This window comes from Choloepus didactylus, chromosome 3 (assembly GCF_015220235.1).
Source record: "Choloepus didactylus isolate mChoDid1 chromosome 3, mChoDid1.pri, whole genome shotgun sequence".
In the NCBI taxonomy this organism is placed as follows: domain Eukaryota; kingdom Metazoa; phylum Chordata; class Mammalia; order Pilosa; family Megalonychidae; genus Choloepus; species Choloepus didactylus.
In genome coordinates, this window is record NC_051309.1 from 166,724,368 (window position 1) to 166,845,319 (window position 120,952).

Below are 120,952 nucleotides of genomic sequence, written 5' to 3' on the forward strand. Positions count from 1 at the left end.
GCAGAACCGTGGCGAAGACACCAGACGCAGACAGGCGAGACGCAGCAGACACAGACGGGCGCCGTGGCGCCTACACTCCACGCAGGCCCCGCCCCGCGCGCGGGTTCCTCGCACGAGACTCCGCCCCGGTCGGGCGCTCGCGGGGCCGCCGGAGCCGCTAGGGGCCGCTGTCCGCTGTCCGGGCCAGTGTCAGCCTTCTCTCCCTCTTCCAACTCTTCGCTGCTCCGCCTCTGGGGCGCTGTCGGCGCCAAAATCAAACCCGCCCTGGCCCGCCCCGGCCCTCGCCTCCAGCCCTAGCCCGGCCACCGGAAGACTAGCCGCGCGCGCCATGGTAAGAGCAGAAGGCACGTTGCCGGGTCCCTTCTTGCCCAGTGTGCGGATTTCAGAGCCCCTCGGCGGCGTGCAGGTCCCGCCTGGCGTTGGCCGCCCAGTTGGGCTGCGAGAACGGGCGTCCGGGCCTTCAGAGCGCTGCCGGGGGGTGGCGGCCCGGGCAATGCCGCGGCCATTCGGCACCTCCGGGACGCGCGGGGCAGCCCCCGGAGCGCGCTCTTGAGACCTGTCTCCGCCGCCCGCCTCGGCGTTACCTCCCCGAAGCCCGGGCCTTGGGAGGCGTGGCGCTGGAGGCCCGAGTCCTGAGCCCCTCGGCCCCTGCTCCCGTTGGTCACGGGAGGGAACTCCCTGCTCTTCTGCATCCTACGTCTGTCCCCCAAGCCCACAGAGGTGGGCTAGATTAAAACACCCGAAGTGTTCACGAACGCGACTCGGGTATCTCAGGTTAAAAGAGTTTGTCAAAAAGACCATGAATCACGTCCGAACCTCCAGATTCTGTCACCAAAGGGGCAGCCCCTTCTAAAGAGCAGGGACGGAAAGTGCAAGCCGGAAGGCAGGCAGGTGCGGAAAAGAACTGCGGGACGCGGTGGAACGGCCTATGTCCCAAAAAGCAGGCTCTTGGTTTGTGACAATTGATGACTTTGCAATGTGTAGTGCGACTTTTCCGAATTACTTACAGTTTCAGAAGTAGCAGAATGGATCTTCACATTATGCTAGTTACCTGGTTTCTGTGACAATCCGTTGATTTCCTGAAGGGCAGGAATCTGTCCTTTTGTGCTTCGAACAGCTGGTTTGTATAGGGAGTTTGCACTGCACGGAGTTACTCTTCCTTGCATGACGTGATGGGTTAAGTTTGCTAAGATTCCAAGTCATCTTTCTGTTTGCGAGTTTAATGTCTTTCTATTCATCAAATCGTTTCAATAAACTTTCAGAGTCCCATGCTATTCTTTTCTGCTCCTGTTGACAGAAAATCAATATCTAATTAAGTGAATCTATGATTTTAACATCTTAATTTAGTTAACTGGCCGTTATTTTGCTGAACTGTCCGTGGACAAAGATCTAGGTTGTACAGTATTTGTTTGAAAATACTTGTCCAGATGTATTTGTAACCCATAACGGCCTCTTTGTGGTTAAACTAACAACCCAACCACCTGGGCATAAAATGGTCTAAGAGGCCAAACAGGACCACATTTAAATCTGTTACTCTGTGGTATCATATTTCTCTATTGAGTTACTGGCTTAATTTAGCCTAAAATAGCTAACTACTGAGAACTATGCAGCCCAAAGGCATTAACTTTGTCCTTTTACCTAATCTCTTTACACATAATTTGTCCTCTAATACTAACTGTTTTAATCTATTATTAGCTCTTTTGGGATGCTTACCTCTGGAAATGGAGGAATGTAAATAAATTAGAATAAAATTATTTTCATAAGATAAATCATATTTTTTATGTATGATCAAGAAATAAGTTTAGTGTTATGTTGATCAAACTTTCCTTCTCTCACTCTTTCCTGATTGTGGATTAATAATTGTTTTGATTTGGTTGGGCTTGCTGGGTAACCAGTTATAAGTCCAGGCATATTTTTGGAATTGGAGAGGTGCAATATAGTCTGCCAACTCTAAAGGGCAGCAGATGACATTTACTTTTTAATTTTTCAAAATTTTACTGTGACTGATCAACAGGGTTGAATTTAGAAATTCTGTAGCTTATTGTTGGAGAAGGTTCGTTAGATACATGATAAGTATCTTGAAATGTTTTGGTGACCCTGAAAGCTTAGTTTTCTGAAGGTCTAGTTTTTTTTCTTTTTCTTTTTCTTTTCTTTTCTTTTTTTTTTTTCAGTTTCACTGAGACATATTCACATACCATGCAGGATGCAGTCATCCATGGTGTACAATCAACTGTTCACAGTACCATCACATAGTTGTGCATTCATCACCCCTATTTTTCATTTAGTTTTTGTCCCCATTTTTCTACTCATCTATCCATATACTGGATAAAGGGAGTGTGAGCCGCAAGGTTTTCACAGTCACACAGTCATACCACATGCAAGCCATATAGTTATACAGTCAACTTTAAGAATCACGGTTACTGGGTTGCAGTTTGATAGTTTCAGGAATTTACTTCTAGCTATTCCAATACGCTAAAATCTAAAAAGGATATGTATATAGTGCATAAGGATGCCCTCCAGAGTGACTTCTCCACTCCATTTGAGATCTCTTGGCCACTGAAAGTTTTATTTTGTTTCATTTTGCTTCTCCCTTTTGGTCAAGACAATTTTCTCAATCCCACAGTGCCAGGTCCAGGCTCATCCTCGGGAGTCATATCCTGCATTGCCAGGGAGATTTACACCCCTAGGAGTCAGGTTCTACGTAGTGGGGAGGGCAGTGGGTTCACCTGCGGAGTAGGCTTAGCTAGAGAGAGAAGGCCACATCTGAGCAACAAAGAGGCACTCTGGAGTAGACTCTTAGACACAACCACAAGTAGGCTTAGCCTCTCCCTTGCAGCAACAAGCTTCATAAGGGCAAACCCCAAGACCAAGGGCTTGGCACACCAGATTATCAGACCTCAGTGTTTGTGAGAATATTAGAAATAACCTAGGTGGAGACGTCCAACATTTCCGCATTTCCCCCGAACTCCTCAGGGGGCCCTGCATATATATTTTTATTCTCTGCCAAAATTACTCTGGGATGTATCTGAAGGTCCAGTTTTGAGTCTCCTTACTAATTTGTGTGTGCATTTCTACTTATACTACCAAGGGATTTTTCCTAGTCTCAAGTATTAAATGAGCCTCTTAAATTTTTTGGAGAAATTTCTAAATAAATATGTTAATATGGCATCCTTTTACATTAGTTATTTTAATTCTGGCCGTGATACTCTTGTGGTTAATAAATATTTCTAGTCATAAAGGAGAGGAATGAATTAGACTGAAAACAATGTAAATGAATGATATAGCTCCTCCACGTTTCTTAATTACTCAGAGGTTTTGAGCTGAGTGTTAAGAGCTTTCCTGGAAGTGTGTGCCCCAGGAAACTAGATTCTCATTGTCTGCCTCTGATTTTCAGATTCCTATGAAGTCTGCAGGACTCTCCAAGGAGCTGACTATAATACCAAGATGTTAGGAGCCTTTGAAGCTTTAGGGTCTATTTTCTGCTAATGTAGACACAGACTTTAGGTATTCCCTAAATACCTCATAGCTGCCCGGCCATGACCTCCAGAGTGTAGGCTGAGAAAAGCAGTGTTGTCAACCCTGGGACACAACTGAAGCACCTGAAGGGGTTTTGTAAAATATGCATGCCCAGGCCCCATGCCAGAGAGTCTGATTCAATGGTTTGGTTCTGGGATATTGTGAAAGAAGGGGAGCACAACTCCGTCTTCAGTGTCCATGCAAAAGAAAGTTTTATTCTCATTTCTACAGGTTTTTATAGCATACAAGGTAGTCTTCTACGTGACTGCTCTCAGGCATTTCAGGGAGGGTACATTTTTTCTAAAGCCATGAGGTGCATTTACATATCTTTAGTCTTAAAGGACAGTTTCTTTGGGGGCTAGACAGGAAACAGCAGGGGCAGGGGGCAGGGGGCAGGAGGCAGGAGACTGGAGCACAGAAGGAGCCCAGCAAGAGCTCAGAAACTATTCCCCTATCTAAACTGCAGTCCGCTTTCAGGCATGCAAAACCTTTGGCCTTTTCCCATTCTGGAGCCCGCCTTCAGGCTTCCAGATTTTGGGAAATGGGCCCTATGTATAATCTATCGAGCCAGGGGACCTTCTGTGTTTCCACAGGATATGCCTGGGCATTGGTATTTTTTCAAAACTCCCCAGATGATTCTGTTGTATAGCTGGGTTTGAGAACCACTGAACTAGAGAAATGAGATGAAGCAGCCTTCTAATCATTGTATGAATTTCTTGCTTGGTTTATCCAGATACTGCAGAGTCCTCTGTAAAGGGAGGATGATGAAGCATTGTTGGACTCTAGCTCTCCACCCTGGGTTTGGTGAACAGGTTGGTAAGGTTTCCTGGAACTTGCCTACCTGAGAGTACCCTGATTGTTCCCTCCAGGCAGGACAATCCATTGTTGTGCTGGTTTGGATGTATTATGTCCCCCAAAACACCATGTTCTTTGATGCAATCTTGTGTCGGCAGATATAATTGGTGTTGATTAGATTGGAATCCTTTGATTGAGTGTTTCCATGGAGATGTGACTCATTCAACTGTGAGTGAAACGTTTGATTGGATAATTTCCATGGAAGTGTTCCCCCACCCATTCAGGGTGGGTGTTAATTGGATCACTGGAGTTGTATAAAGGAATTCACAGACAGAGGAGGAGCTGCAGCTGAGAGACACATTTTGAAGACCCCCTTTGGAAGCTGACACTGACCTTTTGAAGAACACAACCCAGGAGGAGGCAGATACCCAGAGAGGAACGTTGTGGGAGAAAGCCATTTTGAAACCAGAACTCCAAAGCAGACGCTGGCCACGTGCCTTCCCAGCTAATGGGTTTTCCGGATGCCATTGGCTATCCTCCAGTGAAGGTATTGGATTGATTGTTGATTCCTTACCTTGGACACTTTATGGCCTTAAGACTGTAACTGTAATCAAATAAACCCCCTTTATAAAAGCCAATCCATGTCTGGTATTTTGCAAAAGGCAGCATTTGCAAACTGAAACAATGGTTATCATAGAATTCCTATTATTATGAGGGGCAGCTGGGCTTCAGAGTTTGAGCATCCTCAGATTTTAGGGTTGGAGAATTTTGATATGAATTTACCTTGGAGATAAAGCAAGTCACACAAATTTGTTTCCCACTGCAAGTATAAGTTATGTTTACACTCATTATATAGTTGTCCATTCCATGTGCAATAGCATCTTGTCTTAAAGAAACAACAAACATACCTTAATTAAAAATACTTTATTGCTAAAAAATGCTATCATCTGAGCCTTTAGCGAGTCATAATCTTTTTGTTGGTGAAGGGTCTTGCCTTGATGTTGAAGGCTGATGGCTGATCAGGGTGGAAGTTGCTGAAGGTAAGGGTGGCTGTGGCAATTACTTAAAATAAGAAAACAATGATGTTTGGTTCATTGATTGAATCTTCCCTTCAAGAAATATTTCTCTGTAGCGTGCAGTGCTATTTGATAGCATTTGCCTACAGTAAAACAGGATTCAGTCCTCTCAAATACTGTGGCTGTTTTATTGACCAAGTTTATATAATATTCTAAATCCTTTGTTGTCATTTCAACAGTGTTCACAGCATCTTTACCAGGAGTAGATTCCATCTCAAGAAACTATTTTCTTTGCTCATCCATAAGAAGCAACTCCTCATTCTTTCAGATTTTACACGAGATTGCAGCAATTCAGTCACATCTTCAGGTTCTACTTCTAATTCTAGTTTTCTCGTTATTTCTACCACATCTGCAATTACTTTCTCTACTGATGTCTTGAACCCCTCAAAGTCATCTATGAGGATTGGAATCAACTTCTAAATTCCTGTTGATATTTTTATCTCCCATGAATTATGAATGTTCTTAACGGGATCTAGAATGGTGACTCCTTTACAGAAAGGGTTTACTTTGCCCACATCCATCAGCTCAATCGCTATTTATGGTAGCTATAGCCTTACAAAATATGTTTCTTAACCCAATAGAAAAATAGTAAAAATAGTAAAAATAGATGCTAACTATTCATAAGATACATTAACCCAATAGAAAAATAGTAAAAATAGTAAAAATAGATGCTAACTATTCATAAGATACATTGAATCATTTCAACTTTCAAAAGTTGAAAGTTGAAATGACTCCTGATCCATTGGCTGCAAAATGGATCTTGCGTTAGCAGGCCTGAAAACAACATTAATCTCATTTATGTCTCCATCAGAGCTCTTGGGTGACCAGGTACATCGTCAATTAACAGTCACCTTTTGAAATGATTTTTTTTTTCAGTAGGTCTCAAGAGTAGGCTTAAAATGTTCAGTAAACCATGTTGTAAACAGATGCGCTATCATCCAGGGTTTGTTTTTCCATTTATAGAACACAGGCAGAGTAGATTTCACATAATTCTTAAGGGCCTTAGGATTTTCAGAATGGTAAATGAGTATCGGCTTCAACTTAAAATCACCAGCTGCATTAGCCCTTCACAAGAGAATCAGCCTGTCCTTTGAAGGTTTGAAGTCAGGCATTGACTTCTCCTCTCTAGCTATGAAAGTCCTAGATGGCATCTTCTTCCATTAGAAAGCTGTTTAGCCTTAAACTGAAAATCTGTTGTTTAGTGTAGCCACTTTCATCAATGATCTGAGCTAGTTCTTCTGGTTACCTTGTTGCAGTGTCTACATTAGCACTTGCTGTTTCACCTTGCACTTTAAAAAAAAATTTGCATTTCTTTAATTACTAGTTTAAGCATGTTTACATATGTTTAAATGTTAGACATATATATGTATATGTATATATGTATCTTATGAATACTTAGCATCTATTTTTACTATTTTTCTGTTGGGTTTTTGATCCTTTGACCCTTAATTTTTTTTAAACAGTTTTATTCACACACCATACAATCCATGCAAAGTGTACAATCAGTGTCTCTTGGAATAATCAGAGTTGTACATTCATCACTGCAGTTGATTTGAGAACCTCTTCATTGCTCCAAAAAGAAAAATCCCATACCCCTTATTCCACCCGAATATTAACACTTAGCATTGGTATAATGCCTTTGTTAACAGTTGATGAAAGAATATTACAATATCACTGTTAACTATTGTTCATAGTTTGCACTAGTTGTGTTTTTTCCCCATATACCACCCTGTTATTAACACCTTGTAATAGTGACGTATGTTTCTTCTAGTTCATGGAAGAACATTCTTATGTGTGTACTATTAATCATAGTCGTCATCTACAACAGGGTTCACTAAGTTATACAGCCCCATGTTTTATCCTTTAGCTTTCCTTCTAGTGACTAACATGACCCTAAATTTTGCCTTTCAGCCACAATCACACCTTTAATTCTGCGCTCATCTTGCACTTTTATGTTATGGAAATCGCTTCTTTTCTTAAACATCATGCATCAACCTCTGCTAGCTTCAAACTTTTCTGCTGCAGCTTCCTCACCTCTCTCAGCCTTCAGAGAATTGAAGGGAGTTAGAGCCTTACTCTAGATCAGGTTTTGGCTTAAGGAAATGTTGCTTGTTTGATCTATCCAGACCATTCAAACTTTCTTCATATCAGCAATAAGTCTATTTCACTTTCTTATCATTCTTGTATTCTCTGAAGTAGTACTTTTAATTTCCTTCAAGAACTTTTCCTTTGCATTCACAACTTGGCTAACTGGCACAAGAAACCTATCTTTCAGCCTGTCTTGGCTTTTGACATGCCTTCCTCACTAAGCTTAATCCTTTCTAACTTTTGATTTAAAGCAAGAGTCATGGGACTCTTCCTTTCACTTGAACACTTAGAGGCCATTGTAGGGTTATTAATTGGCCTAATTTAGGTATTGTATCTCAGGGAAGGCACATGGTTGGCATCTGCTTTGGAGTTCTGGTTTCAAAATGGCTTTCTCCCGGGACGTTCCTCTCTAGGCTTCAGCTTCTCTCCAAAATGTCACTCTCGGTTGCTCTTGGGTCGTTTTTTCTCTCTTAGCTTCTCTGGAGCAAAAGTCTGCTTTCAACAGCTGTCCTCAAACTGTCTCTCATCTGAAGTTCCTGTGCATTCTTCAAAGAGTCCCTCTTGGCTGTGTCTCCTCTTCAAATGTTCACTCACAGCTGTACTGAGTTCCCTCTGTCAGCTCATTTATATGGCTCCAGTGACTCAGACCCACCCTGAATGAGCGGAGCAACACCTCCATGGAAATTATCCAATCAGAGTCATCACCCACAGCTGGGTGGGGCACATTCCAAAGAAACACTCAAAGAAATCTAATCAACACCGATAGTCTGCCCACGCAAGATTACATCAAAGATTATGGCGTTTGGGGGAGACAATATATTCAAACTGGCACACAGCCTAAAGGAAGTCTTCCTGGAGAAAGAATGCCTAAACTCAAGTCTAGGGACACATTTTGTAGTTTTGTGTTTGCAGGAGAAGAAAGGTGTTTTAGACAGAGGGAACAGCATTTTTTAAAAAGGTACCGAGCACTACTTCGCTGGACTCCTTGGTAGTCTGTCAGCGGGAGATTCTTGTCGCTGTCCCTTCGCCTCCTCCAGTCTCGCAAATTCCTACAAAACCCTGTCATGCGTGAGTGCATCTCCATTCACGTTGGCCAGACTGGTGTCCAGATTGGCAATGCCTGCTGGGAGCTCTACTTCCTGGAACACGGCATCCAGCCCGATGGCCAGATGCCAAGTGACAAGACCATTGGGGGAGGAGATAACTCCTTCAACACCTTCTTCAGTGAGACCAGTGTCAGCAAGCATGTGCCCAGGGCAGTGTTTGTAGACCTAGAAACCACGGTCATTGAAGAAGTTTGCACTGGCACCTATTGCCAGCTCTTCCACCATGAGCAGCTCATCACAGGCAAGGAAGATGCTGCCAATAACTATGCCTGTGGGCACTATACCATTGGCAAGGAGATCATTGACCTGGTTCTGGACAGAATTCTTAAGCTGGCTGACCAGTGCACAGGTCTTCAGGTCTTCTTGGCCCAACCTACACCAACCTTAACTGCCATATTTGCCAGATTGTGTCCTCCATCACTGCTTCCCTCTGGTTTGATGGTGCCCTGAATGTTGATCTGACAGAATTCCAGACAAACCTGGTGCTCTACCCCCGCATCCACTTTCCTCTGGCCACATATGCCCCTGTCATCTCTGCTTACCATGAACAACTTACTGTAGCAGAGATCACCAATGCTTGCTTTGAGCCAGCCAACCAGATGGTGAAATGTGACCCTCGCCACGGTAAATACATGGCTTGCTGCCTGTTGTACTGTGGTGACATGGTTCCCAAAGATGTCAGTACTGCCATTGCCACCATCAAGACCAAGTGCACCATCCAGTTTGTGGACTGGTGCCCCACTGGCTTCAAGGTCAGCATTAATTATCAGCCTCCCACTGTGGTGCCTGGTGGAGACCTGGCCAAGGTCCAGTGAGCTGTGTGCATGCTGAGCAAACACCACAGCCATGGCTGAAGCCTGGGCTTGCCTGGACCACAAGTTTGACCTGATGTATGCCAAGCGTGCCTTTGTTCATTGGTACGTGGGTGAGGGGTTGGAGGAAGGAGAGTTCTCTGAGGCCCGTGAGGACTTGGCTGCCCTTGAGAAGGATTATGAGGAGGTTGGAGCCGATAGTTGTGAGGGACAGGATGAGGGTGAAGAGTATTAACTACGTGCTGCAGTTTTACACACTCCATTGTCTTGGGGCTGTCTTATTTCCATTCTATGAAACTGTCTATTGTGGTTTTACACTGTCAATAAAAGTGATGTTTTCATTTAAAAAAAAAAAAAAGAAGGTACCAAAACAGGAAGGAGTATGCTGTGAATGGAAAATTATAAGCAGTTTTTGTATTACAGCTCAAGTTGCTTGGTTTTTGATATTGCTGTGGTAAAGTGAGGTGGGGAGTGGTAGAAGAGGCTGTGAGAGTTAGGTTGAAAGTCAGGTGAAGGGCCCTAATATACCTTTCTAGGGGTACTTGGATACTTTTGGGTGATTGGGAGCTACTAGAAGGTTTTAAGCAGGATATAGACATGATCAGATTTGCCCTTTGGCAGAGTGGAATGTGGATTTAAGAGGGTGAGACAGAAAATGGGGCTAGGGGACTAGAAGTTTGTTAGAGGAGATAACGAGGACTTGAAATGAGGTAGTGTTAGTAAGGCTAGAGCAGAGAGGATAGATTCGAGAAATAGTTATGCACTAGAATTGGCAAGACTTGGTGATAGGTTTAATGTGGAATCAGAGATGAAGGAATTTAGGATGACTGCCAGGACCGCTGGCTTGGGTAATCAGGTGGTATCTAACTGAGATTGTACAAGAGTTTTGGGGAGTAGGTGTGGAAGAGTTCAGTTTCAGTCCTACTGAGTTTGAAGCCTGTCCAGCAGGCAGGTAGACACATGAGTTTGATGTTGAGGAGCATACTCAGGGAGGGATGTAAAGATAGGAGGTATGAGTATAAGTGTAGTTAAAACCATGAAAGCAGATGAGATCAAAGAAACGATGTGAAGAAATAAGGGGATCAAGCCTGGGGAACAGCAGGAAAAATATAAACATAGAAGCTCTTTACTCATACAACTCATAAAAAAATGCCTAATAATTTTTATTGCCATAGAAATAAGATTTAGTAGTTTTTTTGTGTTCTGCATGTAGAATGAAGACTATTTGCAGGTACTCTGGTATGTATTAAGAATGGCAATTTCAAATCCCTTTCCCCATTTTTGTAAGTTCACATATTCTGATCAGATAGGATCAGTCTTTAATTGTTGTTTTACTTAAATCTGTTTTTTTTTTGTTTTTTTTTATTAAATTCAGTTTTATTGAAATACATTCACACACCATACAATCATCCATGGTATACAATCAACTGTCCACAGTATGATAACATAGTTATGTGTTCATCATCACAATCTATCTCTGAACATTTTCCTTACATCAGAAAGAACCAGAACAAAAATAAAAAATAAAAGTGAAAAAAGAACACCCAAATCATCCTCCCCATCCCACCCCTAAATCTGGTTTTTAAGTGGTATAAAGTGTTTCGAAGTTCTTACTAAACAATTTTTGTTTCCCTATAATTCTGTGCAATTTTTGAGAAGGATACAGACCACTTAAAACACTTTAGTGTAGAATCCTTTATTAGAGTTCTAGAGATGATTGTTTTTGCTCTTTCTCTCTTTCTTTTCCTGCCTATCTTTGTATTGAGAATATTTGGGTCTTTTTTGTTTTTTTAATTTAGACTTGAGATTTATGTGTGTGTACACACACACACACACACACACACACACATTCCATATGGAATATATAGTCAAATTTATTAACATACATTTCAGTTACATATTAATTATCTTAATTTCAAATTGGTTAAAGGGTAGTTGTAGAATAGTAGTAATCTGAAATAGACTTCCATTGTCCACTTGGATAGATTTTTCCTCCCTCCAGTTTACCCTCCACATTGCTACTACAATTATCTTACAAAATGTAATTCTAATCTTGACACTCCCCTGCTTTAGGAATCTAACTCCTCTTGGTCTAGAATAAAGTCCATTCTCCTTGCAGGGACAGTCACCCTCCCATAATCTGACCCCAGACAACTTTTCTCATCTCATCTGCCACTCCTCCTATGTTTCCTATACAGTAACCATCCCAGAGTGCTTGTCACTCTGGAGCATTCCATGTTCTTCCACAATACTCTGGCTTTGTGCGATCTGCCTAGGACACAGTTCTCCCCACCTCTCAACTTGCTAAAATCCTCTTCATCTCAAGCACTTCTAGGTGATACTTCTCCCTCCCCAGAGTAAAAACAGTTCATACTATCCTGGGTATTTTTATAGCAATTTGTGCATGTAGCACTTCATCAGTTATAAGTAGTTATATCTATATATATTTTTTGAAAAGTTGTAAGCCTTTTGAAGGTAAATGCAATGGCTTATCATTGGTTCATTTGATAAATAATTGAATTTCTACAAAATGCCAGACTGTATCTCAATCACTATTCTTCTTCTATTGGCAACACCTACCACAAGGGTTGGCTTGTAGATGTATAGTAGTTAAATGAGTCTTCAGGCCTGGCTCTAATAGTATCAAACCTCTGCTGAGATGAGTCAAGACCATGCATAAAATTTGAATAATGTTTCAGACCAAGTTGTTTTAAAATTCAGTGCTTACTTTTTTACTTTTGTGCTTTAGTCGAAGAAAAAAGGGCTGAGTGCTGAGGAAAAGAGAGCCCGCATGATGGAAATATTTTTTGAGACGGTAGGTCATTTTCCTTAAGATTTTTAATATTTTTCACAATTTTCATGTTTAGTTATGTCTTCCATTGTTAACCGCACCTTCCTTCTTCATTAGAGATCAATACTGACCAATTTCCTCAAGAACAGATAAAATTCCACAAACATTTGTGGCTCTTGTGAGCTACCGAGTATAAAGAATTATATCTCACTATAGGTTGATGTAGAATCTCTTCTATCCAGGCTGTCTACACTCTGGATTCAGAATTATCTTTCTGAACCATATATTTGATTATATCCCCTCTCTACCTTAAAATATTGATAATAATAATCAAAATAGGTCACATTTACCGAGTGCTTACCAGGTGCCAAGCACTGTTCTAAGCACTTGTCATAGACTATCTCATTTCATTCTTTTATCAACCCTGTGAAGTAGGTACTATTGTTGTTATCTCCATTTTACAGGTGAGGACACCTGAGTCACAGATGACCAAAGAAAACTTGTCCTGGATCTCAAAAAATAGAAGCTTAGGGAGAATTACCTGATTTTAGAGGCAGTGCTAAATAGTGCCTGTTTGCATTTATAGATTTTTCTATTGTGTAACACACATATGATGGTACACAGTTCCCTTTAATTAAGTCCAGGTATTGTGCCTGCCGTTAACAGGAAATATGTTTGAAGTTTTAGCTTCTCATTGCAGAGCCAGGATTTAGACCCAGTCACCTGGCTCTAGAGCCTATTCTCTTCATCTAGTGGCTGTATAGTGGCTTTTCTTTGCCTCCAGGTTAAAGTCCAAACAAATCTTTGACCTACAGAAAAGATTAACTTCATATGACTTAGCCTGATACTTGACAGGATCTTGCAAGCCCAGTCTGGCCCCAACACACTGGCTATTTTAGTTATATATAAATGTGAAGAAGATGGGGAAAACTGGTAAAATAGAACATGAAATAAATAAAATCCCTTTTCATTTTAATAGTGTAGATTCTCAGTAAAGATAGCAAAATATTCTTGGGAACTTTTAAACTATTTGTCCTCTAGGAGTAATCTTACTATATTTAAAAGTCATTGCAATTCAGAACAGAGGTATCATATTAATAGTGAGGATATGATTAGGAAAATAAATTGATAAAGTTTGTATGTGAGGATTATGACAATTTATTGTTCTGCTGAGCTGAATTATTTTTCTTATGGCTTCAGAGCAAGAAAAGTAGAATGAATTTCTACCACAGAAAGGAAAGATAAGGATAGTGGTGGGTTGTTTTTTTTTTAATTTTTTACAATATTGTTCATTTTCTTAAAGATTAAAATTTACTATTTCTGATTTCCTTCAATTAATAACATTATAACAGTAATGACTATGACACTAGTGAGTATCCACAGCTTAAAGAAGTTCAGTAGTCAGTGAGTTTTTTTGTAAAGCTAGGGGTTAATTGTATTAATTAATTAATTAATTTAAGTCAATTCGTATGCTTCCTTTACTATATTATAGCCTAATCAGTTGACATTTATTTATTTAGCCTGCCAGTTTTTTAATGGAGTTGAAAAGCACAACAGATTTGGGAAAATAATGGAGATTTCTTATTTATTAGTAAATAATTACTTTCTTCTTTCATGAATGGGATATGGTGTATCAGTAATCCAAACTGATGTTATAAGATGACAAACATTAAATATAAGTCCTTCAACAATTAAAAGTACATCAACAGTGTGGTTTAGAGAGGAAAGAATAAGGGTTAAATAAATCTGAACTCTGTGCTGCTCCTGGAAGTTCAGTTCCCTTGGTCAGTTCATTTTATTTCACCAGGCTTCACTCCCTTTGACTAAAAAATAAGAGTTTGGGCTAAGTAATTGCCTTCAGTTAGAAATAATAAATCTGTTAAGTATGATATAGGATAAGCGAAGTATTTTTTGTGTTTTCTTTAAACCAAACTGTCAGAAAAGCTGATTATTTCATGTTAAAAAATGATGCACCATCACTAGTTTTATACTTCAGTAGGAAGATGTTCTTTATGCTCTATTTTCAAGTACTTTAAAGCATTGTAGGTTCAGGCAAAAGTCTATCCATTTTAAGTTCTATTGAAGATATTGAATTAGACAACTGCAAAGTTTCTTCTCACTCTAAAATGCTTAGATTGCTTTGTTAATTTCCAGGATAGTTTTCAAAATATTATGTTTAATGTTATATGGTGTTTTATATTTAATATAATGTTTTAATATAATGAATGTATTTTTAATTGTTTTATGAACATGGTACATATAAGTATACAGTAGAGAATAAATACGTCGTTTTGATCTCTTTTTTTTAACCTTTTAAACAGAAAGATGTATTTCAATTGAAAGATATGGAGAAGATTGCTCCCAAAGAGAAAGGCATTAGTAAGTATGGAAGATGTGCTGAAATATTTGGGGAAATATCAATCATGTCTTCTGCGACAATCTTTTACTTTATGGGAAACAAATTTCTAGAGATGGATAATGTTTGTAAAAGTCCCTACATGATGTCTATAAGCCACGACCATAATTCTTGTGTTTGGAATATCTGCTCTAGGAATGTTAAAATGGAATATACACACATACACGTACATATACATACATATACAATAAACACATTAATTTATTTGTGGGTATAGTTTACTTCAAAAGAAGTAAAAACTAATGCTGAATTGTTCTAGTATTTGTTAAATAAGGTGTTGAATTTATGTGGTATGTTAGTTTCTTAGGACTGCAGTGACAAATTACCTCAAACTTGGTGGCTTAAAGCAACAGAAATTTATTCTCTCATTTCTGGAAGCCAGAAGTCTGAAATCAAGATATTGACAGGGTTGGTTCCTTCTGGAGGCTCGTAGGGGGAATCCATTTCATGCCTCTACTGCTGGTGGGTGCCAGCAGTAGCTGGAGGTTCCTTCGCTTGTAGCTGCATTATTACAATCTCTGCCTCCTCTACACTTGACCTTCCCCTCCAGGTCTGTGTGTCTTCTCCCCTTCTGTCTCTGATAGGGATATGTGTCTTAGTTTCCCAACTGCTATGATAAGTACCACAAAATGGGTTGGCTTAAAAACAGGAATTTATTGGCTCATAGTTTCAGAGACTAGAAGGCTGGCTTCCTCCCATAGTTTTTAGCCTTAATTCTGGCTGGCCAGCAATCCTTGGGTTCCTTGGTCTTCCTGTCATGTGGCAGTGTCCTCTTCTTTCTCTTCTGGGTTTTCTGTTGACTTTCAGCTTCTGACTCTTCCTCATGGCTTTCTCTGACTGGTCCCTGTGGTTTTTTCTTCCTAAAGCCTCCATTAATAGGCTTAAGGCCCAACCTCATTCAGTTGGGCCACACCTTAACTAAAACTAACATCTTTAAACTATCCTATTTACAATGTGTTCACACTCAAAGGAATGGATTAAGATTAAGAACGTGTTTTTTTTCTGGGGTACATAATTCAACACACTGCATGTGACCTACCCTAAATGCAAGGAGGATCCCATCTCAAGATCCTTAATTATGCATGCAAGACTCTTTTTCCAAATAAGGTCACATTCACAGGTTCTGGAGTATTGGGACTTGGATATTTCTTTTCAGGGCTTTTAGTAAACCCACTATATATGGTATATTTATTTTTTTAATTTTGATTCTTATTCACTAAGTTATATATGTTTATTTTTGAAAATTTGGAAACTATAAAAAAATATAATGAAGAAGATAAAAGTCGTTCATAATCCTTCTGTTCTTAAATAGCCACTTAACATTTTGGTGTATTTTGGTATCTTATTCCTAGGTTTTATTTGTCCTTGTGTGTATGTGTATATATATATATGTATGTATATATATATATCCATCTCTCTGAGAGGGAACCATGCTACATAAACAGTTCGGTTTAGTTTTATGTTCTTGTAGTTTTTCATGTAACATTATATCATCTATATTTAGCCATGTTATTTGAATAAAAAAATTTTGCAACATCTGCATCTCCTACGTATTTCATTCTATGACTACCCATCATACCATAATTTGCTCATCCCTTTTCCTTATTTTTTTTTAATGGGCAAAGGACTTTAATAGATATTTTTCCAGAAAAGACATACAAATGGCCAACAAACACATGAAAGGATGCTCAACATCATTAGCCAATAGGGAAATGCTAATTAAAATCACAGTGATATACTACTTCACACGCACAAGGATGGCTACTATTTTTTAAATGGAAAATAAGTGTTGGTGAGGATGGGGCACCCTAGTGCATTGTTGGTGTGAATGCGAAATGGTGTAGCCACTATGGAAAGTGAAATGGCAATTCCTCAAGAAGGTAAATATACAATTAACATTTGACCTACCAACCTCACTTCGAGGCCCAAAGAGAGTGAAAACATGGTTACAGATACTTGTATGCCAGTGTTTATAGCACCAATATTCATGATAGCCAAAAGCTGGAAAGACCCCAAGCATCTATCAATAAATGAATGGATTAACAAAATGTACTACCTACACACAGTAGAATATTATTTGGCCATAAGAAAAACTGAAGTAGTGAGACATGCTGCATCATGGAATAACTCTGAAAACATTATGCTCCGTGAAATAAGCAAGACACATAAGGATATCCCTTTACCTTTTATTGAGCATCAAGGTTGTTTCCAAATTTTGCTGCTGAAATAATATTGTAATTAACATGCAGTCCATAAATTTTTCTCCATATCTCATATAGCTTCATTAGGAAGTGTCCACAGAAATAGAATAGAAAATAGATATTTGTGTAGTTGCTAGGCTTTTTATATGTATTCTTAAATTGCCTTTCAGAAAGATTGTACCAATTTATTACACTCACATTCATTTCTCAGAACTGTTTTCATTTTTTAATTTTTTGACGTCTAATAGATTTTTTTTTAATACAATCCATCCAAAATATACAATCCTTGGTTCACATTATAATCACATAATTGTGCATTCATCACCATGATCATTTTTAGAACATTTGCATTATTCCAGAAAAAGAATAAAAAGAAAAACCCCAAACCACCCGTACCCCTTAGCCACTCCACTTCACCCTGCCCATTGACCGCTAGTATTGCACTCTACTCAATTTTCAGACTGGCAACAGAGGTAAGACTAAGACAGTGTAGTATGTTCAGGTATATATATATATACACACACATATACATGTGTATATATACATATACACATATGTATACATATACTACATATACGTGTGTGTGTGTGTGTATATATACACATATACATATATATGTATATATATCAGTGGAACAGAGCAAAACATCCAGAAGTAGATCTATACAAACACAGGTAACTGGCTTTTTTTTTTTTTTTTTGCTATATACTTATGCCATCATTATCAAAGATCAGGGCTACTGGATTACAGTTCAAAACTTCAGGTATTTCCTTCTAAAACAATAGACACTAAAAAGAAGTATATATATATAGTGAGTCAGTGATCACAGTCATTGGTGAACTCCTAATTTCTCAGTTACACCCCCTTCCTCTCATTTGATCATTCTGTCAATTTTCAGGGATATCTGGGCAATGACTATTTTAACTTATTCTTGCTGGAAAGGGGTGTTGTTCTTATGGGGTAGAGGAATGAAACTTGTTGATATTCTTGAAGATTCTGGTACCTGTGGGTTTCAGGGCTTATCTGGCATTCGATCAATCTGGAGGCCTTAAGTTTCTGAAAAAAAAAATAAACTTATTAAGAAAAACATTTATAGAGACTTAGATAGAGCCCAGGACACTTCCTAGAGTTTTCAGGAATACTGTTGGTTGGAGTTTGGCATATTGTGGCAAATTGTAATATCTGGCTGAAGCTTGCATAAGAGTAACTTCCAGAATACCTCTCAACTCTATTTGAAATCTCTTAGCCACTGAAACTTTGTTTCATTTCTTTTTCCCCTTTTGGTCAAGAAGGCATTGTCAATCCCACTATTCCAGGGCCAGGCTCATCTCTGGGAGTCATGTCCCATGTTGCCAGGGAGACTTACACCCCTGGAAGTCATGTCCCACATGGGGGGTAGGTAGCGGGTAGTGAGTTTATTAGCAGAGTTTGGCTTAGAGAGAGAGGCCACATCTGAGCAACCAAAGAGGCTCTCTGGAGGTGACTCTTAAGCAAAATTACAAGTAGGCTTAGTTTCGCCATTGCAGAAATATCTTTCATAAGGGCAAGCCACAAGATCAAGGGCTTAGCTTATGAAATTGGGAGTCCCTGATGCTTGAGAGAGTATCAGGAATTCCCCAGGTGTGGAAGTTTAATAGTTCCACATTTTATCTTCAGTCCCTCAAGGGGTCTTTGCAAATACTTTTTTATTTTCCACCCAAAATATTCTGGGATGTATCTGGGTATTACATTTACCTGTACAGAATAATAAGATCTCATTCCATAGTCTAGGTTCCATGTAATTAGGTTGTTTATATAAATAGACCAGACAGGATAAATTAGATAATGTGTTACAGAAAATTTAAATTTTGGACGAAATAAACATCTTTTCCTTTGGTCTCACACAGAAATTAAAGCTTTAAAACATAGACAGTATCATCCTTTGCCCTGTATTCTGATTTACCTTAAACCCAACCAAGTCCATTTCATTCATATCTCTAATTGAAGTCTGATCTCGTGTTCAGCTTCTTTTACAGTTGCTGTGTGGAGTAATGCTGACTTTCAGAGCTACAGAACTCTAACTCTGAGTCTCAGGTGTCATACAGATACCCAGCTTTCTAAGAAACCACCAGGTTATACACAAAGAGGACAGCATCTTAGAATTTAGAAATAACAGTAAAACCCAGGAATAGATGTGACTGCTGTAAGAGCTTACAATCTAGGAACCTTTACAATGAACCTTATTTGTACATTCTGTACTCCTTAATCATCAGTTACCCAATCTCTGTCCACTTTCAATCCCCTCATAACCTATGTTCTCGAATTCAATTCTCAGAGTTTGCTCATTATAGTTAGTTTATATTAGTGAAACCATATATTATGTGTCCTTTTGTTTCAGGCTTATTTCACTTAACATAATGTCCTTAAGGTTCACTTACATAGTTGCATGCCACACAACTTCATTCCTTTCTGCAGCTGTTCTATATTCTGTCGTATTTATACACCACAGTTCACCCTACAGTTCATCTGTTGATAAACCCTTAGGACACCTCCATCCGTTGCCAATTGTGAATAATGCCACCATAAACACCAGTGTGCAAATACCTATTCTTGTCTCTGCTTTCAGTTTTTCCAAGTCTTTCCCTGATAATGGGGTTGTAGGATCATATAGCAACCTTATTCTTAACCTCCTTTGGAGCTGGCACACTACCCTCCGGAGGGTCTGTACCATTCTACTTCCCTACCAACAGTGAATAGGTATGTATCTCTCTTCACATCTTTTCCAGCACTTGTATCCTTCTGTTTATGTTTTAAACAGTTTTATTCACACACCATACAATCCATCCTAAGTATACATTCAGTGGTTTCTGGTATAATCGTGTAGTCACCAACACAATCTATATGAGAACATTTTCATTTCTTCCACAAAGCAAGAAGAGGAGGAGAAAAGAAAAATAGAAAAGAAAAAAAAAAAGAAATTAAAAAAGGAGGAACAACAACAAGAATCCCAATCCCATTCCTCTCCCTTATATCCCCCTCTTATTAACTTTTAGCTTCAGTATATTGCCTTTGTTACAGTTAATGAAAGAATACTACAATGCTATGTTAACCATAAACCCTAATTTGCATTAATTGTGTTTTTTTCCATATACCATCCCATTTTTAGCACCTTGCAATAGTGACATTCAGTTGTTCTCTCTCAAGTATAGACTTTCTTATATCTGTATGTCTTCTTGATGGATTGTCCCTTTTATTAATACATGGTGCTTTCTTTGTCTCTTAATTGTTTTAATTTGAAGTCTAATTTGTCTGATATTAGTATAGCTACCCCTGTTCTTTTCTCATTGTTGATTGCATGAAATAACTTTTTCCAACCTTGGGTGTTAAGTGAGTCTCTTGTAGACAGCATGTTGATGGATCCTGTTTTTAAATCCATTCTGCCAATCTGTGTCTTTTGATTGGAGAGTTTAATCCATTAACATTTAATGTTATTGCTGTAAAGGCAGTACTTTCTTTAACCATTTTTTCTTTTGGCTTATATGTCATATCTTGTTTTTTTTTTATTTCTTTTTTACTCTATTAGTTATTCTTACTGTTAACCTTCATTTGTACACTCTTTTCCAAACCTCTCTCTCCTGTCTTTTCCTATCTACCTATAGCACTCCTTTTAATATTTCTTGTAGATCAGGTCTCCTTGTGTCTATTTATCTGTAAATATTTTAAATTCTCCCTCATTTGTGAAGGACAGTTTTTCGAGATGTAGAATTCTTGATTGGCGGCTTTTCTCTTTCAGTATCTTAAATATATCATACCATTGCCTTCTTGCCTGTGTGGTTTCTGCTGAGAGATCCACACTTTGTCTTATCGAGCTTCCTTTGTACAGATTGCTTGTTCTGGATTGCTTTTCTCTTGCTACTTGTAGAATTCTCTTTTTGTTTTTGACATTTGACAATATGATTAGTAAGTATCTTGGAGTAGGTCTATTTGGGTCTATTCTGTTTGGGGTATGCTGTGCTTCTTGGAGTTGTAATTTTTTGTCTTTCATAAGAGTTGGGAAAATTTCAGTGATTATTTCCTCCATTATTCTTTCTGAACCTTTTCCCTTCTCTTCTCCTTTTGGGACACCCATAAAACATATATTCACATGCTTCGTGTTTTCATTCAGTTCCCTGAGACCCCACTTGTACTTTTCCATTCTTTTCCCTATCTGCTCTTTTGTATGTAGGATTTCAGATGTCCTGTTTTGTAGGTCAATAATTCTTTCTTCTGCCTTTTCAAATCTCCTGTTGTATGTCTCCATTGTGTTTTTCATCTCTTCTGTTGTGCCTTTCATTTCCATAAGTTCTGTCATTTATTTTTTCAAGCTTTCGAGTTCTTCTGTATGGGCACCCTGTGTCTTCTTTATATCCTTCATGTCTTTTGCCACATTTTCTTTCAACTTATTTGTTTAGAAGATGTGTTTGAACATCTTTAATTAGTTGTTTCATCTTCTGTATCTCAATTGAGGTGTTAGTTTGTTCCTTTGATTGGGCCATATCTTCATACTTTTTGGTATGAGTTGTGCTTTTTTTTGCTGAATTCTAGGCATCTGATTTTTTAAATTAGTTTATTCTGTAGCTCATTCTCTCTCTTTTGCCTAGGGTTTCTTGTTGGATGGCTTTGTTTTCTATCTGTTCATCTCTCTTGGTGGCCAGTTTTCAGGTTGGCTCTGTCCCTCAGTCTCCCCCAGAAACCAGGTGCCCATAGTGACCTGCCTTAGGGATGGGAGTGGGCACTGGGTACCACAGCAAGGTCTCTGTATGCGGTAAAACAGGTCTGCTGGCTTCCAGTGGTGCTCTGTTTTTTGCCAGCCAGTAAGACTTGGGTTTGTTTTAGGGCCCTGCTTTAACAGTTGGGTCATCCATATTTCTTACCTAAAACAGGGCCGGGTTTCCATGCAGGGGGTGTAGACCACCTCCAGTGGTCCTAAGATAGAGTCTGGAGAGTCTTTTAAAAGCCCTTCAATTCCCTTGCACTTTCTGGTCTGTCCATCAGATGGTGCTGTTCAGTGATGTAATCATCCTTAGACCTATTAATCATCCTCAGACCTGTTTTACCTCTAAGAACAGGTTACATCTGAACAGGTGGGGCTGAAACTGTGGAATTCCTGTGCCCTCACTTTGCTGGCCAAATCTGGCTCAATGTGGGGCTGGTGTCTTCTTCCTTTGTTCCCAGGTTGTGCTTTAAAATGGCTTTCTCCCAGGATGTTTCTCTCTAGGCATCTGGGAGTATTCTTTTAGTTTCTCCCAGGCAAACTCTGGAGTAGCAAAAGTCTACTTTCAATGGCCATCTTCAAAATGTCTCTCTTGGCTGCAACAGTGAGTTCTTTCTGTCTGAGCTCTTATATAGGGCTCTAGTAAATAATCAAGGCCCATGAATGAGCAGGGCCACACCTCTATTGAAATTATCTAATCAGAGTTATCACCTACAGTTGTGTGGGTCAAATCTCCATGGAAACAACCTAATCCAAAGGTTCCAACCTAATCAACACTAATACGTCTGCCCACACAAGATCTCATCAAAAAACATGGCATTTAGGGGGACATAATACATCCAAACCGACACAATAGCTTTTGTTGTTTTAAAGTTGTCTTGGCAAAACCATGTTCACTGTTCAAAAAAATTAGCACTTGCTATTTTTTAACTTTATTTTTCTATATAATAAATCCCATATAATAATTACGAACAAATTTCCATGCCATCAGATATTCTTTTATTACACATTTAATGATTGCCTACTATTCCATTGCAATAAAATATTTTTTAAAAATTCAGTTATTGGACTGGTCATTTCCAATTTTTTGCTGTTGAAAACAGTGATTTGACAAGCATCCTTGTGTATATCCATCATTATTTTCTTGGGCTGAATTCATGAAAGTGGAATTTCTACATTAAAAGGTATGCATAAGTCTAAGACTTTAGGTACATTTTGCAAAGTCTTCATCCATGCGTGAAAGTACCCATTTCCCTGAATCCTGTATTATATTTTTTAGAGTGTTTCAAATTAGTAGTCAAGGAACTATATCTCATTTCTTTGTTTTGCATTTTTTTTATTAGTAGAGTTGAACATTTTCTTGTTTATTGGCCATGAAAATGTATTTTATAGATGCCCATTGATATCCTGTTACTGTTTTTCTGTTGGAGTATTTGCCTTTTTATTGTTGTTTATTTTTAAGAGCTCCTTACTTACTAACATATCACCTCTTCTGTAGTATTTATTGCAAGTGTTTAATCAATTATTTGCCTTTTAATTCTATTTATGGTGTTTCTTAACATAGAGTCTTTAAAATTATCCCTCTTAGCTGCTATGTCAGTAAAAGAAGTTCTTCAAAGCTTGGTTGATGATGGTATGGTTGACTGTGAGAGGATTGGAACATCTAATTATTATTGGGCTTTTCCAAGTAAAGCTCTTCATGCAAGGAAACGTAAGTTGGAGATTCTGGAATCTCAGGTAAGCCACCACTGTTAAAAATAACAGATTTGCTTTATGACAAAGAGATTCATTTTACTTAACCCTCTTCTTGTTTTAGTGGCTTCCTTTAATTTAACATGCATTATTTGAGTCAAAAGTCAGTATCTCTATCATCTCACACAGTAAAGGACCTTAGACTGTTTTAACTTTCATGTTGCCACCTGCCAAGATATTGTTTTCTAGTATTTTAGTTCCGTCTTGTTTTTAACACCCCCCATTATCATCGTCATCATCATCATCTTCATCATAATAATTTTTTGAAAAATGCGTGTTTAGACTTACTAGCATTTCAATTTATTTTTTTAGCTTACTGTCACCTCTTATATCACTTCTGGGTTCAATTATCCTCTAACTTGTAGGTTCTTTTTTTTTTTTAATTCAGTTTTATTGAAATATATTCACATATCATACAGTCATCTGTGGTGTACAATCAACTGTTTACAGTGCCATCATATAGCTGTGCATTCACCACCCCAATCTATGTTTTGAACATTTTCCTTATACCAGAAAAAGTAAAAACAAGAATAAAAAATAAAAATAAAAAATAACACCCATATCATCCCCCCACCCTATTTTTCATTTAGTTTTTTTCCATTTTTCTAATCATCCATCCATACACTGGATAAAGGGAGTATGATCCACAAGACTTTCACAATCACATTGTCACCCCTTGTAAGCTACATTGTTATACAATCATCTTCAAGACTCAAGGCTTCTAGGTTGCAGTGTGATAGTTTCAAGTACTTACTTCTAGCTGTTCCAATACATTAAAACCTAAGAAGGGTTATCTCTATAGTGCGTAAGGGTGCCCACCAGAGTGACCTCTCGACTCCATTTGAAATCTCTCAGCCACTGAAACTTTATTTTGTTTCATTTTGCATCCCCCTTTTGGATGTTTTGAGAACATCCCATGATGTCAGGTCCAGATTCATCCTTGGGAGTCAAAATCTGCGTTGCCAGGGAGATTTACACCCCTGGGAGTCAAGTCCCATGTAGGGGGGAGGGCAGTGAGTTCACCTGCCAAGGTGGCTTAGTTAGAGAGAGAGGGCCACATCTGAGCAACAAAGGGTACTCAGGAGGAGACACTCAGGCACCATTAAAAGCAGTTTTAGCCTCTCCTTTGCCGTAACAAGTTCCATAAGGGCAAGCACCAAGATAGAGGGCTTGGTATACCAAACCACCAGTCCTCAATGTTTGTGAGAACATCAACAACAATCCAGGTGAGGAAATCCAACACTTCCTCATTTTCCCCTGGCTCCCAGGGGGACCCTGCATATATATCTTTATTCTCTGCTCAAATTAATTAGAGATGTGTCTGTATTTCACACTAACTGACAAACCTACCAGGTCTCACTTCCTTTTCAAAGTTCCATGTAATTATGGTATTTGAACACACTGTATGTAACTCATAGGTTCTCAATCTGGGGTTGATAGACACCAAGGTTGACTCTGTGGGGGGAAATACTACATCTTTATTTAACTCAATTCTGACTAAAAATTTGTATTTCCTTCAATTATGAATGTAGGCGGAAGACTATAGTTAGTATTAGTAGAACCAGTAACTTTTTCGTCAATAGAAATAAAGTGTTTTCCTGACATATCAATTGTTGCACAAAGTGAAAGTATTAATACTCACCACCACTTCAGAATTATGCATTTCTAGTAGCTACATTTTGTTATTTAATACATGAAGAAAAAAATGCCTATATTACTAGATCACAAATTTTTTAAATCACTTAACTATATTTCAATAGAATTTATTCACTTTGTAATCCTATGTGTTTTATATTATAGATTTAAAAAATCTAATTTCACAAACACATCCAAACTGAAGGACATCCTTTAGTAGATTGTGCAGGCAGAGTTTAAGAGTGATAAACTCTTTCAGTCTTTGAAAATATCTAACTTACAATTCCTTCTTGCATATAGAATCCTATCTTGACAGTTATTTTTCCTCAGCACTTTGAAAGTATTACTTCATTGTCTGGTGGCATCTATTATTGTCAGTCTAATTGTCTTTTTTTTTTTCTTGATAATCTCTCCTGTTTGCTTTTAAGATTTTCTTACTCTTAGAGGTTACATTTTGATAATGTTTTATCACGATGAGTCTGAGTTTGCATTTGTTTTTATTTCTTCTGCTTAACACTTCTTAAGGCTGCTTCTTCACTTGCTTCTCCAGTCTGCTGATTGAAGTCTTCTGTTCAATTCTAAGTGGTATCACTTAAACTATTTCTTCTTCCCTATTATCTCTGTTTTTTCCTTCTGAGACTCTTACTTAGCATAAATTGGACCTTCTCATTCTCTCCACCATGTTGTTTAATTGCTCTCATTATGGCTTTTTATTACTTTTATCTCTTTTATAATTTTAAATGTACTTATTTCAGATTTTCAGGTTACTTAAAATATCTCAAATTTAGGGGGCTATTTTGGTTTGTGTAGCTGCTGGCTACTTCTTGGGGTGTTTTGTTTCCCTGTATTTTCTTTTTTGTTTTTTATTTGTGAGCTCATTTTCAGTTTTGGTGTTTATTCTCTGGGAGCCACAGATACTCTGGTTTGCGAAAGTAGTAGTTTCAGACTTGCTTCTTTTAGAGACTCCAGGTACATTAGTGGTTCTGGAGCAATTTTTTTACATTAATTTCTTGACTTGCAATTCCAGTACCACATGGGTAGTATAAAATTCAGGGTGCACATCTGGATATGGCATGGGTCTAGAAATTTGTTTTCTACCCCCACCATACCCACAACTTCTGCCCAAGACAGAAGGTAACTTCCCTACTATTTTCCATGGAGATTTTCTAGGACTTTCTAGTATGTTAAGCTATATGCAGGAACTCAGGTCCAGCTTCCCCATCTTACACTGCAGTAAGCCCCTCCTTCCAAATCTTATGGATCATAAGTAACACCCGTCTTGAGGCTTAAATGACAGAAGTCAGTTTTGGGCATGAAAATATATCCATTTAGAGAACCATATAGTCTACACATGTAATTAACTTGTGATCAGATAAGACTTAGGAAGGGGAAGGAAAATGGAGTTGTGAAGAAAAGTGAATATTGCAAAAATTAGGATGCAAGATACTTGGAAGAAGCTAGGAACAAAGGCTCCTCACAATACTGATGAAGAGAAGAGCTGAGTGTCCTAAAAACAAGGAGGCTGCTAAGTTGAGGTTCAGATAGGTGTAGGGAGAGTTGATTCAACCCTCGACAAATGACAAGAACTTTGAGCTTTTTGAGACTCTGGCCTCTACTGAAAATGAAAGTGTGAGGGAACTGAGAAAGAACTTAGAAAAGATCTAAAATCCTGGCCTGTGTGTAAACCTCCACTCTACTAAGTTGAGTAACATGTGGTTATATGTTCTATCTTATTTGATATATAACCTATACTATAAGATTCCATCACATTTTAATGAAGTGTTTTTTAAATTCTTTTTGATGACAGACTGAATTGTCATGTTGAATCTCATATAGTCAAGAAACAGAACTTCAGGGACAAGGGCTGTGGACTTTTTTTGGGGTAGGGGAACAAGAATCCTGATTCTTTGGAAGACAACAGGAAAAGTTAATCAAGAAAAATAAAGTAATTGAATTTCCTTCTGTTTGAGAGCTATCTGGGATTACATTTTATCACAGGAACATTCTCCTGAAGCAGAAAAGGTATTTATTGAAAGATACTCGGTGGACTTACAAAATCACTGGGAAGGCTACAAACCCGGTTCTAAAGTAGGCAGGAAATAAGGGAAGGTTCACAGTCAAAATCACACTGTGAAGTCTGTGTGTGAGGACACTGCTGCCCTGGAATTCTGAAGACTGCGGTTAGCACTACTGACATTGCTTGCTTCAGATGTTTCCACTGGCACTCCTGGCACTGGCTGAAAACCAGATGTTGCTGCCACCAAAAAACCAAAACCAAAGAAATCTGTCCCAGGCACAATTCTGGGAAGTGCATGTGATTGGTCAAGCCTAGATCACATGCCCATACTTTAGTTGCCAAGGGAGGTGGGAAAGTGAATAATTGGGGCTTCCAGTTTCTATGGGAAGCTAACTGCCTCTTGGCATCAGAAATTCCCCCAAATAGGAAGGAAGTTCAGATGCTGAGCAACATTCACCTCTCTACCCAACCCTTGCCAAATGATTGATGTCCACAAAATAAATCAAGAGAAAAACCTCTGGAAAGGATCACAGGAGTTGGATTCAGAATAACAGTTCATCGAATACCTGCTATCCTCTGTGTGCCAGATATCGTTGCAGGCACTTGGGACTGATTATTAAACAAAAGATGGAAGCAGGGATACCAGATAGATTAAGTTATTGGAATAATCCAATTTAAGGTAATAGTGGTTTGAACCAAGATGGTAGCAGTGGGTTGGTGAGAAGTTGTTGGATTTTGGATATACTTTGAAGGTAGAACCAACAGGATTTCCTTATGAAGTGGATGTAGAATATGTGGGAAAGAAAGAAGTTGTATTAGTTTTCCCTGGCTGCTGTAACAAATTACTACAAATTTAGTGGCTTAAAACAACAAAAATTTATTCTCTCACAGTCCTGGAAGACAAGTCTGGAATCTGTATCACTGATGTGAAATCAAGGCGTTGACTCTAGGGGAGAATCTGTTCCTTGCCTCTTTCAGCTTCTAGTGGCTGCTAGCATTCCTTGCCCTTTGGGCACATCACTCCAGTCTCTGCCTTCATGGTTACAGTACCTTCTCCTCTTCCGTGCGTTTACTCCCCCTCTTATAAGAATACATGTGATTGCATTTAGGATCTACCCTGATAATCCAGAATAATCACCCCATCTCAAGATTCTTAATTATATCTGCAGAATGCACTCACTAAGTTTTAACTTTCAGAAACTTAAATCCACTAGGGTGTTCCTATACCAGACAAATCCTAAAACCCAGAGGCAGCAGTTTCTTTAAGATCAACTGTCAGATGTGGCCCTGTGCTGGTTTGAATGTATTATGTCCCCCAGAAAAAGCCATATTCTTTGATGCAGTCTTGTGGGGCAGGCATAATAGTGGGGATTAAGTTGGAACTTTGGATTAGGTTGTTTGCATGGAGATGTGCCCCACCCAGCTGTGGGTGGTGACTCTGGTGGGATACTCCCATGGAGGTGTGGCCCCACCCATTCAGGGTGGGACTTGATCAGTGGAGCCATATAAATGAAGTGACTCAAAGAGAAGAAACGGAGTGCAGCTGTGAGTTATGTTTTGAAGAAGAGCAAGCTTGCTAGAGAGGAATGTCCTGGGAGAAAGCCATTTTGAAACCAGAACTTTGGAGCAGACACCAGCCATGTGCCTTCCCAGCTAACAGAGGTTTTCTGGACGCCATTTGCCATCCTCCAGTGAAGGTACCTGATTACTGATGTGTTACCTTGGACACTTTATGGCCTTAAGACTGTAACTGTATAGCCAAATAAACCCCCTTTTTATAAAAGCCAGTCCATCTCTGGTGTTTTGCATTCTGCAGCATTAGCAAACTAGAACAGGCCCCCTTCCCCATACTGTTGACACCCCCTTTTAATATGAACAAGTTACGGTGCTCACTGTCTAGACACCGCTGAAGATGGAGAAAGATTTAGTGAGAGGAAGGAGTAGCAACAAATAAGATTGAACAAAGATCTATGAATACTGAAACTTTATATAATTATATGTATATTTTTGGATGCTGGGGTGTTGGAATGGCTGGAAGGAGGTAAATGACATGGTGGAACTATAGCCTGTAGCATCCCTTGGGATTTGCTCTGTAACTGCTCGTTGAATTGTGCCTTGAGGGTCTTCACCTTTCTGTATATACCTTGTATTGCATAATAAGGAAAGAACTGAAATTATGAAACTGTATCCCATAACAGTTTTTGAAATTACCTATATGACTGCTTGTTGAGCTGTACGTTGAGAGAAGACACCTTTCTGTATGTATGTTATATTTTACAATAATGGAAATGGCTGAAGTTGATGAACTGTGACTCATAACATTCTTTGAGATTTGCTAACTACTCGCAAAATCGTACATTGAAAGTTATTACTGTTATGTATATATGTTAAAGTTCACAATTAAAAAAATGGGAAAAAATTATATTTGCAGAGTCTTTGCCACATAAGTTAACATTCTCAGGTTTCAGGGATTAGGACCTGATATCTTTGGGGGACATTATTTGGCCTACTGTAGGAGTCATGGATGAATCCAAAGTTTTGTAACTGAACAGCTGATAAGATGGAGGTACTGCCAACAGATATGGGAAAGATTATAGGTGGAGCAAGTTCTGGGAGGAAGATCAGAAGTTCATATTTGACCATGTTAAGTTCAAGTGGTTATTGAAGTAGAAATGTCAAGTAAGCAATTAAATATATGAATCTGCAGTTCAGAGAGAAGTCTTAATAATTTAACCACTACTTCATTAATCCCACTGCAGATGGGAGATTCCTCCCTGTATTCCCACTCTCAGCTTGTTCCACATTTTCTCTGAAGGTCTGTTTTCAGAGTGTTATTGGCTATAAGTACTAAAATATTTCTCACTGGTGGGTTTGTTTTAAGGACCTATAAACAGGACTGAGAAGACATTCAGGTATAATAGTAATAGCTAATATTGATTGAACACTTGTACCTGGCAGTGAACCATGCTCTTCATATTATCCCATTTAATCCTGTGGTGGCTTGGAGTTATGTACCCCAGAAAGACATATTCTTGATTTTAATCCATTCCTAAAGATACGAACTCATTGTAAATCGGGGCTTTTGGTAAGATTACTTCAGTTAACGTGTGGTTCAACTGAATCAGGATGGGTCTTAATCCTATTACTGGAAGCCTTATGTAGAAGGCCGCAGAGAGAGAAAGCCACATAGAGAAGCTGGAAGTCAATAAAAGTCAACAGAACCCAGAGGAGAAAGGTGAAGACACCACCACATATATTGCCATCTGACAGAAAAGTCAAACACCAAGGATTGCCTGCAGCTAATCCCAGAACACCATCGTCTTGTGGAGACTTTTGGAGCATCTTGGGGAGAAAGCATCGCCTTGATTTTGGACTTCTCCTAGCCCCAAAACTGTTAGCCAGTAAATTCCTATTTAAGCCAACCCATTGTATGGTATTTGTTTTAGCTGCCAGGAAACTAATAGAAATCCCTACAATAATGTTATGAGGTGGTATTATCATTATGCTTATTGGTGGGGAAACAGAGTTACTTAACTTGTCCAAGGTCACATAATAAGTGTGGAATTGGGATTTGATCCCATGTGTTCTGCCTCTGGCATTCTCATTCTTAATCACTGCTTCAAGGAACCGAGGCAGTCTGTCTCTCCACTCTCCCTTCCATACCACCCATTTGGCTGCTGGGGTAAGGTGGAATGTGAGAAACCTCTGAAAGGGCAGTAGCTAGGCAGACATTCTAGAAGCATAATGTGGCCTTTTTTTTTTTTTTCCTCCTGCTAGGAAACAACATGTATATTCACTGCTCAGCAGTTTTTTGAAACCTATACAATTAAAAACTTTGTATGGGGTAATTTACATTTGGGCTTTATTACATTTTCCTGCCTTCATGAGTTTTTGTTCTTCTATCCTTTTGAGAATTCCCTTATCCTTCCCCTCCACCTATTCAAATTCTACGCATCTCTTCAGAAACCTCGGATTCCCATAGCTCACAGTGTTTTTGTCCTTCTCTAATCTCCTGTAATATTTTTGGTTTTGCCACAAATAAAATGTATTGCTTTGACATATACTTGTAGTTGCCCTTCTAATAAACATTCTCCTAGTCTTCTTTACTAAAAAACAATTACTTTGTTGTGGGAGCAGTACATTCTGCTAAAAAATTTTCCTAGACTTCCTTGCAACTAGTGGTGGTCATAAGAAATAGTTCTAGTAAATGAAATGTAATTGGAAGGCTGACTTAAAGGTTTCTGGGGAAATTTTTGCTTTTCTGAAAAAGGCAGTGCTTTCTCCTTTTGTTCTTTTCTGTGATGTTGACACAAGGTCATCTTGCAAACCTGAGGTAACAAACATGAGGAAGAAGATCTATTCCTTAAGGGTGGCAGAGTTTAGATAGAGAGCTTTGGTCCCTGATGGCATTTTAAAACACTACACTAGCCTTGAATTGCCTTAACTGTGGATTTCATATTACTTGAGAAAATTCAGCTCCTATCTGTTTAATCCAGTTTTAGTCAAGTATTCTGTTATTTGTAGCTGCATGCATTCTAAATGGATACAATTGCTTTATAGGTTTCCTTTTTATAAATATGACATAGATCTTGTGTTATCTGTTGCTCTGTAACCAAACTGCCTGCCCCAAAAATTAGTGGTTTAAAGAAGCAGACTTTAATATCTGACAGTTTCTGTGGGGCAAGAACCCAGCTGTGGCTTAGCTTGGTCCATCTGGCTCAAGGTCTCACGTGAGGTTGCAGTCAAACCATTATTAGCCAAGGCTTCATTCTCACCTGAAGGCTCAACTGGAAGAGAATCTGCTTCCCAGCTCCGATCACATAGTTGTTGGATTTAATCTGCAGTCTGTTGAACTGAGGGTGTCAGTTCCTTGAAAACTGTTGGATTAAAGGCTAGAGGCCTCCCTCAGTTGGATTAAAGGCTAGAGGCCTCCCTTAGTTCCTATCCACACAGGCCTTTTGGTAGGACAGCTCACAATATGGCAGTTGGCTTCCCTCAAAGCAAAAGCATGAGAGGGCCCAAGAAGGAAGACAGTTTTTTTGTAATTTAAATATTGGAAGCGACATCCCATTGTATCACCTCTCCTGCATTCTTTTCCCTAGAAGCAAGACATTAAATCCAGCCCATGCTTAAAGAGAAGAGATTACACATGGGCATGAATACCAGGAGTCAAGGATCAGTGGGGCCATCTGAGAGGATACTTACCACAGATTTTCTGTTCTTTAACTTTTCATGTGCATATATCTTGTCAATTTTTTAGAACAGCTTTATTGAGGAGTAATTGATAGAACCAAAAATTCATATTTAAAATGTATACTTAATCCTTTAAGTATTGATGTGTGTATACACCCATGAAACCATCATCAGAATCCAAGCAGTGAACATATCCATCACCCGTAAAAGTTTCCTCTTGCCCCTTTGTGATCTCTCTCTCTTGCTCTTCCCTGCACTGCAACCTATCCTGTGTCCTAAGGCAACCCCTGATTTGTTTTCTGTCACCATATATTAGTTTGTGTTTCCTAGAGTTTTATATAAATGGAATCATACAGTATGGAGTCTTTTTGCCTAGTTTCTTTCATTCACCATAATTGTTTTGAGATTTATTCATGTTGCTCTATGTATTAATATTCATTCCTTTTTGTTAAGTCAATTCCATTGTGTGGACATACATCAGTTCATCTGTTGATGGACATTTGGATTTTTCCAGTTTGGGGCTGTTACACATAAAGCTGCTGTTAATATTCATGTGTAAGTCTATGTATGGATTCATATTTTTGTTTCTCTTGGGTAAATATCTAAGAATGGAATGACTGGATCATATAGTTTAATTCAATATATGTTTAATTTTTTCAGAGACTGTCATACTATTTTCCAAAGTTACTGTACTGTTTACATTACCACCAGCAATGTATGAGAGTTCTTGTTTCTCCATGTCCTCAGCAACACTTGGTATGGTCAGCTTCTTAATTTTAGCCATTCTAATAGGTATGTAGTGGTATCTCATTGTGGTTTTTACTTCCATTTACTCAGTGACTAATAATGTTGAGCTTCTTTGCATGTGTTTGTTGTTCATATATCTTCATTGGTGAAGAGTCTTCAAATCTTTTGCCTATTTTTTTATTGGGTTGTTTTGTTTTTATTATTGAGTTTAGACATTTCTTGATATATTGTGGATTTAAGTCCTTTATCAAATATATGTATAGCTGATGTTTTCCCTCAGGCTGTGGTTTGTCTTTTCATTCTCTTAATAGTGTAGTTCAAGAATAGAAGTTTTCAATTTTGATGAAGTCCAAATTATAAATTTTTTTCTTTATGGATTATCTTTTTGGTGTTATATCTAAGAAATCTTTGCCTAATCTAAGGTCACAAATGTTTCCTTCTAGAAGTTTTATATTTTAGGTTTCACTTTTAGGTCTGTGATCCCTTTTGAGTTAATTTTTGTATATGTTGCCATATATAGATTGAATTTCTATTTTTTGCTTGTGATATCCAATTGTTCCGAGCACCATTTATTTAAAAGACTGTCTTTACTCCACTGAATTGCCTTTGTACATTTGTTGATATTCAGTTATCTATGTATGTGTGGTCTATTTCTGGACTCTCTATTCTGTTCCATTGATCTATTTGTCAATCTTTGTGCTAATACCAAAGATTGGTATTAACTACTATAGCTTTTTAAGTCTTGAAATCAGCTAGTGTTAGAGCAACGTTGTTTTCTTTTGTGAAGTTGTTTCAGCTATTCTAGGTTTTTTGCAATTCCAAACTAATTTTATAATCAGTTTTGTCCACTTCTACAAATAAAAACCTGATGGGATTTTGATTGGATTACATTTAATCTATAAATCAGTTTCAATTTGGGGAGAATTGACATTGCAACAATGTTGAGTCTTCTGATCCCCGAGCATGGTATACTTCCCTTCAGTTAGGTCTTTAATTTCTCCCAGCAATGTTTTGTAGTATTCATTCTTCATCTCTTTCATATATTTTATCAGATTAATGCCTACATGTTTCACATTTTTGATAGAACTATAAATGTCATTGTTTTTTAAATCTTAATTTCCAAATGTTCCTTGTTAGCAATAGAAATACAATTGATTTTTATATGTTGATCCTGAAACCTTGCTAATCTCACTTACTAGTTCAAGTGGCTTTTTTGCAGATTCCAACAGATTTTCTACATTGGACAAACATGTTATCTGTGAATAAAGACAATTTTCTTCTTATTTTAAAATTTGAATGACTTTCACTCTTCTTTCTTTTGTACTGACTACAGCCTCTAATACAATGTTAAATAGAAGTGGTGAGAGTAGACATCCTTGTCTTGTTCCTGATATTAGTGGGAAAGCATTTAGACTTTCTCCATTAAGTATAATGTTAGCTATAGGTTTTTTTATAGATGTTCTTTATCAGATAAAGGAAGTTCCCTTCTGTTCTTGGTTTGCAGAGGTTTTTATGAAGAATGTATGTTGGGTTTTGTTAAATGCCTTTTCTCCAACTGTTCAGATAATCATGTTTTTTTTTATTCTATTGATATGGTGTATTGCATTGATTGATTTTCATATGTTAAACCAACCTTGCATTCCTGTGATAAACCATGTCTGGTTATTGGTCATTATCCATTTTATATTCTTGGATTCAATTTGCTAAAATTTTATGTTCATGAGAGATACCGGTCTATAGTTTTATTTTCTTGTAATGTCATTGTCTGGTTTTGGTAAAGTGTAATGCTGCCTCATAAAAGTAGTGGAAAAGTATTCTTACTTCTTCAGTTTTCTAGAAGACTTTATGTATAACTGGTATTATTTCTTTCTTAAATGCTTGATAGGATTCACCAGTAAAGCCATCTGGACTTGGAGTTTATTTTGAGGGAAAGGTTGTTTTTGTTTTGTTTTTTGTTTGTTTGATTGTTTGTTGTTGTTTTTATTCATGTCTTTATTTTATTACTCATCTGCCCATACACTGGATAAAGGAGGTGTCAGTCCCAAGGTTTTTACATTCACATGGTCACAAGATAAAAGCTATATAGTTATATAATCATTATCAAAGATCAAGACTAATGGATTACAGTTCAACATTATCAGACAGTTTTTTCCTTTCTGGCTACTCTAATACACTAGAAACTAAAAAGAAATATCTATGTAATGAATCATAGTCATAATCATTTGTTAAATCCTAACTTTTCTGTTAAAACTCCTCCCTCTCATTTGATCATTCTCTCAATCTTAAGGGATATCTGGGCAATGACCATTCTAACTTCTTCATGCTGAAAAGGGATGTCAATATTATGGATAGAGGAATGGAACTGGTTAATATTCTTGGAGACACTAGTACCTCTGGGTTTCAGGGCTTATCTGGCATAGGATCAATCTGGAGGCCTAAAGTTTCTGAAAGAATAAACTTACTAAGAAAAACTTTTATAGAGAGACTTAGATAGAGCTCAGGGCACTCTCTAGGGTTTTCAGGAATACTGTTGATTGGAGCTTGGCATATTGTGGCAAATTGTAATATCTGGCTGAAGCTTGCATAAGAGTAACTTCCAGAATGACCTCTCGACTCTATTTGAAATCTCTTAGCCACTGAAACTTTATTTTGTTTCATTTATTTTCCCCCTTCTGATCAAGAAGGCTTTCTCAATCCCACAATACCAGGGCCAGGCTCATCTCTGGGAGTCATATCCCATGTTGCTAAGGAGATAGGGAGGAGGGTAGTGAGTTTATTTTCAGAGTTTAGCTTAGAGAGAGAGGCCACCTCTGAGAAACAAAAGGGGTTCTCTGGGGATGACTCCCTTAAGCATAATTATAAGTAGGCTTAGCTTTGCCATTACAGAAATAAGTCTCATAAGGCAAACATCAAGATCAAGGGCTTGGCTTATTAAATTGGGAGTCCCTAATGCTTAAGAGAATATCAGAAGTTTCCCAGGTGTGGAAGTTTAATAGTACCACATTTTTTCTCCAGTCCCTCGGGGTACTTTGCAAATGCTTTTTTATTTTCTGTTCAGAATACTCTGGATTGTATTAGGGTATTACATAAACCTATACAGAATAACAAGATCTTATTCCCTATTTTAGGTTCCATGTAATTAGGTTATTTAAATAAGCTCAACAGACAGGTTAAATTATTTAGTGTGCTACAGAGAATTTAAATTTTGGACCAAATAAACATCTTTTCCTTTGGTCTCACACAGATGTTGAAATTTTAACACACAGACAATATCAAAGACTACACAATATTTGTCCTTTTGTTTCTGGCTTATTTCGCTCAACATAATGTCTTCCAAGTTCATTTACCTCATTGCATGTCTCACGACTTCATTCCTTTTTGTATTCCATCATATGTATACACCACGGTTCGCCCTTCCACTCATCAGTCAATGTACCCTTGGGCCACCTCCATCCATTTGTAATCGTGAATAATGCTGCCATAAACACCAGTGTGCAAGAGGCTATTCATGCCCTTACTTTCAGTTTTTTCTGGCATATACCTAGTAACAAGATTGCCAGATAACATGGCAACTCCATACCCAGCTTCCTGAATAATCACCTCATTGCTCTCCAGAGGGGCTGCACAATTCCTGTGGGAAAGTTTTTAACTACAAATTCAATTTATTTAGGTTTATAGGATTATTTGGATTATCTCTTTTTTTCCTAAGTGAGCTTTGATAGTGTATGTCTTTCAGGTAATCTGTTCATTCTATTGAAGTTGTCAAATTTATAAGATTAGAGTTCTTCATAATATTTCGTTATTATCCTTTCAGCATCTGTAGAATCTGTAATGATGTCACTTCCTTCATACCTGACACTGGTAATTTGTGTCTTCTTTCTTTTTATCTTAGTCAGTCTGCATAGTTTATCAATTTTATTCATTTCCTCAAAGAACCAACTTTTGGTTTCGTTGATTTTTCTCTTTTTTTTTCTGTTTTGTTAATTTTCCAATGAAAGCTGTTAAGTAACTAATTAATTAAAATCTTAATTATTTCCCTTTTTGCTGATTTTGAGTTTTTTCTTCTAGTTTCCTAAGGTGAAAGTTGAGGTAAGAGATTTCAGACCCTCTTGTCTCATATAGGACTTTAGTGCTGTAAATTTCCACTAAGGTACATTTAAGTGGCGTCTGTAATCCTGATATGTTTTGTTTCCACTTCTACTCAGTTTGACATACTTTTTAATTTCCCTTTTGGTTTATTCTTTGACCCTTGGGTAAGAAATATATGATTTAATATCCAGATAGTTGGGGGTTTTCCAGATATTTCTCTATTATTGAATTGTAGTTTAATTCTATTTTGGTCAGACCACACTTTGTATGACTCGAATCCTTTTAAATTTAATCAGTTTTGCCTTATATATATTGAAGCTGTGTTAATGTTTAGGATTAATTTCCTGGATAAATTTGTCCCTTTATCATTATGAAGTGACTTTCTTTATCCCAGATAATATTCCTTGTTCTGAAATGTGTGTCTGATGTTAATAAAGGTTTTCCAGCTTTCTTTCTTTTTTTTTTTTTTTGGCTTTTATAAAAGGGGGTTTATTTGGTTACACAGTTCAGTCTTAAGGCCATCAAGTGTCCAAGGTAGCACGTCAGCAATCGGGTACCTCACTGGAGGATGGCCAATGATGTCCGGGAAACCTCTGTTAGCTGGGAAGGCACGTGGCTGGCGTCTGCTCCAAAGTTCTGGTTTCAAAATGGCTTTCTCCCAGGATGTTCCTCTCTAGGCTGCAGTTCCTCAAAAATGTCACTCTTAGTTGCACTTGGGATATTGGTCCTCTCTCAGCTTCTCCAGAGCAAGTCTGCTTTCAGTGGCCATCTTCAAACTGTCTCTCATCTGCAGCTCATCTGTTTTCTTCCAAGTGTCTCTCTTGGCTCCTCTTCAAAATGTCACTCACAGCTGCACTGAGTTCCTTCTGTTATATCAGCTCATTTATGTGGCTCCAGTGACTCAACTTAGATCCACCCTGAATGGGTGGAGCAACACCTCCATGGAAGTTATCCAGAGTCATCACCCACAGCTGGGTGGGGCACCTCGCCAAAGAAACACTCAAATCTGATCAACACTGATAACATCTGCCCACACAAGATTACATCAAAGATAATGGCATTTGGGGGACACAATACATTCAAACTGGCACACTGTCTTCTCCTTCTTTTAAGTTTTTAGAAGCCTGACTGTGAAACAGAAGACAGACATGGTGCAAAGCTAGAAGGGTTTGAAAAGGTTTGTTAGTATTTTTTTTTTTAATTAAATTCAGTTTTATTGAAATACATTCACACACCATACAATCATCCATGGTATACAATCCACTGTCCACAGTATGATCACATAGTTATGCGTTCATCACCACAATCTATCTTTGAACATTTTCCTTACATCAGAAAGAACCAGAACAAGAATAAAAAATAAAAGTAAAAAAGGAACACCCAAATCATCCCCCATCCCACCCCATTTGTCCTTTAGTTTTTATCCCCATTTTTCTACTCATCCATACACTAGATAAAGGGGGTGTGATCCACAAGGTCTTCACAATCACACTGTCACCCCTTGTAATCTACATTATTATATAATTGTCTTCAGGAGTCCAGACTGCTTCTCCAGCTTTCTTTTAACTAGTGTTAGCATGGTATATCTTTTTCCATCCTTTTACTTTTAACCCTTCGTGTTTACAAATAAAGTGTGTTTTTTATGAGGAGCATATAGTTGGGTCTTGCTTTTTTATGTAATCTGACAATTTCTGCCTTTTAATTGGGATGTTGAGACCATTTTCATTTATTGTGATTACTGATATATAGTTATGTAAGTCTGTTTTCTGTCATCTTAATTAGTTTTTAAGATATTCAAGGATAAATAATTTTGTTCATTAAAAATTAATTATTGTGCCTTTCAGCACTTGCCTTATTCCAGGCACTTAATTGTTATATCATCTACAGTGCCTGCAACTGGACATAACAGGTGCTGAGTAAACATTTCCTGGTTGACTTTGGTAAGCCAGGCAAGTGGTTTGCCTTTGACAAAAATTGCAAAATTTATGATTTCTATTTCTGGTTTCTGGATTTAGCGTATTTCTACTTAGCAAGTGGGACAGCTTGGTGAACCTTAATAAAAGTAAACAAGAGCTTCTTGCTGGTACAGTGACTGTAACTATTTAAAAATTCAACTTAATGCCAATGTTTATTTATTTTGAATGACTGAGGAATAGAGTGTTCTAATTTTTAGACTACTCTGGATTTCTGGGAACGAGCTTGTTTAAGTAAGAGGTTGACAACCTAGGCCAAACTTGCCAGAGACATCACATGAATTGGTTACTGTCAATACACTCTTTTCCCTACTGATCTGAGAATTGTCATCGAATGTATTTTCTGATATACCCCTCACCCACCCCCCATTTCCCCCACCCCACCCCTGCTTAAAAGCTGGGGGTCAAAACTTAATCTCACAGACCTGCTTATGAGTCAGAGGTCAAATCAGAGATTAGCACATAGACAGCAGGACCTATATACCTCCTGTCCTAAGCACTCCAGCAGTAAATGAAGAAAGGGACTTGGATACATCATTTGTAATAGGTTGATAACCCATGCCATTCTCTACAAATAAATTTTCCAAAAATTTAAATATTAAAAAAAAAAAAAAAACCTACCATTTCCCTGACCTAAGCCTACTTTATTCTTTCATTACAAATTGAGAAGGTAGGTCAGTATCACACTATGCCAACCATGGTTCTGAAGATTATTTGTCATTTTAGAGAAGCAATATGGCTGAGTGATAAGAAAAGTAGAAATCAGACATAGATTTCTACTAGCTGTAGAAATCCATTTCTTGCTAGCTGTAGGATCTAAGAAAGTTTTCTTAACCTCCTTAAAGCCTCAGTTTCCCAGTTTATAAAAGCGAGATTATACTTCTAAAGGTTGTGGTGAAGATTAAGTGATAAGTATGCAGTGTCTGGTGTACTTAGACACTCAACAAATGGTGACCACAAATTCCTCTAAATCAGCGCTTACCTAGGAGTAAATACTGTTCAGTTAAAACAGATATTTGACCATGTGCAAAACATTTTGGGAGATACAGAAGGTAATTCCAAAAAGCAGAAATCAAGGTCCATGCTTTATAAGTAAAGCTGTGCTGAAGGTAAGATATATAAACTTGAAAAAATGAAATGAGTGAAAAATTGATATATGGCCCAATGCCTAAATGAGTGGTAGAGATAAAAATGCTACAGGAGACAGTGGGATTTATATAAAGATAAAAAGTACTTAGGTAAAGTTTAATTGAACCAGATTCCAAATTCAAATTTGCACTAAATGATCAGCTTGTTCAATATATTGCCAAAATAAAATATTAAGTTCCTTTGAGTTTCTTGCTAATTATTTCCAGATTCAGGAGGGGGGAAATTCTCTTATTTTCTTCATCATTCTTTTCAGCTTTGGTTCTGCCAGTGATTCCAATTATGTGCAGGAATGTACTTGTCTCTTGAGAATGGACGTTCTTATAGTAGATCTGAAAATTAAATCAGGGAACACGTTTTTTTTCCTCCTTTGCCTTTAGGCTGTATGTGTTAATCATTATTAAAGACAGTCTAGAAGACTCAGGGTTATAATTTATGTTTCCCTTTAACGTTTTCTAAGATAGCTAACAAGCCATTAACTGTGTATAGGTTGTGTTAACTGCTTCTACAGATATTTACTCTGTGCCTGCTGTGTATGCATTGTGCTATGTTCTTTAGGCAAAATGAACATGAGCGAATACTTGGTCCAGAAAATTTACACTTGGTAAGACAAGATAAATCTGTAATAAGTTAAACTATATGAGACTTAATACATGATAAGTGCCAAATACTGTAGTTGTTATGGGCTCTAATTGCTATATAAGTTTAGAGGATGGCAGAATTTTGTAAATTTATACAGTTAAGGGAAATTTTTTAGAAACAGTTACTTTGAGCTGAAAGCTGGGTAGGTTTAGATAAATGGATGGGGAAGATTCCTAGTGGGGAGCAGAGGGAGCCACTGATGATGATATTGATAGTGGCAGCTAATAGTTTTTGAGTACTTAGGCACAGTTCTAAGAGCTTTTACATGTTTTATATCATTTGATTGTTATAACTTTGTGAGGTAGGTATTGTTATTATATCCATTTTACTTATGAGAAATCTACATCCATTTTACATATGATAAAACTGAGGCACCAAGAAGTTAAATGACTTGCCCAAGTATTAGTGAATGGTGAAGCAAGATTCAAACAGGCATTCTGACTCCACGCTCATCATCACAGATGAACAAAACTTTTAGTACATTCAGTGGGTGGTTGGTGACCAGCTTGGAAAGAATATGCAGTTGTTGTTTTTTTTATTGTATAGCAGTGGGAAAATAATGTTGGAAAATTAGATTGAGGCCATATTATTGAGTGTCTTAGTGATCGAGTTTTATTGCGTACACTTGGCAGAAAGAGTTGAAAATTTTCCTGTTGGAATATTTTATGAATTTTTTGCTTACCTAATTGCTTAAAAAATGAGTTTATAGCTTAGAAAATAGCATTGTTAAATTCTATTATTGCAGCAAAAACTTTTTTTTTCCATCTGTATATGTAAGATCTTATCTTGCTGTTAATTAAGATATTACCTTGCTATTATGTTGCTGAGAATGATTTGAGTTGTAGTAATTGATTTCTGCAAGGCTGAAATAAATATTTGGGTTGAGCTGAAGAAATAGCTGTTAAACTAGCCTCTCTAAATAGTTGTGACATAGATGCATTCCTGAAGCCTTTTCATATAAATTAATAACTTGACTGGGCAAGAATAGCTTTATGTGGAGCTGATGAAAGTGGTAGTGCATGTTTTAATCTGCTAGTTCTTCTGAAATATATGTAAATATGTTTTGGTATTTTGGTAATAGTAGAAGCAGCTATTTTGGCTCAACAGAAAGTAGAAATGACCAGGTCCTTTTCTCCCTAAGTCTTTGTTGTAAATTTTTATGTAGCTGAAAATGTAATTTTATTGTGGAAACTCCAAAGTGAAATGGTAGTTTTCTGTATCCTGAAGGATGTATGGAATGTATTAAAGGTCAGGAGGTGATTTTTTTTCTTCGTGACAGCTGTTTTAAGAGTTTTGGCTGAAACTGGCTGATTTTTCCTTATGTTGTTAATGATTTAGTCATTTAAAATTTTTTTATAGTCTATGGTCTCTCGATATTTTTTGAAAATAAAAGTAGGACAGAAGGTGTTAGAATAAAGTATTATTCTCGTCTTCCGGTTCCGTCCTTTTCTTTGCTTCTTCCAAATAGTTTGGCTTTAAAAATGAAGAAATTATCTCAACTTTAAGGAAATTACTTCCTCCTTTGTATTTGGGTTTATATTGACAGATGTAGGATGGTGTCATTTAATATATACATGACTAGGTAAGAGCAGTTTATAACTATTGTGTCTGGCATGCTGTCGTATGGGATCACCCGGCAGTGTGGGAAATAACAGACCACTACTAATTTGAAATGGGTGTTTTTTAGTCTTTTTTTTTTTCCAAAAGAAATAATATTTCCAGTCTGCTTTTATTTTTGTATTCATGCCCCTGTCCATCTCTCCCACACCCTCCATTCCAGCTTGGAAATTCTTTTTCTTTGCTGTTGTGACACCCTGAGAGTAATTCTAATCTACCATGTTGCCCTACAGTTGTTGGTTTATTCAACCCCATCTCTTAATCAACATGTCTCCTCAGTACCTAGCACAGTTCAGGACATTCAGTAGATTCAAGTATTTAACTGGCGATCGAGAATTAGGACAAAAGTGTATGAGTTAGTCCTAATGATAATCTCTCATTGATTATCAGCGAATGAGAATTAGGACAAAAGGGTATGAGTTATTCCTAATGATAATCTCTCGCTGATTCAGAGAATTTCATTGGTGTAGCAGCAAGTTTATATAGTGGCCTTGAATTGATTTTTATTTAAAGCTAAAGGGGCAGAATTATGGAAAGCACACACTTTCTTTTGTTTTGCTTGCTTTGCTGAACTCTGCTGTAATTCATCCAAGTTCTGGTTTGTGACCCATTTATTACTACTAGAACGTGGTTTGGGGGTCAGATTTTCCAGGAGGCATTTTATGATAAACATTAAAATATGAAATCCACACTGATCTGGATTTCAGACACAGTACATTTGTTTTTGGAGACCCTAAGAGATACTCTCAGAATAATTTATGGATTTATTATTTACCAATTTTTGTTTAAAAATGAGCATATAGAATTCTTTACAGCCAAGCGTGAGTGAATAAAGAGCAGATCCACTATTGGACTGTGTGGATAACTTGAACTGTTTTTTGAATTAAAATAGGCATTACGTCCATTGAAATTCTTTCAGTTAAGTAAATGTTTAGCGAATGCTTTCTATGGCAAGACTTGTGATTGTGTGAGGACATAAAGATGAAATAGGTGGTTCCTGTTCTCCAGGACCTTGCAGTCTAGTGAGGAGATACACATGTCAACAAATCATTGCAATTTGGTGTGATAAAGTACTATACCAAATAACGATGGTGATACATTGCCTATTTGTTGTTTAGATCATTTCTTTACTTGCCAGTTTTGCTATATAAATACATTTTCATCAAAATATTTTATAATTCTATAAATATTGTCTGCCTGAGATTTTTCCACGTTTTTACCTGCCAAATATTCTTATTTATTTCAAGAGTTTTGCTTTCTTCATGGAAAGGTTCTTCTTGATCAAAGATATTGTTTTATTCCTATATACTGCTTCAAAGTAATAATCCTAGGTAAGCTTGTACTATTTAGCCCAGAATATAGTTTATTTTTTTCTTGAAGATTCTCATTTGAAATTGTTCTGGATATGTGTGTATTAGTATTTAGAATATTGACAAATTTAGCATATTAATATGCCTAGAGAGGCTAATTTCGCAGTGGAAAAGATAGGCTTTGGTACCCAGGTGATCTGGGTTCAAATAGCAATATTGCCATTTGCTCACTAACCAAAATACTCTTCTTGCATCTCAGTCTCTTCATCTGTAAAATGGCAATAATAAAACCTTAAATGAGATCATGTGTATCCTACATACTCTATAGTGCCTGACTTGCTGGAGTCACTTAGTGGTGGTTATTATTAAAACAAGTAACTCTTTTGACACTAGGGAGTACAGGGAGACAATAGGGATCACTGCATTTGTAGTTTGTTGCTCTTGTCATTGTTTTTAAATATATGAGGGCAGCAAGAGAAAATGTTTAAAGAATGGGACTCAAAATTTTTTCTGGAGTGACATTTCTTGCTTATTTTCATGTTCAGTTTATTAAAATGTTAGTGTTATAGAATATAATGCAATTTTCTCTCTTAGTAAAATTTATATTTACCTCTCCTATTTCAAAGCCCCCATCCCTTCGTTAATCAGGAGAGAGGAATAATTTCATTGTTGTTGTTGTAGGCCATGCCTAATTAATGTTCCAATATGGGCTTTTCTTAGGAAATACAATCCTGAGAGATGATGTATCAAAACAAACCAGTTTTTCTCAGTGGAAGTTCTTTCAATCTTATTTGTATGGGCATAATGTCTCTCTCTTTTTTTTTTTAATAGTTTTATTCACACACCATACAGTACATCTAAAGTATACAGTCAGTGAGTCTTGGTATAATCACATAGTGATGCATTCACTACCACAATCCATATGAGAAAATAATATTTCTCTGAGAAAAAAATTCCATACCCCTTATACCCCCTATTATTGACACTTAGCTCTGGTATAGTACCTTTGGTACAATTAAGAAAAGAATATTACAATGTTACAGTTAACTATAGTCCTTAGTGTGCATTAATTGTATTTTTCCCATATACCACTATATTAATTCTTTGCAATAATGACGTACATTTGTTCTAGTTCATGTAAGAACTTTCTTATATTTGTACAATTAACCCACAGTTGTCATCCACTATAGGTTTTGCTATGTTATAGTCCCAGGTTTTATCCTCAGGCTTTCCTTCTAGTGACATGCATACCCTAACCTTCTCCTTACAACCATACTCACACACTCAGCATTGTTAGTTACATTTACTGTATTGTGTTAGTATTGCATAGTGTTGTGCTATCCATTTCTGAACATTTACAGTGAACCTATTAAACGGGAATACTCTTTAAATAATTTTCAATAAGAAATAAAAACCACCACTTGAATTTTTCTTAACTGTGTTCTTGATTTATAATTTTAGGATCTCTTCCACACAATAAGAAATTTCTATTTTTTGTGGAATTTGGTATCTTTAAGCTCTTGTCTATATCAAGAACATAAGGAGTTGCAACTGTTCATTTTTCCTTTTTAATAAACCAGGTTACAACACTATTTCATATTTGCAGTTCTTTATTAAAATTCCCAGTTCTTCTTTTAGGAATTTTGATATCACTTCTACTTAACGGGAAAGATTAAGAACATCAGGTCTTAGCTTTTCCAACTCTCCCACATCAAGATGTCTGTTTATTCTTCCACTGTCTATATCCCTCTTTTTTTTTTTACTGGTCTATATCCCTCTTTTTTTCACCGAAGCTGCCTGTGTTTGAGAGTCCTTAATCATCCCTATGGCAAGTCCTTATGCTTTCCATTGGCTTCCTCCTTAACATCTCTTTCCCTCTCCTAGATTTTTCCAGTATCGACTTAAATATTCTTAGATGCTCACTGTGTTAAAAAAAATATCACCATAACCTTCTGGCAGACTCTCATTTTCTGTCATTTTCTAATAAATATTTATTAAGCTCCTATTCTAGGCCAGGCACTGTTCTAGGCCTTTGGAATTTGCATCAGTGAACAAAACAGACAATGGTCCCTGCCCTTGTGGAGTTTACATTCTAGTTGAGTGAGACAGATGTTAAACAATAAACATAATCACTAAGCAAACTATATATGGTACCAGAAGATGTTTGGTGTATGGAGAAAAAAAGGAAAAAAATTGCTAGAGTTGGGAGACAGGGTTCTGGTTACAATTTAAATAGGGTTATCAGTGTAGACTTTATTGAACAAGGACTTGAAAGAAGAGATGTGAATATCTTGGGTTCCGAAAAAAACATCCAGCGCAAAAGCTTCAGATAGGAGCATACTTGGCCAGTGTGACTGCAGTAGACTGAGTGATAGGGAGTAGTAGGAGCAGAGATCGGAACGACAAAGGGGGAAGATGGCCAGATAATGTAAGACTCCATGCCATCACAAAGCTTTTAACTCGAGGTGAAATGGGAAGCCATACAATCCCTCAGCAGATACTTTGCTATATACTGGGGCACTGTGCCAGGTGCTGGAAATAAAAAGAGAAAGACATATCCAGGCCTTCAGAGAATTTATATTTTTAGTTCTGGAGCCTAGACTGTAAACAAATCGTACTACAACTAAATATCATATATACAGTAAAAGAGAAATGAGCAGGCACCATTATCGATGGGAGAGGGAGTACCAAATTCTCAGTTTATTTATTATGCCTGCTAGTTGCACTGCATTTTTTCTCCTTGATTTCACTGCTTCTAGTGACATACACACTAATGCTTACAGTGCCCTTTCTGGCTTGCTCTCTCTTGCTCTTTTCCATCTACCAGTTTTGACACTATTTATTGGCTCCTAGGGTACTTTATTCTTGATAATTAATCTTTCTCTGGCCATTCTATTTTTATTTACTACTGTTTTATTCCTTCTGCCTCCATGGCCTTCAAGATTCATTTTTAAGATTATGTTTTTCATACTTTCTCCCTTAGAGAATACTTCCCATCTGTTATTAATATCTGAGTAAGATCTGTAGCTTTAGAGGAAAAGTCTTATTCTTTCCAAACCTTTATCTTACTACTTAATATAGCAAAAATATTTCTGAATACATTTTTTAATGGAGATCATCCAGAGGTTTGTCTCTTCTGAAATACCATCTTCATGTTGGAAAGATTAACTTTAGCTGCTCTTCTCATCCTGTATATAAACATCACCAATTATCCTCAGTTTTTCTTAAGTTCTGTTTATTATACTTGTCTCATTTTCAGTGTCATTGCTGTAATAACCCTAGTCTGGTGTCTTCCAAACTATTATCAAGGCTCTACTTTAAGATTTCTGACCGCTCTGGCTTCACTCCCATTATATTTTAAATGATCTTTCCCATTTTTTTTAAAACCAGAAACATGTATAACACTAAAAAGAACTTTTAAAAGTTAATGTGAAATAACTTGCATTTACATACTGAGTTGATATAAATTAAAGCTTCAAAATAATATTCTGGTTTCCCTAATTGTACAGAAGGGTTAGTTTATTCCTTTTGTTGGGGTCTCATTTTCTTCTACTATTCATGACATTTTAGTCAGCTTATGTATCCCCATCTCAAGTAAATGTGTGTTTTCTATTAAAACTTTTTGAAATGTGTAAAAACAACTCAGATCTGGGTGACCCTAGACATACTGGGTGTCCTCAGGCTAGTACCTGGCATTCTGTCCTCAGTCCCTTTCTCTTCTTACTCTGTGTGTTCTTTCTGGACAGTCGCATCTACTCCTATGGCTCCCATTGCCATCTACATACATATTTATGATTCTCCAGTTTTTATCTCCTGCCTATGCCTCTGGACTAAATTTCACACCCAAGCAGTCAGCTCTACCTGAGTGGCTGACTCACACTCAGTATGTTCACAACTCAGTTATTATCCAAAACCTCCCTCTGTTTCTTCTAGATTGTGAAAACACTATTTACTTAGTCACTCAAACCAGAAAACGGTAAGTTATCTTCATTTTTTTTCCCTCCCTTTTCTCTTCATCCAATCAGCATGAAACTTAAATGTCGTTATTTCTTCTTTCTTCCATTTTACCTGAAATGTATTTTGTTGGACCCTAGCTGAGCATTACCCAAAGTAATTCTGTGGAGTGAATATATAATAGATGCTACTTAAAAGGGGGATTCTGTAATCAAAGGAGTTCGGGGGATCCTGGGTTAACAAAGATAAACTAAGTTTTTTTTTTTAGCTCTCAGAGACTGTAATATGCCAGTATGCATTGTGACTCTTAGCTGACTCATTATCATAAGGGATTATGTTCCATGGAACACATTTTTGGTAAATGCCATTCAAGATTATGGATTCACTTCACAAATAAGACTATTTACTATCTTAGACTACCCTCTTCTCCCCAGAGCTAGTAAGTATTCTATGTTGATTCCTGAAATAATCTCCCCAGTTAGCAAACCACATCCCAACATGTTCAAAGCTCTGCTCAAAATCACTTGCTCTTTGATTTCTTTCCAGATTAAATATACCTGCGTGGAGTTTCTCAAAGAGCCCAGCCCATATTCCTTATCCTTAACAACTCCCTAATTACAGGGCACTTAAGTGTAGCAATCAGCTTTCTGTTAGTGCATGAATGTGTCTACTTTATGAATTATAAATTAGTTCTCTCCACTCATTTAGAATACTTTTGATTTGTAACTCTAACATGACATTAACAAATGTGAACTTTTCAAACCACTAAAATAACATATTTCTCTCATAGTGATAATTACTTAATTTCTGTTTTACAGATAAAATAGTAAAACAAGCAACTCAGGTGCAGAAAAGCCACATAATAAAATCTAACACCTCTCCTAATTAAAAACCCTCAGTAAGATAGGAAAAGAAAAACATCCACAGCCAGTAAAGGGTGTCGCTCAGAAAACTAAATCATCCTTGATGGTGATACATTAGAAAATTCTCTTTAAAGTTGGGAAAGGACAAAGAAAAGCTCTTTAAAATAATGTCCTAGAAATTTTAGCCAATGCAATATAGTTTTTTAAAAAATAAGAAGGAAATAAGAGTTATAAATTGTGGAAAACACAGAACTATTACCTCTTTCTGATGATCCTCCAAGAAAGCCAAGCAACTCACCTGAAATACTGACATTAGAATCCAGTAGGTATACAAGCACAAAGCATTAATTAGTAGCATTCTTATATACTACAATAAGTAGAATATGATATGGAAAAAATTCTATTTATAATGGCAATAAAAATCATTAATCATTAACTGGTAATAAACCTATGCAAGGAATATACAAGGTCTATATAAGACAATTAAAAAACCAATTCTTTATAGATTCCATAGGTTACCTATTTTGTACAGTAGTTTTGAGAAACAAGCTATGAATGATAGATTAAGTTTTTGCAGATTGATCTCTATAAAGGTATTTTGGAGGAAATGATAATTTCATTTATAACACATTCAGTACCACATACTGAAAGTTATAGACTAGTACTTCCTTTTGAACCATTATTCCACTGTCCGTCTCCTTACCCTACTTTATTTTTCTTCAGGGCAATTAATATTTCTTGACGTCATATGTTTGTGTCTCCTCAAATAGAATTTAAGCCCCAAAAGGGTAGGAAAAATGTCTTTGTTCACTGTGCCTGGCACAGATTTGGTACTCAATAAATATTTATCAGTGAATGAATTAAATAATTGACAAACAACTTCAGCTTTTGATTTTAGAGTATTTGGGTTTAATTGTTAGCCAGACTAAAGAGAATTAAAATTTTTTTAGGAATAGTTCTCTGTTTTCCCATCCTCTGTCCCCTCCTTTCCATTCCTGAAAGGCAATCACTTTTAACTTAGTTAATGCCGTATCTCAAAATATGTTTCTATCATTTTTTTCTGATTACTCGATTATAGACACTGTGTCTTGACTTTCTGATATGATATATAAATATATTTACAGTATCCCATATCTTTACTTCCTAAAAGCTAGAATATATGAGAAGTATATTTGATGAATCAAAATGCTGTAATTCTGTCCTTACACTTGATTAATGGTTTAGCCAGAGAATCCTAGATTGAAAATAATTTTCCCTCAGAAATTTGGAAACATTGCTCTGTCTTTCAGCAATCAGTGTAGCCAACAAAGTCCTTGGCCAGCATGATTCTTACTCTGTTTAGTGTCCCACCCCCACCCCCACCATTACAGCTTTTAGAAAGTTTGGTATGTTGAACATAATGGATTTCATGTAAACGTCAGTGTGTCTTTCTGTTTGCTCATCATGTTAGATACAGGATGATACATAATTAATTTAGAAGCTTGGTTCTAGTTCTTGAAAATTTTATTTGATTGTTCCTCTGAAATTTAATGTTCTAATGTTAATCATTCCTTGGATGAACACTTCTTGCTTGTCGTGTACCACAAAGATGTGGTAGCTGTTTTTGAAATGTTTCTGCTATTTTAAAATCCTATAGCAATTTTTCTTTTGCTTAAAAGTTCTGTCTATTAGATTTCTGCTACCTCTGTAGTTGTTGACTAGTGTAGGAAGGAAAGGAATTTTGCTACCCATGATTTAATTCTTTCATTGAGGATAAGATACCCTGGTCTATAGTTGTAATCTCTTGAAATCATGTTGGGAAACTAAACACAGAATCTACGATAATTTTGACTTTGGTAGAGATTGGTTGAGACAGGTGAATGATAGTCGAGGAACACAAAATTAATAGTAAATTATTAGAAAAGTTATAGTTTTTGTTGCATTTACTGGTGTTTTGAAAAGATAAATTACAGAGGGCCATAAATTATGCATGGCCAGTGTTCCAGTTTGCTAATGCTGCTGTTATGCAAGATAGCAGAAATGGATTGGCTTTTATAAAGGGGGTTTATTTGGTTACAGATTTGCAGTCTGAAGGCCATGAAAATGTCCAAATTAAGGCATCAGCACAAGTATACCTTCACCAAAGGAAGGCGAATGGCATCCGGAAAACCTCTGTTGTCTATGAAGGCACGTGGCTGGCATCTGCTTGTTCCCAGGTTGCTTTTCAAAATGGCATTCTCCAAAATGTCAGCATCAGCTTTCAATAGCCATCTTCAAAATTTGTCTCTCAGCTACAGCTGCATTCAGTTCCTTCTGTTTGTCACCTCTTTTATATGGCTCCAGTGATTTAATTAAGACCCAATCTGAATGGGTGTGGTAACATCTCCATGGAAATCATCCAATCAAAGGTCTTGCCCACAGTTGATTGAGTCACATCTCCATGGAAACAATCAGTAGGTTCCAACCTAATCAACACTAATACGTCTGCCCCCACAAGATTGCATCAAGAACATGGCATTTTGGGTGACAAAATACATCCAAACCAGCACAGCCAGTGACAATTGTGTTTTATGACCCATGAATTATAATTAATCCCAATCTGTAGAAATGTGGTCAGAGTGTCTGTGTACTACCCAATCCCAGGGAGCACCATTCCCATTGAGCACAGTGTGTGATGGCATGCTCCCTATGCTTGACTATGTGGTAGCTCTGCCTGAAGACTAGCAAAAACAAGAAACAATGGAAATGAATCAATTCTTTTAGAGCCCAACTTCTCATTTTTCTCAAAGACGGAGAGAGCAGATAAACTAAGTATTTTTACTGGCAAGTAATTTAAAATAAAAAATTAAAACAGTTAATATTACAACCATGAAACTTGCATGAATCTTTTCAATAGAACTTAAGACATCAGAGGGTTATTTTTTTATATTTGTTTGTCTGTTTTGCTTATGGTAGATAGCTTTGGGCTATGCTTCCAAACCTTCTCCTAGAAATTACTCTCCATTGTTATTGGCAGTACTTGGTGGATAAGTTTGTAAAACCTGAGCCTAGAGCCATATAACTTTTTATAGCACCCCCAAACCCTCTTTTATGCTTCATATGAGTTATAGGTTTATGACATTAGCCATCTCTTCATAACTCTTTTCCTCCTTCAAAATCAACCCACCTGGAAAAGAATTATCCCACAGAAAACTGAACCTACAATTTTGATGCCATGCCACCAGGTGGTGGCACAGTGTCAGAGTCATGCATAGCTTTAGTTTTCTGGGATACAGTTTCAATTTGCTTGACTTGTTTTTCCCCCAAACACATACTAATATTTTACAAATTTTGAGACTTTAGTATTCATAATGTTTCTGGCTGCTCTTGTTTGTTTAAAAAGTTTCAAGAAACACTTCTGTTAAGTGCTTTTTTTTATTATTTTATTTTGCTTGAAGTCTCAGGCATGGTTCAAATTTACATTTCATCAGATTTAGACACGAGACTTTGTTCAGGCTCCCCAATATTTATAACCACAAATTTCCTATACTATATTTCTTTTTATGAAGTAATTTAACTTTAGATTAGTTACTAAACACCTGAGTTTTAAATTTTATTTACATTTTTTAAAAGCTTTATATGTATTTCATCTTTTCAATAATCTCTTAACACTTCAACCTCCTTCAAATCTTAGTTTGGTTGGCTGCTCTCAACTCGTAAATCAATTTACCATAAGAATGTATTAGTTTGCTCTCTTCACACTGCTTAAGCTATTTAGGCTAGGGAAGGGAAGGCTTTAGTTTGCCCTTTTAATCCTTTGAAATCCAAGTCCTCTTGAATCTTTTCATTAAAAGAGACATAAATAAAGAATAGTATTATTTTCTTAAAATATTAAAAGCCCTTATGGCCGGGTACAATAATCACTGAATATTTCTCAGCACTGTGCTTCTTTAGAACTGTTTTTCTTTGGCTTTATCAATTTAATGTGGAATTCATTATAATTTGGTCTAAATGGAAATTTAAGCTTTAACTCTTAATTGGTGCTTCTTAACAAGTTTGTTGTATTTCAGATTGGTGGCTTCTAATGAAACTAACTTACGCTTAAGTTAGTAACTCATGAGTACTAACTTAACCCACTGTACTCCATGAGTACAGTGAAAGATAATAAATTTCCTGTTTATGCAAACATATTAATAGTACAGTTCTGCTCATCTTGATACTTGATTCTAAATCTTCCCTGGATTAAAATAACATTTTCCTAAGAAAGATACAATTATGTCATTCAAGTAACTTTAGGGTTTCCCTTCCAAATGGGTTTTGGCTTTACCTTCTGAGGTAGATGAGACTTCTTAACAGAGTTCCTTATCTAGGAAATAGCCCACAGCAGTGACAGAAATAATGATTCCTCTTTATTGTTGCTGTAACTGGGACTTTGTAACTTAAAGGGGTTGGTCACTATTCAACTATAATTCAGGTAGAGTTAGATATAACAGAAACATATAATAGAAAACCCAAAGCAATTAAATAGCTAAGAGTTCATTTCCCTCAGATATAAAAGAAGTCTGGAAGTAGGTTGTCTGGATGGGGCTAATCATTAGAAACTCAAGCTCCTATTAAGTGTTGTCTCATTTTATATGACTCTTGGGACTCCAGCCTTCAGGTCTATATTACAGGCAGCAGGAAGGAGAAAGGGAATGGCAAAGGATCATACCCCTTTCCAACAACATCCAAATCCATGTTATTGGACAAAACTTAGACATATGGTTATACCTGATTTCAAAGTAGGCAAAGAAATAGGTCCTTCCAGTTGGGCCTATTTTCTGTGATCCTATACCTGGAAATAATGCGTAGTGGTGGACAACTAGCAGCCTCTGCTGCTTAGCCCTCATCCCTGGATTTGTCATATTAGAACCCAGTTCTCACATCTGAAGAGTTGGTAATCCTCTGTAAGTTCATATCTAACTTCATTCACTGAATCAGTTGTATTTTACATATCTTTGGCTTTTGAAAATATCGGAATGACTTCTAGTTTGATTCTGCATACCCCTTAATGTTTTGTCTGACTATGATCATGTCTTTGTTGCCAAGCTGCTATAACAGATATCACAGACTGGTTGGCTTATAAACAACAGGAATTTGTTACCTCACAGATTTGGAGTCTATAAATCCAAAATCAGAGTACCATGCTGTTTCTGAAGTATGTAGTATTCTGGTGTGGCTTGCCTGCAGTCCATAATTCGGTCTCTGACTCTGTCACATGACTTTGTCTCTCCCTGTTTATCTCCTCCTGACTGTCCCAATTTCCTCTGCTTATACAGACATATTCATATTGGTTTAAGACCCACTCTGATTCAATTTGGCTTTACTGTGACTAATAGCATCTTTAACAATCCTATTTACAAAATGGTTCACATGCACAGGACTGGGGGTTAGAACTTGATCATATCTTTGTGGGAACATGATTCAGTCCATAAGAGTCCTCTTTCTGGACCCTCAAAAGATGTTCAAAATATTTTCACCCCATGCCAACATTGTAAAAGCCTTACGCCATTTCATTAACAACTCTGAGTCAAAAATCACATCTAAATAAGTTGTGGATGTGGGCTGTGTTGGAACAAAATTACTGTCCATCTGTGGACCTGTGAAACCTAGAACACAAGTTATCTGCTTCCAAAATATATTAGTAGGACAGGAAAAGGATATACATTTCCACTCCAGAAGAGAGAAGTTGAAAGGAAAAAAGGGGTCAGGGTTTTAAGCAAGTCTGAAACCCTGAAGGGTAAATTCCATTAGATTTCAAGGCCTGAGAAGAACCTATGGCTTAATGCTTTGTCCTCGGGCATGTTGGAGTGGCCACTCCACCCTTTCCAAGCAGTAGGGTAGCAGCCCCAGCCTCTCCAAACACCAGACAGGGGTTCTTACTCTCTCTAAATGCCAGGGCAGCGGCCCTTCTCTCTTGACCCAAAGAGGGTCCTTCGGCCCAAACTTTTACATCCATGATTCCACCCTTGGGATCATTCTTCCTTCATTTTTCATCTTGACTCTGTCCTTTCCATTCCAGTGTTTCTGCTAATAGAAAATTCTAAAAAACCTTGTGGTTCTTCCATGCAATTCACAGGGGTCCAAGCAGATAAAAAGATCTTTCCCAGATCTTTCCTGGATAATTGCATTTCCGTTTCTGACTTACTCTGAGATAGTTGACTGGATCCATGAGTCCAAGGCCTAATCACTTTAGTGAATGGTTGTTTAGCCACACTCTCATTTGGAGCCGTTCTTTGAGAACTCACTGCCCAGGAACTCAGGTGGTCCCTAACAGGGATGCTTTTGGACCTAGTCTTAAAGCACATTGGATAGGTTGAGAATTCTCCAAATCATCAAGTGCTGGTTCCTTTATTTTTTTTTTTTAATTCAGTTTTATTGAGATCTATTCACATACCATACAATCATCTACAGTGTATGTTTTGGTTAGCTAATGCTACTGGATTGCAAAACACCAGAAATGGATTGGCTGTTTTATCTGGTTACACAGTTACAGTCTTAAGACCACAAAGTATCCAAGGTAAGGCATCTATAATCAGGTACCTTCACTGGAGGATGGCTAATGGTGTCCGGAAAACCTCTGTTAGCTGGGAAGGCACGTGGCTGGTGTCTGCTTGCTTCCAGGTTGCGTTTCAAAATGGTGTTCTCCAAAATGTTGCTCTTGGGGCATTTTGTCCTCCCTTAGCTGCAGGTCCTCTTCAAAATGTCACTCTCAGTTGCTCTCCAAAATGTCACTCTTACCTGCTCTCTGGTCCTTCTGTCTGTGAACTCCTTTATACGACTCCAATGATCCAATTAACCACCACCCTGAATGGACGGGGCAACACCTCCATGGAAATTATTCAACCAAACATTTCACCCATAGTTGATTGAGTCACATCTCCATGGAAACAATCAAAGGATTCTAATCTAATCAGCACTAATACATCTGCCCCCACAAGATTGCATCAAAGAACATGGCATTTTGGGGGACATAATACATCCAGACCGGCACAGTGTACAATCAGTTGTTCATAATATCATCATGTAATTGTATATTCATCACCACAATCAATTTTTGAACATTTTCATTACTTCAAAAAAAAAAAGTTAAAATAAGAGTAAAGATAAAAGTAAAAAAGAACACCTGAAACATCCCCTCCCCTCCATCCCACCCTATTTTTTCATTTAATTTTTGTCCCCATTTTTCTACTCATCTATCCATACAATGGATAAAGGGAGTGTGAGCCACAAGGTTTTCACAATCACACAGTCACACCATGTAAGCTATATAGTTATATAGTTGTCTTCAAGAATCAAGACTACTGGGTTGCAGTTTGGCAGATTCAGGTATTTCCTTTTAGCTATTCCAATACCCTAAAAAGTACAAAGATATATCTATAGAGTACAAAAGAATACCCTCCAGAATGACCTCTCAACTCCATCTGAAATCTCTCAGCCACTGAAACTTTATTGTTTCATTTCACTTCCCCCTTTTGGTCAAGAAGACTTTCTCAGTCCCACAACGCCAGGTCCAGGCTCATCCCCGGGAGCTGTGTCCCACATTGCCGGGGAGATTTACACTCCTGGGAGTCAAGTCCCATGTAGTGGGAAGACAGTGAATTTACTTGCTGAGTGGGCTTAGAGAGAGAGAGGCCACATCTGAGCAACAAAAGAGGTTCTCTGGGGTAACTCTTAGGCACAATTATAAGTAGGCTTAGCCTCTCTTTGCAGTAATAAGCTTCATAAGGGCAAGCCCCAAGATCAAGGGCTTGGCCTACTTAAATGGGTAGTCCTCAGTGCTTGTGAGAATTTCAATAACTCCCCAGGTGGGGAAGTTTAATATTTCTGGATTTTCTCCCAGTTCCTTGGCGGGGGGGGGCTGCAAATACGTTTTTATTCCTGCCCAAATTACTTTGGGATTATCAGGGTTTCACACTAACCTTTACAAACCTACCAGATCTCCCTTCCTATTCTAAATTACATGTAATTATGGTGTTTAAATAAACTGACTGTACAAGTTAAATTATTTTGTTTGCTACAAAAAATATAGCTTGTACACCAAATAAACATCTCTTCCCTTGGTCTCACATGTAAGTTTTAAAACATAGTCAGTATTGTCCTTTACCCTTTGGCCTGATTTGCCTTAGTCGTAACCAGATACGCTTCATTCATATCTCTAACTTCTGGTTCCTTTTTGCTTAACAGTTCAACCCTCAATTTATCACTTGTCCTCTCGTATTGTACTATAAGTAGCAAGGAGAAACCAGGCTGCACCTTCTACACTTTGGAAATCTCTTCAGTTAAATATCCAAGTTCATCACTTACAAGTTCTACCTTCCATCTGACATCAGAACACAATTTCACCAAGCTCTCTGCCACTTTATAAGAAGGATTGCCTCTCTTCCAGTTACTAATAACACAGTCATCATTTCTTTCCAAGGCCTCACCAGAATTTCCTTTAATGTTCAAATTTTTATCAATAGTTTTTTTAAGGCAGTCTAGGCTGTTACTATCAAGGGCCTCAAAATTTTTCCAGCCTCTACCCATTGCACAATGCCAAACCACTTCCACATCTTTAGGTATTTGTGACAGGAGCACCCCACTTCCTGGTACCAAAGGCTGTCTTAGTTTGCTAGTGCTATTATAACAAACACTATAAACTGGTTGGCTTAAACAATAGGAATTTATCATCTCAGCAGTTACAACCTTCAAGGTCATTTCAATGTCATTCTTATGATGCTATTAGGTTTGTGTTGGACTTTGTTTTCCTATCATCCATATCTCCTAACTACTTTTTAGTATTTTTTATGTCTTTTTAGAAGTTAAAAATGTTCCTTTTCAAATCTGACTGCTTTTTCCTTCTTATACTTTCTTAGTTTTGTATCTCTTCTTTTATTACTTTAATCATATTAAACATATTCCTTGTATTTCTAGTTGAGGTCATGATAATCTCTTGTTTGTGTGAACTTCTCTGCCTCTGCTTCTCGGTAGGCTTCTTCACAGTGTAATTCTTGATTGTGAGTTCATCTTAAGTGGTTGTTGTTTTATATGTGAGTATCTGCGAGCTCTTTGGGTTTTCAGGCATGTAATTATTGAGCGTCTTCACTTTCCCTTTATGTTGCTTTCTTTATAGGATTCCCACACTTTTCCTATGTCTGTTATTTCAGATTCTTTTCTTTCAGGTTCTTAACTGTTCTGCGATGTTGGATTGCTGGAAATTTGATCTGGTAGAGTATTAATCTACTTTTTTTGGTGGGGGGAAGGGATCGCCATCATTACCAGGCCGCCTGCAAGTTCCCCTTGGGTCATGATGGAGATTCTAATTCACTGGGCCCTGTCTCTGCCTTTTTTTTTTTTTTAATTAATTTTTACTTACAAACATTATATTCACCAAGCAAAAACTCTCCCTTTCCTCTTCTCTGTATCGCCTGGTAAACTCTAATCTACTTTGTGTCTTTGTGAATTTGCTAATTCTAGATGTCTCATGTAAGTGACATCATAAAGTATTTGTCCTTATGTGCCTTGCTTATTTCATTGAGCATAATGTTTTCAAGGTTCATTCATATTGTAGCATATTTCAGAATTTTTTTCCTTATTATGGCCAAATAATATTCCATTTTGTGTATGTATCATATTTCGTTTATCCATTCATTTGTTGGTGGGCACTTGGGCTGTTTCCACATTTTGGCTATTGTGAACAATGCTGCTATAAATATTGGTATACAGGCATCTGTTTGAGAGCCTGTTTTTACTTTCTTTGGATATATACTTAGGTGTGGAATTGCTGGATAATTTGATAATTCTGTGTTTAACTTTGAACCACCATATTGCTTTCCACAGTGGCTACACCATTTTATGTTCCCATCAGTAATGTATTAGCATTCCAATTCCTCCACATCCTCTTCAGGACTTCTTATTTTCCCTTTTTCTTTTTTGTTAAAGCATCCTGTGGGTGTGAAAAGGTATCTCATAGTCTACTATATTTTTACTAGCTTCACACAGTCTTATCCTTTAATGAACACTACCTTAAACATAAGGAAACAATTTAATTTAAAATATTCAGCAAACGGTCAATGCTCACTACATGTAAAGAATAGCTTGAGTTATTATTACTGTGCTATGTTAATTTAGTTAAAAGATTTGAGGCAATAATATTGTCACTATTTATAGTGAGCACTTCTTAAATGCTTATTGAATGAAGAGCATTCTTCACATATATCACTTTATCTCACCCACTGCTGTTCTTGGGGACTCAGTTCTATAACCTAATACAGAAGAATAAGAATGTTTCGAATTTGATGTCTTCCAAAATTTTTCGCAGCTCATCAGTTGTAATAGTTAAGATATTTACTGTGGTAATGGTAGAAAACCCAAGTTTACTTGATTTAAAGGATAAAGTAAATTGATTTAATGGCTCTTTTTATTCAATTTTTCAAAGGTAGAGTTTACTTCAGACATCATTTGATCAAGATTCTGACTTCATTTCTCTGCGTTTATTTTGGTTTTGCCTTTTATATAATGCCTTGTGTCCTCAGTTTGACTTTCTTCATGGCTGTAAGATGGCTACCAGCAATAATTTAAGCTATTTACTTCCTTCTCCCTGTGGGAGTGGGAAGAGAGGGTTGTTTCCCACAGCCATTGAACAAAAGACTGACTTTATTCTGACTCAGTCACACCTGAAATCAATCACCATGGCCATGCATATTTTATACAGTTATAGACTGTCTCTCAATTAGCACCAAAAGCAATGTTAAATTCTAACATATATGAAAAAAAAATACAAGACTGTACTGAAGAATGAAAGATTTCCTAAATAAATGGGGCAATATATTCATAGATGGGAAAACTCAATTGTAAAATGTCAATGTATGTCTACATAACTAAATAATGGTAACCAAAATCCCACTAGATTTTTAAGGATGATTCGCAAGTACATATGGTAGAGAAACTGTTCAAGAACAGCCATGAAAGTATTAAAAAGGAAGAGCAATGAGGTGGGATTTTTCTCTGTCAGATATCAAAACAAGTGCAATAGCAATTAAAACTTGCTATTGGTACAGCAATACAGAATCAGATAAGTGGAACATTACAGAGACGCTGTAAGCAGCCCCATATTTATTTACTTTATGATACAGATGCCATATCTCATCTTTATTGAATTGAGTGGAAAAGTGTTAGGATAATTGCATATGCATTTGAAATAAATTTGAAGTTAGAGTCCTACTTCACACTGTTTCCAACATAAACCACAGGTCTTTAAAAGAGGAAAACATCAAAAGAATACTATAAAAGTAATGGAAGGAAACAATGTTAGGATAAGAGAGACATTTCTAAACAAGACATGGAACCTAGAAGGCATAAAGAATTAATGAATTTACATAAAAATAAAAATTTTTGTACATTGAAAGATAACATTAAAAATTTTAAAAACATTTATAACAAAGCATTACCATCTACTACATGTAAAAAAAACTCTTAAAAATTTATGAAAAAAGATAAATAATTCAATAAAATAACAAAGGATATTAGTAAACAAGTCATTGAAGAGTTATACATGATCAGTAGATATGTGAAAAGATGCTAAATATCAAAGACATACAAATGAAAAAAATAATGGAATATCATTTTTCATCTATCAGATTATCAGTCTTTTAAATTATTACTAATATCTACTTTGGGAAACCTGCAGGGAATAATCCTGTTATATACTATTGTTAAAGTACAAAATGATGAAATTAAATGTTAAATGTTCATAACCTTTAATCCAGCAATTCTACTTCTAATCTACCCTACAGAAATATCTAGGAGTGTACAACAGAGATATATATCAAATGATGGGTGGTATTGGAGCATTGTAATAATGAAAAACTGAAAACAAATAAAATAGCTATAATAAAAATAAAGGAGTAGAATAATAAATAATGGTATGTAGATATTTTAAAACCAAATGAACTAGACCTACATATGTATGCTAACATGGAGTTATTTCTGAAAATAGCAAGTTGCAGAACATTACATAAAGGAAATCTATATATGTCTTTTAATGTTATCTATATTAATTTATATATGAATATAAAGCAAAAAAAATAGGATGAGGATGTACACTAGACTAAGGGTTGGGGCAATGGTGCAGAAGTAGAGCGCTAAAAAGGGACTTTCATGCTTAAATGCATATGTGGTTTTTTTTTTTTAATTCAGTTTTATTGAAATATATTCACATACCATACAGTCATCCATGGTGTACAATCAACTGTTCACAATACGATCATATAGTTATGCATTCATCACAATCTATTTCTGAACATTTTCCTTACATCAGAAAGAATCAGAATAAGAATAAAAAATAAAAGTAAAAAAAGAACACCCAAACCATCCCCCTCATCCCACCCTATTTGTCATTTAGTTTTTGTCATATGTGTTTTTTGAGACTTTGAAAACAAGAATGTGCTCTTGTCTTAATCTTTTATCTTTCATCTTTTGAGAATACATTCATATATTACTCATAACAGGAAAATAATTAAAATCATAGTTATGTAAGTTTTTAATATAGAAGCATTTAAAGTATGTTCCAAATCACCATTATCTAAATTTTGTGCATTTTCTTGCTTTTTTTTTTTGTCAGAGTATTAACAGTTTTGTTTCTAGCTTGTCTTTTAACTCACCTTTATTCTTGAGCATTTTCCAGTGGCATTAAAAATTCTTCTAAAATACATCCTTTGGCTGCACAGTGTAACACATCTATACCATGAAATATTGATTTAACATGTATATTGCTCCCATCTATGTTACTAAATACATCTTTACGGTTTTCCTTTTTTCCCTATGAGAGATCCCTAATTGAAAATATTGGCTTAGAAGATACACATTTTAAAGCTGTAGATAATCTAAAAAGACCTTCTAAATATATAAAATTTAAATGATACTGGCTTTTTTCTTTTAAGGATAAACAAAAGACATTGAGCCTATTTTTCCACAACACAGCACATCAACAGTGGATTCATCTTGTTTTGCTCTTGCTTATTATCTCTTCCCCATTCTCTCTCTATTCCTTGACATTCTTTCCCACCTATGAAAATCTCTCTATTCCTCCCCCTAATGATTTGAAATTTTTTTACTTCTAAAAAAGTACAAATCAGAATTCCTCTGCAAGGCAGCTTGAATCAATCTTTCTGTTCCTCTTATGAATAGGCAGTTCCTCCAGGCTGTGAATTAGCCATTTAGAAAATGGTGGCATTATGTTTCTCAGCCCTGAGTGTCTGTATAGGTGGCCTGGAATGCATTACAGAGAAGCATTGTGTCAGAGCCTCAAATCTAAAGATGAGGTCCAGTTTTTACTCATTATTAGTAGTTGGGATTTTTTGTTCTGAGTTATTGGGTTTTTTGAATTATAATTTTTTTTTTCTTTAGTGGAAGCTGTAAATGGACTTACAGTATATAGTTGGTTCTGATTTTATATTATAGAAATGTATCAGATTTTGCCCTTTAAAGGAATTCTGTGGTAATACCTATTTTAAATATAGGGTGTCACCCCCTTTCTGTTTTTGTAAATGTGGGACTTGGTATTTCTTTCTTTGAAAGAAAAAAAAAAAACAGAAATATCAAGATATTTTGTTTCTAGTTCAGACAAGAATAGTTAGCATTAATTTATTTTTGCTGATGAACCAGGTGATAGCCCTTAATATGTTAATATCTTGTATATTTTATTTGGTTTTGCCACCGCAAGAAAACAGGTTTTTGTATAGATCAGTTGTCCTCAAAAGTACGTTGCCCCAACCAGCATCACCTGAGAACACATTAGAAATGCAAATTCTTGGGCCCCAACCCACACCTCCTATTTAGAAACTCAGGAGGCAGAGCCCAGCAACCTGTGTTTTAACAAGTACTACAGGTGATTCACAAAGTTTGAGAGCTACTGGTTAGCTACCGGTTAAATAATATCTTTAAGGTGGCTAAAAATCTCAGCTCTTATCACTTGAGGCCTGGGTTTGTTTGGTTTAGTTCCAAGGTTAGGAACTATGACAGTGTTGCTTCTAAGACCAGGTGTAGATGAAAAACTGATAGGACGGGCAACCTCTTGAGAGTTGCATATCATTGTTTCCAGCAGTTGAGAGTTTGAAAATCGAGAGCCAAACCAAACTGAGCTGAACCAAATTGTTTCAGTACTTAGGGTAATCAGCAGAAGCTTTTCATTTGATAAAATAATTTAGATTGTCTCCCTCCATTGCAAAGAGACTGCAAATGACAAATCATAAATTCAGTGCTCTACATTTAATATACTAATATTACATTCAGAGGTAAGAAATTCCTGAATGAGCTCTCTTTCAAATGCTTTTAAGTTGTAAGTAATTACAAAAAGACATAATATAGTACCTGAAATATACTTCATTAATATAATTAAGATATATATCCCTTCATTATTGATTTGTTTTATGCAGTTATTAACTCTTTGGATAATATTTATATTTGGTTGTATTTGACATGTTTTTTTATATATTTAAAACATTTTAAAACAGAAAATGGTATGTTAATAAATGTGTTTAATAGGGAAAAAATCCTCTACCCCTTAATTTAAATATTACATACCTTTACTAATTATTTCAGGTAGGTCATTCAGAGTAGAATATTAACTTTTTAAACATGCTTTATCTTATAAATGGGAACCTGTGTTATAAAGTACTAGATCCCTTTGCTAAATTTAAGGGCTTAAAGCTTATTTTGGCTCTTAATTCCATAGTAGATTTTCTTTTTTTTTTAACTTAGTAAGATAATTGCTCTCAAGAAGTACAACTGGTTTGGTGGTGGTGTCTTTTTGGCATCACTAATAGATCCTATTCATGCTCCTGATTAGAATCAGTGACTAGAAAACTATTAAAGGGAAGTTTACAGTGCTCCCTTTATACATACTGGGAAGTGGCAGATTTCTTAAAGCCAGAATAAAGCTACCAACTTTTTAAAGATAATATTTCATTTTTTGCCAGAATAAAGCTACCAACTTTTTAAAGATAATATTTCATTTTTTAAGTAAAAGGGGATCTGTGTATTATTCACCCATTACTTTTAACTAGGTCACATTGTGAAATGTCATTTCTTGTAATCAGTCAAAAGAGATTAAATTCATCCAGTTGTCAATTATTTTCTAAATGTGTTACATCTCAGGAGTGGGAGAGCAGTTTCAGACTCATGAAGGCCGTTATCCAATCAAATAAGTCTGAAACTTCTAACTGGTTTATAGAAAAAGATGTGGGGACTAATTTAGCATTGGGAATTTCCCGTAATTATTTATATAGTCATAAGGACAGGGGCAAGTAATAAAGTCAAGAATGGGAAGCAATTTTCTGAAATTAATAAGTTCTTTTTGGTATGGGCCCTGCCACATGCTAATGAGTATTCCATATATGTGGTGCCTTTACGCTGGTATCATTTAATCCATATCCACATATAACTTACCTATTTTCTAAACTGAATAAAATGCTTAGATTGATCTCTTTTAAGATTCATAAAACTCATGACAACAGGCTAGCAGGTTTTTTCCCTCTGTGAGAATTTAGTATGTGAAGTATGCAATTCTTCATAAAGGATATTAAGAATAAGTGATTTGTTCATTGACTCTGTTAGTGAAACAGGTCACAGTACTATAAGTCTACAAGAAAAGGTCAATCCAGGGTATTTTGAAAAGACTTTAGTCAGAAGTAAATTGCAATTGTAGAGGTAATTTATATAAAACATAGATTTTTAGATTCAATTTCTAACTAAATAGTAGATCTCAACTTAATTGGGATAGGGTTGGGGAAACCTGATAAATGATGACTGTAGAAAAGTGAGAGCATATTATTTATTTCTCTGCATGGAGTAAGAAGTTATTTTTAAAACTTTTTTTCCGTCTACCCTAATGATTCATTGTCTCTTGGTTATTTCCAAATTACACAAGCTTCTAACATAATCTGACTTTTTTGTTACCTTGACCAAATAAGAAAGTTTATCTTAGAAAGCCGTTTTATTTGTTTTTGTTCTATAGCTGTCTGAGGGAAGCCAAAAGCACTCAGACCTACAGAAGAGCATTGATAAAGCTAAAGTTGGCCGACACGAGACAGTAAGTATGTGTCTTTAGATTCTTTCATAATGTCAATTCTAAGTAAGGACACAGAGAGTTCTGTGAGGAGGGTGCCATTCCTACTTCATGAGAAGTGGATCCCAGGAAAGGATGTGAACATTTGACCTGGTAATATTACTAATTGTGAATCCAAATTTATTGTTGTTGTTGTATTGTAATATGGCAGCATAACATAAACCCTGGAGGCAGACTGCCTTGATTCAAAAATCTAAACTCTTTGTTTCTCACTTTTCCCAGTTGCAAAATGGGAAATAATAAAATCTACCTCATGAGGTTATTACAAGGATTAAACTAGTTAATACTTGTAAAGTAGTTAAAAGATGACCTGGTGCATGATAGCACTATATAAATGTTTACATAAATTTTTTTGTCTTTTTTTTTTTTTAAATGGAACAAACTGAAAACTATCAACCTAATATACCTGTGTCCTCACAATATTTTTAAATTATTTAAATGAATATTGAGTTATTTTATTTTTAGAAGTGTAAAGTTTTTCTAGAGTATTATGTTAGGGATTTTAAAAGAACACTTTCTAGTTTCATCATTATCTCACGTTTGGATTTTTTACTTTAAAAATATTGAGGGTCAACATAAACCACTAACTATATACCATTTAGGCCTCTATTCTAGAAATATTCAGGATCTAACTTCTTTGTATTACTTGATTGTGAAAGAAGTGACTAAGACTTACCACACTGAAGAAAGGAATAATAATAAATCATAGCTTTACAGTGACTTTATGCTTTTCAAAGTTATTTCACATGCATTCTTTCACATGAGTAGTTAGCACAGTCACAGATAAGAATTAGAGTATGGTAATTGCTGAAGAATATTCAAGGGAAGTTAAGCTCAGTACATAACCTAAATCTGTTACATTTCTTCTGCTGCTGACAGCAGCATTGGCCACTTCTTGACTTGATTCTCTTTTTTCTTTAATACTGGCAATAACTAGAAGCACCTTCAACTAATAGTGATGTACCTATGTCCAAAAGTTGTCAGCCACCTACTGATACTCAGTCCATCAGAGTCAGTGCAACTAGGAAAAATCACCACCAGCAAAAACCTAGTTTGCTACTGTGAGAACAATGCAGTAGTTCAGAAAGGTACCTGAGAATGACCTCTTGTGCTCATTCAGAGCTCATTTATTGGGATTTTCAGAAATATCTACCTCCTATCCCAAATATTGTTCATCTTGATGGTGATGGTGATGATGAAATAGCTAACACGTATAATCTGCCTACTATGAACCAGGCAGGCACTGTTCTAAATACGTTATATATATAATATATATGTATGTAATTTATATACATAAATGTAATTTTTTTTCCACTGAATCCTGCCAGTAATCCAAGGATGTTGCTACTATTACTATCTCAAACTGGAGGCACAAGCAGGCTAAGTAATTTGGCCAAGATTTCAGTGCTAGTAACTATTTGAGGTAGCTTCTAATTCAGGCTGTCTATATAGCTATCATTGCATTCTCATATATGTTCTTCACTTTGCTTCTCCTTTCTTCATTAACTCTGTCCCCTCTCATTTTTCCTTATGGAGCATGAATAATTTGGGTGTTGGTAATAATGGCCATTTTCTTGTAGTGTAGTTACTCTTAAATCTCTCCTGAGCTGTGCTGTCTAATATAGTACACGGTTGCCATATGCGACAATTGACACTTCAATTAAAATTAAGTAAAATTAAAAATACAGTTCCTTGAAGTTCTGACCCATGCAAGGGATGAATGAACCTTGAAGACATCATATTGAGTGAAATAAGCCAGACAAAAAAGGACAAATTTTATATAATCTCACCAAAATGAAATAATTAGAATAAGCAAATTCATAAAGTCAGAAACTAGAGTACAGGATACCAGGAATTGGAAAGTTAATGCTTAATTGGTGCAGAATTTCTGTTTGGGGTGATGGAAAAGTTTTGATCGTGGATAGCAGTAATAGTAGCACAAGATTGTGACTATAATGCACATCACTAAATTATGTATTTGAATGTGGTTAAAAGGATAAATTTTAGGTTGTATGTTACTAGAATAAAATTTTTTTTAAAAAAACAAAACACAGGGCTGTACAACACAAACAGTGAACCCTAATACAAACTATGGACTAAAGTTAACAGTACAGTTAGAATAATATTCTTTCATTAATTATAACAAAGGTACCCCACTAACACAAAATGTTAATAATAGGAGGATTTATGGAAATTGATTTCTGCATGATTTTTGTAAACCTACAACTTCTATAAATAGATACATGCATGCATACATACATCATACATACATAAATCCAGTTCGTCAGGCACAGTAGCCAGATTTGAAGCACTCAGCAATCACATGTAGCTAGTGGTTCCTGGAGAGCCATATTTTGAGAACACAGACCATTTCAATCATTACAGAGTTCTTTTGGACAGTGCTGATTCAGAGCATGCTTCACTATATGTGCATTCTCTGTACAAATGCTAACAAAGGAGCTTTTATCACTTCAGGACCAAAGGGAACAGCTAAAGGCAAAAGTAGAAAAATAAAAGCCAAGAAGGAACCTTAGTCAAGTCCCATTAGGCAGTTAGAATTTTACTTGGTTTTGCCTTAGATTATCCTATAATAGTGTACCATAGCATTTACCAGCATTTAATTTTTGTTCAGTGAACTTGCTTTTTGAATATACCAATGATTTTTTTAATCTTACTTTTAAATCAGAGGACTTATTTTTCAGGTTTCAGAAACGTGAATTGCATACCACTATGAATCGAATAATGATATGACTTCTACCTGTTAAAGAGATACATGACTAGAAATTTCCAATGGTATTTATTAGAACATATTTTTTAAAAGCTTTATTCTGTTCACCTTTAAAGAAAAGCACTATAGCTGCCATCCTTATTTATAAAGGTTAATCATCCTTAAATGTTGGAAAATTGCCTAGAACACTTTTAAGAACAATTTTAATAAAAATTATTTAATGAGGGGATTTTGCCATAAGATATTACATACATAGAAAGACACAATCTTGTGAAACTACACAAGAGATAGTATAATTTTTTTTCCTAACATATGACAGTAATCTTTGAGTTCAAACAGGCATTTTCAGTAACTGTTCCTGATTATAAACATTCCATTCTACTTAGTTCTCATTACACTATTCAATATTATAAAAGATGCTTGAGATTTCAAGAAGAATGTCAATTGTCTTTGTTCTTATACTGTGAATATATGTGTGTATATATGTGCTATTAATGTCAAAAGCCTACTGCACAGCATTTGTGAGAAAAAACTATTTATAAAATGTATTAACTTTATAAAGCATGGTGTTTTATTTGTCTTAATTGTACATAAAATTATTTTGAATGCAGGAAGAGCGAACCATGCTAGCAAAGGAGCTTTCTTCACTTCAGGCCCAAAGGGAACAACTAAAGGCAGAAGTAGAAAAATACAAAGAATGTGACCCACAAGTTGTGGAAGAAATACGTAAGTTTATACTACAACTTGAGGCTTTGCAAATGAAAGAGACTTTATACTTCTTGTTGCCTAGTAATCATTCTCCATGCCTATGTGAAAATAAAACCAGTTAAAATAGTATTCTGATACAGTGCTTTAATTTTGTATTTGTAACGTAAAGGAAAAATGTTGCATTAATATTTTCATTGAGGAGTCTTAATGTTAGGGCATTGAACAGTGGCAACTTTGAAATTATAAGGAAGGTGGGTGGGAGGATAAGGATGGAAAATGTAACCTTAGGAAAGTGAGGAGTCAGAGAAGGAGCTAAGTTAACACCGAATACTTTGTAGAAAGAAATCCACTGTTGTCTTCTAGAAAAAATGATACCAAAAGTATAAAAGTTTGTCAGTTGTTGAAAATCAGTTTGTGTGTTGACTTGCTTTTTGAATATACCAAAGTTTTTTTTTAATCTTAGTTTTAAATCAGTGTATCCAAAGCTTTATTTTGAATAACTTGTCTATACTTATGTCAAGACAGAAATTTGGATATTTGAGGAAATGGAAAATAAAAGCCACAGCATTTAATTGCTTAAGAAGATATGCATAATTTTCTTCCCACTTTTCTGTCTAAGCTTGTCTTTTATTTAGGGAACTTTACCAAGTGAGGGGATGGAGCTGAGAATCAGAAGTCAATGTGGCTAAGGTTCACAGGACAGAGTTCTAGAAGGAGAGAGAGGTACAGAAAGAGAACCCTGGGGATCTGCAGAGGGTTCCCCAAAGTACTAAGTGCATGCATATGAGGAAACTATCGAAGGCTGGAGAATCAATCACCTGGAGGGATTAGGAGGGATAGTGCCAGGCACTCACATGCAGACCACAAATACTGTGTGTTTTCACCAGCCAGACTGAAAAAAACTCATAATTCGTAATGTAGTTGGGTAGAGTACTAAATAAGGTGTTTCTTCAGTAGAGGCAAATAAACCAGCCGTAGATTGAGCTCTGCCCTGTTCTCAACATTTTGAAAACTATGAAATACGTTAAAGCATCAAACTATTTCCAAGTAATTTAAATGCATCTCAAAACAAAATTCAATATTTTTAGGAATACTAAAAATATCCAGCACCCAACAAGGTAAAATCATAATATGTGCCATCCAATCATCAATTACCAGGCATTCAAGGAGGTAGGAAGCAAAAGCCATAATGAGGAGAATAATCAATCAAAATCTAATCCAGAACTGACACAGCTATTAGCATTAGCAGACAAAAACACTAAAACAGTTATAACTGTATCCCATATGTCCAAAAAGTTAGGAGTATATGTGGAAGATATAAAAGAGACCCAAATCAGACTTCTGCAGATGAAAATTGCAGTGTTTGTGGTGAAAAATATACTGGATGGAACTATAAACTCACAGATCTGAGAAACTGAACAAACCCTAAGCACAAAAACATGAAGAAAGCCATGCCAAGGCACATCAAAATCAAAGTGCTCACAAGCAGCTATAAATAGAAAATTATAAAAGTAACCAGGGAAAATAGATGCATATATAGAGGAACAAAGGTAAGAATAATAGCAGATTTCTTATCAGAAAGAATACAAACAGGATTATACTAGAGCAGTATATGAAAATTACTGAATGGACAAAAAAAACTATCAACCTAGAATCTATATCCAGGGAAAATATCTTTAAAACATAAAGACTTTTTCAGGCATGCAAAAGCTAAGTATTCATCACCAGTAGACCTGCACTGTAAGAAATGTTAAAGGAAGTCCTTCAGGTAGAAGTAAAATGATACCAGAAGGAAATACAGATCTACACAAAGGAATGAAAGGCACCAGAAATATTAACTCCATGGGTAAATATATAAGACTTTTTTCTTATTATGTAAATCTCTGTAAATGATAATTGACTGCTTACAAACAATAATAAAAATAACATAATACAGGGTTTATAACGTATAGAAGTGAAAGTCTGACAGTAGTAGAAAATGACTGGGGTAGGAGAAATGAAGTATACTGATATAAGGTTCTTATACTATCCTTGAAGTGGTATAATGACATTTGAAAGTAGATTGTGAAAAATTAATCATGTATTCTATAAGCCAGAGGTCAGCAAACTTTTTCTGTAAAAAGCCACAGAATAAGTATTTTAGGTTTTGAATGCCCTATGTTCTCTGTCACAACTACTTAACTCTACAATTATAGCACAACAGCAATCTTAGACAATGTGTAAATGAATGTGTTCCTATGAAATTTTATTTACAAACACCAGCAGTGGCCCAATTTTACCCACAAGCCATACTTTGCCCACCATTACTATAAACACCATAGCAACCTCTAAAACAAAACAAAAAGGAGATAAGAGGTTGCGGGTGACTGAGCTTGTACCTCGACTTACCAGGCCTGGGCCAGGGGACCTGATATCACCCCCTGGGGAGGGTAGTAGGTATGGGCGTTAGTGCCCTCTGCAGCCCCCCCGAGCCTGGGGAGCGAGGTCAAGGCAGCTCCCTTTTCCTCACCCAAAATGCCACTGGCAGAGGAGGCTTGCCGGAAGAAACCGCCTTTCTCCCAACCGCCCTTTCCTCACTTCCTTATCTTACCCGCACACTCCCCTGTGCCAAGGCAACTCCTGCCACCGCCAGCGCGCATGCACCGTGGCCAGAACAACTCCCGCCCGCTGCAACGGCTCCTGCGTCCTCTCAGAACCAATCCTAGCCCCTCTCCCTTCAATATTGCCATTTAAGGCTACTTCACCTCCTTTCCAGCCCTGCCCTTCTTACCAGCCGATATAACCTGTGATCACCCCTGAATAAAGCCTCTTTGGCGCATACTCCTACTGGATGAAGAGTGTCTTGTCCTTATCGCCGCCCTCCACACCTTGCACGCCTCCCGCCGAGGACCCGGCCAAGTCCTCCGCCTCGCCCTCGCCTCCGGGAAAGAGCCCCCGCCGCCGGTACCCTTTAAGCAGCCCCGAGAGCTGAGGGCTCAGCTACCGGCCGCCCCTCCCCCCAGAAGCAGTAACCCCGACCGCAACTGGTGCCCCGTGTGAGGAACGTCTCCACACAACAGTTCGGCAGGTCGCCCGCTCGCCCGGACGCCTCTCCAGCTTCCCGTTTCCTCGCCTGCAAGGTAAGGGCCGCCTCTCCTTCGCCGCTTCCGGAGCCGTGTGAGGTTCACCGCTCCGAAGCCGCTCCTCCCTTCCCCCACGCTCTCTTCGTCCTCTTGTATGCGCACTTCTATGACCCCCGTTCCTCCTAACGCTCTCCCTCTTCCCCTCCATTACTTTGCCGTGGTTCTTTGTGTCTTTGTTTCCTCATTTGGCGCCGTGTGCCTCTTTGCAACCGCCCCCCCCCGACTGCTCCCGTTGCCAAAGGGCACTGCTTTCCGCTCTCGCCATCTCCTTCGGCCTCGCGGCCACGGTTTATCTCATTCTCTCTGCTCGGTAAACAACCCCCCCTCCTCCCCCCTCAGCTATGGGTAATCGTCTATCTACGTGCCAGGCACCTCAAGTTCGTGCTTTAGCGGGTCTCCTAGACACGCATCGCTGTAAAGTGTCTGTCCGGCAGCTGCAGGTATACTGGGACCTCCTGCTGCCCTTTAACCCATGGCTCACCACTTGCCATCTTTGGGACCCTGTTACTTATGATCGTCTTATTGATCGAGTCACCAACGCCATGGAACATGAGAGCAAGCGCTTCCCTCCCGGCTTGCTCCCCACCTTGATAACCATCCGCTCCTGCCTTCAAGGCTCCCTCCCCCCTGATCGAGGCCCCGTTAAATCCAAGGAGACCCTATCGACCCAGCCAACAGATTCAGATAGCGATACTAATTCAAATCATGACTCGGACACGGAGTCCTTAGTCGAGCAGATTAACAACGCGCTCGAGGTGACTCCCAAAAAGCAAAATAACACTGCGCCACGCCAAAATGGCGAACTTCCTCCTTCTTCTTCCATCGAGGGGAGGAAATGCTCCGGCGATAACGTCAGCCCTAAGCTGGGCCGGAAACCACATACGCTTTACCCCGCCCTTCCACAGGGCGGAGCTAGTCCGCCATCTTGTGCCTTGAACCCCGCCCTTTCACAGGGCGGGGCTGATCCACCATCTTGTGTCTTAGCCACGCCCACCGCGCCGCCATCTTGCGACGCTTGGAGCCTCCCACTCCCGCCTCCCCCTTCGGCGAGCTCCCCCTCGGAGCCGCTACTGGCAGCTGCCGCCGCTCCTCCCACCCTGCCGACTAACAACCCCTGGCTGCCTTCTACACCTCAAGGCAACCCTTGGGGCAACGCTCCCCCTACCCCCACTCCCGCGCCAAGCCCTCTGCAAGCGCGTCCTCCTTTCTCTCGTGCTTTTCGCTGCTTTCCTCTTAACCTTGCCCCCACCCCACAGAAACCGTATGACTGGTATCCCATTGACTTAGATACTATCAAGCAGCTTCGCAGGGCCATCAAGGAGGACGGGTTAGGTAGCCCATATGCTTCCCAAATACTGCAGGATCTCGCCATGAACTATTGCCTCCCCCAAGACTGGGCCTCGCTTGCCCGTTCCATTCTTAACCCCGGTCAGTTTGTTGACTGGCGTGCTCACTTCCAGGCGGAAGCAGCTAAGCAAAGTGAGCAAGACTCAGCCCTTGGAGTCTATCATCCCCCCGAAGCCTATTTGGGCACTGGAGCGTTTCTAAGTGCGTCTGCTTATATTAATGTCCCTGCTACCTTCTGGACTGTCCTCAGAGGCATCGCCTTACGCGCGTTTGCCAATTGCTCTGCCCGTCGACCTGACAAATTTACCAAGCTCCTCCAGGAGCCAAACGAACCTTTTGCCACCTTCGTTTCCAGGGTTGAAGAAGCCTGTGCTAGAAAAGTTACCGACCCCCAAGCCCAGTTAGCGCTCACCCGCGAACTCATTCTAGAAGGGGCTAACCCCCCCTGTAAGCAAGCCATTCTCCCCTTGCGGGAAAAAAGGATAGATGACTGGGTTCTCGCCTGCAGCGCCTTTGATCCAGCTGCCACGTCCCTAGCCCAGGCTGTCTCTGGCGCCGTCACTGCCGCCTTAGCCGCCACCACCGGCTGCTTTAAATGCGGGCAAAGCGGTCATTTTGCCAGGGAATGCCCCAATACGGAGGTCAAATGCCCGCCTCCCATGCAACGCAATGGGCGCCCCCCTCCCACTCCATGCCCGCGCTGCCAACGTGGTTATCACTGGGCGCGCGATTGCAAAAGCAGCCACAGAGACCTTAATGAGAAAGATTTAAAAAAATTCTGCTATCCCTGGTGCCCTGGCGGTAGTCAACACCAAAGCACTGAGCAGGCTTTAAACTCCAAGCGGGGCAAGCCTCAGCCCCGCCCCTAAGAGGCAGCATGCCGGCCGGTTCCAATAAAACTAATCAATGCTCCAACAATAAAACACTTCTCTGGACAGTCCCCCTCACTCCAGAAAAACCTACTCGTAAGTTAAAAATAGAGGGGCAATGGTACACAGGCACGCTCGATTCAGGGGCAGAAGTCTCTTGCATGCCCGCTCAGTATGCCACCATGTGCATGGTTCTTGATGGTCCCTCGGTAGTGGGAGCCACTGGTACCTCTACTTCTCTTCAGGCCATAAGACCCATTAAGTGGGAGGATGGAGAAGGCCACTCAGGTACCTTCCGCCCGTTATTTCTACACACCATAGACCAAATTTTATGGGGCCGTGACATCCTCGCCGCCTCTGGGGCAGTGCTTACCACGCAGCCCCCCCAATAATGTGCGCCACTGCTCGTTTAACACCTCCAGCGCCCGTTCCTCTGCAGTGGGATACTGAGGAACCTATATGGGTGGAGCAGTGGCCCCTTCCCACGCATAAATTGGTAGTACTCCAAGCCCTCGTACAAGAACAATTGAATGCTGGCCACATAGAACCTTCTACTAGTCCCAATAATTCGCCAGTATTTGTTATTCATAAAAAAACCACAGGGAAATTTAGGCTCCTCAATGATCTGCGGGAAATCAATAAGCATATTCTTCCCATGGGTTCCCCGCAGCCTGGCCTTCCCCATCCGGTAGCCATCCCGGCTCACTATCACGTAGCCATCATTGACATCAAAGACTGTTTCTTTTCCATCCCGCTACATGAGCGAGACCGCCCGCGCTTTGCCTTTACAGTTCCCGTCCCCAATCACGCAGGCGCGGCTAATAGGTACCAATGGAAAGTCCTCCCTCAAGGGATGCGTAACAGTCCGGCCATCTGCCAGATGTATGTTAATCACGCAGTGGCCCCCCTGCGAAAGCGGGCCATGCTCATCCATTACATGGATGACATCTTAGTGGCCTCTGAAGACGCCGAGACGCTTCCTCTAATCCTCAAAGACCTCACCACTAATTTAGCTGACCTCGGCCTTACGATTCAACTCGATAAAGTTCAAATTGTGCCACCATTAGCCTTCTTAGGGTTTAGTATTGATAAAACCATTGCTCCGTCCGCTCCCCAGCTGGACATACCAGACCGGGTCACTATCACTGAGCTTCAACAGCTCTGCGGTCAAATCAATTGGCTCCGCTCTGCGTTGCCGATCACCACAGCGCAGCTACAACCACTCTTTATGCTGCTGAGTGTCCCTGAAGCCCCGCCGCTAGCAATCTCCCGGCGCATTAAGCTCACCCAAGAGGCAAAAGAAGCCATTGCCGCAATTAACAAGGCACTCGCTGCCTGCTGTCTCAACAGGTTCAGCACTAAAGAGGGCAATCTTATAGCACTCATCCTCCCTACGCCCGGCACACCTATGGGCTGCCTGTGGCAGGAAGGCCCTCTACTTTGGGCGCATCCCGCTAAAAGTCGACTTAGGAAAATTTGCCCTGCAGTGCGGCTCTGGATCAGCCTAGCTTCAGATCTAGTTACCTTGGCTGTTCATGTATTCGGAGAGCCGCCAGAAAAAATTGTTTGGCCCCTAGACACAGGCCAAACCCGCCTGCTTATACGTGACAACCCGGACATGCAAATCCTTTTAGAAGGATTTCAGGGGGAATTCAGCTGCCACTATCCTAGCCATCGGCTGTTACAAGGACTCGCCAAGCTTCCCTTCCGCAGCCCCTTCCATCCTTTCCCCTCCTCTGCACCCATCCCGGGTGCCACTACCGTCTTTACTGACGCCTCCAAAACCCGTTTCGCCTTCCTCTCTTATTCGCAGGACCATCCAGAACCCCGCCTATTCAGTTATGTCAACCTTCATTCGGTCCAAGTGGGGGAAATTCTGGCACTGTCATACGCACTAAACGCCCACTGCAACCACCCAGTAAACATTTTCACTGACAGTCTCTACACTTATCAGGTCTGCCGAGTCCTTGCATTTTCCACCTTTTTCCCTGGGAACTCGGCCATCGATAAAGCACTTTCTAACCTCAGAAGCATCTTAGAGCATAGACAGGATCCTTGGTTCGTTAGCCACATTCGTAGTCACTCAGGCCTTCCGGGGCCCTTGGCTAATGGCAACAGTATAGTAGACCAAGCGGTCTCAGCTCAGACTACCCAAGCTATGCTAACTCACACAGCGGCCCCTCCGGGGGACGCTGTTAACCAGGCCAAGTTATTGCATTCCAGGTTTCACTTTTCGGCTACGTCGTTACATCATCTATGTGACCTCCCCTTAAATACCTGTAAACATCTTGTCCGCAATTGTACAACTTGTGCGCCCTTTGCGCCACTTGGCCCCTTACAACCTCAAGGAGTCAACCCACGAGGCTTAAAACCAAATTCTAGATGGCAAATGGATGTAACTCATGTTCCGTCCTTTGGGCGCCTCAAGTATGTACATGTAATGATTGACACCTTTTCAGCTATGTGTTATGCGGTCCCCCTCGTCGGAGAAACGGCCAAATACTGTATCAAAGCCCTGAGACAAGGAATTCTCTTCATGGGAGTCCCCTGGGACCTAAAAACGGACAATGGGCCTGCCTATCGCAGTGCCTCTTTTGCGGCTTTTCTTCAGTTATATAACATCACCCATCATTTCAGCATCCCCTATAATCCACAGGGGCAAGCCATTGTAGAAGCAGTCCATCGCCGCTTAAAAATACAAATTGAAAAAGAAAGGGCAATGCTCCCCCAGGCAACTCCAGGGGACCTTGTTATAGCAGCCCTTATTCACCTTAATCTACTCACATTCAATAAGGAAGGGCTTTCGCCCCTACATAGACATTGGGGGCCCTCGTATAGGCCCACCCAGGCCCCGATGGTTTACTGGAAGGACCCGGAGAATAATACCTGGAAAGGTCCCTCCCCACTTCTCGCCCAGGGGCGCGGGTTTGCTTGTGTTTTCCCAGATGATGCAGCACAACCAATATGGATCCCAGGAAGGGCAATCCGGCCCGCCACCAGCAACCACGCGTCCAACGAGACGGGAACGCCGTCGTCTCCGCAGCCTGGTGCACCAGATGACAACAGTACACCTGGGCCTAGACCCCAGTCCGAGCAGAGCGCAGCAGCGGCGAGAAATTAGAGAAATTATACGCCTCTATAAACAGGCAAAAACCAATGTCATACACCCTCTCAACCCTCACCCAAGCATAACCTCCCTTCTAATGGTCATGTTAGTTCTTGCCTCTTCTACCCAGGGCGATCCCCACCAGCCTTGGAAGTGGACCCTTGCGCGTTGGAAAGACTCCACAATAATTTTTTCCAACACCACAGCGGGATCTCCCTCCTTCGTCTTTTATGCCATTGATCTGTTTGTCCCTCCTAATCCAAAACCTCCTGGTTATCCAGGCAGCCTAAATATTCAGGATTATTATATGTGTCCAGCTTCAAATCCTGGAAAATCATACTGCAAATCCCCAACAAACTATTACTGCCCGTACTGGGGGTGTGAAACATTAGCCACTGGCTGGAAACCTTCTGTCCCTGACAAATTTCTAAACCTCGCAGTAATCCCGTATACTTGCCAAAATTCAGGCTATCGCTATTTCAACAGGTACCTTTGTCCTAAAAAACTAATGCTCACCATACAAAACCCTGCCGATACGTCTTGGCTCTTGGGTAAAACTTGGGGCTTCCGAATTTGGCTATCGGGGTTCGATCGGGGAACCCTTATATTCATAAGAAAGGAGGCTATAAACCAACCAAAGAAAAATACTGTTATAAAAAGGCCCTTTAATATTGGTCCCAACAGAGTCATTAACCCTCTTTTTCCACAGCCCTCCAGCCGCACCTTAGCTCCGACTAAACGCACTTCAACTACATCTCAAACCCCACCACCCCAGCTTCCTCTGCCCCCTTCTCGTTATTCCTCTCCCCTCCTCAGCCTCATCCAAGCCGCCTTTACCTCAGTGAACTCCTCCAACCCCAATTTTACCTCATCCTGCTGGCTCTGCCTCTCTACCTCTTCCTCACTGTACGAGCCCGTTGCCTCCAACCTCTCCTTTTCAGAAAGCACAGAAAACAGCCCCTTAGAATGCAATTGGAATACCTCTGCCGTCCCCCTGACCTTTCATTCAGTCTCCTATACGGGAAAGTGCGTCCGCCCTCGCTCCAGTAACTCTCCCGACCTCACTGCCTGTGCCAGCTACTCATCTCCCAGCAGCTCAGCAAAATTTCTCATTCCTCATAACTCCTCCCAATGGCTCTGCTCCTCTACAGGACTTACCCCCTGTCTCAGCACGAATATCATCAGTGAATATAAAGAAACTTGCCTCCTAATTGTCCTTATCCCTAGGGTCTTATACCACAGCGAAGAAGACTTCTTCCTCCGTCTGGAAAGAACTGCAGCTCCTGCCCTTCTGCAAAAGCGAGAGCCCATCACCGCCCTCACAATTGCCTCCCTCCTAGGTCTTGCCGGCATTGGCACCGGAATCGCTGCACTAGCCAGTCAAGGCTCCGCCCTAACTCACCTCAGGGCGGCTGTTGACGAGGACATTCGTCACTTACAAAACGCTATTTACCATCTAAAAAATTCTGTCAATTCCCTCTCTGAGGTAGTGCTCCAAAACCGCCGAGGTCTTGACCTTCTCCTCCTCAAAGAAGGAGGCCTCTGCGCCGCCCTAGGAGAAGAGTGCTGTGTATATGCCAATTCCACAGGTCTCGTCGAGGACAGCCTGAAAAGGGTCCGAGAGGGACTGGAAAAGCGCAAAAGAGATCGTGAAGCCACCAGTTATTGGTCCAGTTTTTTCACTCCCATCCTCCCATTCATCCTTCCTTTTCTTGGCCCCTTATTAATAATTATTCTAGCTCTCATCTTAGGACCCTGCCTCATCCGCAAAATTGTCCAGCTTGTAAGAAAACAAACGGATGCCATTTTTTCCTCATTCGTGCAAATCCAGTATCAGCGACTCGCCACCTCTAACGCCCCCCACTCCAAGATGACAGCCAACCCTCCGCGACCTCAACGCCACCGGTCAACCCGCCGACCGCGAGGCCCTTCTCAATCACCTGAACATCGCTCTCACCTCGAGTTCCAGCTTCTCTGAACCCCTGAACTTTAAACCCCTCACCTTCGCCCAGCCTGCTGCAGCGAAGCCCTTGTCAAGCGCCCGGGCACCACACCAACACTGAGCTCCAGCCTCGCTGAGCCACCGTCAACCCCTTTTTCCCTTCCCTAACCTCCCCCTTCCCTCACCCTTAGCGGACCTCTCCGGTAAAGCCTCTTCCTCTAATTAGAAAAGAAAGGGGAATTGCGGGTGACTGAGCTTGTACCTCGACTTACCAGGCCTGGGCCAGGGGACCTGATATCACCCCCTGGGGAGGGTAGTAGGTACGGGCGTTAGTGCCCTCTGCAGCCCCCCCGAGCCTGGGGAGCGAGGTCAAGGCAGCTCCCTTTTCCTCACCCAAAATGCCACTGGCAGAGGAGGCTTGCCGGAAGAAACCGCCTTTCTCCCAACCGCCCTTTCCTCACTTCCTTATCTTACCCGCACACTCCCCTGTGCCAAGGCAACTCCTGCCACCGCCAGCGCGCATGCACCGTGGCCAGAACAACTCCCGCCCGCTGCAACGGCTCCTGCGTCCTCTCAGAACCAATCCTAGCCCCTCTCCCTTCAATATTGCCATTTAAGGCTACTTCACCTCCTTTCCAGCCCTGCCCTTCTTACCAGCCGATATAACCTGTGATCACCCCTGAATAAAGCCTCTTTGGCGCATACTCCTACTGGATGAAGAGTGTCTTGTCCTTATCGCCGCCCTCCACACCTTGCACGCCTCCCGCCGAGGACCCGGCCAAGTCCTCCGCCTCGCCCTCGCCTCCGGGAAAGAGCCCCCGCCGCCGGTACCCTTTAAGCAGCCCCGAGAGCTGAGGGCTCAGCTACCGGCCGCCACTCCCCCTAGAAGCAGTAACCGCGACCGCAAGAGGTCATCGTAAACAATATTAAATCCAAAAGAAGGCAGTAAAAGAATAAAAGGGGGACAGAGAATAGATGGGACAAATAGAAAATAAAGAGTAGAATGGTAGACTTAAACTGAGCCATCTGAATTAATCACATTAAAAATAAATGGCCTAAATATCCCAATTAAAAGAAAAAGATTGTCAGATTGGATAAAGAAGCAAGACCCAACTATATGCTGTCTACAAGTAGCACACTAGAAATATAAAGACACAAAAAGTTAAAAGTAAATGGGAAATGATATATTAACATTAGTGAAAAAAAAGCCGGAATAGATGTGCTGATATCAAAGTAGATATCAAAGCAAAATTATTACCAGTGATAAAGTATGTCATTTCATAACGATAAAGCGGTCAATTTATAAAAAGATTTAACAGGTCTAGACATTTATGCACCTAATAACAGAGCTTCAAAGTACATGAAATAAAAACTAATAAAACTGTAAGAATAAATAAACAAATCAAGAATATAGTCAGAAATTTTAATGCCTTTCTTTCTTAAAGATTGATAGAACAAGTAGAAAGAAAACCAACATGCTGTAGTAGAAATCAACAACTCTATCACATTGACCTAATTGGCATTTTTTAAACTCTCTACCCAACAAGAGCCAAATATACATTCTGGTTTATAAATCAAATTCCAATCGATTTTATAGTATTTAAATCATAAAAAGTCTGTTGTATGACTACAATGGAATTAGAAATAAAAAAGAGAAAGATAACTGGAAAACCCATAAATATTTGGAAACAGTAGCACACTTCTTCAAATAATCCATGGTTAAAAGAAGTCAAAAAAAGAAATTAGAAAGTATTTTGAACAGACTGAAAATAGAAACAACACATAAGATTTGCAGGATGCCACTAAAGCAGGACCTAAGGGAAGTTTTATAACACATGCCTGTATTAGAAAAGAAGAAGTCTCAAATTAATAACTTCAGCTTTTATGCTGAGAAACTGGTGTGGGGGTGGTGAATTAAACTCAAAAAAATAAGCAGAAAAAAGGAAATAATAAAGATCAAAACATAAATCAAAGAAATAGAAAACAGAGAAACAACAGAGAAAATCAGTGTCTTTTCTACCACTCCCTTTCTCTTTCACTGAATTATACTATCTTAGCACTGAGCTAGAAGTGCTCTTCGAGGTTATCCAGTCCAGCCCACCTCCTGACGCACAAATCTTCATTGTACCTCCAGTTATACATTGCCTCTCCTTGATCTTTTGTTTGAATCCTCCTTTTAGGTTTCTATGTTAACTCTAAGGTAGCTTTCTCCTGATGATATCATGTCACTTAAAACCTTCTCTGAAGAAGATCAATTTCACCATTCCTTAGAACTCGGTGAATCAGACAGAGAACCCTTCCTCCATTACTGCTTTCAGTGTTCTGCTGTGAACACTTCATTACCTGATGTGTTCTGAAATATTTGTCATAATCTCATATAACGCCTCTCCTCTCTTATAAGCCTTTCATTAATATGGATTCGTGGTTTCTTAGTCTCTTTATTAACGATAATTTTCATTACAGCTCTCTCTCAGCCTGGCCATATCTTAAATCTTATCAGGGACCCCAAGATCTCAAGCTTTGAAACAAACCTCTCTGACCACAGCCTTTTAGTTATCTATCTCACTCCCATGCTTCTCTTTAACCTCTACTTTGTCTTTATATATCCAATAGTCACTTAAGAATTCCTTTTCTATAAATCTATCACTCACCTCCATTCTGGAATTTTTTGCCTCCCCACCCAACCTGTTACAGCCTCCCAACCATGTCTGAAATATTGTTATTCTACTTTTCCATGGTTCTACATTTTTAGTTGTATATGTTTTATTATTTCATTGTACATTCATGTTGTAAGCTGTTTCAAAATCTTTTGGAATCTAGGCAGGCAATAAATAAATTAAAACAAACAAATATTTAAATAGTAAATTCCAGTGATGTCATTATTACTGAATTTAGAGAGCTTTTTAAAGCTTTAACCGCCTCAATTTCTGCAAGAGTTAGCAACTGTCTCCTTCTTAAAACTATCTTCTTTTGGTATCTGTACCATTGATCTAATTTCCTATTACTTTGACCATTCAGTCGTCTTGGGCTTTTTTGCTGGCTGCCTTTTCTCCCTAATACAGATATTCATCAAGGTTCTGACCTTAAACTTCCCTTTCTCTTCAATGGCAATGACTAGTGGCAAGGATCACAGATTATAGGAGTGCTTAGGAAGTAGAATCAATAATACTAAATGGCCATTTGGACAGAGAAACAGGGAAGATTCTAGGTTGACGCAAAGATTTCTTAATTAGGTATAGAGCATATTTATGAGAGAAGAGACTGATCTTGAGATGCCTATGGGAAATAAAAGTAGTAGTCTCTTGCAAGAATACAGAAGTCTGATTTAAGAAAACTTGTAGATAAAGTATGATGGGAAGAATTATAATTCTGAGAGAAGAGTTTCCAAAAAATCTCTGAAAGAGAGAATTACAAGGAAGAGAATGGTCAGGGTTGTCACCATACTGCAGAGAAGTTAAGTAAGGAAAGGGCTGAGAAGTAGCTGCAAGATTTGACAGAATGTGAATAGTGAATTAGTGTAGTTTCAGTGTGATGATGAGTATTGATGCCACGTTGTTAATGGGAGGTGAAGAAGTGAGTATAGCTATTGTAGATTTCTTCTTCAAGAAATGTAGCTCTTAAAGGAGGGAGAAGAGTGGTAGGGAGAAATACAAGTTTGAGTGACTTTTTATACGTTGTTGTTTTTTTAATTTGAGCATATTTTTAGGCTAACAAGGAATCGTTATTAACAAAGGGATTGAAGAAGTAGGGAGCAGGACCCCAGAGGACACTTTAAGGGAAGAGGATCAAATACAATTTAAGGGATTAGACCTGGGTGGTAGATAGGGCAGGTAAGGATTTATAGAACTGTGGAGTGGGGTTTTAAAAGCTGAAGAAATAATTAGTGGCCTCTTTTTTGGTGAGTAAAATGAATGGGAGAGCCATCTTTTGAGAAACAGGGTAGCAGAGGTTATAAGAGACTTGGGCACGAATGAAATTAATTTTCAGTAAACCCTGTATTCTTTCTGGTCATTGAGATTCTTTACTCTTATACCTGGTAGAAAGTTTTGCCACCTCTGGGGAATGTGAATATTTGAGAACTATAAAAGAACTTTAAGGACAGAAAGACATGAGAAATTTTAGCTGGCTAGTTAGTAGCAAGATTTCATTTCTGGGCCACATTATAGCATTACCATAGTTTTAATTAGATATAAAATAGTTGACTACTTGGGGAATAGTACTTGCTTCCGATGGAGTACTATGGGTTATAATCTGATCATAATGGGAATAATGACTGTGATTGAGAGAAAGCTATTTATTGGGCTTCAATGGATCACAAAATTGGGTGCCTGTATTCTCTTCACAACTACCTTCAGTAAACAAATGAGGTACAGTTTATCTTGGTGGTCTAGATTGGACTGTCCAGTATAGTAGCTACTAGCCACATGTAGCTATTTAACTTTAAATGTATTAAAATTAAAAATTCAGTTCGTCAGTCGCACTAGCCACATTTCAAGTGTTCAATGGCCGCATGTGGCTAGCAGCTACCATTTTGAACAGTGTAGATATAGAACATTCCCATCACTGCAGAAAGTCCTATTAGACAGTCCTGGTAGGAATGCATTGGTTTTGGTCTCTTCTTACATATAGTTAATGATGTTTAATTTTGTTTATATTAGTCTGCTAAACCAATTTATTATTTTTAATTTATCATTAGAAAATATACTTAATAGTTGTAAAAGCATCTTTATAATTTAAAACATTAGAGGGAAAAATCAGATTAGATTATTGCAAGACTGAAACTCACGAGGGTTGCAGACTCAGTTGCCTTCAGGGGTCAGGCAGACACATGAATGAGTGAAGCTTCTGAGTGTGAGAATAGGGAGAACCAAGAGCATTCAGATTTCTTAAATTATGCAAAACTGGTTTGTGAGCCACCATTTTGTACCTTCTACTCACTCTAAAACCCCCTTTCCCCAATAAAATTGTTTTTAAAATGTGCTTTTTGATAGTGAGGAGTTTCATAGGATTTCAGCTATCAAAGCAGATTATACTAGATTAAAGAATTAGGAGTTTCAAAAATTAACTTTAATAGGATTCATTTCTTAATAGCTTTACTGTAGCACCCATATTAAAAACAATCAGCCTAATCTTGAATTTGCCATTGGCTTATTTTGGAATGCAATTTATCTGCTGGTAAAAGCCATAATCCTTATGTTCATGTAGATATGGCTATATGTTATCTGTTACCTATTTCTCAATACTGCCTGCAGGAAATACTTATGTTTCATCATGCTGGTTGAATTATTAATATCATTAAGCAAGTACTAACAAGATTAATTGTACATATCCAAAAAGTGAGACATAAAGGCAATAATTTAATTTTTTTATAATTTAATTTAGCTACTCTGTTACTTGAATGAGACCAGGTAAAACAAATTATAGAAGAAATTAAATTCCCATAAAAAATACTTCAGAGTCTTAGAAATTAAGAAATTTTCTTACAAAGACCTGCCAGAATGTCAGTGAAAACGGCAGAGTAAGTACCTCTGAAAATATGCCCCTCCATAAAAGCAGCAACAAAACATCCCCAGAAATTGTCACAATCAACTTTTTCAGAACTCTGGAAATTAACCAAAAGTTTACAGCAGTTCACAGAGTGTTTGTTCAAGAATGTTGAATAGGAACAATAAGGTCTGCGATGTTTTACCTTGTCCTAGCTCGAATCCCCTCTCTCCAACTTAATGGTAAACTTGAAAATAACAGCCCACATTCCTGGTACCAGAGGAAGCAGAACAGGGCTGAGTTCTTTCAAAGCCTTTTTCCCAAAGAATTGTCATTATTGGTGTCCATGGAAGACATGAATACAAAGACTTTTATTTATTTGTCCAGTGTTAAAAGCCTCTACCCAGGGCACATTTGTCTAAAACAGTTACAGGTAAGAGTATTAACTTCACTGCTCCCTAAGACAATGGATAGCAGTTTGGGCAAACAGCAGCTTTAAAGGAGAAGCTGAACAATGAGATGGCCATAGGGCCTTTGAAAACCTCTAACATTTTCTTGGGAATCTAGAAGACCACTCACATGCATAGGACTCTGACATGCATGCCAGGAACCCCCTGAGAAGGTCCAAAGCTCCCACCTTTGACTGACTTTGATACTCTATGCAAGCAGGAAGTGAAGGCTAGTGTAAAGTTGTAATCTGTGTGTTGAAGGCGTGGTCCAAAACACACACAGAGCAAAGACTAGGAGGTGTTTAAGGAAATCTCTGTATAATCATTAACAGCTAACCATTTATTTAACTGAGTAAAGATTTCAATGCCACATGCAACAAATAATGCAGACTTAACAGAAATGGTTCAGAAAAATTCCTAATCGGACAGCAACCACTTCAACAAGTAGCAGCAACAGCAAACCCAGGGGAGGAGAATCTGATATTATATTATTTTAAATGTCCAGTTTTAAAATAAAACATTAAAGGAAAGAAGAAATTAGTAGATCTGTACCTGAGGAAGCCCAGACTTTGGAGTTACTTAGACAAAACTTTATTTTATATATGCTCTGTCAGCTGAAGGAAAGCATGTCTAAAGAACTAAAGGAACTATAAGGATGATATCTCATCAAATAGAGAACACCAGTAAAGAATTGTACACTGAAAACCATAAAACATTTTGAAAGAAATTAAGGAAGGCCTAAATAAATGGAAAGGTATCTGTTCCAGTTTGCTCAAGCTGCCGTTATGCAAAATACCAGAAATGGATTGGCTTTTATAAAGGGGATTTATTAGGTTACAAATTTACAGTTCTAAGGCCATAAAAATGTCCAAACTAAGGCATCAACAAGAGGATACCTTCATTGAAGAAAGGCCAATGGCATTCAGAACACCTCTGTCATCTGGGAAGGCACATGGCTGGCATTTGCTGGTCCTTTGCTCCTGGGCTCTGGTTTCAAAATGGCTTTCTCCAAAATGTCTCTGGGCTTCTATCTCTCTTAACTATTCTCAGCTCTCTGCCTGGTTCTTCCGGGGCATTTCTCTCTAAGCATCTGGGAGTCCTCTCTTAGCTTCTCCAGGACAAACTCTGGGCTTCATCTCTTAGCATAGCATGTCAGTGTCCTTCTGTCTGCATCTCCCAGCATCTCCAAGCATCTAGGTCTGTGTCAGCTCTTAGCTTCTCCCAGGGGCAAACATATCTTAGCTTCTCTCCAAAATGTCTCTCTCAGCTTCTCTGAGCTCCTTCTCTCTGTGAGCTCTCTTTCAGGACTCCAGTGATCTAATTAAGACCCACCCAGAATGGGCATGGTCACATCTCATTGGGAATGATCTAAATCACTTTTGATTTCACCTATAGTTGGGTGGTTCACATCTCCATGGAAACAATCTAATCAAAAGGTCCCATCCTAATCAAAAAACTAATAAGTCTGCCTCCGCAAGATTACATTAAAGAACATGGCTTTTGTGGGAGCATAACAGATTCAAACAAGCACAGCATCCCATGTTCATGGATTGGAAGATTTAATATTGTTAAGATGGAAACACTCCCCAAATTGATCTACAGATTCAGTGGAATCCTCTCAAAAATCCAGCTGCCTTTTTTGTAGAAATTGACAACCTGATCTTAAAATTCATATGGAAATGCAAGCAACCAAGAATAGCCAAAACAATCTTGAAAAAAACAGCATTGGAGAACTCACACTTCTTGATTTCAAAACTTACTACAAAGGTATAGTAATCAAGACAGTGTAGTACTGGCAAAGCAATAGAGTCCAGAAATAAATCCAACTGATTTTCAACAAGTTTGCTCAAACCATTCAATCAAGAAAGAATATTCTTTTCTCTAGTACTGGGCACAACTGGCTAGACACTTGCAAATAAGTGAATCTACACCCCTACCTCACACCACATACAAAAATGAACTCAAATGGATCAAAAACTAAATATATAAGCTAAAACTATAAAACTTTTAGGAAAAAAGTAGGTGTAAATCTATGTGAACTTGGATTAGGCAACAGTTTCTTAGATATGACAGCAAAATACAAGCAACCAAATTAATAGATAAACTGGGCTCTATAAAAACTAAAAACTTTTATGTATCACTGTACAATATCAAGAAAGTGTGAAGAAAACTGAAAGAATGGGAGAAAAATCATATATCTGATAAAGGTGTAGTATCCAAAATATATAAAAAAACTCTTAAAACTCACCAATTTAAAAAAAAAATCAAGTTTTTAAAATAGATAACAGATTTGAATAGAAATTTCTTCAAAGATGTAAAACTGGCCAAAAAGTGCTGATAAGACTGCTCAACATCATTAGGCCTTAGAGAAATGCAAATCAAAACCACAGTGAGATACCATTCATACCCACAGGCATGACTATAATTTTTTTAATGGAAAATAAAAGTTTTGGTGAAGATGTGGAGAAATTAGGACCCTCTTCCTTTGCTGATGGGATTGTATAATGACTCCCTTGTTTTGCCAGTACCACTGTCTTGATTACTGTACTTTTGTAATAACTTTTGAAATCAAGAAGTGTGAGTTCTCCAGTGCTGTTCTTTTTCAACATTGTTTTGGCTATTCTTGGTTGCATTTCCTTATGAAAACAGTTTGTTAGTTCCTCAAAATGTTAAATATAGAGTTACTATATGATCCAGCAATTCCATTCCTAGGTCTATACCCAAGAGAAGTGAGCACACATGTCCACACAAAAACTTGAACGTGAATATTCGTAGTGGCATTATTTTTTAATGCAATTTTATTGAAATAGATTCACATACCATACAATCATCCAAAGTGTACAATCAGTTGTTCACAATATCATCATATAGTTGTGTGTTCATCACAATTTTTGAAATTTTTCATTACTCAGAATAAAAATAAGAATAAAAATAAAAGTAAAAAAGAACACCCCAAAATATTATACCTCTCCTCCCCCCCATTATTCATTTACTTTTTATCCCCATTTTTCTACTCATGTGTCCGTACATTGGCTAAAGGGAGTATAAGCCACAAGGTATTCACAATCACATGATCACATCGTGTAAGCAATATAGTTACACAGTTGTCTTCAAGAATCAAGGATACTGGGTTGCAGTTCAACAGTTTTAGGTATTTCCTTCTACATAGCAGCATTATTCATATTAGCCAAGAAGTGAAAACAACTCAAATGCCCATCAAATAATGAATGGATATGCAAAATGTGGTGTATCCATACAATGGAATATTATTCAGCCATAAAAAGAATGAAATACTGATACATACTACAACATGGATAAACCTTGAAAAACATGATAAATGAGAAAAGGCAGACACAAAAAATTACATATCACATTTGTGTCTTGGTTAGCCCTAGCTGTTATTACAAATATCACACAATGGGTTGGTTTAAACAGTGGGAATTTACTGGCTTACGGTTTTGAGGCTAGAAGATCCCAAGATACAGATATCTGCAATGCTTGCTTTCTCCATGAAGACTGTAGCATCCTGGCGCTGGCTGTGGGCAATCCTTGGGGTTCCTTGGCTCTTCCATCACATGGCAATGTTGTCTCCTTTCTCTTCTGGGTTCCTGCTGACTTCCAGCTTCTTCCTGTGGCCATCTCTGATCCCAGCTTCCAGTAACCTGCATCAAAGCCCACCCTGCTTTTAATTGGTCACACCTTAACTTTAAACCTTAACCCTAAGATAGCATTTTCAAAGGTCCTATTTACACAGGGTTCACCCCTATAGCGATGCAGATTATGATTAAGAATATGTCTGTGTTGAGGTATATAATTCATTCTATCACAGTATGATTCCATTTATATGAAACATCCAGAATAAGCACATCCTTAGAGACAGAAAATAGATTAGTGGTTGGCAGGAGCTGGCAGGAGGAGAGAATAGAGAGTGATTACCAATAAGTGTCTTTTTGGGGTGATGAAAATATTCTGATATTAGATAGTGGTGATGGTTGTACAACCTTGCAAATATACTAGAAACCACTGAATTGTACACTTTAGTATGGTGAATTTTATGTTATGTGAATTTTATTTCAATTTAAAAAGTGATTGTTGCTTTTGTTTGTGGCTGTATTAGTAACTTAAAATTATGTGCTTTGTAGATTAACTTGAAAGACATAATATAGGTACATTTAATAGCAAGATATATAACTAAATACAAAGCAAGTATTTTCTTCTACAGGGCTACTTTATGTACTTAACCATTAATTTTTTTCTTAATGGTCAGGTTTATTGAGTTCTAATATATTTACAATAAATTTCTTACCATTAAATTAAAAAAAAATAACCTTTTATTTTGAAATAATTTCAAACTTACAGGACAATTGCAAAAATGATACAAATCCCATACAGAGAACTCCAACATACCCTCCATCCAGAAACTCAGATCCACCCACTTTTAATGGTTTACCACATTTGCTGTATCACCTATCTTTCTATTTTCTAAACATTTGACAGTAGGGTGTATGCATCATGCTCCTTGAACACTTATATATTACCATGTACATTTCCTAAGAACAAGATAATCATTTATGTAACCACTTTAAATACAGTTATCAAATTCAAGAAATTTAACACCGATACAAAGTTTTCAGTCTGTACTCCATTTTTCTCATATGTCCCGATAATGCCCTATTGGGCATTTTCTCCTCCATTATTAGATCCAGTCCAGGGTCATACATTGCCTTTAGTTGTTACTGTGTCTTTTCTCTCTCTCTCTTTCCCTCCCACCTTTAACTGTGGAAACATATATACAATTTGAACTTTCCCATCTCAGTCACTCCCATGCATACAATTCCATGGGATTAATATCCCTCTGAATACCATCTGTTACCAGAACTTTCCCATCAAACCAAATAGAAACCCTGTACCTACTAGGCATGAACTCTCCGTTCTCGAACCCTGCTCTGATAATCTATACTTTTGGTTAAAATTTGATTATATTGGTTAAAATTTTAAATTATTTTGTTCTCTTTTGGTGTGGTAAATTATTCGAGAGACCCATCTCATTTTTTTTTTTTTTTTTTACTTTTTATTTTGAAATAAATTCAAACTTACAGGACAGTTGCAAAAATAATATAAACCCCATACACAGAACTCCAGCCTACCGCAATCCCCCTCCACCGATACCCAGATCTACCAACTTTAATATTTTGTCACTTTACCATTTCTTTCTTTTCCTCCCTCCCTCCCTATCTATCATCCATCATCTATTGCTCTGTCTTCTGAACATATGAGAGCAAGTTGCACACATCCTTGAACAAATAATATAATTCACATATACATTTCCTATGAACAAGAATATTCATTTATGTGAATAAAGGAACATAGTTTATGTGTCCTACTGAAGTTAAGTTAGTAGCAAAGAAAACAAGATTGTTATAGATTTAGGATGTTAAATTTAAGCCCCACTTAATGATTACATTAAGTGTAGTTAAGAAGTTCAAGAAATTTAACATTGATATAAAGCTTACATTCTGTATTTCATTTTTTTCTCATGTCCCAGTTGTGTCCTTTTGAGCCTTTTCTCCTCTATTCTTAGAACTCATCCAGGATCATCTATGGCATTTAAATGTTGTTATCTATTTAGACTCTTTTTTTTTAATTGTGGAAACATATATACAGCATAAATCTTCCCATTCCAGCCCCTCCCAAGCATTTCATTTAGTGGGATTAATCACATTCACAGTGTTGCAATGCCATCACCTTCCCACAATCCATTACTAGAAATTTCCCTTCACCCCAAACAGAAACCCTACACTCATTTCTTACTAACTCCCCATTGTCCCTTCCCCCACTTCTCCTAACCCATACTCTACTTTTCATCTCTATGATCATATTCTCTGATAGTTTCTTTGTGTTCACCGTGGGGCTTAAATTTAACATCCTAAATCTATAACAATCTTGTTTTCTTTGATACCAACTTAACTTCAATAGGACACATAAACTATGTTCCTATACACCTCCATTCCCCCACCGTTATGTAGTTCTTGTCAAAAATTACATATTTTACATTGAGTCTAAAACCACTGATTTATCATTACACTTCATGTATTTTAGATCCTGTAGGAAGTAAATAGTGGAGTTACAAATTAAAAATACAGTAGTATTGGTATGTATATTTACCAGGTGATCTTTACTGGAACTCTTTATTTCTTCATGTGGTTTCAGTCAATTGTTTAGTTTCCCTTCCTTTCAGCCTGCACAGTTCCCTTTAGCATTTCTTATAGGACTGATCTACTGGTGATGAAGTCCTTCAGTTTTTGATTATCCAGGAATGTTTTCATCTCTCCCTCATTTTTACCCTCCAGGTGTTTGTGAATTTTCTAAGTCTCTGATGGTTATTGACTTCTATTTGTATTCCATTGTGGTCAGAGAATGTGCTTTGAATAAATTCAATTTTTTTTTTTTTAATTTATTGAGGCTTGATTTATGTCCCAACATATGGTCTATTCTGGAGAAAGATTCGTGATCACTAGAGAAGAATGTGTGTCCTGGTGATTTGGGATGTAATGTTCCATAGATGTCTGTTAAATTTCTCTTTCTCTCTCTCCTTTCTTTGTTTCTCTGTTGGTAGGGCTCCCTTTAGTATCTGAAGTAGGGCAGGTCTTTTATTAGCAAAATCTCTCAGCATTTGTTTGTCTGTGAAAAATTTAAGCTCTCCCTCAAATTTGAAGGAGAGTTTTGCTGGATAAAGTATTCTTGGTTGGAAATTTTTCTCTCTCAGAATTTTAAATATGTCATGCCCCTGCCTTTTCGCCTCCATGGTGGCCACTGAGTAGTCACTACTTAGTCTTATGTTGTTTCCTTTGTATGTGATGAATTGCTTTTCTCTTGCTGCTTTCAGAACTTGCTCCTTCTCTTCAGTATTTGACAGTCTGATCAGAATATGTCTTGGAGTGGGTTTATTTGGATTTATTCTATTTGGAGTTCACTGGGCATTTATGCTTTGTGTATTTATATTGTGTAGAAGGTTGGGGAAGTTTTCCCCAACAATTTCTTTCAACTCTTTCTAGATCTTTACCCTTCTCTTCTCCTTCTGGGACACCAATGAGTTTTAAATTTGGACGTTTTATTTTGTCTATTGTATCCCTGTGGTCCATTTCAATTTTTTTCGTTTTTTTCCCCCATTCTTTCTTTTGTTCTTTCATTTTCCATTCTGTGGTCCTCGAGGACTCTGAGTCATTGTCAGCTTCCTCTAATCTTGTATTATGAGTATCAGGTGTCTTTTTAATTTGGCCAGCAGTTTCTTTCATTTCCATAAGATCTTCTATTTTTTTATTTACTCTTGCAATTTCTTCTTTATGCTCTTCTAGGGTCTTCTTTATGTCCTTTATATCCTGTGTCATGCTCTTCTTCATATCCTTTATATCCTGTGCCATGCTCTTGTTTTTTGACTTTAGTTCTTTGATTAATTGCGCCAAGTACTGTTCTCTTCTGATCTTTTGATTTGGGTGTTTGGGTTTGGGTTCTCCATATCATCTCTTTTTATCATATGCTTTAAGATTTTCTGTTGTTATTGGCCTCTTGGCATTTGCTTTACTTAATAGGGTTCTTTCAGGGTCTGTAAAATACCAGTCTCTAATTTGTCAGATCTACAGATTGGTGGCTTACACTTTCTCTAACTAACCAGCAGATGGCATCCATGAGTCACCTGTTCCCCTCAAGTCAGTTCTCCCCAACTTTGTCTTTGTGGTGTATGAAGGTCTGATTCTTGTGGGGTCCAATTGGTGCACCAAGTTTGGGTGTGTTGCTGGTGCTGTCCGCCTCGAATGTGGGGTGTGTGTCTGAGTGGTTAGGGAGGCAGGGCAGCTTTAATAATCAAACCTCCCAGGTGTTCCTGGAGATTTAAGGCTGTTTCAAGAGTCTAAACCTTCATTTCAGTCTCGCCACAAGTCCTTGGTATTGGCATATGGACCCTGGGATTTCCAAGTGGGTCCTTCTTCCAAGCCATGCCCTTCTAGGGCCTCTACTGAGGGAAGGTTGTGCTACGTCACAAGTGAAGTTCTGGGCTACCAGGCTATGTGTGGGCATTCCCAGCCCGCTGCAAGGATGGCTGAATGGGGCCTGCTAATCTTCCCCTTTTCGCATAGCTCCACCTTCCCAGCTCCAGGGCAATTAGCTGTGGGTGTGAGAAAGGCTATTGTCCGCACCTGATGTTGTAGCGTGTGCGTGTGTTGCTGGAAACACTTCCTGTCACACTGGATTTTTTGGCGTGGCTCTGGGCTGTGGCGCCTGCACCAGGCAGGAGCATTCCCAGCCCTCTGGGAAGATGGCTGCAAGGGGCGTGGTTTTTTCCCCTTTTAGCTAACCTCTGCCTTCCTCTCTCAGACAATTAGCAGCGCGTGTGCGAAAGGCTATCTTCTATGCCAGATATTTAGGTGTTCACACAGCTCGTTCCTGCCGTGCTTCACTGTGTGGTTCTCACTGCAGTATCTGCAGCTGTTTTTGGGTTTTTTAAAAATGAACTAGTCCGCCTCCAAACACCAACCCACAGTTTCCCCACACCGCAGCGTGGCTGCCGGACATTCAGCCGGCTCACTCACTGGTTTCAGAATGCAGATTCCCGGTTTCACTGAGTGCACAGTCCCTGTGGATTTAGCAGACCTTGTCCCGCTGGTGCATTGCTGGAATTGGTGTTCTGGGTCACTTTCTGGCTTTTATCTGGTATTTTTCATGGAGGTGTTTTTTTTCCCTGTCTCTCCTAGCAGCCATCTTAGGTTCTCTCTGCCTATGTTTTCTTCAACACCCATCTCATTTAAACTTATATGTTGTCTTTAAAAGAGTGAATACAATGATGATGGACATTTAGGAAAGGAAAATTGTTCACACTGACTTAATATTCATAACTATATAACTACAACTTGCAAAAATTTCCCTGGGATGTTGAGCAGGTTTGTGAAATATAATTTTATGTCACTATTTGAGCATTTTTAATAGCCTTTTTATTTGTATAACCTTTTGTTCATATGAAAAGGTGTGAATTTATAGATGGATGAAATCTATTTTGTTTTTCAGGTCAAGCAAATAAAGTAGCCAAAGAAGCTGCTAACAGATGGACTGGTATGTATCAAATTGCCTCTTAACTATGGGTAAACTCCCATCACACTTATTAATAATGTGAAATGCAGGTGCTTTTATGCCTAGCTTTTTGCAAATGGTTACACTTTCTGGTCTATACCAGAGATATTCTAAGAAGTAGGAATTAATAAGGTACTATCTACTTAGTATCTTAAAGTTTAGGAGAAATTTAATAAAAAATAATTGCTGTGATTTATGTACATTTATGACTAGTATTGTTAAAACCTGTCAGAAAATTACACTGACATTTTTCTAGTATTTGATTATAAAATAACAATAATTGAACTTCTCCATCCTGGGAGAGTCTATAATGCCTTCACATGTATCACTTATCCTCATCCTGTTTCCTTTGGAGAGCGTGGAAAAGATTGCATTGACAGAGAGATGCAAAAAGCTTGAAGTGACTCCGTAAGTGAAAGATGATTGGTCATTGGAAGAACAGAGATTTGAGCCAGGTTTCCTCTCTTCTTCTCTATACTCACCAGAAGCTGAAGAATTTTTTCTCTGTGTCTATGTTAGAATTAAATATTCTGGTTAAGTCAATATAATTGGCCTTTGGTTCCTATCAAATTGCAGTATTATTACGAAGTCATTTCCTAAATAATATGATGCTTTAGTGATAAGAACAGACAGGTATAAAAATAGCAAACTAACCTTAAGGAAAAGGGAATAACAAAATGTGTGCCCAATAAAGTACAATGACCTTGTATGGGTTTGAGAAATATAAAACTTTGAACAGGAAAAAAGAAGCAAGTGAACTTTTAGGTTAAAAATAAGTTAAGAGTCATAAGGTGATTTCCCCCAATAGTTCTCAACAGAGCCCCTCAGCAAACAAGAGGAAGAGGCAGCATGTGTGTTTGGGGGGAGGAACTTAGTTTGGGAAGGAATCCAGGCTGTGTTCCTTATTTGCTGTGTGACCTATTGAACTTCTCTGAACCTGTTTCCTCATCTGTTCATGTGGATAATAATAGCTACCTCATAGCATTTGGGGAGGATTAAATAAGACAGTTTGTAAACCCTCTAGCACAGTGTTAGACACAGATAAACAAATATTCCCCTTTTCTCTTTTTCCTCTTAAAAAATCCTTCTATGTTTCCACTTGATGATCATAAATTTCCAAAGTTATAATTAGAAAAACAGATTTGACAGCTCTTTTTATTCTTTCTATTTTATTAGCTTTTGAAAAAGAAACTGGAACTTTTAAAATCATATAGGAAGGAAGAAATTTTTAGAGAAGCTGAAATAGCTGCTAAGAACTGTATTTCCATTTTGAGGTTATAATTTACTCCTTCTCCATAAACAAGTGTTATGAAAAGATGGAGATAAGAGATGAAGCAAAGTACACCTTCAGAACACCTCCCTGTCTTCAAAACAAACAAAACAACAGTAATGCTTAGAACTAAAAATTATCATATAATTATTAATTAAGGTTTGGTTTCTTTTTACTTAAAAAGTCCCTAAAATTTATCTATAATTTAGAATATTTTCTGCCATCAGTAGTTCAGGTTCTCAGTTTTATAGAAGAGAGATTACCTAAGGAAACATAACTATCAATATCATGTCTAAATGTTTTGTGACATTAAGTGTACTTTAAATATAAGCTAATAAATTACATCATGTGAAAACATGTTTAATAATTAAGATAGATAGTGGAGTTTTTATAAATGTTTATGGGAACAATCTTAATGAGTAAGGGGGAAGAGGATGTTTTGAAGTCCTAACATGGACTCATTACCAATGATGGTAGAATCCTATTTATATATATATATCTTGAGTGTGCTGCCATATAAATTAACAATAATTCTACCAGTCTTGAGGTTATTTTTTTTAACTTTTTTCCATCTTTAAAAATGTCTATTAATAGAAAATTATTTGACAGGTAATGAACTAACAAGATTGTGGGTAACATCTTGAAGGCACACATCGAGTGGCCAAAGGAAATGTTTAATCAGTCTTCTTTGAATTGGTCCATTAGGCAGTATTATTTGTTTGTTCTTTTGTTTTTAATCTTTGAAGATTTATGATAAAATGTTTTCTTGTTCTCATGTGAACTAGGAAATCTTTCCCACAGAGGCTATTCAATAGTTTTACTATGATGCCTCATTTTCTTCTCTCCTCTCCTGATCCAGGTTTGAAGTCTGTTCTCTCCAAACCTTTTCCCAAGCCATGTACTACTTCCTTCTCTTGTATGTTTTCTTTTATTTGCTGGAAATTTTATATTCATGGAGCCTATCTGGAAGCTGTACACAAAATACTTCATCTTTTTTAACACACATCACTTTGGAATTGTTTAGTAATAAAGCAATGATTTTTCTCTTTCATGTCAACTTGAACTCATAGGCTTTTCACACTCTACAATACTTGTAATACACATAATAACCTGTCTTATATACAGTGAGTCCTCTGTAAATATTTGACAGTGACTGATAAGACTGTACTGTTTGAGCATACACCGATAAAACTAAATAGATCATCCTGTACCTCATGGTATTATTTTAGTATTCTTAGATTGTTAAGAAAAGGTAAAGATTCATTTTAGCATCAGTTGACATTCCATAATTCTTTAATTAAAAGAAATGAGGATGTTTTGTTAAAACTGTTCTATTTATTGCAGCAGTGTTCACTTTATAATTGAACCTTATTCCAGACATTTATTTATTGTTATTTGATACTTGGAGTTAAACTTCCATAGAAATAATATGAAAGAGGATAATCATTTGTTGTTTGATGGGTACAGAATTTTTGGAAATCCTGGAATTTTGAAATAAATTTGTCTTTAAAAAGGATACTCAAACTCCAGAAGAACCTGTTTTAACCCGTTACTTCATGTCACTGCTAATTCAGTGGCTGACATTTTATGAAATACTCTGACAGACTATAAACTATTATACCATTATTTTTCCATGTTTATCCTACATTTTCATTATAAAAGAGGCATATGTATATTAAAGAAAATGTAAAATGCCCTTTCCCTATTATTAGACTTTTATATTGCTTTTCTTTTTTCTATTATTACACTGGAATAAAACACTTGGTCATAAATTTTTTGTACACAGTTTGTTTTATTTCTTTAGGATAAATTCCTTTAAGTAGATAAAAAAACTTTTTTTTTTTGTATGTTAAATTCCCCCCAGGGATGCTGAAGACACATCTGTTCTTGTCAGTCTTAAGAGCAGAGGACCCCTTTCTCCTCTGCACCCGCTCCCTCCCTCTGGCCTGATTGTCTGGATGCTGTTACTCTGGGTGGGGGTAGAGTGCAGGGAGGGCTGACCTGGAGAGAATGGGATCCCTCTGGGAGCAAAACTAATTCCTGAGGTAACAGAGTCCTGACCTCTGCTGTGGAAATGGGGAAAAAGCACCATTGACCTTCTCCTTTGTTTGGGTTATTCCTAACTCAAATGTTTTTCAGTGTCAATTAACATGCTAAATTTTAAAATACAGAATCTGTTTACTTGTTCAAAATGCTTGTTAACAACGCTTTTTTTAAAATTGCCATTAATCTTAATAATACAGATGATTCTTTGTTTTGACTCTTCTGGAAGTAATAGGAGGTAAAAAAACTATGATGATAATTATATTTGACATGTTTTATGATTGTGTTTTCAGTTCTCAAAAATATTTCTCAATTTTCTTTATAGATAACATCTTTGCAATAAAATCTTGGGCCAAAAGAAAATTTGGGTTTGAAGAAAATAAAATTGATAAAACCTTTGGAATTCCAGAAGATTTTGATTATGTGGACTAAAGTGTTCAATGATGAAGGAACTATGTGCTTGTGAAAATGTAAATTATTTTATAGTATCCAACAAAATGTACTGAAATGTCATTTGCCTGTAATTGTGCTTGTCATTTTATTAATTTAAATAAACTAAAGGACATATGTTCTTCACCATTTTTGATAGATGAAAAGCAGGATAATAGCCATGTTTACAGTGTTCAGCAAAGTACAACAATGCAAGTTCAGCTGTCTACCTAAGTAAAGTCAGGTTTGTAAATGATTTTTCAGAGATTGAAGCCATGTCATGATAATGTTTTTTAGTTTCATCCAAATATTAAATATTAAGAACAACTAAGTATGTATTTGAAGACTCTATCATGCACATGAACATACACATAAATGTTTGGAAATAGCCTTTAAAAGCCTAATGGCTGCTTTACTGCTTCCCAGTGTTTGGTGGGAAATAAGTGTGATTGATACTCAGTGTACTGTATCATATTGCAGGTTTTCTACTAAAAAATTTTTTTAAAAATTGGTGTTTCTTAAATTTAGAGTAGGTATTAATTCCTCAGACATGAAGACTAATTGATTCTTTTGAGTTTTGATGCCTTTCTACTGAAAAGAACAAGAATGTGGCCTTTTACTCTTATTTAGTACTACTTATAAGATGTTATGTTTGACTGGTGTTATGATAGCACTCATCATAACTATATAGTATTCAGGGATTTTTTTTTTGCAACTACCTAAAAGGAGAGTAAGTTAAAAATAACATATCCCATGTATATTTTTCCAGTTCAGTTTAGCCATTTTAGTAGTTACAGTCACTACAAAACAAACTTATAGTTAGAAAAAGTCAAAACTATTATGTGTAATACCATTTACTGCCTTAATTTTTGTCTACACTGCCTAATTAGATATTCTTTTTAGTAAGTTGAATGAAATACTCCATATGTCTGAAATGACCCAAATGGCATCCAAAACATTTGTCAGTGAATCTACCCTTTGTATTGCATGGGTTGCTCTGGGGCTGCTTAATCACTTCCTGGAGGTAGGTGGGAGCAGATTGGTCCATCTTTGTTCTTGAGGCCAGTTGATATTGTCTTAGGGCAACACATCTTCTCGTACAAGAAAGTATTTGATGTAAGAGACAAAGGACAAAAAATACAAAACAAAATAAAACACCATAAACCTTTCCCTAAAACACTAATTGTGGGATTTCCAAAATTTCTCAGAGCAGTTTAATATTTATTAGTGAAGATGCTTCCTTGTTTAGAGAGAGGGTATATATGTTCAAAAAGGGAGCCATTTCTAAAGATCCCTAAAATTTGCTGTTTATAGTCAACTTTTTTTTTTTTTTTTTTTTTAATTTGGATCTCCATTTCATGGGGCTTGTGCTAGAATGAGTGAGATGGGGTCTCTATGTGAGCTAATTAGAGGTTATGGCACTCTCCTAAACCGTTAGTTGTGCTGGTAAATGTTTACCAACAGACCCTCTTGAAAAGGGTGGGAGTGATGAAGACGGGGCCCTAACTTTTGGTATTTACCTGTTTGCATCATTCAAATACTTCCACCAAAGCCAATTTCAGACACCACAGAGTTAGGAAAAGATACTCAGTAGCACACCATTTTATAGTATTTCTACCATGCAGATATAGATAAAATAGATATAAATAGCCTAAAGAAGTAGGTGATAGTAAAGTGTAGTAAAATAATAGGGAAGTAATGAGTTTTAAGTATTAAGTACTTTTGTTTTTAATATAGTTAACCATAAATTTATATAATTTAATTATGGCTGTGTTTAACAGTTGGCTTGCTTTTAAAGGTAACAGTCAGCTTTGGCAAGCCAGTGCTCTAGCATACCACTGTTCTTAAATTAATCTTTAAGAGCTGCCTTTGGGTTTGTTCTTGCCTGAAATTAGAGATACTGATTAATAAGCCCAGCAACATTGGACCTCCATTTCATGGGGCTTGTGCTTCGGCCATGCTCAAGGTAATCTTTAATCCTGGATTGGTTTTGTTACTAGTCTGAGAATTTAGTACAATTTGGATACACTCAGAATCAAATTACAAGTGATCCAGGACCAAATCAGAGTCTTACAAGTCACTTTGGAGGTTTGGACAGGACCAAAGAACCCTGTAAGGATGGAATTGGGTATAACTTTTCCTCTGATGTTTGCCACTTCACCTCATTAGTCTAATGGGTTTATAAAGTTCTTGGCCTGTCTGAGAAATAGATGGTATATCCTTCACTTTATCAAACATGATTCTCTTCAAAGGATTAGAAAGGAAATTAATACAGTTGCTAGCCAAGAAACAAGAACCACCCTCATATTTCTTAAGCAGAAAACACTAGTTTTCTTTAAAATCTGTATTCTGGCTTTTTGAGAACATGATTGACATAAAATACTTGAAAAAAATTTTTCAGCTAATATGGTATCCTTTGTAAGAGCAGTTAAATGTGACTGACAGTGGCATGTTGTCTTAAAGTTATACATTAACTGCCTCTCAGGCTATTATTTCTAGATATTGTGCATATGCCAGGAGAAAAATGTACTGCATTATGAAATGACCCATTGTAGTGAATTTATACATATTATACTTCAGTAAGCAGGCTTCATTTTTTAAAAAATGTATTTGTGTGAGAGAAAGAGAGGTCAAGCAATATGGCTGTCTTCCAAAGTACTTGTTGAAACTCAAGGCTAATTAATGGTTTCTTTTAACAGAGACTGGCAAACAATACCCCACCCTGAGGCCCAAATCCAAGGCCTGTTTTTTTAATAATGTTTTTACACTTTTGAATTGTGAAAAATAAAAAAAGAGAATATACAGCAGAGACCATATGTGGTCCACAAATCCTAAAGTTTTTGTCATTTAGCCCTTCACAGTAAAAGTTACCAACCCCTGAAAGGTCAAAAACTGGGAGCCTGTGGGCCAGATATGACCTGCAAGGTGTATTTTATTTTACCTGAACTGCATTTTGTTTTTTAATTAGTTGCCAACATTCAGGCTAAAATGTCACTTGCAAATTGAGATTTTCACTTTCTATTGGAAATTGAAAGATTTAGCAATCCTAAATCTCATTTCACATGGCAGCAAATTAGCTAGAGGTGAGTAGGACTAGTTAAATAGATTTGTAAGGTAATGAGTTCATTTGTTTCATTCCAAGTTGACAAACTGAATTGAGTTCAATAACACTTTAAAAAAAAGCAGCAAGTTTTTTACTTTTAAGATGTTTTTCCCATTTGATGACTTTGACTATTTCAGTCCTCATTATTTATGTACAATATATAACATATCTACCAGAATTCCATCATAGATAATTAACAAAGAGTAGTGTATTTATTAATCAAATTTACTTACATCAATCCCAAATAAAAATATTGTTAACTTAGCATATGCATGATGATGTGGCCTAAGCATCAAAGTTACAGAATTACTTGGGGGGAAAATAGAATTTACTATGTTCACTGACTCGATTTTTAAACAAATTTAATTCTCAGTTGATTTTTGCTTTCTCTTATAACAAATTTTTAGGTTTGAAAGAATGACTCTGAGACTGCACAAAAGAAAACAGTATAGTCCTTGAATTAGTGCCAGCTCAATATGAGGAACATGAGTACTGAGGCCCCACCATTTTTGTCATTGCTGGTAAAGTTTTCATCATAAAATGATAGAGCTGGAAAAAAATCTAGGTGATCATTGTAGTTTATTCCCCTTAGTTTACAACCAGAAGGGCCAGACACTTGCCTTTGGTGACAGTCCTTGGTACCTTCACTTAGACTGGTAAATAAGTCAATTATTATGACTTTCATGAGGGGTTCAAAGAAAGACATGGTTGCTGCCCTGAGGGTGCCTGTTCAGAAGGGAGAAATGCAGGCAAAGAGGCAGTGAAAAGTATAATTTTGCATGTGTACATGTAGTGCATATAAGAGCTCAGTAAAAAAATCACCATTTGTGTATCTATACACATAATATTATGTGTGTATATAGATAGATAAATATAGATACTACTTGCTGAGCATCATATTCTTTACTGAGACACTGAGCTCTTTTAATCTTTCAGGCATTTTTCTAAGTGCCTAACCTGTGTCTTCTCCTAATAACAATTCAGTGAGACAGGTACAACCATTGTACTAATTTTAGAGATGAGAACACTGAGACATAGGAAGTTGAGCAACTTGCCCATTATGAGGAAGTGGGTAAGTGCTGGAGCCAAGATTTTGCTCAAGGTAGTCTGACGCCAGAGCCCGTATTCTTAACCATTACCCTATTTCACCCAGTATAATGGAGGATAATTTTTTGTTTTGAGGGAAGCGGAAGTAAAGAAAGTGGATTTAACTTAGCATGGGTAATTGCCATTTTTCTCTATTTAATCTGTAGATAAGGCCTCGTAGTCAAGTGTTTGCCTGCCTGACCCAGATTATCTGGGAAGATCTGTGGTTTTTATATAAAATTAGTGAAATTTGTTTCCAACCCATAGATGATAATATTTTATCAAAGGTATATTTTCTATTGTTGAGATTCTAATGATCTTCCTGTAAGAGATTTTACATGGCTTTGATGAATTCTTGCCACAAAAGCCTTTGCAAGTTACAGCCTTTTGAGCTCTTCCACGTGGAAGTACTGCTCAAAATGTCAAAGGTGACTTGATATGTAGTAGGCTTTGCAGCTGTGCTCATTCATTTTATACAAATAGGTTGGAGTCATATTTAAGGAAGGAACAACACCTTGGGAGCCTCCTATTTTCTACAGATTGCCCACCAGATGTATTGTAACAATGATGCTCAAAGTCCAGTGGCACCAGCATCACTGGGAACTTATTAGAAATGCAAATTCTTGATCCTTAAAGATAGTAGGATAAGACACTCCAGAGTACTGTACCCCCAAAGAATATTTGAACAATTAGCAAAAACTGTGAAAGTCATCTTCCTCAAAACTCTGCAAAACAGTTAAAGGATTGCAGTAACTGGGCAAGTGTTGAAACAAGAAAACACACCTTTTAAAATGGTAGGAGAAGCTCCTGGCATGCTTGGTGGGACTCCACCCTCAACCCTCCCTTGGCACAGTGTGAAGCCAGCCTGCACTCCCATTGTGGATCCCTAGCCCTGCTATGGAGGGAGCAGAGTAATCCCTATGCACATACGGGGATGCCTGTCAGTGCCAGTCTATCAGGTGGCAGCCTGAAAGACTGAACCAGGAAACTCGTCTAGGACACACCCTCCCAGAACTTGCCCTGCAGGCAGAAGCAGCTTGCAGATAGCTAAAACAGTGTAAGAAACAATTAAGTTGAAGCAGTCTGGGGCAAAGGATACCTGCTTTAAATTATATAACAGACCACTCAGGAGGGAGAGAGAACCTAATAGAGAGTAGAGAGGGCATTCAAATTTCTGTAAATGGCGGAATTTGTAAGGCCATGCATGAGCAAGTGCAAGTCCAGAACAGGACTCGGGGTCAGAAAAGAAGGAGAGGTCCCTGTTCTTCACTTTTGTCTCGAGCTGATCTTTTTGATAGGAGGGCTAAATTTTGAAGAAGAACACCAGCCAGTGCAGAGCCAATATGCAAACACTGTGAAAGTAGTTTTTTGCCTTTGTTTTTGTTAGCTTCTGGAACTCAAGGAAATCTGCCATATTACTAGTTATACACAAACTTAAAGAACAGACAACTCAGGAACTGATTCCCAGGGTTAACACATTAAAATATTAAAATGTACAATGTGCAAGCTGGAAGTTAAGAGAACCTGGAAGAGAAAGGAGAGGATGTCACCATGGGATGGTAATGCCAAGGAACCCCAGGATTGCCCATTGACCAGAACGCTACCAACCCTGGGAGGAAGAAAGCCTTCTAGCCTCCGAGCCAACCCATTGCGCTCTTCTCTGGCTCAGGGACTGATTCCCTATACCACATTGCACCCCAAGCAGACACACTCCTTCACCCTACTTGGACTCCTGAAACCTGCAAGAGAAAATCATCAAGTTATATACAAGGGAATCTCAATAAGATTAAGTGCTTATTTCTCATCAGAAACATGGAGGCAAGAGAGCAGTGGTACAAAAATATTTAAAGTCCTGAAAGAAAAGAATTGCCAACCAAGAATTTATATCCGGCAAGACTTTCTTTTAAAATGAGGGCAAGGTTACATTCCCAGATGAGCAAAAGCTGTGGGAGGCTGTCATCACTGGACCTGCCCTACAAGCAACACTGAAGAGACTTCTTCAGAAGGAAAGGAAAGGACACTAAAGAGTGGATCAAAGTGGCTCCCCCAGCCCGGCCAGGCATAGATGCCTACCTGGCTCAGCTCTGCTTAACAGCTTTAGGACTGAACTGATCAGGAAAGGAAGAGAAGGGAAGAGGAAGAGAAACAATTGGGAATTTAACCACTGATTTTGGTAGTACTTTGTTAAGCAACATTAATGCAGCCTGAATTAATTGATATACTTGCTTCTACTGCGACTGCTCTCTTTACTTCTAAAGAAGAGATGGACTAGACATTCAATTCACCAAGGCCGGTTAATTCTACCTCTTAACATATTTGAATAGTTAACCTAATCTGGGGAGTTGGGGTGGGGCCAGGTTAAATCACTGATTACCTTCTGGTACATTAAAAGGGCTGGAATTGGACATGAAACTAGAATATTTGGATAAGAGAGTAACAATGTAAAGAGGAAAATACGAGTTTTTAAATTATGAAATGATTTTTAAAATTGATTCTCAGCAAAAAGATTATATCAGAGTATTCACCATACCTGGCAACAAGCAAGTCTAAATCTAACTCAGGCTAAAATTTAAGTGTTACATAGAGCCCAAATAGGCTAGAAAAATGAGCTGAGGCTGGGTAGCCCAGCTAAACACGTCTATGGGTAGAGTTTCATTAAAATGGAATTAGGAAATCTATTTTGTAAATGACTTATATTGACATATTTGATTTTACTGTTTTGTTTTTCCTTATGAAAAGATCCAATCTTTGGCATTGTAAATTGGATCCACTCTTTCCACAATTTGGCACTGTATACTGAGAATTATAAAAATGTTCATATCCTTTGACCCAATAATCCTGCTCTAGGCAATATTTTCTAGGAGGAAAAACAATTGTAAATGCATGAGATCACAGCCCCACTAAAATAGTGATAGGTTAAAAAACAGCCTAAATACTAACAATAGCAAAAGGGAGAAGTAAATATGGATTATTCTGCAATCAATAAAAATGATAAATATGAAAACTATGAAGCAACTTGGTAAACAGCTATGGGGTAATATTACTTGAAGTTACAAGGACACATATGTATACATACACCATGATTCAATAATTTTAAATTATGTTTTTAAAATGAGCAAAAAGGAAGCACATAGAAAAATAAAAGCAGTATAGTTGGAAAAAAAAAAATAAATAAAATAAAATGTACAATGTGCAACAAAAGATTAGAAGACAAACAAAAAAACAGGAAATGATGGCCCATCCAAAGGAACAAGATAAAAATCCAGAAACCGTCAGTGAAGATTTTGGACATACCAGAAAAAGGTTTAAAAAATTATCCTCAGTGTGCTCAAGGAGATAAAGGAAACAAACAGAAAGAACTATAGGATATCAGGAAAATAATGAATAAACAGTATGAGGAGCTCAATAAAGAGATAGAAATTTTTAATAAAGAACCAAGCAGAAATACTGCAGTTGAATACCACAGCAACTGAAATGAAAAATCCCCTAGAGGATTTCAACAGCAGATTGGAACTGACAGAAGAAAGAATCAGTGAACTTGAAGACAAGGCAAATGAAATGATTCGGGCTATAAAGCAAACATAGCCTAAGAGACCTGTGGTACACCAGAAAGCATTACCAGTATATGCCTTTTGGGAGTCCGAGAATGAGAAGTAAAAGAGAAGGGGACAAAAGGAATATTCAGAGAAATTGTGGCAGAAAACTTCCCAAGTTTATCAAAAGACATGATAATGCACATTCGAGGTAAACAAACCCCAAACAGGATAAACTTGAAGAGAACAACGTGTAGACTTATAATAGTCAAACTGTGGAAAGCCAGGGTCAAGGAAAGTGTTCTAAAAGCAATAGAAAAGCAACATGTCATGTAAAAAGAAGTCCCAATAAGATTATGTGCCAATTTCTCATCAGAAACCACAGAGGCAAGAAGGCAGTGGGATGAAATATTTGAATTTTTGCTAAAGGGAAAAAATTGCCAACCATCTTTCAAAAATAAGAGGGAGATAAAAGCTTTTCCAGATAAATAGAAACTGAAGAAATTCATTACCACTAAAACTACACTTAAACAATGCTAAAAGGAGTTCTTCTGTCTGAAAGGAAAGGATACTGGACAGTGGATCAAAGATGACATAAAGAAGTAAAGATCTCTGGCAAAACTATCCATATCAGTAGTTATAAATGCTAGTACTATTCTATTGTAGTGTTTGGTATGTAACTCTAACTCTCTCTCTCTCTCTCTCTCTCTCTCTCTCTCTCTCTCTCTCTCTCTCTCTCTCTCCCTTTTTTTTTTTTTTTTTTTTACTTCTTATGGGTTCTAAAATGCAAATGCAAAAAAAGTAATGATATATCTATAATTTTGGACATACAATGTATAGAGATATCGTTTGTAACAAGCAACAACAAAAAGGTGGGGGCATGGCAGGGAATAGGGACAGTGTGCTATTGAAGTTATAGGATGTTAAATTTAAGCTCCAACATAACCACAAAGAAAATATATGAAAAATATATACAGAAAGAAATGAGAACATAGTGGTACACTACAAAAAAATCAAATAAATATAAAAGTAAGCATTAATGAAAGAATTGAGGGACAAAAAAGGTAAAAAACTTACAGAGACCAAATAGCAAAATGGCAGAAGAAAGTCCTACATTATCAGTAGTAATGGATGGTAGTGATAACAGCACAACATTGTGAATGTAATTAATTTCGCTGAATTGAATGCTTGAAGTTGGTTAAAATGAGAAATGTTATGTTGTATATATGTTATTACAATTTTTTAAAAATCTAACACATCTCTTGGGATTGGTCTTCCTCAACTTAATTTTGTATCATGTAGTACTGAGGTAGTATGTGTAAAATGACTAGCCCTATGGCTGAATAACAAGTAGTCAATAAACATGTTACTTCCTCTTAAAACACGTGTGTTAGCTCCTCACACAGACAGTTTGCATCTATACCTGAGATAATCTGTGCACCAGACAGTTCTCATTTACAAATGAGTCAATCAGAATAAATTGGTATTCTGATGATTGCACCAAGTTTTTATTTTTCATACAGCAATGGTAAATTGAGCATCTGCTACCATAGTGCTTCTCAAAATCTCCACTGAAGCGCTATTAGCAACAGAATAAAATGCCTGACCTCCCACTCCCATTCCCAGCTAGGAGTCTAGGGTGCTATAACTTTAAGCAATTGATTATAAACCAAATATTTTTGGAAGTTCTATTTTTTAAATTTATGGAATTTTGTATTCTGGTTCATAATTTATCCGTTTTTAAAATTTAAAACTGACTTTTTTTCACCTTTTGAGGAAAATTCACATTTTAGGAAAAGAAGCCATTTTTCTTCCATAGCTTTAAGGTACTCTGGCACGCAATTACCTACTGTGCAGTTTGATAAGCATGTTATTACATTTTTTCCAATGAGTATTTTATGAAATATATTTTTTATTTAAAAAAGTAATATAAAATTATGCAACACAAAACAATACTAAAATATATGTGTTCATGGTTTAAGTCCTCTGAAATCCCATTTTTCATATATCCCTCCTAGGAATATGTTCCCTAGTCTATAAAGTTTTTACACTTCTACATATACTAACATGTTGATTCAGTCAGAGCCCAATCAGGAAAATGGAAACCATACAAAGTATTTCAATAATGGGAATTTAACATAGGGAATTGGTCACAGGTATTAGAAGAGCTGAAAGAGCAAAAGGGAACACTTAAAGTAACCCAGAGATAGTAATGCAGGAAGTAGTTACCACTCCCACAGAAGGAAGAGGTTAAGATTATCAGCATCTAGAGCCACAGAGGAGGGACCTCACATAGCCGAGGCTCAGACCTTTGAGTTAAGGCAGTGTCCAGCCACTGCTGGGACCTCTGAAGGGCCACAAAGAGGCTGGTTCTGAGAGTGCCAACGGGCTGCAGTCAAGTGCTGCTGCTGGGCCACCACACCATTGCTGGGGTGGCTCTGGCAGAAGAGGAACCAACAGGTTCTTTCTCCCCCCTCTGCCTTCCAGGTTCCCTCCAGTGCCTCCTTTCGGCAGTACCTAACAGGGAGCACTTAGTAAGGGATAAACGTGGCTTAGACTCCCAGCCTCACCAACCCAAAGCAGCATGGAGAAGGGTAGATATGGAACTGAGAGACAGTAACTTAATAACTGGCCCAGCCTACCCTTTTCACCACTTAGCATCCCTATGTATTTAAAAGCAGCCTTCTTCATTTATTTGAACTCAAAGATAATAATAACTTTATGCTTCTACCTAAAAAGATACAACATTCATGGCATGTATCTCTAGTGACAGTAACATACCCATCTCTGGTGATGTTAATTTCTCTTTTAATTCAGTAATAGTTACTTAAAGATGAATTATAATGCTAATACCAATAAAAATATATACATATTTTTAAATGTATGCATAGAATAAGGGGAAAGAAATGACAAAATATGTTAATACACATTTATGTATGTATGTGTGTGTACATATGTACATTTGTATATGTGTATGAAAAATATATACAGCTGCTATGTAAAGTCCTTATGATAGGCAAATGGTCTTTAATGATTCCCACCTGGTATTCCCACCCTTCTGTAATCCCCTTCCCTTGAGTGTGTGATGAACCTTCAGACTTGCTTCTAACCAAAATATTATGGCAAAGATGATGGGATATCAATCCCATCATTAGGTTACAAAAGATTATGACTTCCATGTTACCAACAAACTTGAACGCTTTCTCAGTTTGTGCACTTTAATGTCAAAGTACTAAGGGTGGTCAACTGCCAGTGAGGAACTGAGGCTCTCAGTTCAACAACCCATGATGAATTGAATCCTGCCAAGAATGTGAGGTTGGAAGTAGATCCTTCCCCAGTTGAGACTTAAGGCGACTACAGCTCAGCCAACACCTTGATGGCAACCTATGAAAGCCACTGAAGTAGAAGACCCAGCTAAGTCATGCCCAGATTCCTGACCCACAGAAACGGTAAGATAATGTGTTTTGGTTAAAGCCAAATTTTCGGGGTGATTTGTTATGCAGCAACAGATAATTAGTACACTTATTCTTGTACCTACTCCATGTTTCTTTTGCTCTCACCACTGACCTCAGCTAACGAGGTCCTTATAGGTTTGGAGTGACCAAACTGTCATTCCTGAAGAGTCTGAATCCTCACTGGTTCTTTTTTTTAGTAGCTCTAATTTTCTATTGGACATCAAAATAATAAAAGGCAATTTAGAAAATTCACTCATTTCCAGACAGTTCTCCCTGCTCCTATTATGAGGCAGCAACACAATTTGTTGGTACAATAACCTCTTCTTTGCCTATTAGTTCACTGATATGAGGAGCCTAAATAACCGGAAGGCAGTCTAAACTTCCAATTCAGTGGAACTGTTGCTTTGTCCCCTGATGAAAAGCATTCCACCTTTAGATACTAAGACCTCTCAACCAATCGAGCCCAAAGTTGTGAATAGAAGCAAAACGATTCACTTTCTCTTCCGTGCCTTGATTTTCGGTCCCATGTATTCTGTCAATGGTTGAAACAGTGTGATACATTATACATATATTAGATACTGACAGTAAGTATATATCACAGATGTAATTAGGAAATCTAATTTCTCAAGGTATTGTTTCCCAACAGGCACCATAATTGAGTCTTCAGTAGAATATTGCAGAGTTCAATCAGACCCAGCTACTTCTGGATGATAGGACATTTGATAAGTCCAGTGAGTTCCATGAGCATTAATCATTCTCCTTTTTTTTTCTGTGAAATTAGTTTCTTGGTAAGAAACAATGTTCTATAGAATATTTTAACAGTAAATGAGGCATACCCAAAGTCTGTGTATAGTGATACCAGTAGAAACATACTTTCCAGGGATCCTCCAGCAGGGAGGTGTTTTAATTTCCTAGCTGCTAAAACAAATATCACACAATGGGTTGGCTTAACAACAGGAGTTTATTGGCTCACTCTTTCAGAGGCTAGAAGGCTTGCTTTCTCCTGGGGTTGGTATCTTCTGGCTGTCAATCTTTGGGGTTCCTTGGCTTTTTTGTCACATGGACACCCTCCCTACTCCTTCCTCCAGGAAGCCATAGGTTGGAACTGAGGGAGGGGCAGCAATGCAGTAGGAAGAGGTGTTCAAGGATACTAAACCACCTGCTAATACAACTTATTTGTACAATTTGGATTAATTTAAACTCTTTCTTTATTCTGTTACACATCAAATTCCCTTTTCCCCCTAGATTTAGCATACAGTGATGCTGCTTGCCTGAATCAATATTTACTATGATGGGAACAAAATGCTGATTTTGGACTTCCATCATTCCTTATTTGTTAGTCGACATGTCAACATTAACATTCTATTGTCTAAAAAAAAGGATCTTTCCTTTCTCCTTATTTGTCCATTTACTATTAGTAGGAACTCATGGGTTCTTTTTTTTTTCGGTGGCTTATAATCCATTACTTTCTTTCTTTATAAATTGTCCCAGATTTGTCTAATTAGACTCCTTTTAAGCTGGTTTTTGTCCTTTTTACAAGCCCTCATCATTGTTTTTGTTTGTTTTTTTATTTTTCCTTACATTCTGGCAAAGTAAGATGTTTCTGATTCAGTTTGTACCTTCCCTGCCTCAGCCCTGAAATCAACCACTGCTGCAAGAAGTCCTGGATTCCTTTTAGTTGAGTAAGGTATTTGGAAACCAAGGTCTGGGAGCTAGGTGTGCTCCTTGCTTTTGGGGTATCACTGCTTCTAGGCATCTTGAATGTATACTGATACCTCTAATCCCAATATAAATCACCTTCCCCCCACCCTACCCCCTCCGTTCTTCCTCACCTTTCCCCACTTTATATTTTCTTCCATAGTGAGAAACCTGGCTCCCAACAACAGTAATATGTTTACTCATGTTCTCAATCCTACAGTATACATAATGTTGTCCCAACACTGCTAAACCTATACCACTGAAAAATAAACCTATTATGAAGAGTCTTTTTGCAAGTCTTTTCTTTAGTTGAGAGTATATGGTTTGCAAAAGTTACTTGGATTAGGTTGTTTTCCTTCCTTCAGTTAAACTAGAACTGGGTTCATTTGTTTCTGTTTGCATTCAGTTTTATATTTTGCACATCCCCCTCAACACACACACAATCTGGTTGACTTAATTTTATTTTTAATATGTACAACATTAATATTATCCCAAAGGTCAAAAATGTACAAAAAGATATACTCCTGATAATTGCATTAAATCAGTTAATAGAGCTCTTTCTAATTCATTTTTAGCTATTTAGAACTCCACTTGTGTACGTCCAAACTTTATTTAATCAATCTCCTACGTTTAAATATTTAGTTATTTCAATTATTTTGCATTTGCAGATAACGTTGCAATGAATAATGCTGTGCATTTGCCTTTTAATATTGTTGGAAGTGTATCTTCAGGGTAAATTCCTAGAAGTGGTATTGCTCTGTCGAAGATAAATGTATATGTTGATTTGTTATATATTGTCAAATTACTCTCCATAGAAGTTGTAACATTTTGCATTCCAGTTGAGTATGAATGCCTATTTCCTCGAAGATTTGCTGGCAGAGTATATAATTAATTTTTTAAATTTTTGCCTATCTGATGGGTGAGAAAAGGTGTCTCAGTATAGTTTTTTTTACTTAGCAATTTTTTTTGAGATATATTCCCATACCATGCAATCCATCCAAGGTGTATGGTCACTTTTAATATAATTACAGAGTTGTGCGTTCATCACCTCAATTTTAGAACATTTCATTACTCCAAAAAGGAAAACCCCATTCCTTTTAGCAGTCACCTCTCAATCCCTCTACCCTTCCCCAGCACTATAACCCCTAATCTAATTCTCTCCCTATAGATTTATTTATATTTAAAGAATACTAAAATATTACTATTAACTACAGTCCATAGTTTGCATTAGGTGTATTTTTCCTATATACCACCCTATTATTAGCACCTTGTACTAGTGACATACATTTGTTATAATTCATGAAAGAGCATTCTTATATTTGTACTATTCACCACAGACATCACCCACCACAGGGTTCACTATGGTATACAGTCCCTTGTTTTATCTTCTATCAGTGTAGTTTTAATTTGTATTTCTTTTATTTTATGTTATGAATGTATTTTATGTGTTGAGCATATTTTTCCATGTTTAAGGGCTATTTTTAAAATTTGTATGTGTGTATGAATTGTCTGTTCATGTATTTTATCTATTGTTCTATAGGAATTTTGGTTTTTTAGCAAACATTTTTTCCTAACCCATCAATTGTCTTTGACTTTACTTATGATGTATATTTTGCCATGCAGAAGTTTTAAAAAAATTTTATGTAGTCAATTTTATTGATTTTTAAATTGCATGTGGACTTCGAGTAATATTTAGAAACTCTTTCCCTACTCCCAGATTAGAGAGGATTTACCTGTTTCTTCTAGTACTTCCATGATTTCATTTTTTGCATTTAGATCTCTGATCCATTTTGGAGTTTATTCTTGTATATGGTATGAGAAATAGATCTAATTTTATCATTTTTCCAAATGGCTATCCAGTTGTTCCAACACCATTTATTTATTTATTTATTTATAACAAGTATGTAGATACTGTTTATTTGGTCCATAAGTACACTAGAGTTGTATTTGAGTTTTACAAAACATCAAATATAAATAACCTAAAACTGTAACAATACACAAAAATTAGCTTCTTACATAGACATACCAGGCAGTACAAGCTGAAAACATGAGTAAATTAACATTTTTTACAGTAATATACATAGTGCCAGTTAACATTTAAAAATGTTTCAATGCATAGTACTTGATACTTTTTTGAACTCTGTTTCAGTCAGTTGAGAGTAGGAAAATGGTTAGATCTAGGCTAAAAATAATTCTTCTAACCAGAAATAAAGGCATAATATTTATAACTGGTATCAACCTTACTAAACCACATATTTTAAAACTATTAAATGATACCTAAGGGTATTTACATTAAAAGGCAACATGCAGGTGTTGTTTCATTTCATCACTGTTTATGCACACACTTTGTTCAAAGGGTTTGAAAACTGTTTTCCTACTTTTATACAACATACTGCAATGTTTTTAATAGTTCTAGCAAAATGAATGCTTCCAAAGGGAGCAGAATTGTTTTCAAGTCATTGGTGTAGTATTTTTTTTTCCCCTTTGGAACAAAGCACCCAACAAACACTCTGGTTCTGCCCAGATGACCTAATGCAATCAGAAGTTTCTGTTCAGAGGCATTTCTGTTCAAGCTAATGCTATAACATCATCAAGTTCTGTCTGTTCTGTACATGACCTCTTTGCACTAACATTCTCTTTCTCATCTAATTTCCTCTTGCGACTTCTCTCTTCACTGATGTCAGCATTATTTGAAGGGCCTTCTTCATCTGAATCAACTATAAACATGTCGTCTTGTTCTTGTGCTGTGAATGTGGAAGGCTGAGCTCCATCATGGCTGTCATTGGTTATACTTTTGGCAGCACCTTCTGCTTGTTTGGGCTCCACTTTTTCTGAGGCATCACAAACAACTTCAAATTCAACAGCCTTCCCTAGGTCTTCACTATGAAGGATGTTGATCGATACAGTATAATCCTGAAGAAAGTCATCTGCTTGAAGTTGGCTGCCATTTCTAATTCCAAATTCTGACAACTTCTTATGATTATTAGCTTCTGATTGTCCCTCTTCTGAAGATGTTAGGATTGTTGCTTTCCCATCTTCGATTGAGACATCTGGTGCTACCCTAGCAAATTTTTCTTTCACTATCTTATCTTGTAATGTGAGAACCGTCACTTTATGGACGTTCAGTCATACAGTCACCTCTGGCTTGCTGGCACAGACATAACATTTGGGGTTGGGAGGATCCAGTGTACAAGGCACAAGGAGCTTCTTTCTTGGGTTTGGTTGTTTATTCAAAAAAATTGTTCTACACTCTATTTTTCCTGATAGAATCTTCAATCCTTTCAATACTATCAACCCAGCAATCACTGCATTAGTATTAGCAATAGCAGGAATAATATTTCCTGACATTTATTTTATATCGAATCTGTTTTTCATATTCATACTGAAAATGTGCATCCTGAAGTTTGCAGCAAAGTGACAAAATCCATTGCAGATGAGTCATCCTTGTCCCATATGAGCTCAGCTCCATCCCCTTTTTCTGCTACATGAACTCTCAAAGTCTCAATGTTCTTTGAAAAAAGACTTGCATAGCTCCATACATCTAGAACCTGCTCATCTTTCAGACCTAACTGGGGTTCATTTTATTGATCTGATGAATTGGTTTCTTCACCTTGACTTTGTACTTCAGCTCAGTCCAACAGAACTGGAGGTTTCCTTTTCCGCCAAAGTTTGTCCATTGTCAACAGATACCTGATATCATCTTTAAAAAGCTTGGTAAAAAGTTTAACTGGATCATATCCAGTTGATTTTTCTTATTCCTTACTGGAAATACATTTACTGTCACCATCTTCATTAGATGTTCTAGCTCTGGCTTCAGCTTCCAGTGGTTCCCAGGCAGCTTCAGGGTCAGCTCTGCCAGGAGATGCTTCTTGATCAGCATCTTCTTCCCCAGACAATTGTTTGAACAAACACTTCGCTCAAACAATGCAATGAATAGGTTCTGAAGGTGTGTTACGAATTGAACAGCCAGGAAAAGTTCTCTGGGTTGGTTTAGGATGAGATTCATAATAGTCAGTCACACCCTTTTTAATAATAGTTACTTGTCCAAGATAAGTGATAGGTCCACTCTCAATAAGAGGGAAATCAGCTGCTAGACACATCCTATTTACATGGTTGTGGGCAGCTCTGTTTTCTAAAGCATTCATAACCAATATAAATTGTCGAAAAAATTCCACATTATAGTCGGGGCTGTGCCTTTGATCTTCCAACATGTTTCTTTTGAAACAAAAACTGCCTGTTGAGGTTGCTGACATCAATAGTACCCAGATCAATCAGGTCGATGTGGGAGAAGCCGGTGAGTATGAGGTTCTTGAGCTCGCAGCGCGACTGGCGCCCACAGCAAGCACCTAAGCCTCAGGCCAAGGCCTCGGCCGTCTCCCGGGGAAGCCCCTGCGACAGTGCCTTGGCGGGACAACCACGAGCGGAGGCGGAGGCCCCACCATTTATTTCGAAGTCTGTGTTTGTCCCAGTAACTGGAGATAACCACCTTTATCATATACTAAATTTCTGTATGTACTAGAGTCTGTTTCTGAACTTTCTATTCTAGTCCATTAGTCTAGTAATGCACCAGAACCACACTCTTTTAATTATAGAGGCTTTGTAGTATTTTTTTAATAGTTTTATTCACACACCATACAATCCATCCAAAGTGTACAATCTTTGACTCTTGGTATAATCACAGAGTTGTGCATTCATCACCACAACCTATCTGAAAACATTTTCCTTGCTCAACAACACAATCCCTTATACCCTCTATTATTGACACTTAGCATTGGTATAGTATCTTTATTACAATTGATGCAAGACTATTGCAATGTTACTGTTAACTACAGTCCATAGTGTGCATTAGTTGTATTTCCCCCCACATACCACCCTATTATTAACACCTGGTAATAGTGACCTACATTTGTTCTAGCTCATGAAAAAACCTTCTTATATTTGTACAATTAGCTACAGACATCATCCACAACAGGGTTCATTGTGTTATACAGTCCAATGTTTTACCTCTAGCTTTCCTTCTGGTGACATACACAACCCTAAACTTCCCCTTTCAACCATAACCACACTCATAATTCAGTGCTTTGATAGTTATCCTTACAGTAATGTGCTACCATCACCTCTATCCATTTGCAAACATTTACAATCATCCTTATTAAAAATTCTATACAAATTAAGCATCAGCTCCCCACTCTCTATCCTTTTCCTATCTCCTGTTCATCTGCACTCTAGATTTCAGCTCCAAGAGTCTGCTCTTTTATAAAAATTTTTATTTATCAAAAAATTAAAAAACAAACAATAAAAGAAATACCATTTCAAACAAAACCAAAACAAAGGAATAAGAAAAACAAATAACCTAAAATAACTACATTGCTTCCAACATATGTTGTATTACATTAATTGATTTTCTTATGTTGAACCACCAGAAAATGAAGCCCACTTGGTCGTGGTGTATAATTCTTTTAATGTGCCTTTGGATTTGATTTGCAAGCATTTTGTTTAGGACTTTTCCATCTATATTCATTAGGAAGATTGACCTATAGTTTTCCTTTTTTTGTAGTATCTTCATATGGTTTTGGTATCAGAATGATATTAGCTTCATAAAATGAGTTAGGTAGTGCTCCTTTTTCTTCAATTTTTTGAAAGAGTTTGAACCAGAATGGTGTCAATTCTTTTTGGAAAGCTTGGTAAAATTCCCCTGTGAGGTCATCTGGCCCTGGGCTTTTATTTGTAGGTAGATTTTTGATGACTGATTGGATCTCTTTGCTTGTGATTGGTTTGTTGAGGTCTTCTGTTTCTTTTTGGGTTAGTATATTTTGCTCATGTCTTTCCAGGAAATCGTCCATTTCCTCTAAATTGTCTACCTTGTTGGCATACAGTTGTTCATAGTATCCTCTTATGATTTTTAAAAATATCTTCAGGATCCATAGTAATTATCCCCATCTAATTTCTGATTCTATTTATTTGGGTCTTCTCTCTCTTTGATTTTGTCAGTCTAGCTAAGGTTCTGTCAATCTTGTTGATCTTCTGAAATAACAAATTTTTGGTTTTATGTATTCTATTTATTTTTTGTTCTCCAGTTCATTTATTTCTGCTTTAATCTTTGTTGTTTCTTTTCTTCTACATACTTTAGGGTTAGTTTGATGATCATTCTCTAGCCTTTCCAGTTGTTGAGTTATATCTGTCATTTTAGCTTTTTCTTGCTTTTTGGTATATGAATTTAGAGCCATAAATTTCTCTCTCAGCACCACCTTCACTGCATCCCATAGGTTTTGATATGTTGTGTTCCCATTTTATTCATCTCTATATATTTACCTATTTCTCTTGCAATTTCTTCTTCGACCCACTGTTTGTTTAAGAGTGAGTTGTTTAGCCTTCATATAATTGCAAAAAAGCTGGGTCTTTGGTGGTTATTAATTTCTAGTTGCAATCGATTATGATCAGAGAATATGATTTGAATAATTTCAATCTTTTTAAATTTATTAAGACTTGTTTTGTGCCCCAACATATGATGTATCCTGGAGAACATTCCATGGGCACTAGAAAAGAATGTATATTCTGGTACTTTGGGATGTAATGATCTATATAACTCTGTTAAGTCTAATTCAGTTATCATATTGTTTAGATTCTCAGTTTCCTTGTTGCTCCTCTGTCTGCGTGTTCTCCCTATAGAAGAGAGTGGTGTATAGAGTGGTGTATTGAGTGGTATAGATGTGTCTATTGCTCCCTTCAGTTTAGCCAATGTTTGTCTCATGTAGTTTTGGAGCTCCTTGATTGGGTGCATAAACATTTATGATTGTTATTTCTTCTTGGTGAATAGTCCCTTTTATTAACATAAGTGTCATTCTTTCTCTCTTATGATCTCTTTCTATTTAAAGTCTATTTTGTCTGATATTAGTATAGCTACCCCAGCTTTCTTTTGGTTACAGCGTGCATAGAATATTTTTTCCCATCCTTTCACTTTCAGTCTCTTTGTGTTGCAGGGTCTAAATGAGTCTTTTGTAAACAGCATATCCATGAGTCATACTTTTTAATCCATTCTACCAGTCTGTATCTTTTAATTGGAGAGTATAATCCTTTCACATTCAAATTTTTTATTGGGAAAGGAGTTCTTGAACCAGCCTTGCTATCCTTTGGTTTTTAATTGTTAGATCTATTTTTTCCCTCTCTTTTATTCCTTTAAGTTTCCCTTACCAATACACTTCAGTTCTGTGCCCTTCTCCAGACCTCTCTCTCTTTTCTTTTTTTCTCAGCTGGTGGAGCTCCCTTTATTATTTCTTGCAGGGCAGGTCTCTTGTTAACAAATTCTCTCAGCATTTGTTTGTCTGTGAAAATTTTAAACTCTCCTTCAATTTTGAAGGAGAGCTTTGCTGGATAAAGAATTCTTGGCTGGCAATTTTTCTCTTTCAGAATCTGAAATATGTCATACCACTGCCTTCTTGCCTCCATAGTGCCTAGTTAGTAGTCAGTACTTGGTCTTCTGTTGTTTCCCTTGTATGTGGTGAATTGCTTCTCTCTTGCTGCTTCCAGAACTTTCTCCTCTTCAGCATTTGACAATCTAATCAGTATATGTCTCAGAGTGGATTTATTTGGATTTATTCTATTTGGAATTCATTGGGCATCTTTGATTTGCATATTTATGTCATTTAGAAGGGTTGGGAAGTATTCCTCAACTATGTCTTGAAACAGTCTTCCTAGCCTTCTACCCTTCTCCTTCTGGGACACCAATGGTTCTTATGTTTGTTTGGTTCATGTTGTCCATCATTTCTCAGAGATCTATTTCAAATTTTTCATTTTTTTCACCATTTGTTCTTTTGTGCATTTGCATTTGATTGTCCTGTCTTCTAGTTCACCTATTCTTTGTTCTGCCTCTTCAAATCTGCTGATGTGTGTCTGTAGTATATTTTTAATTTGACCCACAGTGTCTTTTATTGCCATGAGATATGCTTTTTTTGTTTAGACTTTCAAATTTTTTTTATGCTTTTCTAGAATCTTCTTGATTTCCTTTATGTCTTTAGCCATCTCATTGAAGTTGTTTTGAGATTTGTTTGCACTTCTTTGATTAATTGCTCCAAATTTTGTGTCTCTTCCAGCTTGTTAATTTGTTCATTTGGCTTGTCCATATCTTCTAGATTCTTCAAGTGGTTTGTAATTTTCTATCGGCTTTGCGGCATTTGCTTGTCTTGATAAAGTTATTTTTGGAAATGCAGGATTATTTGAGGATTTGTATATAATTTTGGGAGCTACAGCCTCCTGGAGAGCAGGTTCCCAATCATACCATCAGGTGGTGCTCTTTAGCTACAGCTTGCTGGAGTGCAGTTTCCCTATCTCTCAAGTTGGTCTTCCTCAAATTTCTCCTGTGTGGTGGGTGGAGTCCAAATAGGTGGGGAACAAATCAATGCATTGGTTCTCTGTGTGCACTGGGGACTATCTGTCCTGGGGCCATGATGTGGGCCCTGAGCAGTTAGGCAGATCACACATGCTTCACTCCCTGCCTGCAGTGTGCCTGCGAATCTCTGGGGTATGAGAAGGGCCCCGATCATTGTTATGATGCCCTCTTCTTTCCCCACCTCTCAGCGATACTCTGCTCGAACTTCTGGGGAATAGAGCCAATGCTACCTTCCTGGTTCCTTCATGGGAGCTCCCAGCTATCTGACTCTGGATCACTTCCCTAGCTAACTGCCAATGTAGGAGTATGGGAGTGGGAAGCTGCTGCTCACTCTCTTGTCCAGCAGCTGCCTGCTGCTGCCAGCCTGGGAGGCAGTCCTAGCCTGAACAAACTCACCCCATCCTTTGAGCCATTGTCTCTCTCAAGTTTTTGTCCACATCCCCTCCCTGTACTGTAGGGAACCCTCTATGGCTGGTCACACCCCAAAAATGTGGTCCTGGGCATCATCCAGCCCCTCTCTAATTTCTTTCATGGAGGGGAAGCCTGTTCTGCCTCACTTACTCCGCCATCTTCCAACATAATTTCTTATTGACATGGAAAGAGCTCTGTGTACATTAAGTAAAAAGTATTTCCTAGGACCATATACAAAATACATTTTGTATACCCTTTCCCAAAACTTGTAGCTCCTCACACCAACTAAATCATATTTCTGTTCAGATGCCAAGACATCATTATGTTTTCTTTGGAACATCTCAAATATGCAGCCAGCTATGAATAATAACTAAATGATAGGGTCTTACATATTAAATAATTTAGTTAATAGAATCTGCCTTCTTAAGTGATTGGATCAAAAGTTTTGAATAAAATGGTTTAGTGGCCTCTAGGAAATATAATAAACGTTGTAGGCCAGCACAGAATATCCACCTCTTGAAAAATGAAGTACATTTCACAGCACACCTGTACACTCCTAAATCTGTTGGCTTTCTGAATAAAACTCAGCAAGATTTAGCAACTGACAGTCAGTTTATTAAAAATAGCTGACTTAAGCATCTGCAATGGTGACTTCAACCTTTATTCCTGGCTCAATACTGATGCAAATAATCTGCTTAACAATCTCAGAATGACTGTGCCTCATCTGGAAACAATCCCAGTTTTCGAGCCTTCACCACAATGAGTTTTCCCTTTGTTGTGATTCTCAGTCTTGGTAAGAATCTGAACCAGTCCCTTCATTTTGAGGTTCTTTTCCTTTGTGCCTCTAATCAAGTCAACACACATGTTTTCCAGAGACTTCATGTTACAGCTGGTCAGGGTGATTCTAATGCAGCAAATCTCCACCTCTGGCTCCAAGGGCATCTTTCTGGTGTTCTTAAAAGCCATGGCTGCAGTGTGGCTTCCTGACTGACTTGTTTCTTGGCAAGAGTAAACAGCAGTGAGTCAGAAGGAGTGGGGAGCTGGAATGTGGTTGGAGGAGCAACCACATTTTCCTCCTCCCTCATTTTTGAAGGACAGTTTTTCTGGATAGAGAATTCTTAGCTAGCAGTTTTTCTCTTTTAGTACTTTATCTTACCACTGCCTTCTCAACTCTATGGTTTCCAATGAGAAATCAGAACTTAGTCTTATCCTGTATCCCTTGTAAGTGATTAATCACTTTTCTCTTGCTGTTTTCAGAATTCTCTCTTTGTCTTTGGCATTTGCCATTTTGATTAGTATGTGTCTTAGAGTAGGTCTTTTAGGAATTATTCTCTTTGTAGTATGTTGCATTTTTTGGACACGTACCTTTGTGTCTTCCCTAAAATTTGGGAAATTGTCTGCCATTATTTCCTCAAGCACTCTTTCTATCCCTTTTCCCCTCTCTTCTCCATCTGGAATACCCATAATGTGTACATTTGTGCCCTTCATGCTGTCCTTCAATTCCCTGAGACTCTACTCCATTTTTTCCATTCTATTCTCTGCCTGTTCCTTTGTCTGTAATATTTCAGATGTTCTGTCCTCTAATTCACTGATCCTTTCTTCTGCCTGTTCAGATCTGCTGTTGTAAGCCTCTAGTCTATTATACATCTCTTCTATTTTACCTTTCATTCCCATAAATTCTCTTAGTTTTTTGTTTGTTTGTTTTTGTTGTTGGGTTTGTTTGTTTGTTTGTTTGTTTTGGCGTGCTTTCAAATTCTTCTTTATACTCACCTAATGTCTTCTTAATATCTTTTATTTCTTTTGCCATATTTTCCTTCATCTCCTTGAATTGATTTAGGAGATTTGTTTGAACATCATTGATTAGTTGTTTCAAATCCTGTATCTTGTCTGAAGTTTTAGTTTGTTCCTTTGACTAGGCTATATCTCCCTGTTTCTTAATATGGCTTTTACTTTTTTGCTGGTGTCTAGGCATTTAATTTTCTTGGTGAGTTTGTTCTGGAAATCAGTTTCTCTTTATTTGTCAATGGTTTTCTTGTTGATTGGCTTTGTGCAAAAGCTCTTCTTTGACACTTGTTTCAACTTGTTTT

The 120,952-nt window shown here is 37.7% G+C and overlaps 1 protein-coding gene and 3 pseudogenes across 1 annotated transcript; 2 read left to right on the forward strand and 2 right to left on the reverse strand.

The window, feature by feature from the left end:
- The first annotated feature begins 246 nt into the window (after positions 1-246).
- Positions 247-97,490, forward strand: MND1 (meiotic nuclear divisions 1). Its single transcript, XM_037829088.1, has 8 exons — positions 247-331; positions 12,143-12,208; positions 14,506-14,563; positions 23,122-23,270; positions 64,466-64,540; positions 67,916-68,030; positions 93,389-93,433; positions 97,090-97,490. The coding sequence occupies exons 1-8, from the start codon at positions 329-331 to the stop codon at positions 97,194-97,196; spliced, it is 618 nt and encodes a 205-aa protein (XP_037685016.1). The 5' UTR covers positions 247-328; the 3' UTR covers positions 97,197-97,490.
- LOC119528873 lies at positions 8,540-9,628 on the forward strand (annotated as a pseudogene).
- A 15,146-nt stretch (positions 97,491-112,636) lies between the features above and the next one.
- On the reverse strand, positions 112,637-114,463 carry LOC119530519 (annotated as a pseudogene).
- Positions 114,464-119,496: 5,033 nt separating this feature from the next.
- LOC119528875 lies at positions 119,497-119,831 on the reverse strand (annotated as a pseudogene).
- Between the last annotated feature and the right edge of the window lie 1,121 nt (positions 119,832-120,952).

Coding starts and splice junctions, on each gene's coding strand:
- MND1 (XM_037829088.1), top strand. Junction 14,564..23,121: donor TCCCAAAGAGAAAGGCATTA/GTAAGTATGGAA, acceptor TATCCCTCTTAG/CTGCTATGTCAGTAAAAGAA. Junction 93,434..97,089: donor AGCTGCTAACAGATGGACTG/GTATGTATCAAA, acceptor TTTTCTTTATAG/ATAACATCTTTGCAATAAAA.